Raw genomic sequence first — 132,920 nt, 5'->3', positions numbered from 1 at the left:
GACAAACTTGAAACTAAACATAACAAGAATCAAGAATTTCAGCTTTCATGCCTTGATTGCAAATTAGGACAAGTTGTCTATTTTGACAAACTTGAAACTTGTCTGAAATCTCAGTGTTTGTAGTCGAATTTGAAAGTCTCAAATTATAAACAAATTCACACCATAAGAGCCCATCGTTAGGACATAGTTATGCTTGTAGATTCTCAGGGTTCTAGATATTGATTTTGAAAGTTTTACTGGAGAAACTTCTACGAACTATCAAACATATCTAAGGATTTCGGTTACTGAAATCACCAAAATTTCAAGATCGAGGGATCTCTATACCGTGCAAAATATGGATCTGAACTCATACATCCAAAACCAATCTTAATTCCTGATCGGTCCAGGACCGATCAGGAGTACTGATCGGATCGGTCGAGGAACCGATCAGATAACTGACACGCATAGGCTCTTCCGATCGGTCCATAGACCGATCGGTGGTTCCATGGTTAAGGCGTGACTTAGGGGCTTCTTGTTCGATCTCCGATCGGTCTACGGACCGATCAGAGTTCCTCGATCGGTCCGTGACCGATCGGGGCTTCATGAATGCTATCGATCACCTTACGATCGGTCCACGGACATCGGTCAGAGGTTCCCGATCGATCGGTGACCGATCGGGCGTCGGATATCCGATCGGACAACCGTCCGATCATTTCTTCACTGTACACCCATCTTAACCCGTAAAACCTCCCGATCCCCTCTTTCCCTCATTCACGCGAACCCTAGCCGACTCTTCCCACCAGCCCACCCTTTCTCTTCTCCTTGCACGCCGAAGCTCCAGCCCTCGGAAACCCTAGCCGAGAGTTCCATGGCTCCAAGGTAACTCCTACCTCTATAGAACTTGGCATTGTGTTTTCATTTCTCATCTTCTGTTGTTGTGTTTGTCTCGGTTCTTATTTGTTGGTGGCTCCGGTGCTCACTCATTGCCCCATTTTACCACATTGTGTCCCCTTAGGAAGAAACCCACTGATGGTGAGGGAACCTCTAAGGAATCAACCAAGAAATCCAAATCCAAAACTTCTCCTGCTCCCTCTCGACCCCAACCAGCTAGTTCCAGTAGATTCCCAAACCGCCAGTCTGAGCAAGCTTTTCAACAAAGGACTTTCAAATTACTCCCTTGTAGGTCCGTGGATAGAAAATTCATGGACGAATTTTGCCCACAAGTGTCCGAAATCATAGCATACTACAAACTCGATTCACTAGTCTACTTGGAACGAGATATCAACTATGACCTGGTCTCTGAGTTCTATAATAACCTTCATGAGACTAGTGATCAAGGTTTTAAAACAAGAGTTGCTAAGCGGACTCTTGATTTCAGTATCTCATCTTTCTTTGAGTATCTCGATTGTCGGAGGTGTTCCGGTGATGTTTTTTCGATATTTCCTGACTTACCAGAATAATTACTTCCACCGTTTGATATCTCACCTGACGACATATATGAGTACTTCTTCAGACAGCCTAGACAAGGGCTAGATGAGCTAGATGTTGACTTCCCTACTTTTGCAGCCTTGAGATTATCTCCTCAAGATTACATTCTTTTTAAAATTGTCACGAACTGCCTTCTACCTATCACATCTAAACCCTTATCTGAGATCCGATCATATCATTGTCTTATGCTCTATGGTTTGCGTCGGCGTCTCGATTTTGATATCATGTCAAGCATCTACTCCTCGATCATATCATATTCTCAGCCTAGTGGCTTCACTATTTATATGCCTTATGGGCATATAATTACTGATTGGCTTGAGACTCTTCAGGTTGATGTCTCTAAGGGTAGAATAATCAAAATGGTCAGGCAGGATTGCCGACTTGGGAAACGGGCATTTTCCAAGTCTGGAATCATAGGGCGAAATGGGGATGTTCAGTGGAAGGATTGGAGTTAGGTGAGTTACCACGGGGACCTCCATGACAGGTTGCAGTTGCTCCTCCTCTGCATATGGCGAGGCGGATCCTGATCTGCGCTGGCAGATCGCCGAGCTGGAGAGTCGCTTTGATCGACACGAGGAGATGGTGGCTGCTGAGTTCGATGGACTACGTATTCGGATAGACCAGCGCTACGATGACCTGCGCGGGCATATTGACCAGCGCTTCGATGATATGCGTAGGTGGTGACACAGCAGTTGCTACTCGGATGGATGGCACGCTACCCGCCTCCGCAGTCTTACCCAGGCTATTCATCCTCCAGCGTGCCGCCTCAGGATTTCACCCTTCCCGTCGATGATGATGATGCTCCTCATGTTGAGGACGTTGATTGATATACCTTGTCTGTATGTATTTTGGATGTTATTTGTTAGTCTGATCTGGATGTTTGCACTTCTGATGCTACTCATATATTTATGCTACTCGGTTTTATATTTGCTTGCTCCTTATTATGCTTCATTTTCTATGTTTTTTTTTTAAATATGCTGTTCCTATGCCATGATTTGATTGTATCTTTTGTCTTTCTTACTGTCATATTGAGACCTTAGAGGGAACTCTGGGTCGGTTAAGAGAAGGCAGTATGGATTAAGGGGGAGCCTTTTGAGTTTTTGTCACCTCATTTGCACCTTTTCGGTGTTTGACAAAGGGGGAGAGGATACCTAAGTTTAGAAATGTATGGAAGCTTGATTTTAGGGGAGAGGATAACGGGAAGGATCTTGATTCCCGTCATTGACTTGGTGGTATATCCGTCTTAGGGGGAGGATCCCGATTTCCCTAAAATTATGGGTAAATGAGCATTTCTGATCTAAACTTAAATCGTGTTGTCAAACAACAAAAAGGGGGAGATTGTTGATACAGTCTGACCTAGATGTTGTTTTGCTGTTGACACCGATTTAAGTTTGTATCAGATATTTAACTCGATTAATTACTAATCTAGGTTGACTAGGTTGACTTGATTGAGAAAGTCCTAACTGGGATGTTAGGCGGTTGGAAAGTCCCTGGTGAGTGAAGCCGGCAGTTGGAAACTGGTGAGTGAAGCCGGTGAAAACCCTAGTGAGTGAAGCTAGGTGCAAGTCCCGGTGAGTGAAGCCAGGCAGGGAAAATCCAGATGGATCAAGGGTGATCGGACATCCGGTGTTGAAAAGTCCAAGAAGGAAGCTTGGCATGCGAAGTCGAGAGGGCTCGGTGGCTCGTTCTCTAGGACCAGATGAAGTCGAGAGAGCTAGGGAGCTCGTTTCTCCGAACTAGGTCGAGAGGGCCGTTCAGACTATCAGAAGCTGGATCGGTCGGCACCGATCCGAAACTTGACACTGGATCGGTCGGCACCGATCCGAAGTTTATACTCGATCGGTCCGCCGACCGATCAGAATTGATAGCTCGAACGCCATCGATCGGTCCGCACCGATCAGAAATCGATCGATAGCTCTCTGGATATTACCGATCGTGCAGACCGATCGGGAAGCCGTAAACGCGTTTGGGAAGAACGCTATCTGATCGGTGCGGGGACCGATCAGATATTCTGATCGGTCCGTCGACCAAAGAGCCGGCGTATTTTCAAACAGCGCTATCTGATCCAGGGACCGATCAGATTATTCTGGTCCGCGAGGATCCTGATCGATCCAGCATGGATCGGTCTGCAGACCGATCCACGATTGTTTGTTTTGCATGTACTTTTTCCGATTGCCGTATTTGTCTTCACCATCTGCTTTTAACCATCTGCCGTGAGTCTTTCTAGCTTGCAGGTTGCAAGTCACATTCTCATGTTTGGATTCAATTAAGCTTCATTAATAGAAGGAGACAAGTACCCTTTTCACTGTAATTTGCTGCAACAGATACGTTTGGGGCATCAACGTTCACTGGCGAAATCCGATTACGATTGGGCTGCTCAGTTTGACTTCTACCCATTGGTTGGTATCCAGAGACGCCAGTGATTTCCATTGGCATGTGTTCAGAGAATCAGAAGAGGAGGAGAGGTGATTGGCTACGCCTTACTGGCAGCAGCGATTCTGCAGACGGCGGTGATACGATCAGAGAGACATAAGTAGGAAGAAGAGGAGTTCATAAAGATAATTCTGAATTCTCTGTCTTTCGTGATCAAGCCTTCGAGAGAGCAAGTTGGTGAAGCTGTGAGCTCCTTGCTGTGAAGGTTGATTGTGCGCTCTCTTCTCCGCGTGGCTGTAAGCTCATCTTAATATTTTTCTCAGCCACTGTAAGTCTTGTGCTTAAATCTATAATCAACTGAGACTTTGTTGAGAGGTTGCTCCACCGATAAGGAGACATCTTTAGCCGGATCTTGTCCGGGGTGTGATCTACCGAAAGATCAAGGAGTCGTCCTCCTTACGGACACGCCGAGGAGTAGGGGCAAGTTATCCCCGAACCTCGTATATCCTTGTGTCTGCTGTGTGTTTGTTTTCTTTCGTTTTAGTTTTTCTATTTCCACTGTGCTGTGCTAACAAAGTTCTTGAAGAAATTTCTGTTTAGTGTTTTTCAAAGAGGCTATTCACCCCCCTCTAGCCATCTAAGATCCCAACACATAGCGCAACATGTCTGACGGGCGCTGCCTTGAGCACCCCACCGTCGTCTAGGATTGGTCGTCCTTGTGAGCCGCCAACACCAGTCAGCTACTCTCCTCTCTCTGAGCAATCAGCTACTGCTCGTCACCGCTAGTTGCCGCCAATTAAAACACCACCATTGCCACGCTTAGGACATCACAACCCACCACTGTCGTCGTTGATATTGACATGGTCATGACCACCATAGAAAACCTAGAGTCGCTCTACCGAGCCACCACTAGCCACCCGTGCTACTACCAGTGACCTTTGGCCGTCATTGCCTTGTCAGAGAAGAAACAGAATGAAGAAATGAGAGGTAACAATGGGTTTAATTGGATTATTTGTTAGTTAATTAATCAAAATTGGTTGATTAATTAAATGATATTCAATTAATTAAGATTAACATGGGTTTTGGATTATTGTTAATACCTTAATGATTTGTTACTTATTGATTCATTAGGTGATTAATTAATAGGTTAACCAATTAAAAATGGAATTTGATTGTATATTGATTAAATAGCTTTAATGTTAATCTATCTAATAATAGATTAAAGAGTGATTAATGGAATGAATAATTGGCTCATATCAATTAAGAGTTAACTGAACTAGTTTAATTAACTTGATAGTTAAATCGAATCAACTTAGTCGTGACTAAGTAAATTACAAATTTATTGATAGTAATTAAAAAACCTAGATAATTGTTTAATGGAGAATGTAATAATTAATTATTCAATAATTAATAGTGATAGATTAATTCATATCGAAGTTAATTGAATTATTAATCAAATAGTAAGCGAGTAATTAAGAGGTGGATTAATTATTAAGTTTGATTAGATGGATAAATAAATTAATAAGTTGATTAATTAAACAATAGGGTTTGATTATTTATTTGTAGATCTTGGTTATCCTTTATTTGTAGATTTGGAGCTCGAAATAGATTCATCGACTTGAAGACAACTAGGAAGTTCTACAATTTGAGGTGGGTAGTTCCTGCTTGTTTTCTTTAGATCCTCAATCTTAGTGCATGATTACATCTGTTTATATATTGACTAGGTAGTATTTATTTGCTTATCTTGACTTTATTCATATTATCTCTTGAGTTTAACCTTGTATTACTTGACCTTAGAGATGATCCATTTTATATCTATATAGTCTCATTGTTTTTCATGCTTGATTTTGATATATATGTATGATATTACCATACTATAGTGTAAGATGTTGGATATTACCCTTGGTAGATGATTTAAATTGTACTTATCATTAGGACGATCATACCATAGTATAGGATATCGATATTCTACTATACCCTTATTGTTATTTAGGCTCTTGTAGGGATGTAAATGAACCAAATGGTTCATGAGCTATTCGGAGCTCGATTCGGTAAAAAACTCATTCGAGTTCGTTCGTTTATCTTATCGAGCCGAGCTCGAGCTCGATTTCGAGCTCGACAGTTTTATCGAGCCGAGCTCGAGCTTAAGGATATTTGGCTCGTGAGCTCGCGAACATGTTCATTTATAGGCTTGCGAGCCAAAAAAATGAGTCTTAAACTGAGCCAAAAAAATGAGCTCTAAAACGAGCCTTAAAATGAGCTTTAAAATGAGCCAAAAAATAGCTCTAAAATGAGCCAAAAATGAGCTCTAAACGAGCCCGAGCTCGCTTAACGAGTTAGGCTCGTTAACTTCTATAATCGAGCTAATAACGAGTCAAACTGGAACTGTTCGCGAGCTTAATAATTCTAAAACGAGCCGAGCTCGAGCCTTGTGATAAAAGCTCGATTCGAGCTCGAGCTCGAGCCGAGCTCGAGCCTAATGCTGTTCGGCTCGGTTCGGCTCATTTACATTCCTAGGCTCATGCTTATACGCTAGTGAGGTTTGACCAAGGTGAGGTTATAGAGTGTTTTATCGAATGTGATTATACATTTTTTGTTTGTCGTTACATTGTTATATCCTAAAGATCATTGTCTCTCATTCATGGTTGAGAGAGTCATTGGTGACCGTTGGTATATACCTTGTCCACCCACGGGGCCATCCGTGGTAGAGAGTTCTCCCGTAGATAGTGACTAATTACATACCTTGAGTGCCTACAGGACCATCCGTGGTAGAGTATTCTTCCGCAGTCAGTGATAGGGGAGCTCGATAGCAACTTCATCTTATCTGCTCACGGGACTATCCATGGTAGAGCATTTTCCCACGAACATGATGTTGGTGCAATTTCCAGTAGGTCAAGGTTGACCTAGTTGACCAAGCGTAAACCTTGGTCATGGTTTCGATGTTTGACAATACAGAAAGACATGTAGACATGGACAATGCAGGTGCAGTTGTCCATGCGGAGAGATACTGATCAGGGTCTGATCAGGTTGGATGAAGAAGAGTCAAGTAGGTCAAGGTTGACCGGATACTTGACTAGGAAGTCCTAACTGGGATGTTAGGCAGACGGGAAAGTCCTGGTGAGTGAAGCCAGGCAGTTGTGAAAACCCTAGTGAGTGAAGCTAGGTGAAAGTCCTGGTGAGTGAAGCCAGGCAGTGGGAAAGTCCTGGTGAGTGAAGCCAGGCAGTTGGAGAAAATCCTGGTGAGTGAAGCCAGGCAGTTAGGAAATCCTGGTGAGTGAAGCCAGGTGAAAATCCTAGTGAGTGAAGCTAGGTGAAAGTGAAAGTCCTGGTGAGTGAAGTCAGGCAGTTGGAGCTAGGTCCTGGTGAGTGAAGTCAGGCAGGGGAAAGACCTAGTGAGTGAAGCTAGGCAGTTTGGAAGTCCTGGTGAGTGAAGCCAGGCAAGGGAAATCCAGATGGGTCAAGGTTGACCAGACATCAGGGAAAAGTCCAAGCGAGGAGCTTGGACGGAAAAGTCCAAGTATGGAGACTTGGCACGAGAAGACCAAGTTGGAGACTTGGCACGAAAGTCGGAGAGGTTCGGTAGCTCGTTCTCCTGATCGTGGTCGAGAGGGCTCGGAGCTCGCTCGGACCGGACGAAGTCGGAGAGGGCTCGTAGCTCGCTCTCCGGACTAGGTCAAGAGAGGGCTGTAGCTCGCTCGGGATCATTTAGGGTTTAGGGTCGAGTTTAAACCCGGATCGTCCGTGACCGATCCAGTGATACTGCCGAGTATCGATCGGTCCGTGACCGATCGATAACAAATGTAAGGGTTCAGAAAGTCATCCGATCGGCCCGAGACCGATCAGGGAGTCCGATCGGTCTCACGATCGATCGAGACGCCCACCTCTCTTCTGTGGGATCGGTCCGAGGACCGATCAGATCTCTATGGGCACGTGGACCGATTAGGCTTCAGCCTAATCGGTCCAGAACTATCCGCTGGCTCACAACGGTCTTCTATCTTTGCAGTGCAGGATATAAAAGGAGATCGAGGGCTTCTACTGCCTACTTCTGCTTCTCTGTTTCTTCTTGCTCCTGCAAGTTCTTCCTGGTTTCTTCTCTAGAGTTTGCTGAGCTCTCGTCTAAGCTTCGCGTGAGCTTCCTTTCGGCTGGGTTCCTGCTGTTGTAGGCGTCGCTTGAAAAAAATATGGAACCGCCACATCAGCGGCCCCCCTAGAGCCGGTCCCACGGATATGGAGGGAGGTAAATGCAGGTACACAGGTGGAAAGTGCATGGCGGAGACGTTAACCCCAGGCGTTGTAGGCGTCGCTTGAAGCTGCTGCTTCATCCAGTCGAACAGAAGGCAAGTAAGCGAAGGTGTTTCATACATTTGTATTGTATTTTGCTTCTTGCTGCTTTCTACTCCTGTATTGCTTTTGCAAAACATTGTGACGAGGTTTCTCCACCCATAAGGAGTTTATATTAGTCGGTTCTCCGGGGACTCATCCACCGACGGATTGATAGACTTCGTCCACCTTACGGACACGCCGAGGAGTAGGAGTTTCATCTCCGAACCTCGTTACATCGTCGAGTTTGAGGTTTGATCTTTCCTTTTTGCGTTTCTATTTAGTTATTTCCGCTGCGCTAACCCTAATTGTAGAAAGAAACGTGAAGATTTGGGGTGGCTATTCACACCCCCCCTCTCTAGCCGCGATCATCGATCCTAACAAGTGGTATCAGAGCGAGGTCGCTCTTCACCGGATTAACACCCGAGGGAGCACAAGCTAGAGATGGATCAACTCGGAGAGGACATCACAATTCCACCTTTCTACGATCGCGACGACTTCGCGTTTTGGAAGGCAAGAATGAAGTACTTTCTTATGACTAACCTTGAAAATTGGAGTTGTGTTCAATTAGGTTTTAAGCCTCCGATGGACAAGAAAGGAGAAACCCTAGAGAAGAAGGAGTGGACCAAGGAACAAGTCCGCCAATCCCTAGTCAACGATGAGGTATTGAAAATTTTTGAATTTTCTTTACCTAATGATATTTTGTGTAGGATAGGTGGATATAACAATGCCAAGGAGTTGTGGAACAACTTGGCCAAGTTCCATGAGGGAAGCTCCACTTCAAGTCATGAAGAGGAGTCAAGTGAGCTAAGTAGCTCACTTCATGGAGGTATGGAATTAGAGGTTGAGGGCCACTCAACATCTAAGGAAGAAAATGAGAAGAGTTCTTCTTCAAGAATGGAGCAAGAGGAAGAAGCTTCTACCTCCGGAAGAGATGAAGAAGAAAGTCTTCATCCATCCTCAACCCTAGGTAACTCAAGCATTTCAATTTCAAATAAATTACACATAATGTGCTTTGAGTGTAGGGAATTTGGGCACTACAAGAGTAAGTGTCCAAAGAGGATTAGAAAGTCTCCACCGGTGCCAAAGGTCAAGGAAGCCGGAGTCCCAACACGCAAGGGCAAGGAGCACGTGGTGTGCTTCCAATGCAAGCGAAGGGGACATTATCGGAGCCAATGTCCGAGGAGGAGGCAATCTCATAAGGACAAGAGACCGAGCACATCGATAGGGGGAGCTAAGGCAAACCCTAAGGTAATCTCTAAGGCACATTATTGCAATACTAGTAAGATGCATGCTAGTAGTTTGATTGCAATTGACAATAATGATAAGCATGATAATTATAGAAATCGATACACATGCTTAGGTGCCAAACATATGAGCCTAGATAAGGATAACACTAGGAAAGCCAACCCGAGGATCAACTCATCTAAGGTTAAGGATAACCTAGGTAGAAATCCCAAAACAACTAGACATATGCCTAGGAGTACCTCAAAGAACAATGACAAATTAAAACTTGAGGTATTAGAAAAGGAGAATCAAGTCTTGAGGTCAAGACTTGACACTTTAGAAAAGACCCTTAAAAATTTAGAGAAGTCAACTCTAGGGTCTAAGGGTCAAAAACCCAAGTCCAAGGACAAGAAAGGTTTGGGTCACAAACCTAAGTCCCAAGTGGTCAAGCCCACTTATCATAATGTTCCATTCGATTATGGAACAAGACCTAGAGTTAGGAAGACCATCACCAAGGTCACAAGGGGAGTCACCCCTAGAGTTGATCTTGATGAGTCCCAAATGACCAAGGCTTCAAAGCCTAGGAGGGTCATTAGAAGGGTTGCTAGGGAAGTCATCCCTAGTGAATATTTAGTGAACCCAATGAGCTCCAATAGGTATTGGGTTCCTAGGAGCGTGATTTCATCACGCTAGATGAGTTAGGGTGTGCCAACCTTACTTGACTAGGTAGTTAACCTAATCATGGCAAAAGGTGGCACTTTAGGATTTTTCAAGGTATAATCAAGCCTTGAAAATGAAATTAAGAATTATTCCTAAGGTGATTAGAATGTGCCAATCAAATTTGAGGAGTTGTCTAGAGTCAATCTAATTGGCACATAGTGATCTAAACATCTTTGGTATATGATTTGAGGTCTATCACACTTAGGAATATAGAATTTATGGCAAAATGATCGAAATTATCAAAAATGACAACTAAGGCTAGAATTAGGTATTTTCTATACCTTTATGTGTTATTTGCCATATATTGTTTGCCATATGCCATGTCATGACATCATATTTATTTTATAATCATTTAAAATGTTATGATAATGCTTAGGTTAGTCAAATGTCATGCTCTATTTAAGTTTCATACTTTATGCCATGACATCATGACATTGGCACATGTTTCATTTATGATATCATTATATGTCATGTCATTGTCTCTTCTCTTGCACTTATAATCAATGAAATGAATTTAAGGTTAAAAACACAATTTGATATGGAGATCAAATTGATGTTTAGAAAATGCATGAGACCTTAGTCTAAGCTAACCTAAACCCATATCTCACATCAAAATTGACTTGAATGTGTTTGATACACCTTAGATGTGTGTGAGATATTAGGATGATGAGTTAGGATCAAGGTGCATAGTTCTTGTGCCTAGATGAGCCTAATTCGAAATTGGGGATCATAGGGAAAGCTTATGTACAAGTCATGTACATTTAGCCCAAAGATTGTGGTCCTAAATTAAATGGTTTAAAATCATTTCAAAATTGATTTGAAAAACCTTGATGAAGCTTTTCTAGTGATAGCATTCATCATTGAGCAAAGTGATACAAAGATGAGTTAACTTTGAGCTATTTCAAAGTTTTTCGAACTTTGTATCAAGTTTTGAAAATAGAAGTTATTTTCATAGAAAACTATTTTTCCATGATAGTATGTGGTATGAGGAATGTATCCTCAAAATTTCACGATTTTTCGAATTTTCTGTGATTTTCTAGAGATTTCTGAATTTCGGGAGAAGAAAAATTCAGAAATCAGATATCAGAGGTTGTGGACCGATCAGAAGGGAGTCTGATCGGTCCAGGAAGTTGTGGATCGGTCACTGTGACCGATCCAGGGAAGACCTGATCGGTCTGGTGACCGATCAGGGCGTGCTAGTTTCGACTGTGCTGTCTGAAATTTCTGAAATTTCAGCAATGAAGTTGGTGTTTTGGATTTCTAAAGGGTTGAAACTCTCCAAGACATTGTTGGTGCAATGGTCAAGGGGGAGTTTTACCTATTAGTCAAGGGGAGTTGACTTTTAGGGGGAGTTTTTACTCCTAAAGACTTGAGTGATATGAGATTATCACTAAGTTAATTGTTGACTCTAGTGTCAAGGGGGAAATTAAGGGTTCAATGAAAGGTATGGGACTTTCATTAGGAAGAAACTCTTGACCTTGATTTACTCCTTTTGATGTGTATCAAAAAGGGGGAGAGAATGTCTAGAGAATGTTCAAGGAAGAACATTGGAGTTAGTGGGAGAGTTTGTTGTCCACAACAAATGAAGTTGTGAACAACGATAACTTACTCTTCAAGGGGAGAGTTTGTTGATGTGTGCCAATAGGGGGAGAATGAAGGGTTTAAGTTAGGCCTTCATTATCTAATAAGGAGGGTTGCCTTCTTAGAAGGAGAATGTAAGGTTGTAACTTATGTTTCATTACCTAGTGGCATGAAGAAAGTTGAGGCTATTGGATTAGCCTAACTTAAAGGTATTGTCAAACATCAAAAAGGGGGAGATTGTTGGTGCAATTTCCAGTAGGTCAAGGTTGACCTAGTTGACCAAGCGTAAACCTTGGTCATGGTTTCGATGTTTGACAATACAGAAAGACATGTAGACATGGACAATGCAGGTGCAGTTGTCCATGCGGAGAGATACTGATCAGGGTCTGATCAGGTTGGATGAAGAAAAGTCAAGTAGGTCAAAGTTGACCGGATACTTGACTAGGAAGTCCTAACTGGGATGTTAGGCAGACGGGAAAGTCCTGGTGAGTGAAGCCAAGCAGTTGTGAAAACCCTAGTGAGTGAAGCTAGGTGAAAGTCCTGGTGAGTGAAGCTAGGCAGTGGGAAAGTCCTGGTGAGTGAAGCCAGGCAGTTGGAGAAAGTTCTGGTGAGTGAAGCCAGCCAGTCAGGAAATCCTGGTGAGTGAAGCCAGGTGAAAATCCTAGTGAGTGAAGCTAGGTGAAAGTGAAAGTCCTGGTGAGTGAAGCCAGGCAGTTGGAGCTACGTCCTGGTGAGTGAAGCCAGGCAGGGGAAAGACCTAGTGAGTGAAGCTAGGCAGTTTGGAAGTCCTGGTGAGTGAAGCCAGGCAAGGGAAATCCAGATGGGTCAAGGTTGACCAGACATCTGGTGAAAAGTCCAAGCAGGGAGCTTGGCACGGGAAAAGTCCAAGTATGGAGACTTGGCACGGAGAAGACCAAGTTGGAGACTTGGCACGGAAAGTCGGAGAGGGCTCGGTAGCTCATTCTCCGGACTGTGGTCAGAGAGGGCTCGGTAACTCGTTCTCTGGACCGGACGAAGTTGGAGAGGGCTCGGTAGCTCGTTCTCCGGACTAGGTCAAGAGAGGGCTCGGTAGCTCGTTCTCAGGATCATTTAGGGTTTAGGGCTGGAGCTCTAAACCTGGATCGGTCTGGTGACCGATCCAGTGATACGCCTGAGTATCAGATCGGTCTGGTGACCGATCAGATAACAAACAGAAGGGTTCTGTAAGTCATCTGATCGGTCTGGAGACCGATCAGCAGGGAGTCTGATCGGTCTCCACGATCGATCAGAGACGCAGCCACCTCTCTTACAGAGAGGTGGGATCGGTCCAGGGACCGATCAGACTGGGGCCTGATCGGTCACCAGGACCGATTAGAGGTGCCCTGTACCGATCAGGCTGAAGCCTGATCGGTCCAGAACTATCCGTTGGCTCACAACGGATAGTCTTCTGTCTTCTGTTCTTCGCAGGTGCAGTGCAGGATATAAAAGGAGATCGAGGGCTTCTACTGCCTACTTCTGCTTCTCTGTTTCTTCTTGCTTCTGCAAGTTCTTCCTGGTTTCTTCTCTAGAGTTTGCTGAGCTCTCGTCTAAGCTTCACGTGAGCTTCCTTTCGGCTGGGTTCCTGCTGTTGTAGGCGTCGCTTGAAAAAAATATGGAACCGCCACATCAGCGGCCCCCCTAGAGCCGGTCCCACGGATATGGAGGGAGGTAAATGCAGGTACACAGGTGGAAAGTGCATGGCGGAGACGTTAACCCCAGGCGTTGTAGGCGTCGCTTGAAGCTGCTGCTTCATCCAGTCGAACAGAAGGCAAGTAAGCGAAGGTGTTTCATACATTTGTATTGTATTTTGCTTCTTGCTGCTTTCTACTCCTGTATTGCTTTTGCAAAACATTGTGACGAGGTTTCTCCACCCATAAGGAGTTTATATTAGTCGGTTCTCCGGGGACTCATCCACCGACGGATTGATAGACTTCGTCCACCTTACGGACACGCCGAGGAGTAGGAGTTTCATCTCCGAACCTCGTTACATCGTCGAGTTTGAGGTTTGATCTTTCCTTTTTGCGTTTCTATTTAGTTATTTCCGCTGCGCTAACCCTAATTGTAGAAAGAAACGTGAAGATTTGGGGTGGCTATTCACACCCCCCCTCTCTAGCCGCGATCATCGATCCTAACAAGTGGTATCAGAGCGAGGTCGCTCTTCACCGGATTAACACCCGAGGGAGCACAAGCTAGAGATGGATCAACTCGGAGAGGACATCACAATTCCACCTTTCTACGATCGCGACGACTTCGCGTTTTGGAAGGCAAGAATGAAGTACTTTCTTATGACTAACCTTGAAAATTGGAGTTGTGTTCAATTAGGTTTTAAGCCTCCGATGGACAAGAAAGGAGAAACCCTAGAGAAGAAGGAGTGGACCAAGGAACAAGTCCGCCAATCCCTAGTCAACGATGAGGTATTGAAAATTTTTGAATTTTCTTTACCTAATGATATTTTGTGTAGGATAGGTGGATATAACAATGCCAAGGAGTTGTGGAACAACTTGGCCAAGTTCCATGAGGGAAGCTCCACTTCAAGTCATGAAGAGGAGTCAAGTGAGCTAAGTAGCTCACTTCATGGAGGTATGGAATTAGAGGTTGAGGGCCACTCAACATCTAAGGAAGAAAATGAGAAGAGTTCTTCTTCAAGAATGGAGCAAGAGGAAGAAGCTTCTACCTCCGGAAGAGATGAAGAAGAAAGTCTTCATCCATCCTCAACCCTAGGTAACTCAAGCATTTCAATTTCAAATAAATTACACATAATGTGCTTTGAGTGTAGGGAATTTGGGCACTACAAGAGTAAGTGTCCAAAGAGGATTAGAAAGTCTCCACCGGTGCCAAAGGTCAAGGAAGCCGGAGTCCCAACACGCAAGGGCAAGGAGCACGTGGTGTGCTTCCAATGCAAGCGAAGGGGACATTATCGGAGCCAATGTCCGAGGAGGAGGCAATCTCATAAGGACAAGAGACCGAGCACATCGATAGGGGGAGCTAAGGCAAACCCTAAGGTAATCTCTAAGGCACATTATTGCAATACTAGTAAGATGCATGCTAGTAGTTTGATTGCAATTGACAATAATGATAAGCATGATAATTATAGAAATCGATACACATGCTTAGGTGCCAAACATATGAGCCTAGATAAGGATAACACTAGGAAAGCCAACCCGAGGATCAACTCATCTAAGGTTAAGGATAACCTAGGTAGAAATCCCAAAACAACTAGACATATGCCTAGGAGTACCTCAAAGAACAATGACAAATTAAAACTTGAGGTATTAGAAAAGGAGAATCAAGTCTTGAGGTCAAGACTTGACACTTTAGAAAAGACCCTTAAAAATTTAGAGAAGTCAACTCTAGGGTCTAAGGGTCAAAAACCCAAGTCCAAGGACAAGAAAGGTTTGGGTCACAAACCTAAGTCCCAAGTGGTCAAGCCCACTTATCATAATGTTCCATTCGATTATGGAACAAGACCTAGAGTTAGGAAGACCATCACCAAGGTCACAAGGGGAGTCACCCCTAGAGTTGATCTTGATGAGTCCCAAATGACCAAGGCTTCAAAGCCTAGGAGGGTCATTAGAAGGGTTGCTAGGGAAGTCATCCCTAGTGAATATTTAGTGAACCCAATGAGCTCCAATAGGTATTGGGTTCCTAGGAGCGTGATTTCATCACGCTAGATGAGTTAGGGTGTGCCAACCTTACTTGACTAGGTAGTTAACCTAATCATGGCAAAAGGTGGCACTTTAGGATTTTTCAAGGTATAATCAAGCCTTGAAAATGAAATTAAGAATTATTCCTAAGGTGATTAGAATGTGCCAATCAAATTTGAGGAGTTGTCTAGAGTCAATCTAATTGGCACATAGTGATCTAAACATCTTTGGTATATGATTTGAGGTCTATCACACTTAGGAATATAGAATTTATGGCAAAATGATCGAAATTATCAAAAATGACAACTAAGGCTAGAATTAGGTATTTTCTATACCTTTATGTGTTATTTGCCATATATTGTTTGCCATATGCCATGTCATGACATCATATTTATTTTATAATCATTTAAAATGTTATGATAATGCTTAGGTTAGTCAAATGTCATGCTCTATTTAAGTTTCATACTTTATGCCATGACATCATGACATTGGCACATGTTTCATTTATGATATCATTATATGTCATGTCATTGTCTCTTCTCTTGCACTTATAATCAATGAAATGAATTTAAGGTTAAAAACACAATTTGATATGGAGATCAAATTGATGTTTAGAAAATGCATGAGACCTTAGTCTAAGCTAACCTAAACCCATATCTCACATCAAAATTGACTTGAATGTGTTTGATACACCTTAGATGTGTGTGAGATATTAGGATGATGAGTTAGGATCAAGGTGCATAGTTCTTGTGCCTAGATGAGTCTAATTCGAAATTGGGGATCATAGGGAAAGCTTATGTACAAGTCATGTACCTTTAGCCCAAAGATTGTGGTCCTAAATTAAATGGTTTAAAATCATTTCAAAATTGATTTGAAAAACCTTGATGAAGCTTTTCTAGTGATAGCATTCATCATTGAGCAAAGTGATACAAAGATGAGTTAACTTTGAGCTATTTCAAAGTTTTTCGAACTTTGTATCAAGTTTTGAAAATGGAAGTTATTTTCATAGAAAACTATTTTTCCATGATAGTATGTGGTATGAGGAATGTATCCTCAAAATTTCACGATTTTTCGAATTTTCTGTGATTTTCTAGAGATTTCTGAATTTCGGGAGAAGAAAAATTCAGAAATCAGATATCAGAGGTTGTGGACCGATCAGAAGGGAGTCTGATCGGTCCAGGAAGTTGTGGATCGGTCACTGTGACCGATCCAGGGAAGACCTGATCGGTCCGGTGACCGATCGTGTGCTAAGTTGGTTGTCTGAAATTTCAGCAATGAAGTTGGTGTTTTGGATTTCTAAAGGGTTGAAACTCTCCAAGACATTGTTGGTGCAATGGTCAAGGGGGAGTTTTACCTATTAGTCAAGGGGAGTTGACTTTTAGGGGGAGTTTTTACTCCTAAAGACTTGAGTGATATGAGATTATCACTAAGTTAATTGTTGACTCTAGTGTCAAGGGGGAAATTAAGGGTTCAATGAAAGGTATGGGACTTTCATTAGGAAGAAACTCTTGACCTTGATTTACTCCTTTTGATGTGTATCAAAAAGGGGGAGAGAATGTCTAGAGAATGTTCAAGGAAGAACATTGGAGTTAGTGGGAGAGTTTGTTGTCCACAACAAATGAAGTTGTGAACAACGATAACTTACTCTTCAAGGGGAGAGTTTGTTGATGTGTGCCAATAGGGGGAGAATGAAGGGTTTAAGTTAGGCCTTCATTATCTAATAAGGAGGGTTGCCTTCTTAGAAGGAGAATGTAAGGTTGTAACTTATGTTTCATTACCTAGTGGCATGAAGAAAGTTGAGGCTATTGGATTAGCCTAACTTAAAGGTATTGTCAAATATCAAAAAGGGGGAGATTGTTGGTGCAATTTCCAGTAGGTCAAGGTTGACCTAGTTGACCAAGCGTAAACCTTGGTCATGGTTTCGATGTTTGACAATACAGAAAGACATGTAGACATGGACAATGCAGGTGCGGAGAGATACCGATCGGGGTCCGATCAGGTTGGATGAAGAAAAGTCAAGTAGGTCAAAGTTGACCGGATACTTGACTAGGAAGTCCTAACTGGGATGTTAGGCAGACGGGAAAGTCCTGGTGAGTGAAGCCAAGCAGTTGTGAAAACCCTAGTGAGTGAAGCTAGGTGAAAGTCCTGGTGAGTGAAGCTAGGCAGTGGGAAAGTCCTGGTGAGTGAAGCCAGGCAGTTGGAGAAAGTTCTGGTGAGTGAAGCCAGAAATCCTGGTGAGTGAAGCCAGGTGAAAATCCTAGTGAGTGAAGCTAGGTGAAAGTGAAAGTCCTGGTGAGTGAAGCCAGGCAGTTGGAGCTACGTCCTGGTGAGTGAAGCCAGGCAGGGGAAAGACCTAGTGAGTGAAGCTAGGCAGTTTGGAAGTCCTGGTGAGTGAAGCCAGGCAAGGGAAATCCAGATGGGTCAAGGTTGACCAGACATCTGGTGAAAAGTCCAAGCAGGGAGCTTGGCACGGGAAAAGTCCAAGTATGGAGACTTGGCACGGAGAAGACCAAGTTGGAGACTTGGCACGGAAAGTCGGAGAGGGTTCGGTAGCTCGTTCTCCGGACTGTGGTCAGAGAGGGCTCGGTAGCTCGTTCTTTGGACCGGACGAAGTCGGAGAGGGCTCGGTAGCTCGTTCTCCGGACTAGGTCAAGAGAGGGCTCGGTAGCTCGTTCTCAGGACCATTTAGGGTTTAGGGATGGAGCTCTAAACCTGGATCGGTCTGGTGACCGATCCAGCGATACGCCTGAGTATCAGATCGGTCTGGTGACCGATCAGATAACAAACAGAAGGGTTCTGTAAGTCATCTGATCGATCTGGAGACCGATCAGCAGGGAGTCTGATCGGTCTCCACGATCGATCAGAGACGCAGCCACCTCTCTTACAGAGAGGTGGGATCGGTCCGGGGACCGATCAGAGGTGCCCTGGACCGATCAGGCTGAAGCTTGATCGGTCCAGAACTTTCCGTTGGCTCACAACGGATAGTCTTCTGTCTTCTGTTCTTCGCAGGTGCAGTGCAGGATATAAAAGGAGATCGAGGGCTTCTACTGCCTACTTCTGCTTCTCTGTTTCTTCTTGCTCCTGCAAGTTCTTCCTGGTTTCTTCTCTAGAGTTTGCTGAGCTCTCGTCTAAGCTTCGCGTGAGCTTCCAGTCGAACAGAAGGCAAGTAAGCGAAGGTGTTTCATACATTTGTATTGTATTTTGCTCCTTGCTGCTTTCTACTCCTGTATTGCTTTTGCAAAACATTGTGGCGAGGTTTCTCCACCCATAAGGAGTTTATATTAGCCGGTTCTCCGGGGACTCATCCACCGACGGATTGATAGGCTTCGTCCACCTTACGGACACGCCGAGGAGTAGGAGTTTCATCTCCGAACCTCGTTACATCGTCGAGTTTGAGGTTTGATCTTTCCTTTTTGCGTTTCTATTTAGTTATTTCCGCTGCGCTAACCCTAATTGTAGAAAGAAACGTGAAGATTTGGTGTGGCTATTCACACCCCCCCCCCTCTCTAGCCGCGATCATCGATCCTAACACATGACTAGTTATTTACCCTGACTGCTCATGGGACCATCTGTGGTAGAGCGTTTATCCTGCAGTCAGTACTTGTTATATGCTGAGTTTATGCAGATGACTTTTGGATTTACTGTATTTACTACTGATTTATTGGTTATACTTGATGGAGCAGGTTAGTAATGAGTTACGTTGTTGGTTATAATTTATTAAGTAGATGATTTTTTATCGGTACTTTTACTTTTGTAATAAATATTTATTACCTGAGACTGCATCCTTTGATCTCCTTATATATAATATCATGCACTATCTTCTTATACCTACTGAGTATTTTGTACTTACTACCCCTTGCTTTTTCTTTTGTTTCCAGGTTATCAGGTAGATGATGTGTCATGTCACACAGAGGTCCTAACTGCCAGTCTCACTCGAGTTCGGATTTTTCTTTGAGTTATTTGGGTTATTTTTCACTGCATGTATTTATAGTTTTCTTTCTGTATCTAATGTTTAGCATTGGTTTTAGCTTGTTAGTTAGTATGATCACATGTTCATGTATGCATACACGCATTGTCATTTATGACTTGGTGTTATTATATCATATTGGTGTTTGTGTTAGATTGAATTGATTTTGATATTAGTTATTTCTCCTATTGTCACTAGAAAGTATCGTTCGATTTGGCGTACAAGAATACCCTCGGATTGTGACACTTAACTTTGTTGTCCACATCAAAATTATCACGGGGTACTTACAATCTCTCCCTTTTTGATGTGCATCAACTCAAGTTAAAGTTAGGGTTAAACCATAATACTATAACATAATTAAATAAAGTAAATTGTAATTATAACAAAAAATTGTAATACAATGAATTAACTAAGTAAGAATTTTACAAAATTAGTACAAGGAAATTTTTTTTCTAAAAATACATTCTTACTTCCCCTTAACTTGTACCTATTTCTCTATCACATCAAAAAATGTGGGAAATAGTTAGAAAAGTTTGAAATATTTTTCTAGAGGTACATAATAATAATTATAAGTAGGCTAATTTTTTAGAAATAAATTTTTTTAAAAAAATATTCTATTTTTACTAATTACTATTTAAGCAAAAAAATAAAAAAATATTTTTTGATTTTGAAAAATCCTAAAATTTTTTGTCAAACATAAACAGAATAATCTATATCTATAGAAAAATTTTCACAGTAAAACATTATTTAATCGAATATAACTAATTTATTTTAGTAGAACACCCTAATTTTTAAAAATAAATCTTAAAAATATATATATTTTTAACTCTAAAAATTATACTAATTTCCTTTGATATGTAAAATGGATTTTCTAATGCTAGAAAAATCAAAATTTCTATTTTCTTAAATTTTTAATATTAAAAATTAATTTTTTAGAAAATAATTCAGATAATATTTACAAAAAAATCAAAAAAAATTGTTATGATAGAGGACATCATGTTTTATGGCAAAAAATACTTTTTTTTTTCAAAAATAAGTCTAAAATATTTTTAGTTTTTAAAATAAGATTTTTTAAAGAAATTCATAGAAAATAACTTAATATTCAAAAAAAAATTTAAAATTTTTTATATTTGTAGATAATATTTTCATTTTGTATAGATAAAAATTTGAATAGAAAATTTGACTAAAAGGCTAACAAAAAATAATTGATTTTATCGATAAAAATGAATCAAGTAAATTAAATTTCTAACCTGCATATTTAATTAATTTGACTAATAAGATAAATTTAATTTAAAGACAATTTAGGCATACAAAAAAATTTATTTAATTACCTAAGAAAGATTTAGGAACCAAAATAAATTATTTTTTGTTGGGTTAATAAAATCGGTCATGGTCGGTCCCAAACCCGGATAAAAGAGGAGGGTTGCGTTAGGTTATCAGCCAACGTCAAAACTATGGCAAATATTCAATGAATGAGTCCATTAAACTATTATGCTAATGCTAGGTTGTTCCTTGGAAGGAATGCTTTGCAGGGTCCGACTGTAACGTCTCGACATGGACAACTACATCTTCAGAACTCGGGTGTACTGCTAAATATGCAAGAGTTCACGTTACAGGGTCTGACTGCAACGTCTCAACAAGGACCGCTACATCTCCATGAGAACTCCATGAGAACTTGGGTGTAGTATTAAATAGGCAAAAGTTCTCACACCATAGGTTGGATAAGAACAAATATGATAGGAAAACTAATAATCTAAGAGTTGGAACATGGAACATAGAACATAGGAACTCTCACTGGTAAATCAATGGAGGTAGTAGATATGATGATGATTAGGAGAAGAATTAGTATTTTGTGTGTACAAGAGACAAAACAAAGAGGCGAGAGCTGAGAAGGCAAAGATGATAGAGAACTTGAATTTTAAGTTATGGTACACTGGAAAGAGTAAAACAAGAAATGGAGTGGGTATTATTGTAGATAGTTTGTTAAATGATCAAGTAGTAGGAGTAGTTAGAAAAGGGGATAGATTATAGCCCTTAAGATAATAGTGGTGAAAAAACTATGAACATAATTAGCGTATATGCACCACAGGTAGAATTAGATGAAGCTGCCAAATCAAGATTTTGGGAGAACTTAGATGACATATTACAAAATATTCCACTAAATGAAATGATTTTAATAGGAGGTGATCTAAATGAGCATGTCGGAGTGAAAAATATGGAATATGAAAGAATACATGAAAGTTATGGGTTTGGAACGAGGAATGAGGAAAGGAAAACTATATTAAATTTTGCGATAGCATATGACCTTATATTAGCTAATACATTTTTTTTAAGAAAAGAACACTTAATCACATTCAAAAGTTGGAATAATAAATCGCAAATTAACTTTCTTATGGTTAGGAAGAATGATAGAAAGATTTGTAAAGATTGCAAAGTCATCCTTGGAGAAAGCTTAACTACCCAACATAGGGTAATAGTGTTGGATATACGCCTCAAATATAGTATCAATAGAAAACAAATATATATAATTCCTAGAATTAAGTGGTAGAAGTTAAAAGATGAGAAACAAAATATATTTAAGGAGAATGTAAAAGTACAGGCATTAGGTAAAATATACGATGACTCTAATACAACATGGGATAAGATAGTATCAAAGTTGAAAATAGTAGTTAAGAGTATATTCAGTGAGTCAAAGGGGCATACACCACTAAGTAAAGAATCTTGGTGGTAGAATGAGAAAGTACAAGAGAAAGTGAAGGAAAAATGAATAGCTTATAAGGAATTATATATTTGTAAGAATGAAGAAATTTTTTTAAAAAATATACAATAGCCAAGAAAGAAGCTAAGAAAATAGTGAGTGAAACAAAAAAAATAAAACTTTTGAACGATTATATTAAAAATTGAATACAAAAGAAGGGGAAAGAGACATTTATAGAATAGTTAAAGTGAGAGAAAATAAAACAAGAGATCATAGCCAAATAAAATATATTAAAGATGAATGTAATAGGGTATTAGTAAACGATGGAGAAATAAAAGAGCGGTGGAAGAGATATTTTCATCAACTTTTTAATGAAGGTTCAGATGACCAATTTAACTTAGGTAATTTAAGTAGGTCAAATGAGCATAGAAATTTTAATTTTTATCGTATAATTCAAACTTTAGAAGTAAAACAAACTTTAAATGAGATGCATAATGGAAAAGTCGTTGAACCAGATGATATTCCGATAGAGGTATGGAAGTGCTTAGGGTAACAAGGTATTGAATGACTTACAAAATTATGTAACATGATATTGAAAATGAAAAAAATGTCTAATCAATAGAGGATAAGTACTCTAGTTCCCTTATATAAGAATAAGGTAGACGTACAAAATTGTGCAAACTATAGGGGTATTAAACTAATGAGTCATACTATGAAACTTTAGAAAAAAAGTAATAGAAAAAGGATTAAGGAAGGAGACCACAGTGACAGAAAATCAATTTGGGTTCATACCTGAAATGTCGACAATAGAAGCTATACATCTTCTTAGATAATTAATTGAAAATTATCGGAAGCAAAAACAAGATCTATACATGATATTCATTGATTTAGAAAAAGCTTATGATAGAGTTTCAAGAGAAATTATATGAAGAATTTTAGAAGAAAAAAAAAGGTGTTAACATAACATATATTGAACTAATTAATGATATGTATGAGAATGTAACGACCAGAGTAAAAACTTCAGGCGGAGTAACTGAAGCATTTCCAATAAAGATAAGGTTACATCAAGGATCAGCTCTAAGTCCTTATCTTTTTACACTAATTATGAACGAACTCATTGCGCACATTTAAGAAGCAGTACCGTAGTGCATGTTGTTTGCAAATGATATTATTTTGGTAAATGAAACACGTGAAGGAGTAAATGCTAAACTCGAATTTTGGAGGGAAACACTAGAAGGGAAATGTTTTAAGCTTAGTAGATTAAAGACAGAATATATGGAATTTAAGTTTAGCAATATTAGAAGTAATGAAACAATTGTTAAGATCGGAGAGGACGAGTTGCCCGTAACCGAGAGATTTAAATATTTAGGATCATTTTTGTAAAACGATGGAGGGATTGAGAGAGATGTCTTACATAGAATACAAGCAGGATAGGTGAAATGGAGGGGAGCATCGAGTGTTTTATATGACCGTAAAATACCTCTTAAACTTAAAGGTAAGTTCTATAAAATCGCAGTTAAACTGCTATGTTATATGGAGCTGAATGTTGGGCTATGACTCGAGCACATGAGCAGAAGATGAGAGTTGCAGAGATGAGGATGTTAAGGTGGATGTGTGGACATACGAGGATGGACAAAATAAGAAATGAGAGCATTAGAAAGAAAGTCAGAGTTGCATCTATTGAGGAAAAACTCCGAGAGACACATTTAAGATGGTACGAACACGTCCTTAGACGACCAATAAATGCTCTAGTTAGGCGATGTGAAACTATGATAAACATGCATATCAAACGAGGAAGAGGAAGACCAAAAAAGACTTGGTTAGGAATAATAAAACAAGATAAAATTTATTTAAATATAGATGATAATATAATAGGAGATAGAGCTCAATGGCATAAAAGGATTTATACAGCCGACCGCACCTAGTGGGAAATGCTTGGTTATTGTTGTTGTTGGGTTAATAAAAAATTTTGATGGTACATAATCCATAAAGATTTTCCTGATCTGTCCGTGGGATTTCTAATGTACTAGTTGATTCTACCATAATTTTTAAATTTTAAATTTTGAAAATTATTTAAACATGCAGGGCCATTTTTTAATTTTTCTATTTGTACTTTTAATTTTTAATTTTCTATTTTTAAATTATCAAATATATCTAAGGGGCATGAATTTGCTAAGTTTAATTTAACCTAGCATTATCTTTTCCTAATTGTACTATATTCTTTGAAATTATTTTAATAACTTCGAAAGACTGCTTGGGAGATAGTCGCGTACCTCACTTATCTCGTAGTTTGTTCCTCCCCTTTCATCACTGCTTTCCTTTGAAGATCCTCCCCTTTTATCAATGGTCATCTATGAGGAACTTTCAACGTCCCTCTGGTGGTCTGCCATCAGGGCTAATCTGGCGTTGGTCTCGATCTCAGACTCGGAGGACGACGATTCATCTGACATTGCCTTCAAATTCTTATTCTTCGATCTTGTTGGTCTTTTACCCTTTTCTTTCTCCTTATTTTTCAGTTTGGGGCAGTTGCCCTTGATGTGCTCTTCTTCTTGGCAATTATAGCATCGAACATTCATTTTGCTCTAAAAGTACTTTTTCACTGCAACTTATTAAATTTATTAGATTTAATAAACTTACCAAATTTTCTTACCATTAGGGTCACTTCTTCTTCATTGATTGACGCTTGGGAGTCTTGTTCGTCCTTCTGGGCTTTCAGGGAAAGGTTGGCATTCAACTTCTCAGTTTCTTTGAGATTTGTACATCGAGTTTTATGAAATTCAAAAGTTGAAAACAAGTTTTATAGTGTACTTACCTTGAAGTTTTTAAAGATGTAGTATGCATCTACTAAGGATGACCATTCAGAAATTCTCAGAAAAGCGTTGAGCACATACTTGATAGAATCACGATTCATTATCAATTCTCCAAGATTGTTGAACTGAGTGATGAGTTCTTTGATCCCTGATTGGAGTTGAGATACCTTCTATCCCGTGTTCATCCGGAGGTTCATTAGTTGGGTTTGGAGGATATCCTGTCATGCTAACTTAGCTTCTAAAGTGCCTTCATGCAGTCCCAAGAATTTCTCCAAGAGCTCTATAGTGGAGTCATATCTGTCGATCCGATTGACTTCCTGGAGTGGAAGGATGTTTAGCAAATAGAACTCTACTTTGCCGTTCGCCACGAAATCATCTTATTCTTTTTTTTATCCATGAATACTCTTCTTTTTTCAGCTCCTTGTTGATCTTTGGGGGCTACAAAATCATATTTCATAATTAACAATATTTCAAAGTCTGTTTTAAAAAATACCTCCATCCGACGCCTCCATTGCGCGAAGTCTCCCTCGAACTTCGATAGATGTATGCTTGAACTAGCCATCGTCTTGTTGCTTTAGAGGCGATTAGTCCTTTTGAACCTGTTTAGCTCTGATGTCATTTGTTAGTCTCATACGACCGACAAGAGAGGGTGAATTGCCTACAAAATAAAATAACCCCTTTCTTGATCTTTCAATTTAGTTAGATAGCACAATTAATTTAAACAAACATGAAGTGCATAAAAATGAACAACTAAAAAAAAAAATAAGAAGGCTAGATTTACTTGGTTATAACCTAGGTGGTTGTTAATTCAAGACATTGAAAAGCTCTACTAGAAATACTCTTTCGTTGAAAGCGGAGTAACCTCTTACAAACATTGACAACTCAAGAAAAAGACTAGGAAAGATTACAGTAGTTGTTGTTCAAGTTATGTTCTAATTCCTAGGTCCAGAGGCCTTTTTATATCTCTTGGAAAATATTATTCGAACTTTGAATGCACCTTCAAGGTGGTCAAAGGTGTCTTCAACGAGACAAGTTTTATCGTCGAAGATAAAACTTTATCTTTGACTAATGGTCATCTGAAGGCGCCTTCAAGGTGTTAGAAGGCGCCTTCCATGAGAGCTTGAAGGTGCCTTCCATGAGAGCTCGAAGGTGCCTTCCATGAGCTTGAAGGAGCCTTCCTCCAGCAGTTGCTGGCAGATTCCAACAACTTCATGTGGGTGATTTCGTCGATCTGGAATTGGTCTCACCGAACCCATCTTTCAGCCTTCTCCTCGAGCAAACTTCCGTTTCGACTTCTCATCTCTCAGAAGTGTCGCGCCAATCCTTCTCGTCCATCGGGTACTCTTCCGTAGCTTCTCATCCCTTAGATGCACCGAGCTCGCCAGATCTTTTCTCATGTCATCCTTCTCGTCCTCTGCGTCTTCCGATCGACTTCTTGTGCTCCTAAGTTCTTGCACACTTAGACACAAGACATCAAACACAAACATGACCTAACTTAACTTAGTTGATCATATCAAAACTACTACTAAATACTTACACCATCATCTCCATTTCTACCACCTAATTTGCAAATACCAAAACCAACATTCTGAGCATATGAATTATAAAAGGTACAAACTTCTTCTTTAGATGAAAATATTATTCCAATCTTAGAAAGCTTGACTTCATTTACACTAGATACAGATGAATCTTGATTTGCATGGTCATTGTTATAATTACCTTACTTGAATCAAATTTTCCTTCTTCTATTACACTTTCTTCACTTACATTTATTAAAAATCATCCAAAAACACATGATAATACAACACATAATAATGAAAACTGACAAAAAAAACACACACATGCTTAAATGTCAATCAAACAATCATTCAGAGAATCTTAACTCCCCAATAATACCCAAACACAAAATAAAAGAAGCACGTTTTCAATGCAATACCATTTCAGCTACTGTCATAAATTCAAGATCCATCATATGATTATTTGAGCACGAATTGCTCTCACCTGGCCTAAAAAATCTTCGTTGCTTGGCATAGTTGACAAGGTTCACTACTTCGTTCCCACACAAGCTACAATTCGTAGGTTTGGACGAAGAAATTCTACTTAATAGAGTCGTAGCTGGGTCAAGGTTTTGATTCCTTGGAAGGGAGAGGAAAGGAGTTAGGGCTAGGTTAGCATGAATTGCAAAAAAGATTTCGAAAAAGTTAGGACAAGGAGGGAGAAACGCGAATGAAGCAAAAACATGAATGAAGTAAAAAAAAAAACTCACTACATTTTTCGGATGGATGGGAGGAAAGGAGACATGCTCCACTCCTTTCTTCGAGAACGCAAGGGAAGAAGCGGCTCACTAGGAGGAAGAGAAAGGATAACACAAGGGAAGAAGCGGCTACAGCCGAAGAAGTTAGGGCACGAATGACGTGAAGAGACTGAGGTCGTGAATGAAGAAACAAACGAGAGAGAGAGGAGGGCTGAGGTGGAGTTGGCCACACAAGCTGCCAATGAGATCGCAGAGGACTTGCTGAGTTTTGTCGCTGCTTGTATCATTTCTCATTATACAAATGCAAATGTTCCCAGTAAAGCACACCAAATTAATCAGCATAATAAAGCACACCAAATGCAAAACATAATAGTTGAATTAGAACGGGCACGATTTGAACCACTCCATAAATCCACAAAAAGTAACTGATCTCAAAAAGAGTAGGTTATTGATGCGTTGAGCAGAGATTAAAACTGTCATCGAGCTGCTACAATTACCACAAGAAGCCCCAAAACCAAACATATAAATTAGTAATGCACTATTCAATCGGACTATACCAACTTATTGCTCTCACTCCAACACCAGTATCCAGCATCAAAAGATAAGATTGTTCTTGGTTAAGACCGCGATCCATGGAGACCCAGTGCCACAGTGAGGAATTTGCAGACATCATCCATCTCCGTGGGGACGGTATAGTGGCCGAGCCTGTATAAAGCAAATTTACCGTGATTATTATGTATATAAGCTATTTCGCCAACTGAACATAGTCACTGATACCCATTGTACGCTTTGAAAGTAGCATTCTCAAAGCCAGTTGATTTCAAAACTTGAGCTGATTTCTCTCCATGTTTGAATTGCACTACATCATCTCCTAGAGTTTTGTATCATAGAGAAACATTATTAGTTATGGGTATTATAGCCAAATTTGAAATAATTGGAATGCAGGACAATCATATTTCAGAATTGCTTTGATGATCAAAGAATCAGATTTGACTTTTATTATGTGAAGAACACTGAAACTTTAGTCCTTTTCCTAGGTTAGGTGCATAATAACCCATGGTCTTGTTTCTTAGGCCAACATTCTTATATGGATGTAGGAAACTGAACGAGAACATTCACATGTAGAAGGACAAAGCTAATTTGCACAAGAACGTGATACCTTTTCCATGGCAAAGCAAAATAGGCAAAGACGATGCTCGTCTTGTGGCATCTTGAGAACCTTCCAGCTTGCTGTTCAAGTTCCTAAAGAATCATAATGCCATTGGAAAACGGATCTCTGTGGATTCGACCATGAAAGTAGAGAGAATGACATTACTAAAATTTTATCTTTGTTTTAAAGATACCTGGCACATGGAAGCCAACCACTTAGACCAACAACTGCACTTAGATTTACAGGGTATGACTTGCCATTCCCGTATTTTCCATGGGCACAGCAAGTTGCGGAGTAGAGAGCAGTAGCAGAACCCATACTAAAGCCACCAACACCGAGTTTGACTGCAATTGCGGCCCAAAAAGCACACATTATTGATTTTAATTAATCAAATGTACAAAGAGGGGCTTAGCCAATATTTTCAAAGCTTATTCATATAAAGGATCACAGTTGGAAACTACTAAGGAAAAATGCATAGGAGTCCTAACTTTACTATTTGCAAGAATAAGATGACTGATTTAGCCTTTTTCATCTCCACTTGAAGCATGTAGGAAAACTTGACTTGTAATGCCTATTTTGTTTGATTCTTCAAGTATAATCAATGACAAATTGAAGAAAAATACCAGAGGAAAAGCAAAACATTACTACAAACTTGTATGATCTATTGACACATTTTGGTATGCCTACTTTCCCAGAAACTTACTATCAGCAGGCTCCGTTGATAGCAAATTTGCAACATGAGCAGCTGAAGCATCTAATCCGTCAACATCATCAGGACCATTCTCTGATAGATCATGAACATCAAACCCTAAGAGGAAAAAAAAAAAACGTAGCCACTTCACACTCACAAAAGTTAATTGATATTCAATAAAGAAATTAATAAAATAAAAATAAACTCAAGATTCAATACTGCAAAAAATCTAGTCAACTTACAGGCAGTTGACGGAAATCCACCAAAAATTGCTACAGGCCTGGTAGGGGCAGTTGGGCATATCCACTTAATCTGCGCTTTCAATAAAGTTTGTATTAGATTATGAAAGAAAACCAGGCGAAGAAAACATGAGCAATGAACCACACAAATTTATACTAATTTATAAGATGGTAATAGAGAATGACAACCCTAAATTATCATGATACCAAGCACCAGCAAGGATGGGCTACTCGACTATGGTTATATGGAATATAGTACATAATAATGAGCCCATATTCTATCAAGATACAATAGCTGATTTATCTAATTCTTACATTTGGGAGGGGGAGGGTTTCCAAGAGTTGAGACCAACTGCAGTATAAAAAAGAGATAAGACAATCAGAGATGTACTATCAGAAGTTTCAATAGACAGGCATAAAAGCAACAAGGCGGACACAACAATTAAATATTATTATAATCATCAGCATCAAAATATGTTTATTCTAGGCACATAGGGTTGACTAAATGAATATTGTCATTCCATTGAGTTCTATGTAAGACTAAAGATAATTAAATATACAAACTCAAAGAAGACCAGCAAACTATAAAAGAGTTGGTTACATCATTATTGGACATCTTAGGGAATGAAGACATCAGTTCTCATGGATGAAATTGTGCAACTATAAGAAATATCATGTATAAGTAGCATAGATGTCCCATAAAATATAGAGCTAAATGTTGATGCATAGATCCATCTGTACAGACTTACTAATTTCAAGCTGTTGCTAAATTGTAAGATAAAATCTTAAAAATGTGTTTGAACTCTGATTTGATGCAAGTCAAAACACGAGTAAATGAAATGACAAAGGTACTCCTCAGTATCTAATGATTTTATCATTTTGGGTTCTCACTAAAAGAACTACATATGATACAAATCCAACTATCTAAGCTAAAAACATCCTGCTATTGTAATTTAGAAACGTGAATTCTATTGCAGGATCAAGAAGAACAGGAGCAAATCTCCTTCATTTAAAGCTAATAAGAATACAAACTAATTTTCGAATTACCATCATAAGAAAAACTTTACACTTCTCAATGTGTACTGAGTCAATGTCTCAGCAAGCAGTCAACTCAAGCACAATAAAATGAACGTCCTATGATGAACAAAGATTTCCTACGAGCACAGATGGTGTAGATAACTAACTTCCTGAGAAGCAAGATAACAAACATATCAGCATCAGGTGAACATGCATGGATTCTAATTCGCATAGCACATCTTACTATATCAACGGAAACATTGCATAGTAGTCATTGTTATACCCCGAACACCAAAAGGCAGGGGAATTAGTTTTGACTTCACTTACCGAACAAGCAGGCATTAAAAATCATGGGTAAGATTCGCAAACACCAAAAATCAGTCTTGCTAATACCAAAATTCAGAATATGTAATCACACAGACAGAGAACACACACCAAAGAAAGGACAACAAAGGGAATGCCAAGTACCTTGCTCCATTATCACCTAGGCCATGAAGCCACACGACAGTGGCCAAATGCCTTCCCTTGGGTCGAACCACATGGGTCCTTCCGAAATCAAATGCCCTGGCAGAAGCCTTAGCAGCTTGATTTCAATCCAAAAGCATAAGATCAATCAATCCCCACTGAAAACAAGAGATCGAAAGTGGAAGAAACACAGGGAGGCAAACCTGAAGAAATCGAACTGCTCCCGTAGTTCATCTCCCTGACAGCCCGAAAATCCCCTCTCCCGCCAAGCACTCCCCGGATTCTATTAACAACGTCTGCAGACCCAGCACGCCCTACCTGCGAAAAGTAGCACCAAACACATCTATCCATTAATTAAATTCATCGGTAGGGACTAGGCACACAGAAGCTGAATAAGAATCCACTAGCAGATGTTCCTCGTATCAACCAAAAAGCCAACTTTGAAGGAGACGGAAAGGACGGGGAATAGCGAAAAGGAAATAGCCTTTCCGACCTGAGGCAGAGAACCCGCATGATGCATCGATGGGTTTCTACTCACAAGAATCGATGCGACTGCAAAAAGCAAAATGGTCGGGAATCTCGGGATAGAAAACAGAGACAAGAAAAGGTAGTCAAATCCATTAGGAAGAATAATCGACGGCAACGTGCGAACCAAAACGAATCAACAGTCCGGAAGAACAAAGATCTAAACGCGGTTCGATCTGGAGCAAAACCTAAGATCCGCAGCGGAGAATGGTTGCTGCTCTCGACCTCCCAAATCTCATCTCAGCATCTCCGGTCGCGTCGAGGTTGAGATCGCCTGCGACCGTTTCGAGATCCATGAACTGTGCTGCAGAGATTGGCAGGCCGCGCCGATCGACGAGATGGGCCCGTGCGCCTGCGTGCTGAGGCCCAGTATAAAGCTGCTTCCCAGAAGGCTGGGCACCCACTGTTCAAGCACCTCAATTTATATTAAAACGGTACTAATGATATAATGACGTCAAAATGTCAATGAAAATATCGCATATTTGTATTTATATTTTTTAAAAAAAATCTAAAAAAATGAAAATCGAAAACTAAAAATTTAGAGTGCATTTGATTTACACATTTTTCATTTTTATTTTTTTAAAAACGTACGTTTTTTAAAAATAATGTTTGATTTATATTTTTTATGTATATTTTCTAAAAAAATAAATAATATTTTCTAAAAAAAATAAAAAAGGACTAAAATAAATTTTTTATTTTCTAAAAAAATATATATTTTTAAAAAAATGAAAATGAACTAGAAAAATATATATTTTTCAAAAAATGAAAATGAAATATGTATAAACCAATTCACCTTTAGTATTTGCATTTGCAACTCTTTGTTTACCTTTTTTTTATTTTAGTGAAAAAACAGTAAAGATCTAAGAATGCTGAAACCGTTACTTTGGTGGCTCCAATTTTTTGAAAAGGGATAAATCACATAAAACTAAGTCCAACAACAACAGAACATTATGAGAAACATCAACACTCATCATCTGAGAAACTTGATCGAGCCACAATTTAAGTAATTCTAAGTTTCAGAACTCAGATTTGCTGACCAAATCATCTGAGACAATACCAAATAGCTCATGTTGATCAATGAGAGAGAGGTTACACAACTATGGAAGAGGTAATACAGAAGACATAAAAGTGAATTAAAAACAAATGGAAGTGAGTGCACAAAGAATGATTCATAACTAGCTCATAAGATGGGAGAAAGAAATACTTACAATTAGCGAAGAAAATCTGCTTAGGCAATGACTTCACACCTCTCAGACGAAGGCTTCAGGCATTGGAACAATTGTTGGAGAAACTACATCCATTATTGCTTAGAGCAGCATAATAAAGGCAAATTTATTTTGACGGCACAATAGATGACGTTACAGTTGCGCGACTTGTTTCGTTCGTCATACAAACAACTTAATGCTGATAGGGATCAAAGATTCATCTATACAAAAGAAATATGACTAAAAATGTGCTTATAACTACTTACAAAAGCATGACGTACTAAAACAAAAAAGATGGAATATAGCTGGTCAAGTTTTACCAGAGGTGGTGCCCTTGTTACTCTTGTTATGATCATGAAACTAAAAAGTCCTAGTGGAATACAAGGAAGAATAAGCAATAGGACATCTAAGATTAAAATACCAGATTGTCATCTTTAGGTGAAAAATAAATCCTCATGTAGATCCACCTTTTTTCCTTCTGCTATTTGTCTTCCTAGCTGTAATAGGAGCCCCTGCTGTCACTTCGGTCTTTGGCTGGTACACGCTAGAATGTTCCTTCTCCGAGCTGATCTTTCTTCTCAGTCGTAGTATCTCACCCTTCGCAGAGGACAATTCCTCTTCGAGCTTCTTAGTCCACCTCTCTAAATTCTCTTTCTCATTGCCAAGCTTCAAAATGAGGTTCTGAGCATCTTCAATATCTTCCCTAGCTTCTTGAACAGCCCTTTTCTGCTCTGTGAAGGACAGTAATAGCATATCTTTCTCTGCTTCAAGGCTGGTGCACCTAGAACTAGTGCTCTCTAATTTGGTTGAGAGCAATAATGCACTCTTATTCATCTCGTCGAGTGATTTGGTAGCCTCATCCAGATCAGCCTCGAGAGTTTTTCGTGCTTCTGAGTCTCTTTGTATTTGTTTCCTCAAAACTTCAAGCTCCTTATTCAATTTGGAAGCTATTTTTCTCTCTTCTTTCAACTCATTCACAGCATTTTCCAGTTTCTTGTATGTTTCCACTAATTCCTTCTTTAAGTTTGCATGATCTATAATGATATCATTTAATTCTTTGGATTCGATATCAAGTTCTTCTTTGGTTCTCCTCAGATTCTCTTTAACTGATATTAATTCGTCCGACATTAGCTTTGTACTAAACTTAGCTTCTTCCACACTTTGCGTCAGCAGTTTCTCCATCTCAACGAAACTGTGCTGAATCTCTGATAGCTCAGACATAAGTTTCTTATATGAAACTCTAGCTTCTTCCAGTTCCTTGGACAGATTCGAAGCTTCAACTTTAGAATCTTCCAGTGCTTCTATGTTAGCCTGCAGCTCATCATTCAACTTCTTCATACTAATAGTTTCTCTTTCCAGTAATGCCTTGGCACTATCCTTTTCTTCTCTCAGCTCAGCAATAACAATAGTACTGTTCTTTACTTCTTCTAATGCAAGCTCAAGCTTTTGTTCAAGAAGATGAAGTTGCTCATCTTTCTTGGATAACAATTCAGAAGTAAGGGCTGTTCTTTTCTCTGAAGAAGATTCCAAATCACTATAGTCTTTAATGAGATCTTGAACTCTTTGCAAGGCACTATCTTTCTCTGACTCTAACATCTGAATTTGTTGATTTAAAGAACCAATTGAAGATATCTTTGAACTTAATTCAGTTTTAGATATGAGCAATTCCTGTTTTAACTCTTCAATAGTTGAATTTGCAACAGCAAGCTCATTCTTTAAGTGTTCAACATTTGAGATCAACTGAGCACATTCTGTTTCTTTTTCAGAAAGAGATGATTTAAGATCTTGAATGTTATTCTCCTTGTCACTTGTGTCCAAGCTAAGCATGCATAGTTTATCTTGTAGAACATTGATACTATCTACCTTCTCTTTAACTTTGGCCTCAAGTAATTTTTTGTCTCTGACAGTTTTTGCAACATTGCTCTCAAGATCGCTAATACAACCTTTGAGCTCCTCAACTAGTTTTCGGTTATCATTCAACTCTAGCTGCAAAGATGCTGCAGTCCCATTTGCTGAATCCAGTTGAGTTAGCAGAGAACTTTCCTTCTCTTTAAAGTTCCTGATTTGGTTCTTTTTCTCCTCCTGTTCCCTCTGTAATATTTTCTCAAAACTCTCCTTCAGCGAAGACATTTCTGCTTCTTTTTCAGTCAATTTATCTTTCATCTGTACCAATATTGATAGCATAACAATTACCAAGTAAGTGATTTTTAGCCACAATAATTCTACCATCCAACTGCAAGATTTAAGTGATTGCTTTCAAGTATAATATAATCTTCACACTAGATCAGCTCTGATTTGAATGCAAGTAACTGAATATGTTAATTTAAAGAAAATTGAGATGCTAATTTTCAGTGACCTGTCTGAATGTATTGAATGAAAATCCAAATAAATGCATTTAAGAACTCTGATTAACAAGTTTGGAGATTCATACAGATTCCACATGTGATTCAATGGATGTCATTTCCTTCTGGGAAGTTGCATATAATGCACCAAGAACACCCGAAGCAACTATTCCGAACTCATTTAAGAAAGACACAAAAGAGCTTGCTGGTGCGTTTTGAAGAGCTGCTTGCTGCAAGCAAATAGGATATGAGTAAATGACAACCTAGAACGTGAAAGATGAACGAAGATAAAAATAGGGCAGTTTAGAGCTAGAATAAGTCGCCTCTAATTGATTAGGTCCTTCAGATGAAACTTCAAGCATGGTATCTTTAACACTTTGTATGTCCAACAGTTTATCATCCTGTTTGTCTCCCACAATGGCGTCTTGATTATCTGGCATAATAACCTCTTGTTTATCTAGCATTAGAATATCTTGGTTATCTGGTAGCATCAAATCTTGTTTGTCTGAAAACAGAAGTAGCAATAAATGATTGGATGAAACGGTAGTGGTGCACAAAATTCTGTCATTATATGGTGGAATAATCACCAAAAGCCGAGTACATTATAGTGGCATTATGTACTTTATTTCTCATAATAAACCCTAAAATTATAATAAGACTAAGTCTATTCATCGTCTCAGTAAATTAAATATTGGCAACATGGAAAACAACATAGACATAATGCACAGCCAAAAACACAGTTCGACATATGATATGAACAAAACAAACTTTAACTGATTTACTTATTCTATTCTTCGAACAATCATTAGACTATATATTTCATCCAAATATTTATAATTACACAGGATGCACAGAACTGATAATGACTATAATGGAAGGGGAAAAAAAAGTAATTCTTTGAGTTGTGAAGCATTAGACAGCATTTTTGCACATTGCTGAGTCCAAAATCATGCGTGCTCATCCCATAAAGACATAAAATTCCAAATCAAATGTATGCTCCTCAAACAACAAAAGACGAAGGATTACCAACACTAGCTCTCAAAAGTGTTGTGCCGTCATCAAAGTGTTGTGATTTCATGAACTCAGGTGTCTTCGTAGTAACAGCAAACAAAATATCTTTAAATTTTATATCATGTTTTTTTAATATTTAACTATGGTAAAGTATTCTTCTATCTCATGTGATAACCTGACCCACCTTAGAAACAACTCGATTCAAATATAGAAAGCCAAAAATCCAACTTAATGAACTTATTTTTCATCAAAAATCAAACCACCCAATATTTTTTCTAATCCACCCTTAGAATGTAATCTTGAAAATTATGTTGAGCCAAAGCCTGATTTTGTTTGGCTTGATCCATGCCCGGTTAGAAAGCTAATGTTTGACCATATAGGCTCAAACTTAGAGTTCATATCAAATCATCATAAACCTGATTTTTTTCAGGTTAGGTCTCAGTTTTGACCAAGCATGAAACTAGTTGAGAAATCATAATTCACTATACTCAAGTGAGGACATATCATATCACTGAAGTTGGTCATATGTTAATCATAAAGATAGATCAAAATCCAAGTTAGAATCTTATTTATGAATCAATGAAATCATACCTGTTTATAAGCTAAAACCACTCTAGAGATAATATATTGCGTTTTCAGATTATCATTTTGGGGTAGAGAGAATTGATAACGCTGGATGGAAGACTAGCATGCGTGGGTTTTACACCAACTGCCATACTTGTACCTTTATCTACCTCAGTGACACGCTGCTTTATTGTCTTTGCCCGTCTACGAAAGCTCATTGGTTGAACCATATAACTTTGTTGTCCGATTCCATTACTTTGTGACTCTGCCTCAATATGGAGTGCCACGACACAGCTAAAAGTTAATTGTAAACTATCCACAAAATCATTATTCAGAAATTAATATAAGATATTTGATGTCTACTAAAGACATCAAATATCAGTATCTCATGAAGGACTTTGAAATTGACTCTATATCTTAATCACTCTATGCAAAACCAGAACAAATTACTGTGTGTACCCTAAGAGTATAGGGGAAAAAAAACTTAGAGCCCATAAAGGGAAAACAAATTCAAAATGTTCCAAAAATCTTAGTTGCAAATTCGAATGGTCTCCAAACTAGCCAACTAACATTGAATAAAAGAAGATCGTTGCATTAACTTATATGAGAATATAAACAATGTATAGTTGCAAGAATCAATGATGACTATTGTTGTATATGGACAAAATTAGAGGGAAGGAGGAAAATTTTAGGAAAGGTTATGCAACAGCAACAAAAACAACAAAACAACCATGCAAATCTTAAGTCTTCACAAATGTTTTGTGGTTGTGCAACAAGAACATATAACTAATTGAGAAGAAAAATGGTAGTGCAACAAGAACATATAACTAGAAGAAAAAATGGTAGTGAAGTAATTTCACATTTCTAGTTCTTAATATATTTTACGTCAGTATGATAAATTTCCATTTATAAAGTGAAAATAGGTAGGAAAACAAACTTCTGAAATCGTTTTAAGGTGGATAACACATTGAAAAACCAAGTTAATCAATAACCTGATAATATTACTAGGGATTAAGATACACATAGTAACTTAGGCCTAAATTTCTTACATGATTCATCACTCCACCAGTCTAGACAAAGGGATTTCAAGTTTATAAAACTAGAAAACAATCGAGGTAGCATAAATCTTCTTCATTTCACTAACAATTCAAATTACCAAAGGAATTCCTAACGCTGACATTCTAATGAACCATAACTAACATGATACCCCATCAACTTCAAGGAAAAAAAAAAGATACAGCAAAGTAAATAACATCAAGAACAGATGATGAACTGACCTTCAACTAACAAACCATCCGCAGCGATTGCTCGAAGTTTGAGAAAGGGAAGGACTGAGATGCCTACAAGTAGACGAGGTTGACCTGGTTGACCCGACTCGAGGTGACTTGACTCGAGTTGTATTTTGATGTTTGACTTGGGAAGATTGTCGGTGCAACCTTAGGTCAAGATTGACCTAGTTGAGTTGCATGTTGATGTTTGACACTCGTGAGAGAGTTCTATTCTTGATGTGAGACAAGAATAGATGGTTGGGAGTTTATTGGTCCAACCCTAGGTCAAGGATTGACCTGGTTGACCCAAAAAGTCCAAGTATGGAGACTTGGCACTGGAAAAGTCCAAGCAGGGAGCTTGGCACGGGAAAAGTCCAAGCAGGGAGCTTGGCAAGTGGGAAAGTCCTAACTGGGATGTTAGGCAGTGTGGAAAGTCCTGGTGAGTGAAGCAGTGAAAATCCTAGTGAGTGAAGCTAGGTGAAAGTGAAAGTCCCGTGAGTGAAGCCGGGCAGAGAGTCTGAATGAAGCCAGGCAGGTGAAAGTCCCGATGAGTGAAGCCAGGCAGTGGGAAAGTCCTGAGTGGGGATGTGAAAATCCCGGTGAGTGAAGCGGTAAAACCCTAGTGAGTGAAGCTAGGTGAAAGTCCCGTGAGTGAAGCCAGGGAAAATCCGGATGGATCAAGGGTGATCGGACATCCGGTGTTGAGAAGGTCAGTAGGTCAAGGGTGACCGGATACTGACACGAAGAGAAAAGACCAAGTGGGTCAAAGGGATTGACCGGACACTTGGTAGGAGTCTTAGCAGGTCAAGAGAGTACCGGATGCTAAGCATGAGATACCAATAGGTCAAGGTTGACCGGATATTGGTTGGAAGACTTGGAACTTGGTTTGGGTAAAAACTCTCGATCGATCGATGGATCGATCCGGCATCAGTCGGTATCGATCGGTCCGGTGACCGATCGATAACGATCGATGGCTTATCGAGGTTCTTCGATCGGTCCGCACCGATCGAAGCAACACAAGGCAAAGAGAAAGGAGGGATGCGGACCGATCCATCTCGATCGGTCCACGCCGATCAGAGACGATCGAGAACTTGGGCGAGTTCTTCAAGAGGCCTGATCGGTCCGGGACCGATCAGCAGTCCCTGATCGGTCCCTAAGACCGATCAGAAGATTCTGACCGATCGACCATCTAAGTCTAGCGTAGCAACGGCTAGTTCTCTGCTCTTCTTCTTCGCAGGTATAAAAGAGGGCTACAGGACTTCGGTGATACCTCTCCTTTTAGCTACTTCTTCTTCCTTCTGGAAGTTCTCTCCTGCCTGAAGCTTCTGCTTCTTCTTCCTGCTGAGCTTTGTTGAGCTCGTTGGGTGCTGAAGCTTCGCGTGAGCTCTTCCTGTTGCTGGTTTTCTAGCTAGGCTTGGATCCGAGAAGCTGCTGCTTCACCAGGGTTCCTGCTGACTTCAAGAAGGCAAGCAAGTGTTGTTTACATTTCTGTTCTTGTTTTCTTGTTCCTATTTGTACTCCTATTGCTGTTGCAAAGATTGTGGTGAGGTTTCTCCACCCACAAGGAGTATCTATTAGCCGGGTTTCCGGGGACTCATCCACCGACGGATTGGTAGGCTTCGTCCACCTTACGGACACGCCGAGGAGTAAGAGTTCATCTCCGAACCTCGTTATATGGTTTGTCTTTCTTCTCCTGTTTTCTTTCTACGTTGTATTTCCGCTGCACTAACCTAATCGTAGGAAGAAACGCGAGCGTTTTGGGGTTGGCTATTCACACCCCCCTCTCTAGCCGTACGAAGGATCCTAACAGAAGTAATTTCACATTTCTAGTTCTTAATATATTTTACGTCAGTATGATAAATTTCCATTTATAAAGTGAAAATAGGTAGGAAAACAAACTTCTGAAATCGTTTTAAGGTGGATAACACATTGAAAAACCAAGTTAATCAATAACCTGATAATATTACTAGGGATTAAGATACACATAGTAACTTAGGCCTAAATTTCTTACATGATTCATCACTCCACCAGTCTAGACAAAGGGATTTCAAGTTTATAAAACTAGAAAACAATCGAGGTAGCATAAATCTTCTTCATTTCACTAACAATTCAAATTACCAAAGGAATTCCTAACGCTGACATTCTAATGAACCATAACTAACATGATACCCCATCAACTTCAAGGAAAAAAAAAAGATACAGCAAAGTAAATAACATCAAGAACAGATGATGAACTGACCTTCGACTAACAAACCATCCGCAGCGATTGCTCGAAGTTTGAGAAAGGGAAGGACTGAGATGCCTACAAGTAGAAGAGTCCTTCTTCGGGAAGCCCCCGCGGAACCCACGAGACTCTCCTCATTCGCGCAGCAAGCTGCGGACACCAGATTCCTCGTTGCCGCTCTTCTGCGAGCACCGAGCAGCGCAGAAGAAGGGAAGCCGGAAGAGAGAAACGGAGGGGAGGCCTGCGACCAGTACAGGCTCCCGGCGAGAAGCCCCATCACTCACTCCCTCACTCTTGCTCACACCAATCTCCAGTCTCTCCGCTGCTGTCTTCCCTTTTCTCTTTCCGCCTTTCTCTTTCTCTTTCTCACTGGGGACGAATCGCGTCGAAAACGAACCCCTTTCGCCGGGGTAATCGGGTCACCCACCGTCAACGTCAATCGAGCGGTCGTGGTCGAGTGCGACCGATCAATTGCGCTAATCGTAAAGCAAGGAGGGCGAAGAGGTGAGGGGACCACCAGCGTATCAGATATCTCACTCGATCGATCGTTCTAGGTCAGCCACGTCATCGCATTATTATCCACAGCCGGGAATTTTGATTTATCATTTTTTATAGCCATTAATTAATCATTTTTAAAAAAAAACACAGACAAAAAATAATAATCCCAGTACTATTCCTGGTATCCTACGAAAATTTTCTTTTGATAATTAAAATGTACATGATAATTAATTTAGAAATTCAGTATCTTTTAATCATGGCCTCTATTTGGAGATGTAGGACGATCAACTTAGAGCTCAGTATTATTTAATTATGTCCTTCATTTGAAAAAAAAAAAAAGTCTATAAATATATTATAATTAAGATTCAAATCGTAGATTTTATCATGACCTTAGGAATTTGCAGAAAATAAAAAAAAAACAAACATTCATGAGAGAGCAGCCCAGTTGGTATTCGATAGTAAAATTATACGCCTATCATAGAATTAAATTCTAAATCAATGATCAGTAATATGAATAAAAAGCAAAAAACAATTGGACAATTCACCTAATCTTTGGATTTATTTAAATTACAGCAACTACAACTCAAACTTATTCTATTTAACCATATTCACATTATAATCGTTACAAATCATAATTATTACCATTCCATTTTATCTTATTCAACAATATCCTACACAACTTTAAGAGTTCATTTGGTTCAAATTATCATATATAACTTTGATAATTACATAAGGTTCAAATTATCATATATAACTTTGATAATTACATAACCAAAATTATAAGAATAAAATATAACTAAATTTATTTGGATCAATTTAAGTAATGCAACGAAAACTTATTTTTTTAAAAATTTTAATGAATAACCTAATTTAATATTTTACTATATTATCATTAGTTACAAAACTAATCCTATATATCTATCTTTTAAACTCTATGTTTTCTAAATTTTTTTCACATTTTTCTTTATTTTTTTATTATTTTTATTTCTTTTCATTTTTTAAAATTTTTTCATTTTTTTTAATTTTTTAAAAGTTTTTTTTATTTTTTTTATTGTTTTAAAAGTTTTTTAATTTTTTTACATTTTTAATTATTTTTTCTATTTTTTATGTTTTTTAATTTTTTCTATTTTTCTATTTTTTATATATTTTTTAAATTATTTTATGTTTTTATATTATTTTTACATTTTTTATTTTTAAAATTTTTTTACGTTTTTTCTATTTTTTTTATTTTTTTATTATTATTTTTAAATTTTTTACGTTTTTTTTAAATTAATATTTTTTACTCAAGAATTATCGATTACCTAAATCAAATAAAATTTTTATTCATAATTTTAAATAAATAATTAAAATTATCAAAGATAACCTCCAATCAAACCCTAATATTACCAACTGTTATAATCACAAACTTATCATATTCATATTCATGTGACTAAACGAGAATTTAATTCGTATGAGACAAAATAATAATATCCAACGTGCTATTTTATTTAGGGGCTTGAATTGAATCAATTGATGAGATGGGACAGCGCGCTTTTTTAATAAACAATAAAAAAAAATAGTAAAATATACCTTTAACCCCTCTTTATTTTCTATCCAATAATATTCTACACTTCTATATTTAAAAAAATAACACTTAATTCTTTTTACCAAGTCAAATATAAAAAAATTTATAAAAGATAATTATATTCTTATATTTTTAATAATTTTTTAATAATATTAATAATATTAATAGAAAAAACATATTGAATTGATGTGAAAAATAATTATATATATTTTAACGATCGACTCTTTAATTATTGATTAGTTAGATTGATTATGTATATAAGGAGAAAAATATATATAAAAGGATAAAAAAAAATATATAGAAGTATTTAATGATGATATCTTTGTCACTCGTTCGAATATGTGATTGATGTCGATTTGTCGGTACGTCTGCTCTCGATGTCACGTAAAACATAGCTTATCAGCTGAAGGTTAGCATTGTCGGTTTTACCCTCTTTGACGGTCCAATCAGTGATGAACTGAGATGTGAAGCTCGTATGCATGCATAAGAAACCAAAAGTGTTTGAAAAAGATGAAGAAAAATTTATCTTCACATACGAAAAGAAAATTACATCTTTATCTATTTTCATGTAACCTTATATAATTATGGACATAGACGAATCTAAAATTTCAAATTTAGAAAGAAATGAAGAAAATAATTATTATACATTATATTATTTGAAGGCTGCATAGTACCAAAATATATATTTTAAACTACTTAATTTTCATTCAAATAATTAAGTATTAATCTTTATATACAATATATATTATTGTAGATTACATATAATTTATTAATTTTAGTTAGTAAATCAATAGTCATTCACATGTTAAAAATATCAATTAAGATATTGAATTATCTAAAATTAATTCAGATATCAATAAAGGAAAAGACATACATTATCAATAAATTTAATATAAATTTTTCCTCTGAGATTATTCAAAAATATCACCCTACAAAAATGACGCTCATATGATGATTCCAAAAACTAAAAGCGACTCTTTTGGTTTTTTTTTTCCCCCTCATGAATGGTCACAATTGGGAGTTTGGATCAGAAGATAAGAAATTTCTCGTGATTACACCGTAGGAATCAAGAAGGTACACAAAATCTCAGGCACACATTTAAGACTCCTCGGATGAGAACCTTCACTCGCTCGCTGAAAACCAAAATGAACGAGCAGATAGCGAATAAGAGAAACTAACTTTGATGCTCATATGCAGACAGAGCACTGTTGGTATTATCGGTAAACTAAGTTTCAACCAGACAAGTGAATCGATAGCCAAGAGATGCAGATTCATAACACAGTTTTTAGATGCCCACAGCAAAATCGACCTTTGCCATAAAGTGATGTGCCTTCTGTTGCTCTTCTATATCAAAGCGGTCAGACTTGGGGTCATTTGACAAGGCTGCTCCTTGGAGACTATTGATGCAATAAACAAGTTGATTAGTTGCTGGACCTCTGTCTATCCATTCCTTGTATCGCTCCTCAATGGGGTTACCTTGCTGGAATCAAGACAGATATCATTATAGCAAAAGACCTTTTATAAGGCAATACACCAATAAGATTAAAATAAATGTTTTACCTTCTGAAGTTCCTCGAGCTTATCAACATAAACACCCTTAGTTTCATCTTCACCATCTTCATAGAGCCAATCCTCAACTTCCTGTAGCTTTGCAATCATCTCATCTTTCTCTGATGACGTGGCAAATGCTTCATACTTATTGTAAAGCTGAAGATAGATGTGATGTTAGTCTTAATGAAAAGGATGCAAATATGATGGACAGTAGAAAGAAAAAAAAATATATCAACCTTGTTTCGCATATCATACACATGCCTCCACAGCATTTTCTTGTCCTCAGTTTCTTCCATCACTCTGTCTTGAAGGGCCATTTCTCCTCCACGCCTTCTGTAGTTCTTTGGCTGACATACCACCATAAACCAACTCCACAACAGGAACATTAATTTTCTTGACCTTCTTTTTCCCAGCTTCAACCTGCAGAACGTAATAACTTTACTCAAAAATTGCAATGTATAAAAAAAATAGAAATTGAAAAAGAAAATGAGAGAATTTTCATCATTCTAGTAAAGATATCAATAACCCACAAAAAGGTATAATGATATATGAGTGATAGGATAATGTCTCAGATTAGAACAAGGAAAGCAAAAAAAATAAGAATCCTAGATCTTAATTGTGCAAACGGTAACTTTAGCTTTTGCAGAAGCAAACTAGAATTTGACCCAAAAAAAAGGCTACATTACTGATTACCTGATCAAGCTCAAAACCTGAGCTACATCATCAAACCAATTTGCAGGAAAAAAATCTTGACATTTTAAGGAGGGAAAAAAAGCATCCGTGCAATCACGAACTAAAGCTACAGGTCGAACCTAAGTCCACAAAAAATTTAAAAGCAACTAACAACCTTATTATCAGTTTCCATTTGCACAGGCTTTTCCACCGACTCTGGTACTCTATTATCAAGCCAATCAGAAGTTTTTGCATCCTCCATGTTGGCATCAGTTTCTGTATTTGAGGAATCATTTGCTGCTTCATCTATGTCCATTCTTACAGATTCGTTAGGTTGTTGCCGCAATGCTATGACAGGAACTTCAACTTCCTCCTCCAACATCTGCAGACCCAGGATTGATCATGCCAATGGCTAGCTAAATAAACCAACAATACAATTGCTGACTTTAAGTACTTACCATAGCTGCTTCAACAATAACAATTCCATGAAGATTTCAAGGAACTTTTACTTTCAGCTTAGAGCACTCACCAGTGCTGGATTGGAATGGTTTAATCTGCAAGTTTTTTAGAAATGTCAAAAGCACCAAGCTTCTTGATTTCACATAAGTTTAACAGAGTTTGTAAAGCACCATCACATGTTCATGATAATGAAAATTATCGATTATTTTTTTTCGAAGTAAATGTTTCAAAACTCAAATTCTAATAAATTACCGAACTGAGTCTGAAAAAAAAAATGGAACTAAATGTATGTGATACTTTTCCAAAGTGAATGATATACTGTGTAACTGCTGATCGTTTCTGGAACTTGTAAATCACCTGCATCTGCATATACGACATCAACTCCAAATGTAGCATGTCTGTAAAATGCAAGAACTTTGACACTGGGAATTGAATTCCCTTTTGGTCCATGCTGAGAGTCAACAACAGATCCTTTCCATGATAAGGCAATTGAGAAAGGGAAGCTCTCATGAACCTGCAAGTGAAGAACAATTTACAATGTCAATAAGTATCCACAAATAAGAATAATACCCTGATGTAAACGTAGTTCAAAGTCCATGTCAACCGAGAAGACATTCAATGCTATCCAAAATTTATCCAGAAAAGTTGGATGGCCTAACTGTTGGGAGTAAATCCGTTACAATCTGTGTGATTGTCTTAGAAGCTCTTTTCCACGCTTCTGAGTGCGTACCAGAGTCACAAGAACTTACAATCAAGTAGGTTTGAGCTGATAATCTCAAACTGTCGACTCTAGCGAGCCGAGCCACGCGCCGAGTAGATGAATCGTGGACACCGTGAGTTGTCGAGCGGCGCCACGTTGCTGCTGAGAGTTGCTGACAGGATGTCAAGAGCTGCAACACGAACTCAGAGTGGATGCCGAGTCCAGCAGAGCGTTGTCTCCTTAAAACAGATTCGGCCCCTCTGCGGTACTCAGAGGATTAGGTGGACGTCTGTTTCCCAGGATAAAACGACAAAATCACGAGCACAACCGAGCACTGGTTGTCGTGACGATCTGAACTAGATCCGAAAACTATTACTATGTCTGTTGAGCAAAAGAAGTGCACAACAGAAGGGAAGGAAACATGGGGATTCAAGGAGGACAAAGCTCACATCACTTGAGTTTTTTTTCTCTCCTTTTTCTTTCTTTTTCTCTCTGCCTTTTGCTTCAATCCGCTCAAGGTCTTATATAGACCTCTGTTGCCTTTGTTCTGTTGCTTGCAAACTCGTTGCAAGCACAACGAGCAAGCCACGTTGTGGCTTGCATGCTTGCCAAAAATGCCAACAAGCCACAACGTGGCTTGCATGCAAGCTGTGGCTTGCTTGCAAGCTTGCCACGTGTTGTGGCTTGCTTGCAAGCTTGCCACGTGGCGTGCAGGTAAGCTGACAACCTTCCTTGTCTTGTATGCTGGCCAACAAGTTGTCTGACTGATGTTACAAATAATGGGGTTCACAAAAAGACCCCTCGGGTTGATGTCATCCGGGCCCTGGATTTTCATCCCCTTTGTTCCAAATCAGCCGGAAGGCTTCACTTTCTTTGTGGGACTGAAACCCACACGTCGTATTTCCATTCAAGTTTTTCCATCAATCCCCCACATGAATGGAAACAAGGATGTGTGATAGTCTTCGACAGTTGAGTCGAGTATAGGATAGGTAGGTGTTACCCTTTGAACCTTCTCTTGTAAACTCTGTTTGCTCACTGGCTGATTAGTAGACGTGAGGTCTTTGAACTGTTCGGCCGTTGGTTTAAGCATGGACAGAGGTGTACCCACGACTCTCCCTGATATAGCTCAGGTCTTATGAGTGTATTCGTTCTTGGCCATGAACACGCCTGATTCTGTGAGAAGTTCTAAGAATTGTGTCTTCAATTCTTTTCGAAGCGGCCTCACTTCTTTCGCACATAGGTGATCCCTCAAGAGTTACACTTTACTCTTCTTGATCATTAAAAGCCTATCGGCTTACCCTGGTCTGGTCATTGTTTCATTGGGCTACCCACAATGTGTCTAGTCAGTGCAGATTAGTTGGCCCTTTGAACCTAGTTCTTGGGATCTCCAGTCAGCATAGGTTGGGTGTCCTCTGCACTGATTGCTGACAACGACATCATGCTCATTCCCTGTAATGAGCTTGCAACTAACTCTCGATTTAACCCCTTGGTTAGCGGATCTGCTAAGTTATCCTTTGACTTCACATAGTCAACAGTGATAACACCAGTTGAGAGTAGTTGTCTAATGATATTTATGTATACGACGTATATGTCTAGACTTACCATTATACAGATGACTTTGTGCCCGACCGATTGCTGATCGACTATCGCAATGTATGCAAATCGCCGGCATAGGTTTTAGCCAATGTGAAATATCTTCTAAGAATTATCGTAGCCATTCAGCCTCTTCACCACATTTGTCAAGAGCTACAAACCCAGATTCCATCGTGGATCTGGTTATTACGGGTTGCTTAGAAGATTTCCAGGAAATGGCTGCACCAGCTAGAGTGAAGACATATCCACTCGTAGACTTAGAGTCTTGTATATCAGATATCCAACTTGCATCGCTGTATCCTTCGATCACAGCAGGATATCTTGTATAGTGCAGTCCATATTCACGAGTGTGCCTTAAGTACCTCAGTACTCTTGTTATCCCTTTACAGTGCTCAATACCGGGATTACTCGTGTATCTGCTCAGTCTGCTTACTGCGTAGGCTAAGTCTGGTCGTGTACAACTCATCAAGTACATCAGACTTCCAATCACTCGAGAGTATTCTATCTGCGAGATACTTTCACCTCGATTTTTCGATAGATGTTGACTCGTATCTATCGGCGTTCGTGCCAACGCAGTATCACCCTTGGTGAATTTCTCAAGAATCTTGTCCACGTAATGGGACTGACTAAGAACAAGTCCTTCTCTCGTTCTAAGAATTTTTATTCCTAGAATCACATCAGCTAGGTCCATGTCTTTCATGTCAAATCTTGAGTTCAACATATCTTTAGTGGATTCGATTATCTTATCATTACTTCCAATGATAAGTATGTCATCTACATAGAGGCACAAGATGACATAGTCACTCTCTGTGGTTCTCATGTACACACATTTATCACATTCATTGATCTTGAAGCCACATTCCTTCATGGCATTATCAAATGTCTGATGCCACTGCTTTGGTACTTGTTTCAAACCATATAATGACTTTACCAATCTACAGACCTTGTTTTTCTGTCTTGACACAGAAAACCCCTCAGGTTGGTCCATATAGATTTCTTCTTCTAAATCCCCGTTTAGAAAGACTGTCTTTACATCCATTTGATGTATTTCGAGATTCCATAGAGCAACGATAGCCAACAATACTCTAATGGAAGTTATTCTAGATACCGGAGAGTATGTATCGAAGTAATCAAGGTCTTCTCGTTGTCGGTATCCTTTGATTACCAATCTGGCATTGTATTTATCGATTGTACCATCTGATTTCATTTTCTTCTTGAAGATTCACTTACACCCTAGTGGTTTACTTCCCGGAGGAAGATCCACAAGTTCCCAAGTGTGATTTTGCAAGATAGATTCTATCTCAGATGCAATTGCCTCTTTCCAGTGAGGGCCATCAAAAGAGCTTACAGCTTCTGAGTAACTTCGGAGCTCACTTTCCAACATGAATGTGATAAAATCCGATCCATAGGATTTTTCTACCCGAACTCTTTTATTCCGTCTAGGCTCAACCTCCACGGTTTCCTCGTCATCATCATCTTCTTCTTCGCCTGGTGTTTCGGTTGCCCGTTTTGAGGAGCTAGCATCCTCCCGAGTCTTATATAGAAACATATGCTCGAAGAACGAGGCATTTCTCGATTCGATTATCGAGTTCTTGTATATCTCCGGTATGTGTGACTCATACACACAAAATCTATATGCAGTGTTGTTTTGTGCATAGCCAATGAAGATGCAATCAACAGTCTTTGGTCCTATCTTAATCTTTTTGGGATCAGGCACCAACACTTTGGCAAGACACCCCCACATTCGTAAATATTTGCAGGACGGTTGTCTTCCATTCTACAACTCATAAGGACTCTTATCTATTTTCTTCCGAGGCACCTTTTTTAAAAGGTAATTAGCTGTTAACACAGCTTCCCCCCACATGAACTCTGGCAGTCCAGAGCTTAATAGAAGAGCATTCATTATCTCCTTTAGAGTTCGATTCTTTCGCTCAGCAACTCCATTTTGCTGAGGAGTATAAGGAGCTGTTGTTTCGTGTCTGATCCCATGTTCAGCACACAACTCAGCGAATGGTGATACATATTCACCGTCTCGGTCACTTCGAACCACCTTAATCTTTCTATTACGCTGGTTTTCAACTTCATTTTTATAGAGAGCGAATTTCTCTATAGCTTCATCCTTACTTTTGAGAAGATACACATAACAGTATTTTGTGTTATCATCTACAAAAGTGATGAAATATTTATTACCACCACGTGTTGGCGTACCTTTTAGGTCGCACACATTAGTGTGGATTAGGTCAAGTGGTTCATTGCTTCTTTCAATATGTTGAAAGGATGACCTTGTCATTTTCTCTTCAACACAAATCTCACACTTGTGTTTTGGGTCAAGGTGGAATGTAGGTATGCTTTGCATGTTTATTAATCTACGCAATACATCGTAGTTAACATGTCCTAGTCTACCATGCCACAAACACGAAGACTCAAGCATATAAGTGGAAGAGCTTTCATTTTTATTTATCTTGGGCCTAATGGTCATTACATTGAGCTTAAACAACCCATCAGATACATAGCCCCTTCCTATAAACACTCCGTTCTTGGATAGTACAACTCTGTCTGACTCAAAGACAATGCGAAAGCCATGTTTGCTTAACAGTGATCCGGATACTAGATTCTTTCGAATCTCCGGAACATACAGCACATTGTTCAGAGTGAGATCCTTGCCCGAGGTCATCTTCAGCACCACCTTTCCTTGGCCCATTATGTCCGAGGTTGCTGAGTTCCCCATGAACAGTTTGTCTCCAGTGACTTCTTCGAAGTTGTGGAGTAGCTCCTTGCTGTAGCACACATGTCTGGTGGCTCCAGTATCGATCCACCATTGCCGATGATTGAAACCTATTAGGTTCACCTCAGAGATCACGGTGCAGAGATCCATATCCTGTTCTCCTGCCAGGTTGGTCTCAGGCTTTTTTTTCTTTGGCCTTTTACAGTCTGAAGCCTTGTGATCCATACGATCACAATTGTAGCATTTCCCTAAGAACTTCTTTTTCATGTTTTGTCCTTTGGGTTGCGTCATGAAAGATTTTGGATGCTTCCGTTTTGAGCTTTGTCCGTGCTCAATAACATTGGATTTTACAGTAGCCTGAGAGAACAGTTTTCTCTCCGAATTCTTGTTGTCTTCTTCTATACGAAGGCGAACAACAAGTTCCTCCAGGTTCATTTCCTTCCGCTTGTGCTTCAGATAATTCTTAAAGTCCTTCCAGCCAGTTGGTAGCTTTTCGATGATAGCTGCCACTTGGAAGGTTTCGCTCAGAGTCATACCTTCTGAGTGAATTTTTTGGAAGAGTACTTGAAGCTCCTGGACTTGACTGATTACAGACTTCGAGTCACTCATCTTATAGTCCAGGAAACGACCAACAATAAACTTTTTGGCCCCGACATCCTCCGATTTATATTTCTTGTCCAGAGATTCCCATAGTTCCTTTGCCGTTTTCATCTCACAAAACACAAGATAGAGTGAGTCGGCAAGATTGTTAAGGATGTAGTTTCGACAAAGGAACTCAGAATCATTCCATTTGTCGATCAGAAGGAGAGTGTTCACCTCATCTACACTCTTAACAACCTTGGGAGTTTCCTCGGTCAAGATACATGTCAGACCTAGCGTGGTTATGTAGAAGAACATCTTCTGCTGCCACCGCTTGAAATTCACTCCTGTGAATTTTTCTGGCTTTTCCCCATGATTGATTGGCACATTCCCAATCGGGGCGGAGGAGGTCGGCACATGTTGAGCCTGTTGCATCTCAACATTTTCTGCCGCCATGGTAACAAAACGAATCTGTTTTAAGTTTTGTTGGGAGTAGACCCGTTACAATCTGTGTGATCGTCTCAGAAGCTCTTTTCCACGCTTCTAAGTGCGTACCAGAGTCACAAGAACTTACAATCAAGTAGGTTTGAGCTGATAATCTCAAACTGTCGACTCTAGCAAGCCGAGCCACGCGCCGAGTAGATGAGTCGTGGACATCGTGAGTTGTCGAGCGGCGCCACGTTGCTGCTGAGAGATGCTGACAGGATGTCGAGAGCTGCAACACGAACTCAGAGTGGATGCCGAGTCCAGCAGAGCGCTGTCTCCTTAAAACAGATTCGGCCCCTCCGCGGTGCTTAGAGGATTAGGTGGACGTCTGTTTCCAGGATAAAACGGTAAAATCACGAGCACAACCGAGCACTGGTTGTCGTGACGATCTGAACTAGATCCGAAAACTATCACTATGTCTGTTGAGCAAAAGAAGTGCACAACAGAAGGGAAGGAAACATGGGGATTCAAGGAGGACAAAGCTCACATCACTTGAGTTTTCTTTCTCTCCTTTTTCTTTCTTTTTCTCTCTGCCTTTTGCTTCAATCCGCTCAAGGTCTTATATAGACCTCTGTTGCCTTTGTTCTGCTGCTTGCAAACTCGTTGCAAGCACAACGAGCAAGCCACGTTGTGGCTTGCATGCTTGCCAAAAATGCCAGCAAGCCACAACGTGGCTTGCTTGCAAGCTTGCCACGTGGCGTGCAAGTAAGTTGGCAACCTTCCTTGTCTTGTATGCTGGCCAACAAGTTGTCTGACTGATGTTACAAATAATGGGGTTCACAAAATGACCCCTCGGGTTGATGTCATCCGGGCCCTGGATTTTCATCCCCTTTGTTCCGAATCAGCCGGAAGGCTTCACGTTCTTTGTGGGACTGAAACTCACACGTCGTATTTCCATTCAAGTTTTTCCAACACTAACTTGGTAGAGTTGTCAAGCATTTAAGCATCTAGACAAGCAGAACCTTTGACATCATTACACTAAAAAAAAGTATGAAAAACTAGATTCTCGGACAACAATAAGAAGAGAATTAACTGCAAAAAAAGAAAATCACATTCGTGCATAGCATAATGACACAATACTAGATGTAGATTATAACAAAATAAAGATGGGGGAAAATTGCATAAAGAATTGTCTAAAACCCAAAATGAATATCAACTATTGAACATGCAATTAAGGATGGAAAAATGAACTAGAAAATAATATAATTCTCCTATCACAGCAAAGAATATAAACCATTAGTTTCATGAGCACAATTTAGAAGTCAAAAGAACAAAACAGAATACAAGTCAGATGACTTTCCTCCCATTAATCCTTACGTCTATATATACCATAGGTTTCTCTTAAGTATCCTACAAACAAGTGTTTGTCTTTGTCTGATTTGAGTTATACCTTGTCTCCAGCAGGCATGTGCCCTGAAGTGAAAATGTTACAAGATTTTTTTTTTTAGAATTTTGTAAACCATCTAAGCAGTAAGATATCTGAATTCATACATTACTGGCTTCCAAATACTGATACATTACTGGTTGATGTAGTGCTCCATATAAACATCAGCCAAATGCCGATGATTGGCAGTTAACAGCAGACATTTTGTGAAGAACAATATCCACCCAATTTCCCATCATTTTCATAATAAGTCGAAAGAAATAAGCAGCGCCACATGTAAAGAATAAATAGTTAGGGACTTTGTCGACAAGGCAAACAAAAATTGTCAAACCAATTTAGCCATCAACCCAGGAACTTTACACTAATGAAATAGGAAAAAAAAACATTATAAAGCAAATGGAAGAGGAACAAAAAAACAATACCTGAAATTCCCGCACTTCGAAGGTGGGACTAAGAATAGCACATTGAAGAGCACAACCACGAGCAACACATTCACTTGCATTCATGGTACTACGCCTTGGCTCTTTGCCAAAGAACTCTGTCAAAATCTTGATAATAGCTGGTACAAGGGACCCTGATCCAACAACTTCAACTGGTGAATATCCTCCACACTTAACCCACCTTCAGCAGGTGCCTTCTCCAATGGCCCTTTGACTCGCTCCAAGATGGGAATGTTGATCTGTTCAAACTCCTCTCTCTTGATAAAACCTCTCACATCCTTCTCCATCAGGCATTCAATGTTCAATGGAGCCTTAGGATTTGCACTAAGAACCTTCTTTAGCTTCTCACATGCTGCTAGGAGCCTGATACAAGCCCTAGCATTTTGATACACATCTATCTTGTATTCATCTCTGAACTTAGCAGCAAAGAACTTAAAAAGAACTTCATCAAAATCTCTCCTGCCAAGGGACCAATCAAAAGAATGAGTTAATATCTCCAGTTGTCTCTTCTTGTAACCAGCAATACAAACTTGCATGCTCGCATGCCCAACATCAACAAAAGCCACATTAACCTGATCATTCTCTGGTAAATCTGTCTTATAGATACCATATGTCAGTGCAGTAGCAATGGTCTCATGGAACAAGCGGAGAGGACGCAGACCAGAAATTGTAGCAGCATCCAGCATCACTCTCCTCTGGAGAACATTGAAGTAAACCGGAATACCAATGCCACAATCAACAACTGCTGCATTTAGATTCTCCTCTGCAATACTCTTCAGATTCGACAGAACCATCGCAAGGATCTGGGTCGCAGTAAATGTCCTCAGTTAACCGAGGCAGTAAGCAGACAACAGCAGGGGTCTCACGCTTCGATTCATCGTTCAGAACTACATCGATGCCACGTTGCCGTGCTACCGCAACAATGCAGCTCTCATTCCCGACGTCGAATCCCACAAAGCTCATTTTCAAATGCATTCTCGAAATCGAAACTAAAAGGAGATCGGTGAATTAGCGGATCAAGAAATCAATTTTTTGACAAATGGATTTGAAAAAAAAACTAAAATAAGACTAATTTTGTCCAAAAATATATTTATTATTATAGTAACAGAGCACTAGCGCTCTGGGAATCTAACTACAGCATAGATTAAACAGAGCACTCCATTTGATCTAACTTCAGACCAAGAGCAACAAAAAAAGAACGAACCAAAGCAAAGAAACTGAGCTAAACAGAGGAAAGATCTATTGAATAACCACTAAAAGATTAACTAACTTATCTTAGAAATATACAAATGCCGAATCCAGAGCAGGGAGAGGATTCGGATCGTACCTCGGAAAATCGCCGATCGATATTTACCGATTTGTCGTCGTCGCCTCAGTTGGATCTGTTTCGGTGGCCGTTACGCAGGGAAGGGGGCAACGTCATCAAGCGCCCACCCCACCCTTTGCGCTGTTTCTAGTACTCTCGGCTCCGAGAGATCTGTGAGTCGACGGTTTCCGCCGGTTGGACCGTTGTGATTGAAATCGAACCGGGCAATTGAGGAAATGAACCGGAGAGTTCTAGAAGGCCTGGTTGCTTTTCGTCTTCTCTTTCACTCGTGGAAACGCACCCAATTTTTTTAATTAAAAATTTAAATTTATTTATCGTAATATAAGTGTTTAACGAGTCTCATAATAAATATTATTATGTGGATTTGGTTCTTTAATATTTTGGCTAAACGTTTTTTTGTGGATAATTTCATTAGTTACGAGCTTTCACTCATTAATATAAAAAAAAAAACCAATTGTTACTCAGGAATTTATGAGAAAAAGAGTATCATCAACACTATCAAGTTCAAGAACAAGAACAAATGGAATGGCCACATCAATGAAGAAGAAGATAGGCTACCAAAAGCATAACAAGCACATTTTCAAAAGCAATTAAACAACAAATCATCATTGTAGATAACGGAACAAAAGTAAATGAGCTGTCTAAGGACTTGAAACAAACATTGAACTACTTTTCTATGTTCTACATTGTTTATTTACCTCCTTTTTTTTTTGGCACAGAGGGATTCATAGAATAGTTAACAGATACATGCTTTTATCGGTCACAAGTGATATAGATACATTTTACATTTCCGCAGCAAAGGATTTACCGCAACCGCATGTTTGCGTTGCATTAGGGTTCTTAAATGAGAAACCGCCACCTATGAGTGCATCACTGAAATCTAGCTGCATTCCGTACACGAAGAGGAGGCTCTTGGGATCACATACTGCAGAGTCGAGAATCGTGAGAAACAAATGTTAATCCAACTACATCATACAATCAAATTATTAGCAAAGGCCTAAACTACATACGATAAGATTGGTACTGGGATCATTTGGTTCTGCAAATGGATTTTTCTCAAGTAACCTTGCCAAGCAATACCCTTATGGATAAAGTTTTGAATCGAACAAACATACCTATCACGAAGCCATTGTATTCTATGATTGAGTCATCGGGCCGTGAATTAGCTCGGTTTTCAAACTCCATAGTGTAGGACATGCCAGAGCATCCGCCCTGCTTCACTCCGATTCTCAAGCACAGATCTTCGTTGCGTTCAGATCTCATTTTATTCAGATGGTTTAAAGCTTTATCAGTTAATGAAATTGCAGGGGCAACACTACCAGTTGCTGGAGCTGCTACAACAATAGCAAATTAACTTTCACAGAATTAAATAATATAAATAAAAAAAACATTGTTGTTATTATTATTATTATTATTATTATTATTGCATAGGCATCTTAAATTCATTATTAACGAAGAGTGGCACCAAATACAAAATGAAATTATGGGTTGAACAGAGAATGTGAAGAACAAAGAGTTAATCAATTTGTAGGAAGGTCGAATCAAAACAAAACTATGAGCAATTGGCCGGCAGGCATGTGCCCTAAACAAAACTAGAGTGAAAACTTTCTTCTTGTAGACGGAGACAAGAAAGATTAGGCCGGCAGGCATGTGCCCTAAAGTAGGTTTACATGCTACTTTAGTAACGAAACAAAACTAGAAGACAGATTGCAATTGGCAGAGTTTAGGGTTGTAAATGAGCAAAGCTGAATCAAGCTTTGTGTTGTTCAGGCTTGTTTGATAAGGTGATCGAGGCAAATAAAGATAAACATAAAATTAACCAAGCTACTATTGGCCTGATTTCTCTCTTTCTTTTAAGCTTACGCTTTGTTCAAGCATAGCTTAAGTTTGGTTCATTTAAATGTTATATCAAGAGCTTGTTATAAGAGCATTGTCGATGATGGTTCACAAGCTTTGTTCGTGTATATTTTTCATGAATATTGTCCATGAACAATTCACAATTTTTATTCACAAACATAACGAGTTGAATACATGTATGTTCAAACTTGTTTATTTAGTTTAATGAGTTGTTCAAGCACAAGCTTATTCAAGCTTTTACTAAAGCAAACACCAAACTTAATTCTAACAGAGCTCACTGTTTCTACATAATTTTAGATCAATTTCATAGGTAGCAAGTTAACATACAAGAAAGAAATCTGTAGAATTGTGTTACTTTATGCATTAGAAGAGGATATAAAAAACGCTTAGACAAGTAAAATAGAATGACAAAGCACAAGGAACAGTTCGCCCAAAATTTCAACGTAAACCTAAAATTTGGAAACAAAATTTCATTCCAGATCAACCAAAGTAGACGGTCAAAGAATGGTACGAGCACAGCGTATATGAGCAAAAAGGAGCAAACGTGTATAGCACAACAGATTCAACTAATTCTTGCTATAGAAACAATAAGCTAACAAAGGGAGTCCAGGACCAATACCTGAAATAAGCGACGATCGGACACAGACCAAACTCCTGCGACGGAAATCGCGGGGAAACCTAATCGAAGACGGAGGTGCAGCCGCGGTTCGAGAATCTCCGCCTTGCAACCCGCATAAGATCTGGCTAGGGACTCCGGCGGAGAGAGCCATCGTAGAGCGAAAGCGAGATTGAGAGAGAGGAGACGCCGGTATTCTTCCTCTGCCGCTTCGTCTTTTTCCAGGGATTTCGGGCACACGACGGCCTTAAAAATGGCTTCATTTTCCTAGTCATTTATTCCACCACGCATCCAACTGGGTCCGCCTTGCGGGTCCCGCCAGAGTATATGTGGGCCCACGAATGTCTTGTGGGATCCGGCATCCTCTACATTTATATAATTTAAAATTTAAAATATATAAATAATTAGTTTTTTATATAAAAAATAAATATTGGTAAATATTTTGAAAATAAAATATATTTGGATCGATCGTATGATCTCAGGGACCAGGGTGCATTCGATATATGTACACAGAGAGAGAGGGGGAGAGAGAGAGAGAGAGAGGGGGAGCGGAGGAGCAAAATGCGGTGGCCGTGGGATAAGTTACAGCAGCTACAACGGCGGGAGAACCGGGGGAGGGTTTGGGCGGCGGCCATCCTGCTATGGCTGTTGCTGATGCTGGCCACGCCCAGGATCCCCCGCACCCCTTCCCTTCACCTCTTCGCGGACATGCGGAACTTCCTGGGTCTGTATCGTCTTCTTTCTAACATGCAATCTCTCTTATTGCTTCTTCTTCTCCTCGTCCTTCTCTTCATGCTCCATTGTTTATTGGAGGACAGGTGTTCCGAATACGTTGAATGTTCTTACGAGTTTTCCCCTTTTGCTCGTCGGAGTCCCGGCGCTTGTTCTCTGCCTCTCCGGGTGTTGCTTCGGCATAAGGTTCGATTTTTATTGGTTTTATGTGCTTTCCACGCTTATTTTTTCAATTTTGATACAAGTTTTTTTATTCGAAGCATGCGGGGAGAAATTTGGGGATGGGTGTTGTTCTATGCCGGAACGGCCGCAGCGGCGTTTGGGTCGGCTTATTATCATCTGAAACCTGACGACGATAGCGTGGTCTGGGACAAATTGCCGGTACTTCTTCTCCTTTTTCTGTTTCTTTCTTCACTCTTTTGTTGTGTAGGTAAATGTTATTTTTGACCTAAAGTTGGCGACTTCAGAGGAGGAAACCTAATTTTGAAGAGTCATCTCTCATGAACGGGGGTGAAGAGTAGATGACTTTATGCTAACACACTGTATGTTTCAATCTGCGTTCTTAACCCTCGCTCTTATATAACAATTAAGCAGTGGCGATATACGGGTGGGGAGGTATATATGACACAAAACGTTTGTTGAATTTTCATAGCTGATCTTAATTTTCAAGAAATCGTAGGTAGAGATTTGGAGATGGTCCAACAAGAAGCCATAATGTTAAACTAAATGGCAATCTCCTCATGGGGCTGTTAAACTAGAAAAAAAAAAATATGCCAACTTTCAGACAGCCATTAGTTTAGAATTTAGAAGAAATTTTTTCTTTTCAGTTAAACTCAAGTTGTTGTGGTTAATAAATTTGTTTTCAATTAATAGTTTCCTTATCAGTTCCATTGGTTGGTTTTCTGTTTCCACCATTCTGTTAATTCAATGTCATACACATGGAGAAAGTTGGTCTTGCATTCTGTTCTAACATAAATCCCATTAGTTGTGCAATATCCAATCTTGATACCTTCGGTTAACTAACAAACTGTAATACATTGATATGAAGAACTTTCCGTGAGATGGAACAGAGGAAAGAAATTGTTGTGGAAGATTTCCTTCATTTTCTTCATTTATATGATAGGTGACTAACTGCACATTTCTTCTTGCACTTCCCCTTAATATTAACTTGGGCATTGTGCTTGATTTGACTGTAGTTAGCCAAAAAAAATTGAATTTACTGTTGAATACCTGTGCAATTCCTCTAGTCGTGTCAGCTGGTGTAGTTGGTTTGATAAAGCACGCGCTCGATAATTCTGTAACAATGATAGTTCACTGGTTTGTCAGCCTTTGGTAAGTTTTTGCTGGCTAAAAATTAACAACCAAGTTCCATGTTTTATTTTGGAATTTTTCACTTGGTACCCGGTAGCAACATGAGTGTTAAATTTCCCTAAATGTCATTAATTGTAAACTTTAAAGGATCTGATGAACATTAGACATTGCTTCATTTGACACGTTATTTTGGTGTTTTGTCCCTCCCTTTTTTTAGTTGCTTCATCTAACATCTCTTTTATATATGATTCTTATTCAGACAATGACTTCAGCTGCTTCACTGCTATCGATATTAGTAATAGAGAGAATAGATGAGAGGATTGGAATGGCTTGTTTGTTCTCCCTCATGACATTTGTTCTTGTCAGCATTGGATGTGAGAGGTGATTGCTTGATCTTTATTCTGCATTCAGGATTTTTTGTGCACCTTAAATGCTTAAATATTTATGTAACATTAGATTTTGTTGAATGTGCTATCTTAGCTGGTTTCAGGACATTCAATGATTTGCGACTATGCATGATGTTCCACATTGTTCCGTGCATTGCAATTCCTGCTTTGCTCTTCTTGTTTCCGCCTAAGTACACCCATTCAAGATTTTGGATATGTGCAACTGGTAAAATTTAAGCCTTTCTTTTGTTTTATTTACCAATAACTAAGTAACATACGCTTATAATCAGGGATGATGAATTACAAATTCATGCCTTTTTGTTGAAAACTATCTTTAATGTATTCTTACTCCTGGTGACCCAATATTCATAAGTACATTTTGTTTTCAAATTTTGAGCAGTAGATCAGTTATATGAATGTGGAGTCCCACTGCAAATTATGTCATAGAAAACTTTACTTGTACCTCGTATGAGTAATATCTAGCACTTCAACAAGATATCAACATCACAGCCATCCTTTTAATATTTGGGACAAGCTACTTAGTCCTCACTTGAACGATTAAATTGTTACCAATTGCAACTATCTTACTGTCTGTGATGCCCAAGACTGAGCTGGGTCGAGTCTATTCAATCTGTAATGGCATATATACGTCTGATATATTAAATCTTGTTGCAAAAATTATTTTATGTTGCAATTTATTACTTTTATTGCTTGATCTTCAGTTCCTTGCTGGCTTGAAGTTAACAAAACCAATAATGGTAACATTGAGCTTTTAAACAAAATGTATCTCGATCGTGATTATATCAATGTGATTTTTCAGATAAAAGAACTCATCCCATCAATCAAATACTCTATTTCGGCTTTGAAATGCTCTGAGCTTAAATATTGAGTGTTTCAATCATGTTTTTTTTTGAACTTTGGTTTCGATTCCTTTTTGGAATTAAAACTGAAGAGTCAAAGATGATCAAGATTGTCAACATAAACTTTGCAATACAATTTTGTGTACCCTCTTGAATGTCGTTCTTTATTCATATAATGATGGAATCAAATCTACTCATGGGCTCATTTTTTGATAGATTTGCTATAATACTAAGATATGCAAATTGCATTTACATGAACATAGAAACCATGGCTGGTTAAATTATGTTTTGAAAATTCACCATCTTTTTTAGCTTTATATTCTTTTATGTTCTTCCTTACTAAATGATGATTTTTTTCATGCGTGATAGTCACCTTGCTATAGTTGCAGTAATAACATATCAGGATCCTTTAGGACTTAAGCTGCCATTTAATCCAACCAGGATTTTACCTCCTAGCCAGATTTCTATCGGTAGCCGATAAGAAGGTTTACAGTTCAAGTCATTACATAATAAGCGGGCACGCATTGGAGCATCTATGCTTGGCAGTAGTTCCTATCATACTCACACTGATGCTTTGGCTAAGAAATATAAAGATTGCCAGGTATGTCATGCTAACTGTTTTTTTCACAGAACTTAATCACGCAATTTTAACATGGTTCTGAAGTGCATCATGTTCTAACTTTAACAGTGTGTTTTACTTAATTCTTAAATTAGTGATACATAATATCTATGACGATGGCTTTTAAAATTCAAAATTTAGTTGATAATTTAGAGATTGACAGTCTTCTGTGAGCTACTGTGAACTTACCACAACATAGCATGACTGTTTTTATCCATATCAATTAAATTAAAGGTTTTCCTTATTGATTAGTTTGTTTTTTTCCCCTTCCATTTCATATTAGTGATACATAATATGAAATGGAAGGGGAAAATAATTTAGTGATACTTAATTCTTAAATTAGTGATACATAATATCTATGACGATGGCTTTTAAAATTCAAAATTTAGTTGATAATTTAGAGATTGACAGTCTTCTGTGAGCTACTGTGAACTTACCACAACATAGCATGACTGTTTTTATCCATATCAATTAAATTAAAGGTTTTCCTTATTGATTAGTTTGTTTTTTTCCCCTTCCATTTCATATTGATCCACATCTTGTTCCATCTCGCAGGGATTCGTAGTCGACTAGAAAGAAGACTAGAATCATCAAACCGACTATGATCAAATTTGGAGAAGAAAGAAGTTAGCCAATTGCTCCAACAAACTGAGATGCTAACTGGAAGTAAATACAAGCCATAGTTGAAAGTAGCTACTGAATTCATCTTTTTTTTAGTTTCTTAGAATTCGAAAATAGCGAATATGACTGATGTTTGAGAATTTGAATTAATACCAAGTTCTTCAGCTAATTCAGAACTTTACATTCATTAATCATTCGTATCAAGCTAAACTATCGACCAAACTATCGCTTTTCACAAGTCTGACTAACTTAAGGCTTGTTCCTTCCTCGTTAAGGCCCCCAAATGCTGGAGAAGGCTTCAACTGGACCATCATCATCGTTATTCAATAAACGATCATGCGATATGAAACTGGTTTTTGCTGATTTTAAAGCTCAATATTGCACTGCAAAAGGTTTTGTAGATAATTCGCCGTCTACAGATGCAGAAGTTGTTGGTTTTTTCCTGCCAATTGAACAAACACGTCCCAATCATAGTCAAGAGTCGAGAGTCGATGGGATGAGCATTCTATCCTTGCTACAGAGAATCTCACCGAAGATTCGCGCGAAGTTCCTCTGTAATAAGTTCTGTTGAAGCTCCAGTCAGGAATCCTAACTTGTACATGATTTCTTCCAATCTCTTCGTGTTTGTTAGGTAAAGATATCCAACCTGTTAAATCATCTCCGTCAACCATCAACCGAAAACCAATTTGCTGGAATAGATTAGCGATAACGTGCAAAAACATTCAGCGGGATAGATTAAAATACCAGTGTTTCGAATGAAGAAGCTCTGTTGTAGGCAGCTATACCGACTCGCTTTCTGGTTCGTGTTTTGCTGGAAACAATATTTTTCCCCCAACGGAGTATTTCCCTGCACAACAAAATTCTTTTTGGCGATTGACAAAATAATATGTTAAAGTAACAAGACACCAGAGGGGAATAATAATTTATCGGAAAATCAGGTAAGCTTAAGCAAGCTAAACTACATTCAAATTCCTATCGAGCGGGCATCTTTACGGACAAGAAATTGCAAATTCAGCTCTTTCGTAAACAAAATCTTCCACTGATCAAGAAAAATTGGCATATCGACAAGCATTCAACATCATTGAGATCATAAAATTATATTAAAATTGATAGTAGTAGAAATCTCAAACAGATATTCGTGAGGGTACAATTAATAGAGTAGAAAATGAATGGTTGAAACGAAGAAGCTTCTTGAGTTTTATTTGATTGTCATGTATTCTTTGAGTTAATTTAGAAGTTAATTTATAGATGAATTACTTGGTAATTGGGAAATAGTGCATAAATGAAGTAAATACAATGCGCAAGGTTGAAAGAAAAGATAAAATCAAGTGCACAACTATCCTGGAAGCAATCAGGCCTATATCTATTATTCTAGTAGATGGATAAGATGAGAGAATATAGGTTAAAAAAACCTAATCTAAGACGACTAACATAATTGATAATTAACTGAGAGAGAGTTAGGACTCATGAATATTAACACTGATATAATTGTGCTCAGAATTCAATGGAGAATATGCTCAATGTACGCGATCCCAAACATTAGGGGCTAACATTGTAAATATCGTACTTACGAAAGGATAAAGAATCAAGAATCTCATTCTAACCTTTCTTCCTCAGTCAAGTAGTCTTCATCAAGAAGCTTCTTGAGCAATAAGTCCTGGAAACAAGTATGCAAAACTCACATGAAGGCAGTAATAGACTGATTATTGAGTGCAGCTTAATTACATCAGAATTAATCAGTCAAAATGAATGCAATTTCAAATTATAATGAAGATGTGCCTCGATTTGGAACATCAGTATTTCTAATTGTTAGAATAACACTTGGTCATTTATTTTATTTTTATTGAAAAAGATAGCTACAAGAGCTCTCAAGCACTCACATCTCGAGTGAAGGTGGATTTAGAACTCAACACCTACATAACAATTTCAAAGACCTTACAGTGCTCTGACATTATTTATCAGCAATAACCTATGATAAACAGTTGTTATAACAAGTGATATTATTTGGTTTATAAAATTAGCAAAAAGGCTAAAAAGTCACAGATTAGCATATGAATATACAATCTGATATTGATAGTAAAATAGCAATGAGAGGAAAATTTGATGAATGTATGCTGCAAACATAGTTAACATAAGCACATTAAGAAGAAGCTTGCACACCTGTGCCTCACAGCGCACAACTTTAGTAACCCGATCATTGTATTCGTTGATACTCAAAGGTGGATATAAAAAGTGCCTTCGAGCATATAACTGTATATCCAATGAAAGGGAGTCAAAAGAGAACCATTAGAACCATGGGAGATGCAAATGTTTATTTTTTTGCATAGTAGATAAGTTTCAAACTCACATATGACGATAGTTATCATCACACCAGAACCTCAACTCAGATAAAGACTCTTGATAAAATAGACTATAGAGTGGTAAATAAGAAATCTTCTAGTTGAAAAAAAATGTAGCTTGTTGGTTAGAAGAGCTTAAAGATACTTTAACTGTTGTAGACAGTAGTAGAGAACAACAATATTAGAAAACAACATTATAAATTAGTGAAAGTTGTGTTGATCAAGAAACGACAATGAGAAAGTTTTGATTCCGTATGAAAGATGTTTTTTTTTTTTTAAGTTCAACCTCATATATGCAGTCTCCCAAGTATGCCAGAGATGCCGCATTGTAAATTGAACGCGGCTTGTTCACTTTAGGTGCAACCGGCAACCATGTCTCCAATCCCAGGTACTGCTCGTCCGATTTCCCTACCACCGCACAAATAGTGAATCAGGAACGAAGTCACTCGAAGATAATAAAGAATGATAGGGCTTTTTCTCAACAAATTGAAAGCTTGAAATTTTGTTTAAGTTCCCGCATCCTCTTATCTGCTAGCGATCGCGCTCCAGAATAGCTCGCCTACTAATTTATACATTTTTAGAGATCAAAATGGCACCTTTCTTGGCGGTGGAGCGGCGGGCAGCGTTGAGGAGCATAGAAAAGTCCTTCTCGAGGAAGGCGACCCTAGACGGAACGCTGGATGTGGATTGGGCGGTGGTCGCCGGAGGAGGAGGAGGAGGAGCGGGCGGCGGGACTCGAGCGGGCTTGATCGGCTTGAAGGCCGGAGGTTTGGGGATCGGGTTGGTGTCCCACGAGGCCCTCACCGCCACCGGAGAGTACGCCATGGCGATTGCAGCCATCTCGGAGCAGGGGAAGACCGGAGATTCTTCGAGGGCTCTACGAAGGCTTGGCGATAAGGAAGAAGGTACAATTGTGAAATGAGATATATGTCAATTATAAAACTTTCCTCTTTAAACCCCCTCATTTTTAGTAATTTCAAAAACGTTGGAATAAAAGAAAATTCTAAAAATTGGTTGAAATTACAAAAAAAAAAAATCATTTAAAACATGTTTTCTGTCCATTTGATATTCATAAAAAATAAATAACTACGACTTTTTAGATATTTAATTAGTTTGGAGTTCATATAAAATTATATATACAGATATTTTGAAAGGTATAAATCATAATCCTTTATTATATGACTATTTATTATAATAAAGAGCACATCCTTAAGACTTTTAATCTGTGTAGAATTGTATCATTTTCTCTTTTAAAAAATACTTTACAATTTTTCGTCCAAAAAGTAAACTCGCCAATAATTATGAGGGCATTTTTCCAATTTTTAAAGTAGTAAGGGTAAAGTTATACATTTATCAATTTAAAATTAATATAAAATTCATTATGTTTGTTTAAAAGTATACAAAAAGAAAATAGAATAAGGCAATTGCATGGGCCGGCCCATTGTAGGCCTAACTTGCTTCTGTATTTTCTGCTCCGCTTCTCGATTACGCTACGAGAGGGAGAGGGAGAGGGAGAGCCGGAGAGGGGAAGAGAAAGCGAGAGAGACAGAGAGAGTGAAGAGAAGAGAGGAAGGAGGGTGCAGAAGTCCCCCTCGACGTTGACGACCATGGCGGACAAGCCGCAGGCGGTGCGTGTCCTCTACTGCGGCGTCTGCAGCCTCCCCGCGGAGTACTGCGAGTTCGGCCCTGACTTCGAGAAGTGCAAGCCCTGGCTCCGAACCCACGCTCCCGATCTGTACCCCGATCTCCTCAAAGGTATCTTCCTATTTGTCTTCACCACCTCCTTCTCGTCTCTATCCCTTTCCAATCCTTCACCGAATGATAAATCTGGGTTAATTTTGGAAGAGACGGACGCGGACAAGGCCGCCCAGCAGATGAAGTCGGTGGCGATCTCGGGTTCCGCTGACGCAGGGGGAGATGCGGGCGGGGCTCCGTCAGGTTACTCAAGATGCCTACTTTTTTTTGTTGTTATTCATTTCTTTATCCGTCTTCGTCGGAAGTGAGCTCCCGGTATTCTCTGATCTACCTTTTCATTGAAATTTAATCAATGATGAGGGCTCTCTTTGAAATGTTGATTTATAAATAGACTTTAGAAACGAAATCGATAGTCTGATATTGGAGTGGTTTAATTTTGTGACCTAGGTCGGAAAGAATTCCTTTGGCCGATGCTTACTATCAGCCATTGTAAATTGGATACTATTTTGAATTATTTTTTGTGTATTTCTTTTAGCACTATCAATTCTTCTGATTCCAACCGTTGTATATCTAGGGTTTAGTTATCAGTGTCACTTTAGATGACCTTGTTTCTCTCTTTCTTTGTTTAAAATTCCGAATTCCTTGAACAGGTAGTGCTTCAGCATCTAAGCAAGAGGAAGTAAAGCGCCTTCCTGGTGGTAAGATAAAGAAGAAGGTGAGTTATGTAAACTTTGGTTTGTTTTATCTCAGCTTAGGAGATGCGAGTCTTTTTGAGTTTTTTCAAATAAATAATTTTCATCTTTGACTGATGGATATTATTATGCACAAAGTTTATACTGTTAGAAATAGCGTGTGTATACTTCCAAACAGATTTGTGTTTCAAAATCTTCAATTGACCATACAAAGAGCAATTGAGACTGAATTATTTATTGTGACTTCGTGAATTATTCTTCTATGATCAAAGTCAAAGAATTTGAGATTGCCTGCAAAATGGATCCACAATTCTTGTCTGATGATTAGCTAATCTGTATAATGAAAAATATATATTCATGCATTTGAGGTTGTTGGTAAGCCTTCTGACCAGTTTATCACTGCCAGCTTATCTCATAATCTCAGTATTGGATATTTTTTGTTATTTGTTTAACCTTATATGTTGTCAAGTATAGTTCAATATAAATTATCTAAAGGTCACATTCGTTGTTATTCATCTTGGCCCATCTAGCTAAAATGAACTAACTTGTCAATTTACATTTCTTCATATATTGGTAACACACTGAGTTCATCCTATTATCCATTTAGTTATTGGTTTCTTTTCATGGTATCGACTTCATTCAATCCTCCATAGTTTTATCCAAAATGGTTTATCAAGTAGAGTTAGGACAGGCTTCAATTTGTGCAACATTTTCAGTGGTTGTACCTATGTTATAATGATTAAAATTGATAGGTTCGCTGAAATCATGATTTTGTAAATGATCTAAATTGTGGTATAATAGACTTTGAAGCTTGAGCGATGTGAAACATTAGATTAGAAGGATAATCAATGTAATTAGGTTGCCTAAATCTAAATTTTCACATGTTTTAGTTAATGTTGTATTCTTAATGGTTTTTGCTATAATATGCTAATTAGGATTAGCTTATTTTGATCCAGGAGAAACAAGAAGTTATCATTGAAAAGATTGTTCGCAATAAGCGCAAATGTGTTACTGTTGTGAAAGGCCTTGAACTTTTTGGTGAGTGACAGCCAAACAATTTTATTTGCTACTAAATTTGAGAAATGAGAAATCTGAACATGTTACAAATATAACTGTCTCCAGTATTTATAATTTATGAGATTTTTTTAGGTGTAAAACTGAGTGATGCATCAAAGAAGCTTGGTAAAAAGTTTGCTACAGGAGCTTCTGTTGTCAAGGTAAGCCAGCAGCCTAGCATAGTTTAGTTGATGGAGGAAATGCTTTTGTGTTGTCTAGATACTAACTTCTAGTTTATTAATTTAAGGGACCAACCGAGAAAGAACAGATTGATGTGCAAGGAGACATTGCCTACGATATTGTGGAATTCATTACTGAGACTTGGCCAGATGTAATCTATCACTGTTTTTTTCATGTCTATTAGTATTATATCTGGTAGCTTCATCATGGTCATTTCATTGTAGAAAAAAAAAAACATATTTGAAGGAAATTTTAGTACCATGCATTTATCCTTTCCCTTAAAATAGACAAGAACATTCTCTATGATACACTCTATTCACTTATAGTTTGAGATTAAATAGGCGACAAGGCCAGTCTATTGCATTTCATTTTGTCAAAAGTTCAAAAACATTCAAGTTTACACACACTTCAAAAATTGGAAAGCTTGGTCAGTTTGTCCTATCTTTCTTTTACCTGATATTTGACCAACTTGATCACTCTTCACCTCAGTAGATTGAGATCTGTTCTAGATTGAATCAGCTGGGTTTAGCCAAGTTTGAGACACTGTTAACTGTATGGCATTCAATTAGTTTAACTACTCATTCCATGCCATTGCATCTCCCTATGCTGGTCCTTGGCCGCCAAATTTAACACCTTCATCATATTTACTTCATTTAAAGTGTAATAATTTATCTATATTTTGCTATCCACCAGGTGCCAGAAACTGCAATTTTCTTCATAGAAGATGGAAGGAAGGTCGCTGCTGCTTAATGGTTACGTCTTGAGGAAATAAAATTTTTGGGGAAATTGCTTGTAGCAATACAATGTCTGAGCTCACTTCACCTCACTAAACTTTATCTGTATGCATGGATTTCCATTCGATCCCTGCCCTCTTTGTAGCAGGGTGTTCTTGTATCAAGGGGCAAATCGTATAGGCAAAAAAACAGTAAGGGTCCGGTCCTTTTAAAATTATATATATCTTGTTCTGTTTGTGCTCACAATCACAAGTAATTCAAATGCACTAGTGCTTTACATGACTTGAAATTGAATGGGAAACTGCTTTAGGGTGTGTATTGACTGTGTTAAACTTGAACACATTGAACTCAATGCGTTTTGCTCTGTAAATATGCTTAAACATGGATAAAATCCGCCCGACTAGTTTACAGTCTTGAAAGTATTGAAAGACTGCAGTACGAGACTTGCTCAAGAAGTGCTTTTACAATGAACATGTATTTACAAGGAAAAAGGTAGCCATGAACCGACATCCATAGAGCAAAACTGAAACAAGATATGAAAATGCATACCCTAAGCTAATTCACATCCATGTGCACCTCATTGTTCTCAAACTATTTCCTTGAAACTTTGCGTCGATGCAGGTATAAATATCATACACAATGTAGCCGAGATGTCATCCCTTCGATGAACACAAGCAAATGGATCAAGAGCCAAAACATTACAAAGCGAGTCAAAACATTACAAAGCAACGGAGGCCAAGCCATGGTCTTGGCCTCATGGTTGAGTCTGGATGCTCAATGAGACTTTCTTCTGCAACTTCCACCTTAGTTGCCTGATCTTGGCTTCTACTCTTGCCGTAAAACCAATCTTAGTCTTCTGTCTGGCCTTCGACCTCTCCCTCTTCCACATGCGCCGGTCCTCAACATCCATATTGTAGTGTTTGATCTCTTGGATGATATGGTGATCGAGTGGGTTCACAGATCTTTGGTAGGAGATGTGGACCAAGTAAGGGAGATTACAGGCAAGAGCGATGAGAAGAGTGGCAGCCCAATAGACAGGGGCGGGGCCGAGTGCTTCTGAGAGTATTTGGTAGTCGTTTCCGGAGATCAACGGGGAGCACATTCCATAAACAAGCAAAAAGAGGTACCATGTAGCAATGCTGCCCCATACAAAGAGGTGTTGCATCCAAGTGAAGTGGCTCATTAGCTGAACTATTTGTAAGTTCACGGCGCAAACAATGCAAGTGAACATGCTTGTTCCGACAATAGCCATGTCAGTCGTCTGTCCCTCGACACGGAATGCCTGGCTAGAGAATATTTGGATGCCGAGGAAAAATATCAGTACTGATGAGTATACCCCATTTCCTATCCAACCAAAAATCCTGCACCAATCGAAAAAAAGGTTCCTTGGTCCTTGTTGGTACAAGGCTGGGAACTGCAGAAAGACCAAAACAATATGAATTGACCTAAAGTGAAAGGAGATGTAAATATTTGCATAAAATAATAAAAAGTTTATTTCGTTTACCTGTAAGCATACATCAGATGATACATCTTGTTCGAAGACACCTAACGATATCACTGGTAATGAGGTTAGAATGACATTGAACAATAACATGTACCAATCATCGTATACTGATTGTCCAGAGAAGCCAGTATAAGCCTCAAAGTAGAAGATTGTGAGGCCAAAGGCGATGTTCTTGTAGAAGAAATAGCAAATCTGAGCAATAAATGAATATCATTCTTTAGAGAATTACCAGCAAAAGCATAAATCTATGGTTAACCAAAAACTCACCATCAGCGCTATCCTCTTGTAGCACCAATGGCCGTGGATGACAAGAAGCCGTTCAAGGAAACTAAATTGTGAAATGGAGAAATCACTAGCCATTACAGCCTGCAGCATGAAAAACATGAGCATGCTAGCAAACTAGTTTTATGATTTCAAAGTCCCGTAAACACAATTGGAATTCGATAAAACAAACAACCACTGCAAACCTGCATTCCTTCGACACCACTAATTCCGACGCCGATATCAGCCTCTTGAATCATGCCTACATCATTCGCACCATCACCTATTGCCAAAGTAGTTTTTCCTGTACCTTCTTTCACCAACCGGGTCACCTAAACAAAGTAGATGTGCATTACTAAAACTCCATTGATGATTTTGTTCGAAATAATTGGTTGGTGCAAAAAACAATAGAGTATTCAATATTTCTATCATTACCAAAGCCTTCTGCTTCGGTGACACTCGACAACATATGACGGAAGCACATTCAACTGCTAGACTCAAAAATTGTTTTTTTAAGTCATCTTCCAGGGCATAGGTTAAGGTCTTGCCATCTATGATCAAAGCAAATGCTGCGTTAGGATCCTTCTCTAGATTGACCATTTGAGAGGCATCGGTTAACTGCATCATGATATTCTCTTTTGCAGCCTGAGTCATTTCTCAAGTAAAAATACACAAATGGTAGATATCAATGTTCTGTGGAGAGCAACGCACAACGATTGATTAACAAAAATCTGACAAAATGATGTACCTTTTTAGGGTCTAATGACAATATATTACTGCTATCCACCGATAAACGTATCTGTTTCATGCCTTGCCTAAGTAAACTACAAGCAAATCTGCAATAGGCATTGGAGTTTATCGTGAAGGCTCGAAAGGAATGACTATTTCTGGATATAATCTTTTTTATCAGTGAGATTCATACCCTATATTGATTGCAGTCTCAATCTTATCGCCTGTCAGAACCCAAATCTTCAGACCAGCTTGCGCTAATCTGTCTATGCATTGAGGAACCTATGACGAAAACTACATGGTCAGCATGCTCACAGGAGTAAAATTTAACAATAAAGAAACATACTCCGTTTTGTAATTTGTCTTCTACAGCAGTTGCACCGATGAGAACCAGCTCCCTCTCGATCATGTCTGCGACTCGCTCAAGTTCAGATTCTCTATTGGGCCCGATCACAGTTTTTGCTTTAAGAAACTCAACATTCCAAGCAGCATACTCAGATTCTTCAAGTGCCCGATAAGCCAATGCTAAAGTGCGCAATCCTGCTTCCCCATATTCATTGAGGTGTTTGATGGTCTCAATCTCATATATTCTTCCTGCTTTTGACAGTCGCTCCAAAATGATGCTGTTTGGTTCACCCAAAAACATTCTTTAGAAAATTAAAGGGCGATGTTTGTTTAATGGATCTTATAGTTACAACACAATGATATTGGTTGAACGAATCTTTGAATATAATTCATTATTTAAGTGTATAATAATATGAGTAATTCTATTGTACCTATCAGCACCTTTACATAGAAGAATGATATGTCCATTCTCATCACGTACGATTACTGACATTCGCTTTCTTTTGCTGTTGAATTCCAATATATTTAGAATCTTGAATTCCCTATAGTAGAACTGACTAATTTAGATTCCATGACCTACCAAGGAGACAAGTAATTGACTGATAAAAATATTCAGATGTAGCTTTGACCTTTCTACAGGATCCTCTGAAGGAGAGTATTTTTCCCTCACAAAGACACTTGATTGAGTCCTCTTCGAAAATTCAAAGCCAAATTCTCTGGCTGCAACTAGGAAAGCTCCTTCATCTGGTGATTCTGCTTCATAAGTAAAACCATTCCCTTTGTTGTTTGGCTCAGCGATTGCTGTATGGCATAAAGAAAGTATCCTCAGAAATACAAGAATTGTACCAGAATTTGGTTCCTTTGACCAATTGCCATGCACGAGACGTTCATCTTCAAAGTTAAAACCCTTTATTATAAGGTTATGCGAATTCTCAACCATGCTAATAGTGCTACCTTCCGATTCTCTTTCTGGTGAGCCTAAACCTTCTCCACTGCCTTCCCAAAGATCCTCAATATCTTTATCCTCACCAGTTTCACAAGAAGCTTCTGATAGCATATGCTTTGCAGCAGCAATATCGACATCACTGGAACCAAGACCATATGAAACTCCTGCAATGGAGCACCTCAAAAAATCCATTTGGTTGCATGTTAAGGTGCCAGTTTTATCTGACAATATCGTATCAACTTGACCAAGCTCTTCATTCAAATTGGATGTTCGTGCTTCTGCTGTTTTCCCCGTTTCCTCATCACACATGTAAATATCTCGGTTAATGAATGTTGCTTGCAACACTTTGACAACCTCAAGTGAAACATAAAGTGAAATTGGCAGCAAATATCCATAAAGAATAAGAGCAGTGACAAGATGGTAGACGCCAGATAATATGGGCTTCGATGCATCGTAGATGTATGAGGTGTCTAATGGTTTCAAGTACCACCAGTGTGGCATCCCAAATTTTACAAAAACAGCATAACCTACTGCACTTATCAATGAAATTAATACAAGAATGGTGAAGAGAAGGTATATAATTTTATCCATTTGTTTCTCTATTGTGCTCCTCTTTGATGGTGATGGGGTAGCATTCTGCATAACCTTACTGTCATGACCAGTGAAAATAACCACTCCATATACCAATGTAGTATTTCTAAGCTTTGAATCCCTAAGAAGAACCTGACTAGGGTCAAGTGCATAAATCTTCTTTTCATATTCAAAGTTACCAACAAAAGTGTAGAGACTAGGATTAGGGTCCTCACAACGGATTGTGCCAGTAAAGTCTGCAAAGGCCACATCATCATCCAATGGTAAAGTCACTTCCAAAGATCTTTTAACCTTCAAATTTGTTTCTCCATCCAAATTCATGGTCTCAACATAGCAAATTCCATCTTCATAACTTGAGGACAAAAGAAGCAAGTCAGCTGGGAAGAACTTGTCCTTCTCAACCTTCACTACATCTCCAACACGAACCTCTTGCCAATTCTTGTAGCCGAATCGTCCTTCTCCTTGATGGACGCTAACCTTACGGCTATTGACCTTCATGTCCTGCATGAACCTGTTCCAATCTTCCAGCGCCTCTTTGATCATGCTGAGCCCAACCACGAAAGCCAAGGGCGCAATCATGCTGACAGCAGAGAAGGGAGTCAAGGGGGTGAGGGAGAGGAGTGCGGTGAGAAGGAAGTAGAGATTGGCCACCCGACGGAATTGCTCAAAGGTTGCCTTTGGGAGGAAAGTGATGATGTTGTACTTGGTGGTGCTGATGGAATTGGAAGGGTACTTGAGGGGCTTCTTGGAGTGTAATCCGGGTTGGTTGCAATGTACCACCCGCGAGAATCCGGGACCTTGGAGGGCCGGGGATTCATCGTTGTTCGTCACCGCGGTGGGACGGATACAGGAAAAAGTATAGAGATTCGTCCAGCGGAGACGTTCATGTAACCTTCTCCGGCCCATTTCTTCCCTTCTCCTGCTATATCCATTATCAAAGTTTTAACTTTAGGGCAGAAAATCTCCGACAACACAATCACCAGCGAACAAAAAAAAAAAAAATTCAAAATTTTCATCTACCACAGACTTCGATTTACTCAGAATGCCACAATCCGACGACAAAGCCGAAGAAAAACGACGATTCTAGAGGAAGGAAACGATCATCGACTTTGCATTAACTCCTATTGCAAGACAAAAGCTGAAAAATTCGACTAACATTAACAAAAGGGATTCGACCGCGCACCTGGATCCGACTTTAGAGTTTAGAGGCAGGACGGAAGGTTCGCCGGAGCTCTGATGAGATCGAGGAATGGATAGCGACCACCGATCGGCGCGTGAGGGCGCGGGCGCTCCCTCACGCGCTGGGAGGCGGAGGAGGGAAGTCTCGAAATCGTTGGGGCAACTTTTTAGGCACGTCCTCTCTCGCTCGCCCTTCAATTGTTCGCGAAGGTTAAAAAAAACAGAGAAGGCTAATAATTAAGCTTAATTAGGATAATTAATTAGCATTAATGACTGGGGCAAGAGGTAATCTCGGCGTGGGGCCTATGGTGAGGTCATGGCGTCGACACGTTGCATGGTTAAAATAATAATAATAAATAAATAATATATTATATTATTATTTCAATTGTTTATTTTATTTATTTCAAATAGGAAAATTTTGTCATCGATTTATTTATTTTATTCTAAATTTCTGAAATATTGTTTTTTTTCAAAAATAGAGAAAATATGACGTGGATTGAAGTAGGTGGGCTCTTGGTCCACGTGGAACGACGTGGCTTGCGCTTTCAAGAATCCGACCGTTGTAGAGTCGTATAAATTCAAATGCCGCTCGCCTTTTTTTCCTTCTCGTTGCGTCCGCTTCTTCCACCGACAACGATTCAACGCTTCCCTCCTCCCTCTCGCACTCGACTCGACGGCGATCGACGCGGAATCGCAGCAGGAATCGGAGCTAATGGGCTTGGTTTTCTAGATCCATGCTCGTATTGTCGCGTTAGTCGCTTGATGATTAGGGTTTGATTAACCATTTGTTCCCCCGCAGATTCTTTCGTTTTCGCACTCGTTTGTTGGGCAAAATTTAGGGTTTTTCATTTTAATCTTATTTTTAGGAATGACAAGAGTTAAGTCTGTTACTTCTTTTGGTTTGAAATTTTACTAGAAGCATTTGTGGAAATCTAGCAATAGATTGTTTGATAGGGGATTCGAAGGTTTTAAATTCTTGAGTCTCATGATTTCTTCGCCGGATACAGTCTTCTTGAAGGATCCAGTATTGGAGAAGAGATGGACGCTTAATGATTTCGATATCAGGAAGCCCCTTGGAAGAGGCAACTTTGGCCATGTCTATGAGTTGGGGAGTTTTCTGAAACTAATAATATTGCCAAATTCAAGCTTGAAATTTTCAGTGGGATGGCCTCTTTAATTTTGTTCCCATTAAATGACTGCTCAAATGCGTAGTAAGCCAGAGTTTATTTTGCTAGTACGTTCATTCCTGTTATAATTGATTTTTTAAGTGTCATTTTGGTGAAGCTGAGTTACCATATTGTGGCACTGAAAGTGCTATTCAAGTGCCAGCTCAAGCAATCTCTAGTTGAGCATCAACTGCGACGTGAAGTTGAGATACTGAGTCATCTTCGGATATTACGCCTATATGGTTACTTCGATGATCAGGTTTGGTTATCTCTTGATTTATAAAGATTATGGTCATATTGCACCTGTATTTTGTCTTTGCCACCTCAATTACCTAGATTCTCCTTGTATCACAGACTCGAAATTACTTGATATTGGAATATGTAGCGACAGGTAAACTCTACAAGGAACTGCAAAAGTCTAAATGCTTCAGTGAGAAGCGAACTGCTACTGCGAGTTCTTTGCTAACACGCAGAGTAACAGTCATTAGTGTATAAGCTTTTATGTGTTTCTGATGGAAAACTAACTCTAATCTTTTACCTATAGAATTTACAGCTCCTTTCTCACCTGTGTACAAGTGTCGTGCATTTGTAAATTAGAATAAGTTTCATTCCTATGTACACCTACATTACAAGGAACTGCAGAAGTCCAAAGGCTTCAGTGAGGAGAATTGCTATTTTGAGTTCTGTGCTAACTCTAATACTTAACCATAGAATTACAGCTCCTTTCTCGCTGTATATGACGTTAATTAGATGAGGCTATAAGCTCCATTTTGTAAGAACACATTTGTTGTGCATTTATCATTTTCTGATTCTTGAACTCAATTTCTTTTGTCCCTGTGCTAGTATATCAGCTTTTCCTCCTCCCTTTTGCTCATATGTTTTTTCATGTTCATAATTCTTCAGTACACTGCATCTTTAGCACGAGCTCTGATATATCGCCACGGGAAGCATGTGATGCATAGAGATATTAAGACATAGAACTTACTGATTGGACTCCAGGTAATTCTTATTGCTTTCATTTTTCCCTAAATATAATAGCTAAAATGCTTACACAATGAATTCTTGATGCAGGGTAGGTTGAAAATTGCAGATTTTGGATGGTCAGTCCACACATTTAACCGTAGACAAACCAGACCATGTGTGGAAACACTAGATTAACTTCCCCTTGAAATGGGCATGCTAATCTTTACCATCAGTGAATCCTATAAAGATAGGACAAGCATGACTCGAGTGTGGATATTTAGGGCTCGGGTGTATTGTGCTACGAGTTCCTTTATGGGGTGCCTCCATTTGAATTCGAAGGAACATTCTGATACATACAGAAGGTCTGCAAAACCACTCTGTTACGGTATAAATTTCCATCTTAGTTTGGTTAATGTAGTTAAGAGGCTTTTAAATGTTCTAGCAGATATACGATTAGGCATAAAACTAGTTCTGTTTCTCTTAGCTTCCTTTTCAACTTCAAGTAAATTTTCAGTTTGTTTACTTTGAATGCAGGATTGTGAAAGTTGATCTTATCAACCAGGTGACCGATCAGATAGATAGATCCTTTTGAGTTTGTGCCAGTGCCCTTGATAAGAACAATTGTCTCAGTTAGAACCCCAAACGGTTTGAAGTACGGCTGTTTTGATGTCTTGTCAAACTAGTCTAAGTTAAGTCTTACTTGTGGCACTAACTCGTGTGTGTAAGAGAAATGGCTCGCTATCCAATGGAATATGGTGAGGAATAAGAAAGGAGAAGGAGCATCGGAGATGACAAACTTTGATAGAAGATGCAGCAAATGAGAATGATGATATGGGAAATGAGTCGACGAGTTCAATGTATCCAAGGGACGAGGAGCTACAAACAGGGATGGATCTAGAAATCAAAGATGGATTGGGCTGATGTCAAATTGAATGAGTCCGTCAAAGACACCATAGAAGAGGTCTGAGTTCATTGTGTGCGATCAAGTTATCATATCATCTTTTCCTATATTCCACTGATTTAAATTTTTGTTAAATGATTTTTTTTATTATTTATGAAAATATTATGTTAATTTACCGATAGTAATATCTAATTTGTAGATATTGAAAATTTAGGGGTTATTGTAGAAGGTCTGATCGCTGATGTCGGTATTAGAGAATTTGCTGTTGACGATGAGATAGAGGCAGTCTATCCATGAGCACAGTGTAAGACCATACTCGAGCGTCTGACGCGAGACCTTAATCTACAACTACTTACCTCCGATGTCGACGTAACGGTATGCCTGTTAGACTTTCGAGTCACAAAAATCGCTTTTTGCGTTGCGGAAACCTCGAAGCTAGCCACGGATCCGTGCGAAGATAAATAAAAATATTCATGTACATGTTTGTTTACACTAGATCTACTTTAGATCTACATGAAAAAGAAGTATTACCCTTGTAGCGATGCCCTTCCCTTATCCCGCTCGTCCAAATGATTATCGGATCTCATAGTGTCAAGTGTACACTCCTCTACACGTATCCACACAGACAAAAGGTGGAGAAAACCACTTAGAGTGTGTTAGTACTCTTGAGAGGTCTCGGCAATGGAGGAGAAGGAGAGAAGAAGAAGAGAGGAAGAAGAAGAAGCCTTGAATTGCCTTGATTCAATGTGGTCGCCCACTTATTAGAGCTCTTATATCTCCATGTAATAGCAAGAGTCATGGCTCTTGGTCTTCCTCATGAGGTGGCACACAATGATGTAGCCTTGATGATGTGGAACATCATCATTGGTCGGCCCATGCCAAGTCACAATGAGGTGCCATTTGGTCAAGTCAAACTTGACCCTTCATCTTCCCTCTCAAGTCAAGTCAAACTTGACCTCGTATCTCCCATGGTTGATCAAATCTAACCTTTGATTCAAATCAATTTAATTGAATGAATCTCTATTCATTGTTTTAAATTGAGTCAATGAATCATAATCTAAATTAGACTCATTCGACACATGAATCAAATTGAGTCCAACTCAATTAGTCTAATCTGGATTACTCTTAATCCAATTTGGTTCATCACATGAACTTAATCTTCTTGGTCCATCATATGAACATAATCTCTATCTTACTGCCCTTTGTGTGTGACCCTATAGGTTCTTGTAACGTTGGCAATGCTTCTAAACCCATTTAGAAACATAAGTAATGAGCAGTATCTAGCAACACATCATTATCACCCAAGTTACAAGAATGTTGAGATCCAACATCACCATTGTGACTACTAATTATGACTCTCACAATATGTGACAATGTCCTTCTATCCTTGACATCTAAATTGATCAATTGAGGTATAGACCGTGTCATCCTCTAATCAATTTATGTCTTGAACTCCAAATAGACTCACTCTAATCAAATGAGCTCAATATCTCATATTGACCTATTTGGGCATGGTCATGCACTTAGTGGTCTCACTCTATCAAGAATCATGATGTCACTCCCGTCATATAGGAGGGATAGATCCCATCTACATCACTCACATCCCTCTGCATAATTTGTTACATACCCAGTAGTCGCCTTTATAGTCCACCCATTTACGGGTGGCATTTGACGAAGCCAAAGTATGCAACTCCTTATGTAGGGAACCATGGTGACTTCAGGTCCAAGGACTGATAGTCATACTAATAGTCACATGAGAAAGTATATGACACTCATATAACGATCCATGATACTTTCTCATGGTGGGGCATTCAGTATACATTCTCCAATGCATACCCATGTGTCAACTTGATATCTAATATCCAGGACTTATGAGATCAAGTCATTGAGTTGACCTACATGCTAGTCTCATCGCATTAACATTGTCCCTGAATGTTAATACTTGACTAGGAATGATTAAGAGTAGTATTCTTTATATCATCTCATTATCAATTCAACCAATCGATTGATATAGATAAGAACCTTCTACTTAAGGACGCTATTATACTCAGTTATTTGGCACCAATACAAGTAAGTATAATAACCATAAAGAAATACATTTATAAATATATATAGAAATATGATACATCGAGTCCATACAACAATCATCACATGATCGGCTCTAGGGCTCTCACTAACAATACCGACGTGGAGGAAACGTCAATCCAATCATGGAAGCTGCAGCCGAGAGTGATCATGTTGACAACTACGCCTCCGGCGATGGCAGCCTGGCCACAAATGGTGACAGCGAAAGAGCATGGGGACAAGTAAATGAGAGGGAGGAGGGAGACGATATCGTCGAGGGAGGACGAGTAGAGGACGATGATGGGACGAGCGAGGCGAATAAGGCAAAGAATTGGACTGTGATTTCAAAGTCAAGGATGAGGATGATAGAAATAAGGGCTACCTTCCATGATCGTAGTTGGCTAGTAGTTAAAGAAATAGCAACCATGTATATTACAAATTTAATCTGAATGGACAGGAGAAAGAAGAAATTCGTATTTATAATTATAATAATAAAATTTAATTAAACAAATATATAGTTGAATTAAAAATAAAATTATAAGAGGTAAAAAGAAGATTTGTCAACAATAAATGTGTGAAACATGTTTCCAACCTAAGTGTAAATTAAAATTTTTGGAATTAATAAAAAAATTTGAAAACAAAGCTTCCTATTTGGTATTTTCTTAGTGGTTATTTTTTTCTACTTGGTATTATTTTTTCCCCCTTAACATGATATATGCATGGAGCCATTCAGGCCTGGGCTACAACCCAGGAGAGCCCCTGAGTGGCTTCATCTTTGGCTGTAGACAAGAAGCCAGGAGTAAACATGCGCAAAGTTCAGAGAATTTCAAGTGACCGAAAAAGTGTTTCGATGACCAGAAGATACGGAGATTCAAATGACCAAAAGCAAAGGGTTGGATGAGGACTGTTGAATGGAGGAATCCATTTGTCATGTCAGCTTGCCATGTGAGCAAATGACAGTAGAGTAGATGAGCCTTTATCTGTTACATTAGCTCGCCACTTTAGCAAACAGTCGAAGCAAGGACCGTTGAGTAGATGGTGTTGATAAATTCAGGCTTATCTTAAAATTTGTGGGGGGAAATAATATTATCCGCTACGGTGCTTAACGGATTGTTGCAATTCGTTCCCAAGATACAACGACGACGAACGTCTCGGAATCGTAGCACGACGACTTCCGAGACCAGCGAACCTTCTAGTAGACTTCTTGGACTCTTGAATGCACAAGATGAGATGAATGCTTGAGGAAGAGAAGAGAGGATTGAGTAAATATTCTCACCTGCGACGATGCGTACGAAGTGCAAAGTGCGCCTACAAAGCGCCCATTGCGCACGTGGCGAGCTCACAGGTGCGAGCACCTGCTCGCCTTGGGCTAAGGGAGCACCTGTCCTTTTATTTTTGTGTTGACTCCATTAACACATCTTCATTAATAAGTAGAGAATACACATCGAGAATTTCCGATGTGGGACTATTCTCCCATGCACTTTATTAATGAATAATAAATGTTATTTTGGGCCGACTTTAAACATAAATTTCTCATTCACCCTTAATCAGTTTTGAGCAAATTAATAGTCTAAATCTATCTACGCGAATCGTAGATTTCAATTTTGAAGTCAATTACGACTTTCAACAATTGATGGCTTCCTTCCTCAAAATCGTTTTGGTTCATTTAATGCCCCAATATCCAACAGATGAGACTTTACCTGCCATGTGAGCTTTTTGGTTGACGAAAAAGCTCGATCGGTCAACCGAACATACCACATCAGTAGCCTGAGCAATGGCTATAAAAGAAGGCGAGGAGCGTAGTGGAAGAATAAGACACTCAAATCACATTTTATTTTTCTATTCATTTAATTGTTCTTCTCACACTCCATTGTTATATAAGGTCTCTCTGCCTCCTATTTGCTTCCTAAGAGGAGATCATATTGGACGTTCATAGTCTTAAACTAGCACCCCATGGATTGTTAAATTAAGTAAATAACCGAGTCTCATATTTCTTTAATGTTAGTCTTATCTTTATAACTTGTGTGTCTCCTTACTAAGCCGTTAGAAAGAGAAAGATCATTTTAATTTACAGTCAATATTTACCACCAACAATCACGCCTCAACATGACCTTCTTACATTTCATAGATGTTCATCTCAGATCACAGAGCCGGCATTCAAAATATTCATCCAAAAATTCGAATCTTGATTCTTTTATTGTTCCTTTTAGTATTTTACCCCTCCAGCACATTAGGATAATTAACAAGCAAAGTAATTTGATGATTTTGAAACTCTAGAAGGTATTTAGAAAGAAAATAGTTTGAGGAGGAAAATGAAAACTATTATACGATATTTTATCATCAAAGTCCGAATCACATCACTATCTCTGTCCGACTAACTGTTTCGCGCCATCAATTGCCCCACGCACAACGGACAGCTCAGATTGCATATCTACCAAACCAGGTGTCCTTATCTAACGATCTCTACCGTCCATCTCGCCGACGTATTATTCTGTATCTTTTTAAATAGACAGGGGCTTTATTGCATACGTAGCGTCACGGCGTTATCCTCTGCGAAGTGGACGACTTTCTCGCTCCGATGGGATCTCCACCACCACCAGTCACGACCGCCGAGATCGGCGATTTTGGGGGGCCTCGGTGGTGAATCGGTTGCAGATCGGGCTTCAAGGCTTCGATCTCTCTTTCCGCCTCGTCGCGCGCCCGACGCAATCGCTTGCCTGCGTCGTTATCCGATTCGATCTTCTAGGGTAAGGGTTTTCTGGAATTGCAAAGCGGATCCCCGATTGGAGGTGCTGTGGAGTGGGAATTTGGTATCGGAGGACGATATGAAGATAACGGAGTTGGAGGACGGAGCGTCCGAGGAATATTGCGATTCCGGCTCGCAGGAGATTGTGCCGCTCAAGGCAAAAAGGGCGCTCGTCGGAGCTGGTGCCCGGGTTCTCTTCTACCCAACGCTTATGTACAATGTTCTCCGAAACATGATGCAAGCGGAGTTTCGCTGGTGGGACGAAATAGAACAGGTGATTGTTTTTGTGCAAGCAGAGTTTCGTTTTCCCTTCTACCCAACTCTTGTCCTTGCTTCCAATTACCTCCTCTCATCCAAGTTCTTTTTCCCCCTTCTGTTTGATTGTGTAGTTTCTTTTACTTGGGGCTGTGCCATTTCCTAAAGACGTACCGCGCTTGCGGCAGCTTGGTGTTCATGCTGTTGTTACGTTGAATGAACCATATGAGACCTTGGTTCCTCCATCATTATACAAGGCAAGTTTTTCATGATAGCCTGTTTGATAGGAAGCCTATACTTTTTCGTTTGAAATCATGTATAGACGTTAGCAAAAGATGAGACTACTTGGCTTAGTTTTTAAATGCTTCCATCTTCATTGTGGTGGTTGCCCGAAGTACTAAACCATTTGTTCCATACCACACTGCTTAACTTCCATATGCCTCTTAGCCTCACTTTTAACGATAAATGAATCAAGCGTTCGTGAACAAGTTTAATGTTCGACTTAGTACAAATTTATTTATGTTCGTTCAATATACACAAAATTAATTAAATAAACAAGCTTGAACAATTCGTTAAACTAAACAAACAAATGTGAACACATATGTGTTCAGCTCGTTAACGTTCGTGAACAACGTTCATGAACAATGTTCATGAACCATATTCATTAATAATTCTTTTTTCAATATGTTAAATAAATAATAAAATAAAATAAATAAATAAATTTAAATTATCAAACTCAATAACCAATCAAACAACTAAATTTTCAAATAATCAAATAAACTTGAATTGAGAACTCGATAACATCTAAACAAATCAAACTTTAACTAAGTTAAAGTCAAGCTCGAACCAAGATTGAATTAAAAGCTCGATAATATCTAAATAAGCCAAGTTTTAAACAAGCTCAAGCTTATAAAAAGTAAATCAAGTCAAGCTTGAACAATCATTTTAAAAGCTTGGTTCATTTTAAGCTTGGCTCAGCTCAATTACCTTATCAAACAAGTTTGAACACCCTTATCAAACAAGCTTAAACTCCCTAAAGTTCAACTCGGATCGGCTCGTTTACAGCCCTACTTTTACTAGTATGTATTTAATGTTTTTTTGTTGTATTTTCAACTGCATTATCTTAAATTTTCCACTGGAAGCAAAGCAAGCTCTTCATCACTGGATATGATATATATTCAATGTTAACATTTTGTTTATGTTGATTTATAGACCCATGGAATTGATCACTTGGTGATCCCTACAAGAGACTACCTTTTTGCACCTTCACCTGTGGATATACGCAGAGCAGTTGATTTCATCCACAGTAAGACTATATGATATTAGGCCTTGTGCAATTACGTTTACAAAAACCCAAGATCTGGTAACTGATTCTTGATTTGTATACTCGTTGGGAAGTAACCTGTTTTGATGTGTCTGTTAAAGGACATTTATGTCGAAAGCATTTTTGCTTATGTTTCTTAGTTCTTCCAGCATGTCAGTGAGACTTCGACACCTCTTGTTTCAGGCAATGCATCTTGTGGGAGGACGACTTATGTTCACTGTAAAGCTGGAAGGGGCCGTAGCACAACTATTGTTTTATGCTATCTGGTACAATGGAATACTAATATCGTTCAACTTCTCCTGTGTTAAGCTTGGTGTGACCAAACCAGTCTTTATGTGTTCCATTGGTGTTTTTTCCAACTTCTTATGCAGGTTAAGTACAGGAATATGACGGCTACAGCTGCTTTAGAGTATGTTAGATCGAAAAGACCAAGGGTGCTATTAGCTCCTTCCCAGTGGCAGGTATGCAACAAAATTTTGGATCAGCAACTAGAAATATTTGAATTAAATTATTTTAAACTCCATGTAAGGCTATATATATCCCTAGAAATATTCGAATCAATTAAATGGATTTTCATCTGTCCGTTGTATCTTCCACTGCAATAGAATCAAACTCTACTGGTTATCATCATGTCCATGCCATCTCAAACTTTGTATTTCTATGTTATCATCTATTGGAACGGTATGCTGCTGACTATAGTTTTGATATTCCTGCCAATCCCTACCTTTGGTTATTTTCAGGCTGTCCAAGACTTCAAGAGACAAGAACTGGAAAGTCTGGAAGTCAAAAGCACCCTGTTTTTCTCTCATCCAGGAGACACGGTACTGATAACAGAGGCAGATTTAGAAGGATATGGCTCCACTGAGGTGGAAGCAAAGGAACTGAAGCGCATTCGGAAAATTGCTCTTGCTAGGCCAATGATGGCGAGGGTCTCATGTTTCTTTGCAGCTTTAATGGCTTCCGGTGACCTTCCAAGACTTCCTCCTCGTCTGCCTGAAATAAGAGCTTGCTAGGTAACATCTGCACACAAGGGTTTGCGCTTATCTTTTGTGATTTTATATCCTTATGCTGGCCAATAAGCTATTCTATTCTACCTTCTGTAAATATGATATCCTTCAGGGAAGTTTACGTTGGCACATTAAGGCAGCAAGCACCATGGCATTCTGAATCCCCAACTACTTCTGCCACTGTTTTTCTATTTATTTTGTTTTATTTTTTTAAGGAAAAAAAAAACACTTGGGGAAATGTAGACAACATCCAGCCAAACATAACCAGAAACTTTCATCTCTGATGGACGATCCTAATCGCTTGTGGTCACAGATAACATTCACATGAACAAGAATCTTGTGTCTCTGATTGACAGTTCTAATAGCTTACAATGAGATCGAACTAGTAGATCCTTCCACTTCTGCTAAACAATCCTGACTGCTGACAAGAGTAACACAAACTTCACCGCGACCTGAAGACAAATGAACCCAACCTACTACCAAAGCTTACAATGAGATCGAACTAGTAGATCCTTCCACTTCTGCTAAACAATCCTGACTGCTGACAAGAGTAACACAAACTTCACTGCGACCTGAAGACAAATGAACCCAACCTACTACCAATCGAAGTGAATAAGCCCATCCATAGCTGAAGACGATGGATCCAACTGACCGATCGAAGCAGACAAGCAATGATTTAATTGTTCAAACTCCAGTCGTAACTTCTTGCAGTTGAATTAGTCGAAACCCCAATTCAAACATGTTAGTTATGCCCTGCCTTAAACCCAGCCCGCAAGAAGATAGGATAGAAAAGTTCATAGCTAACCCGCAATGCCTCACTACATTTCGATCCCTACTCTCACAAAAAGAAAGGTTGTCAATCTGTCGAGTAAATCGAGTGTTGACTTAAGAGTTTACCGGCAATCAGATACAATTCAATCTGTCAGACAAAGAAATCATCAAACCAGCCAGTCGGGTTTCATAACATTTGTGATTTTGTTGGCAAAACACCACAACGAAAGCCTACAATGAGGCTATTAAACAGAACAGTATTTGAACATTGAACTCATCCTAACTTTGACAAATTATTAAAGCTGATTGACAACAAGGAATTTATCTAATGGTTTCGATAAAATTGTATGAGAATCTCGCTTGAACTTTTTATAAGAGCAAACTAACCTGAAACCCTCAGAATATGAACGACAAACAGTGCAAATTCATCGGGGCACGGAAAGGCCCAACTCTGTAGGAAATATAAAACAAACAACATCAGCACTACTTACCTTGTAAATGATAGTAAACTGAAATAGAGTAAAACATGAGATGCAAAAATAAACATGATGGTAAACGCAATTGGCTATATATCTTTTTCCTTTCTCTAGCATTGACTGTTTCATGAACATACAAATTTCAAATGTTAATCAAATATTCACATTATACCAGACATTGCTGCTTATATTCATTCCTTTGACATCACTAAAAAACTGAAAAACCGTATCTTGATTTTTATCCTGACTAAAAAAAATCATCATATTTCACTCTCACAAGTTCTTCAAAAGCTTTTTTCCTTATACTGCATATGGAAAAGGAGTTGAGAATCATTGAAAAGAATAAATTTGTTTTACATTTTTAAAAATTTTCTAAAAGTTAATAGCCCATTCGCATCAATTCAGCTAGCTCCACCATGAAGGATCAACAGTATGTCAATTCCCGCATCATTGCATCTAGCAGAATCATGCCAAGACTAACTAAGAAAAATAACACCTATCAATTGGCATTCGTACATCGATCAGTGCAAGTCCAACATTTCTTCTGTAGGTGGTAACTCGTTTACACCTCTTTCGGCATCATTTCAGTCATGCTACTTGCCACAACACCACCCTTTTGCCGCGACATTAACTATGCTTCCCAACAATGATCACCAAGTCCTCACCCTCTTCTCACTTGAATTTTGATCTACCTTTTCATCATTAGGTGCAATATATGTAGGAATGTGGTTTTTTCCTAAACCATGCTCACCTCTACCTTCTCCTGTCTCCTCCAAACACTGATATGAAAATAACATAATACTGTCAACTCTAGCGCTATTTCTGCCTAGCAATCAGCTACCTCGAAGACAATAAAAGACATTGCACACTGAACTAATATTCCGGGAATTTGCAGGGGTTAATAAGTGTCCTAGCTGTATCAAGTTCGCCTACAGAAGAGTAGTAGAAGTTGGCCTATGAACAGTCACAAGTCCTTAGTTGTCCATATAGCAGTCTCTCAGTCAATGTTGTAACACATGAGTCGATCGTTCTCAACAATTCCATGTAAAAAAGGTATAAACCCTAGACTTCTCAACACTTATGGATCTCTGATTACGCCATGTAAGAAAAACCTAGCAACAATAAGGGCAACAGGAGGGGGAAAACACTACTTGCTATCAAAGCCTAAATACTTTCTAGGTTCTAGAATGGTGACTAATTCAGGCAAATTTAAGTGGTTCATTTGTTTGATCTTGCTCAAGTATGTCAGATAGAACCTTCCAAATCTCCAATAATCCAAGCATTTTAAATACAATCAAGCATAACATAATTAAAATATATGGTATAATGGGCAAGCACCGAAATGAGAAGAAATCGAGAAACCAGTGACTGCTTACTCAACCAAGCAAGGAAAGAAACACATCTTGGGAGATCAGATCAGACACCGGGGTCGGAACCGCGGAGCATACCCTGGGACAATGACCTTGAGGACGAGCTCCCGGAGGCGTCGATCCCCAGCCTCGAGATCAGACGCGCCGAGGAGACCGCGCTGTAGAGCGGCAGGAGGGTGCAGAGAGCCCCCAGTTCACGCGAGACACTTGGGGAAATGTAGACAGCATCCAGCCAAACATAACCAGAAACTTTCATCTCTGATGGACGATCCTAATCGCTTATGGTCACAGATAACATTCACATGAACAAGAATCTTGTGTCTCTGATTGACAATTCTAATCGCTTACAATGAGATCGAACTAGTAGATCCTTCCACTTCTGCTAAACAATCCTGACCGCTAACATGAGAGTAACACAAACTTCACCACGACCTGAAGACAAATGAATCCAACCTACCTACCAATCGAAGTGACTAAGCCAATCCATATCTGAAGACGATGGATCCAACTGACCGATTGATGCAGACAAGCAATGATTTAATTGCTCAAACTCGGGTCGCAACTTCTTGCAGTTGAATTAGTCGAAACCCCAATTCGAACATATGTTAGTTATGCCCTGCCTTAAACCCAGCCCGCAAGAAGATAGGATAAAAAAGTTCATAGCTAACCCGCAATGCCTCACTACATTTCCATCCCTACTCTCACAAAAAAGAAAGGTTGTCAATCTGTCGAGTAAATCGAGTGCTGACTTAAGAGTTTACCGGCAATCAGATACAATTCAATCTGTCAGACAAAGAAATCATCAAACCAGCCAATTGGGTTTCATAACATTTGTGATTTTGTTGGCAAAACATCACAACGAAAGCCTACAATGAGGCTATTAAACAGAAGAGTATTTGAACATTGAACTCATCCTAACTTTGACAAATTATTCAAGCTGATTGACAACAAGGAATTTATCTAATGGTTTCGATAAAATTGTATGAGAATCTCGCTTGAACTTTTTATAAGAGCAAACTAACCTGAAACCCTCAGAATATGAACGACAATCAGTGCAAATTCATCGGGGCACGGAAAGACCCAACTCTGTAGGAAATATAAAACAAACATCAGCACTACTTGTAAATGATAGTAAACTGAAATAGAGTAAAACATGATGGTAAACGCATTTTGCCATATATCTTTTTCCTTTCTATACCATTGACTGTTTCATGAACATACAAATTTCAAATGTTAATCAAATATTCACATTATACCAGACATCGCTGCTTATATTCATTCTACATCACTAAAAAACTGAAAAACGGTATCTTCATTTTTATCCTGACTAAAAAAAATCATCATATTTCACTCTCACAAGTTCTTCAAAAGCTTTTTTCCTTATACTGCATATGGAAAAGGAGTTAAGAATCATTGAAAAGAATAAATTTGTTTTACATTTTTAAAAATTTTCTAAAAGTTAATAGCCCATTCACATCAATTCAGCTAGCTCCACCATGAAGGATCAACAGTATGTCAATTCCCCGCATCATTGCATCTAGCAGAATCATGCCAAGACTAACTAAGAAAAAATAACACCTATCAATTGGCATTCGTACATCGATCAGTGCAAGTTCAACATTTCTTCTGTAGGTGGTAACTCGTTTACACCTCTTTCGGCATCATTTCAGTCATGCTACTTGCCACAACACCACCCTTTTGCCGCGGCATTAACTATGCTTCCCAACAATGATCACCAAGTCCTCACCCTCTTCTCACTTGAATTTCGATCTACCTTTTCATCATTAGGTGCAATATATGTAGGAATGTGGTTTTTTCCTAAACCATGCTCACCTCTACCTCCTCCTGTCTCCTCCAAACACTGATATGAAAATAACATAATACTGTCAACTCTAGCACTATTCCTTCCTAGCAATCAGCTACCTCGAAGACAATAAAAGACATTGCACACTCAACTAATATTCTGGGAATTTGCAGGGTTCAATAAGTGTCCTAGCTGTATCAAGTTCACCTACAGAAGAGTAGTAGAAGTTGGCCTATGAACAGTCACATGTCCTTAGTTGTCCATATAGCAGTCTCTCAGTCAATGTTGTAACACATGAGTCGATCGTTCTTAACAATTCCATGTAAAAAAGGTATAAACCCTAGACTTCTCAACACTTATGGATCTCTGATTAAGCCATGCAAGAAAAACCTAGCAACAATAAGGGCAACAGAAGGAGGGGGAAAACACTACTTGCTATCAAAGCCTAAATACTTTCTAGGTTCTAGAATGGTGACTAATTCAGCCAAATTTAAGTGGTTCAATTGTTTGATCTTGCTCAAGTATGTCAGATAGAATCTTCCCAATCTCCAATAATCGAAGCATTTTAAATACCATCAAGCATAACATAATTAAAATGTATGGTATAATGGGCAAGCACAGAAATGGGAAGAAATCGAGAAACCAATGACTGCTTACTCAACCAAGCAATGAAAGAAACACATCTTGGGAGATCAGATCAGACACCGGGGTCGGAACCGCGGAGCATACCCTGGGACAAGGACCTTGAGGACGAGCTCCCGGAGGCGTCGATCCCCAGCCTCGAGATCAGACGCGCCGAGGACACCGCGCTGTAGAGCGGCAGGAGGGTGCAGAGAGCCCCCAGTTCACGCGAGACACTGAAACAAACGCCAACCGCTTCAAACCCTCAACATTGACCGAAAGATCAACAACGAGCCGAGCTGAACTGGGTTACCTTGGAGAGCGAGGCCGACGAAGAATGGAAGGATTTGGTGAGAGAAGAGGGCTGGCGTTTCTCGTCCTAGCGTGGTTGAGGAAGGAGAGAGCCGGCCGCGAGATCGATCTGTACCGAGACGCCATGACTGGCTCAGCCACTGATCTGGGACGACACTCGAGGGCTTAACGCGCAAAACCCTAACGATTGATTGCTATGTGGGGCGACGGATGCTTCCTCGGCCCAATAAATCATCTTCATCTTGCACTTTCGAATTAGTAATTAGATTAATTTAAAGGATCATTTAGTAAATCAGGTATAAATCACTAAATGTTTTATGAAAATCTAATAAAAATGGCCTGACATTAACTTTTAATTTTATAAAATTGATGCATATCGATTAATATATTACCATAAGAATTTTTTGTTAATCAAAGAGTATTGTAATATAATCAAATGATAATATATTAAATCGATTATATTATTCAATAGCATTTACATACTCAAGTAATTATTATATTATTTGATTATATTTCCAAAAGATGTAAATTAATCTTTTAATTTAAAGTATCAAAAACTAACGTATGAATTGTCTTTTAACTTATTCAACAAATGTCGTTCGAACTTATGTATCATAAATTTATTTTCTTCTTTCTTTTGGCTAAAGTGTTGAAAATAAATGATAAGAAATTGTGGAATTTGGTAAAGTAAAGCATGAACATAGTGAATCGGTTTATGGGTAAGCTTTTTTAAGAACAAACAAGAAATTATTAAAAAATGCTGATGGCTTCCAATTGCAGCTGCTTCAGCAAAATAAATTGTGAGATAAGAAGCGTCCATGCCATTTGGGATAGAAATGAAATACTAATTTAGTACAAATAGTGGCATCGAAATTCAAGCACTGTTTATCAACTCTGGATGACAAATAGTGGAATCAACTCGAGTCCTCCAGATTTCTTTGCTGTCTGAGAAAGCAAGTTTAGCCAAATCCTCACTAAAGGAGAGACTAAGAAAACAATTATAGTGTGCAAGGAATTTTGCTGACGCTCTACTGGAATTGCGTGGCAGTTGACAAAATTGTGTCCGACTCCAAGCGCTGCAACAGAGTTTTCACTGTTTTACATGGACCTTGTTGTAGTTGTCAGCAGCCAAAGAGAGTGACTGTATTGTGATTGGAAATCCAGGTCCCATCTGTAACAAAGATGCAATTATTCGTTTAAAGACTAGCGTGTAAAAGAAAATGATGGAAAACAAGATGAAGCAGCAGAAAAAAAAGGTATTGGTTATTGTCTTTACCGTAAGGAATTTATTATGCTCATCTTCCAATAATAGATGAGTGAAGTATTTACAAACTTGGTTGGTTTAAGTATTTTGAGTCATTGGCTGGGCTCGACAAGTTAAATAGTCAGTTCTGAGTCACAATCGGCAACAATGTTACATAATTCTAGACAGTGAGCATTGGAAAGGCTTGTTTGGGTGTAGTCACAGACGATTGTAGAATATGAGCTAGACTATAAGTCTTGAAGAGGATATTAAACCTTAAGTGAGTCGTGGTGAATTATACGCTAATAAAGAAGCTTTACAAGTTAGATGAGTGAATTGCTATTAACTTGGACTTGAATGTTTTGGGCCAGTAGTAGAACATGATAAATTAATAATGGGTTGATACTCATTAAACGGACTGTGGCTGGGACAGTAACCTTACTATTGTTTCACTACAATGTAATCGAAGTTAAAACAATTACAACTTAAAAACAGAAAGAACACAGACATTAATATATTGACAGAATATTAGGAAGGTTCCAAAAGGCCTATGTAGATGGTATGTAGTATGAGTATGCAGATGAATATATGTAAATCTAAGCAATATATGATATGAAGTAAATAATGTATGATAATGCTTGTTAACCAACAACACTATCACATGATCCTTGTGTGACCATAAGCATATCTTATGCTATCATTTATTGCATAAACTGGCCACATAAGCGGGTTAGGTTTAAGCTTTTTTAAAACAACGAAGATAGAGTCTAGGAAAATTATGATTTTGGCTGACAAGATGGTATGATATTATCTTTTCACATAGCAATCATCTGAATTAAGACTAAATAAGATATTGAACTATAGCATTCATTCAGACATTTTAGCTGTTTTTTTTGTCAAAGGACTACGAAAACTGTAAATTTTGCAGTGTTTGGAATTTTACAAACTTGACTTTTATTCAACGGATTTGGTTTAGAGTTACTCACTGTGCTACTTAAAGTGAAGTTCTTGACATATCCAGCATATTTGGAGGCTGCAATAACAAGAAACATGAGAATATATCATTTAAAGTATGGAAACAAATTTCTTTAAACAGTAGATACTTAGTCGAATATTTAAAGGCACATATGAGTGCTTATATCAGATCATCAGAGCAACAGCTGGCATTCCTTAAGTAAATTCATTCGGCCAATTTAATAGTATAAAATCACTTCTTAATGCAAATGACAATAAAAAATATATATAATTAAATTGGAAACTGATCGCGAATATACTCTTTTTAAGTCCAACAGGTTTTGCAACTAATAGTGAGTGTACAAAAGCTCCGATGTTTTCACGAAGAGACTCCTCAGAAAAATTGACCTGGAAATGTGAAAGGAAAGAGTTAGAAAAATTGGCCTGGAAAATGTGACAAGACCGAGAGAGTTTCATCAATAGCAACTGTTGCCTTGAGTTGGTTTGAAAGAAGATAATCCAACTCTCAAAAAGTATCTAGAAACGTATAGTAAAAATAACACATACATATTGAATCACACTATTTGTCATGTTTAGAATACATCAAAAATTAGTGTGAACATAATACTATCAATCTACTAATTAACCACAATTCTTTTGCAGGCATGATCAATTGTATGTGATGTGACATATACCAAAGTCCACAACATCAAGCAGCAAACATATGCAAGTCATGGTCTCCAACCAGTTCCAGCAGAACCTATTTTAGATATTTGTGAGCCAGGATAAAATTCAGTCTCTTGAACATCACTCCAAACACTAAAATGAATTAGAGCCTAGTGTGGAACAATAATATGCACATATAGCAGGATATGCTAACACATTTTACTATGATAAAAAATCAATACATGAGTAATCAGACCTTTCCAAGGCCAACATGAACAATAGCAGTCTTGTCGATCTTAAAGTCGATACGGCCAGATTTTGCTGCTTTTACAGCTCCTGAAACATCACTTGTTACAGACCCTAACTATATAAAAAAAGAAGATTTAGAATCAGCAATGCATGTTTCATAATCTTTAGTGAAAAGTAGAAGAAACTTACTTTTGGATTCGGCATCAAACCTCGAGGGCCAAGGATCCTAGCAATCTGAAAATAGAACAGCACAAGCAAAGTAATGAAGCATGCATAGAGAAGCAAAAAACAAAAAAAAAATGCATAACTCATGTTCCATGGTACAAAACCTTTGACAGACGAGGCATGAACATAGGAGTTGCTATGCACTTGTCAAAGTTAAGTTTGCCACCTCCTACATACAGATTTTGTCATGGTTAAACAAATCAGAAAGCAATTAATAGTTACAAGAAGTGCAAACAAACAGTCATTAACACCCATTAAAACCTGAAAAGTGAATGTATACCAAGACATATTGGGGAACCAAACAATTGGATATGCATTAAATAAATTTACGCATTATCCAAAATACTCCCACAAAGGTGCAAACATAATAAAGATGAGCAGAGAAGAAATAGGAAGAAATATCTAATAACGTGTGTCTAACGTGCATTTTAGGATGCCCTAGGACAATCGCATATATATAAAAGATTTAAGTAGTAAAGACTATTAAACTGAATGCATTCTACCTTGCTGTAAACTAATTAGAAATTCAACTTTGGACAATGATTAAATAGAATAGGAATATAAAGTCTGTTATCTAGTATAATGGCAATTAAAGGCTGTTCGAAAATAATATAACTGTTTTGTAATAATGAACAAAGTTGTGCCTACTTCAACCTTTGAGACGAGAAAAATGTAGCAATATCAAAATTACTTGAAACTTGAGAATTTTCTATCATAGGTGAAGTTGTAATACCGTTTTTTATTTCTTCAATAAGCTCATTGCCACCGACAATATCAGCTCCTGCAGCTCTGGCTTCTTCTACTGAAGGCCCTTCAGCAAATACAGCCACCCTTACAGTCTGGACCAACAGAGACTATAAGTATCCTTAACAAAATGAATGGAAAAATATAAGCCAATGTAATCCAAGATACCTTCCCAGTGCCATGAGGCAGTGTTAAGGCACCACGTACCATCTGCAACAGTGAGATGCTGTCTAAGAGACATATCCAGACTTCCAGGGGAAACAAATTTAGAAAATATGCAACATTAGCTCACAAAAGAGTGATCCACTGATTGTTGAAATGTGGAACAGAGATAATTTGATAAAATATCTAATGCCCAATCATGATGACCCATCCAAACGAGAAAATCATCCATCAACTTCGTTTCGCACAATTATTGGTCCAAAATGCTGATTACAGGTTAATCATAGTTCACCTATGAAAGCCTATAAATCTTCATTAGCCTACAATCTATCTCACTTAAAGCTTAATGTCCTCATCAAGGCCACAAGTCCACCTCATTAGCCCACAACCTCACATGTGGGAATACACATGGAGTTTAAACCAATATCACAAATGGCAGATAGATGCAAATGATATGGGTATCTGCAGTAAGATAGTGACTGGGAAGTATATATATGCAAATGATATGGGTGTCTGCGACAAGATAGTTTTACATCTTAATGCTTCCGTAAATCAGTCCATGCTGGGAAGTATGCAACAACATAGTGACTGGGCATCAGCAATCTGTTCTACTTTCCACACACACACATATATATAGGAAATGAAAAAGGATAATAGGTTTCTGGCATTAATATTATGGATAAAGTCTGAGAGAAGTAGATTCTTCAAGAGGCTCAACAATTCAGTCTTGTTGATAGGTCTGTAAGCTATCTATGTGCATAATATGTATACTTACAATGGATTCAACTATTCCATCTTGTGGGTCATATGAACACTTTATGCAAACCAACACAACAAAATAGAGAGCGCATAGAGCATTGATGCAAAATAGTACCTCAAAAGTAAAAGAAATCATAACTGTTCTACTGTTGAAAAACAATAATAAAGAATGAGCAAGCCAGACATGGAAGGAATTACTTGATTTAAGGATCGTCTTCTAAAAAGTATTAAAAAAAAACCTGATCGCCTCTACGTGGATCAACACCCAAGTTAACATGAGCTTCAACTGTTTCAACAAATCGACGCCTTGCATTAACCTGAACAATGGCTAGAAATTATGAAAATCAGTAAGAAGTGGATTATGAGCAGCAGCGGCAGCAGCAACAACAACAACAACAACAACAACAATAATAATAATAAATGAAGACGGTATCAGCAAGATCTTTTAATGGATTGAAATTCATATAATTACCAGCAAGTGATGAAGCCTCGGAAGGTGGAAAAAAAATAGTTTCCCTGACAAGAGTATCTTATAAAACTGTGAATTTTATAACACTCCCACCTCCTACAGTAAGTCAATCTAGCATACATAGAAACCTCTCACTCTCTAAATATCTCATATGGCATATTATTACCAAAAATCAACTGCTTGTCAGGATCGCACTAGCTAGCTTCTCATACAATCTCATAGGATTGTACAAAATAATAATAAAGAGTGCAAAAAGAAGTTCAAAAAGATAGGAGATGGGATTCTTGAAATGGATTGAATCAATGACAAATGGACATAAAACCAATGAACATCCCTTCAGAATCAAAGTGGGAACAGTGCACACTATCCGACTCTGAATCTAGTAATCACAGGTCTTCAATCATCAAAACCATTCTTGATTGTTGGATAGTCAAAATGACATAACACAAGTTTAATTTTTAGATTTTGATTGATTGCTCGATGTTTCTTTGATTTTCAACATGACATATCTTATTAACTGTTATCACAAAACTTTTGCGGTTCCTAAATCAAGTACATGCAAATACTGAAGATTGTAGTTTAATATAAAGTAGTAATGTTGATACACTTTTGGTGCAGTAACAAGTAGAGATCTTAAATAGTAAAGTTTGAACTGCAACCTCTCCGATCTCAAATTGTAAAGCTTGCACTGCAACCTCTACTCATAATAAATCATCATAAGTTCTTTAAGTTGGAAGCACTTTCCCTATGAAATTTATTTAAGATTAAAATTAGAATCGGGTGGAAAATAGTAACAGACCGTTTTCATTCTTTTTCAACCTAAATTATTACATTGGATCCCCTCTAATCAGTGACGCAGAAATGATTGTAGGATCAAACATATGGCAAGCATTCCCACAAAATAAAACATTGTGAGTAGAAACAACATAAAACATAGAAATTTCTTACGCATCCAGCAGTTTTAAGGTAATGAAACAGACGAAGACACTAGACAGTGACGTAATATGCTGACCTTGACTTGACGGATGGCCTCCATCAAATCCATCGGAACCTTCTGCGGTTTCTTCTCCTGAGGGATGAGAGTAGGGAACGGAATTTTCTCTTCCTCCTGAGTAGCAAATATGCTCCGCGTCGGACCCCGTGGTTGGATCCTCCTGGCCTCCTGCTGCAGTAGCCCTTCCTCATCCCTGTTCTCCTGCGGATCTGGAGCTTTGTACTCCGGCAACGGAGCCACGCGAGACGCGTAAGACACCGGGGATATAGTAGGGATGTCCTTGACGAACCGGGCGTCCTCTCTCGTCCAAGGGCCGGAACCGCCATCCGGAAACGACGAGCGAGGACGACTCGGCGGAGGAGTGGGATGGCTAGGTGGAGAGGCAGCCTCCTTGGCCGACGGATCAGGATCACCTTCGTCGTTGGGATCCTTGGGCTTAACTGTGTATGAAACGGGACTGATCGGGCCTGAGGAGGAGAGGGATCGCCAGAAGAAGGAGACGGATTGCGAAGGCCGTAGGCGGCGGCAGTGGCCAGCGTGAGAGAGGAGAAGGTGAGCGAGGCGGGCCATTTGGGGAGGAAGTCGAAGGCTGCGTTTGCTCGGGGTTTAACGAGGGCGATTGAAAATGGAGTGTCGTTTTAGGTTACAGTTCGGATCTGGACACTCATGGCACCCGATCCGATTAAATTGATTAACCAGTAATTTATCAAAAATAAGACAATCCACGTTCTAGAGGATCCAACCCTGTTTGCGCAAGTTCTTAGAGCAAAAGGTGATGATGTGATATGCTTTATTTGGAAGGGGAGTAAATCATGATGCGATGTCTCTATTCCCCGAGAGAATATTCGAGCTTTGTATGGGGTGGGCCAGTCCTAGCCCACCCCATGTGTATAATTTTTTTAAGTTTTTTTTTAAATGTAAATTATAAAATTAAAAATTAAATAAAATGGTTAGTTTTTTAACGGCTAGTTCAAAATTTTATCTATAAATATTCATCCATATGTGCACATATTTTCATTTCAACTTACTACTCTTTCGATTCTACTCTCTAAATTCTTTCCCCATCTATTTTTTCAAGTTCCTATCATCTTATTTTCTATCCGAAATGGATAAAAATAATAGGGCATTTTTTTTATAAATTTCTTGAATTCTACAAACAACTCGCAAGAATATTCATCTTCCCAAAATTCATAAATTCCACCAAATTATCAATACTCACATCCATTTCCCAATATGTCGTTTCCTCCACAAAATCTTCAAAATTTCCAAAGTTTTGGAAATTCTATGAATCATCTTAATTATGTCCCTCGAGGTCCATATCAACCGCTTCCAGCCGAATATTGGCAAAACATGAGTCATCCGTATTTCACGCCGTCGGTTATTCATGGATATGGTACCCCACATACAACTGGTATGTCTTTCACTCCTTCGATGTCGAATGAACCTGCAACTCCGACTTTTATCCCGGAGACTCAGCTTTCCGACCGTGAATCCCCAATTGAGGTGGTCAATTTAGAAAAGGCGGTTTCAAATGCTGAGGGTACAAGAAAGCGTTCAAGTTGGACAAAGGTTGAAGACGAGGTCTTAGCGAGAAGTTTTGTCACTATCAGTGATGATTCAATAATCGGTAATGATCAAAAGGCGGATGCTTTTTGGAGACGGGTTGCAAGATACTACAATGAGAATCTTCCCCTAGGTTCAAACACCAGATGTGCAAATGTTATACGGTCACATTGGCACAATACAATCCAAAAGAAGGTATATCGATTCAACGTAAATTACAATAGTGTTTATAGTTCATATCGAAGTGGTCACAGTGATGAAGATATATTGAGGTTTGCGTACGAAAAATATTGATCCGAAAACAATGGCATTGCATTCAATCTCGAACATGTGTAGAGAATTGTCAAAGATCGTCTAATGTTTACTCCACAATTCGCTGATCACTTTGTGGCCACAAAGAAGACGAGGACCTCAGAGTCGGGAGTAAGCAACACCTCCTCTAACCAAGATGTGAGTATAGACCTGGATTATGAAGATACTCATCCAATAGGATAAAAGGCAGCAAAAAGAAAGGGAAAAGACAAATTAAAATCGACCATGGAGAATCTGACAGTAAACTACAAAAATATTATCACAAAGTTCACTGAGTACACAAGCATGAAGAAGTCCGAAGTCGATTTGAAACAAAAACAACTCAAAGTAGAGGAGATTAAGGCAAAAGTTGCATTGTCTAAATCTGATGCTAAGAATCGTCGCTTGAAGTTAAAGGAGTACGAAGTATTGAACAAAAATACCTCGTAGATGACAAAGGAGCAGCTTATCATACATGAATGCCTATGCCAGGATATTAGGTCGAGATGGAATATCTAAATTGTTTACTCAACGTTCATTTTCTAGTATTATTATATTTTCCAGTGATTGTAATTTTTAATTATTATATTTCTCATTTCGGTTAATGTGATTTTTAATTATTATAATTTTACAAAATAGTCGTTATAAACAAGCCTTGAAAACTAGCTATTACAACTAGCCGTTGGAAAATAGACGTTACAAACTTATGTTGGTGCAGGAAGCATCCGACGATCGAACCTAAGTTTTAATAATGGCAAAAGATTCAAAGTTAATGTGTGTTGTTATCTAACATGTTGAATGAGTGTTTCAGGAAAGTCCTAACTACGGTTAGGCAGGTGAAAACCCTAGGGGTGAAAACCCTAAGGGGTGGTAACCCTAGGTCCTAGGGGGTGGTAACCCCAAGTAGAGAAAAGTCCTAACTGCGGTTAGGCAAAGGGAAAACCCTAGGGGGTGGTAACCCTAGGTCATAGGGGGTGGTAACCCTATGCGGAAAGTCTTGGCAGGTCGATGGCTTCAGGCAAAAGTCCTAGGGGGTGGTAACTCTAGGTGGAAAGTCCTGGTGTCGCGAACCAGGTGAAAGACTAGACTAGCCAGGAAGCGGATGTCCAGCAGAAAGTCCGGAAGCGTCGAGTGCTGAGCAAAAGTCCAGTCGATCTGGAGGATCGCACTGGCAGCAGGTAAATCTCCTGAGTGGAGTAGGTGAGGATGCGTTTCCCGTAGAGGGAACAGTAGGTGTCGGGTCGACCTAGGATTTCCGGACGGAAATCCGAAGTCAAACCCGGATAGTCTGATGACTATCGATAATATTTTGTTACCTTATTTATGACTTTATGTGCTAACTTTGTGTTGCAGGATATTATTTGGGACTAACATATCTTGCAGGTACAAAATAATAAAGTCTTCCCTTGGATGAACAGTGTCTGAGGCGCCTCCATGGAGCTTGGAGGCGCCTCGGGTGCAAAGCTGGAGCTGGTTGCGAAACACCTTGGGAGGCGCCTTGAAGAAGTCATAAGGCGCCTTGAATGGGGCATAAGGCGCCTTGAGCAGATGAACTTCGACCAGTTCAAGCTTGATCCATGCGGGTGACTCGACAGTATGGAGGCGCCTTCAGAGGCTTCCAAGGCGCCTTGAACACCCTTTATAAGGGGGTTTCGAGCAACACCTCAATTCATCTGATTACAAGTGATTCTCTTGCCACGTGCTGCTCCAAAAGACATTTCGAAGTGCTGCTACTCGTGCCCGACGATCCAGAGCTCCGAGATCTCATTTTCCGTCGTCGGTATAGATTTATCTAACGCACTCATTGTAATACTTAGTTTGTAATAATCGTGCTTATAGTTGTTGCCCATCGAAAGTGATCAAGGATCGCGGGCCTTCGAGTAGGAGCCGTCACAATATCATACAGATATCTAAATTCTTTTCGATCCAACAATTGGTATCAGAGCGGGGTCGTTTTGAATTGGTGCAACCACCATTCAAAACATTTTTTCGTGGTATATTTTGGTTTTTCAGAGTCAATTAGAAATTAGCTTAGTAGCTAAAATTCTAATTCTTTTCAAAATCGGTGTTGCTCAAAGTTGGTCAATACCACTTGAGCTCATTTTTTTTTATTCTTCCCGCACTACTAATCCAAGACTCTGTCTTGGAATAGATCTTCTTGTTTTTAATTTTTGCAAGATTTAAATGGCCCATCAAGAAGGCTACAACACTGCTCGCCCACCGCTCTTCTCTGGCGAAGACTTCGGCAACTGGAAAGGCCGAATGGAGTCGTACCTACAAACCGAGTTCGATATCTGGATGATCACCAAGACCGGGCTTGAAATACCAACTGACGGCGGCGGCATACCACTACCGTACGAGAACTGGGACGCGAACCTTATCAAAAAGGTAGAAGCAAACGCAAAAGCAACGTATACACTTCAGTGCGGCTTAACGAATAAGGAGATGAATCGCGCCGGCCCATTCTCAAGCGCCAGGGAGCTGTGGGAGAATCTGATTCAGTTACACGAAGGTATGTCAGACACAAGTAAGCATGATAAATTATTTGAATTACATGAGTAGACTGATACTACTCCGGCCGAGGAAGGTATTGAGTGGGTTGCAGGTACAAGCATAACACAATAAGCTAGAAAGATGAAGGCAACATGGTCTGAGTCATCAGACGAATCCGAATCCGACGCAGAAGAGCAGACGAGTTTCCTCGCTCTACCAGTACTAGCATCCGTGGCCGAAACCGAGTCCGAGTTTGAATCCGAAACCGAGAACGAGTCAGACACGAAGTCAGAGCGAAGCCACAGATCCGTATCCGTTTTCGAAGGACCCAAACTCACTGTAAGCTCTTTAATGTCTAGTATTGACTTAGAAATTTCGGAAAACTTAATTCCTTACCTGCTTAAGAAATTGGCTAAATCCAACATCCGGGTCAAGTCGCTCCAAAAGGAGGTAACAACCCTTAAGGAAGCGACTGACTTGAGTGCTTTAATTGAGTCAGTTCAAATTGGAAGTTCGACTCAAGTCCAACAACTTGAGGAAGAAAATTCCAATTTGAAAACTCAAATTAAAGAACTCAAGGACACGTTGGAACGGTTCACCTTGGATTCGAAGATTTTGGATCTAATTCTTGGAAAACAGCGAGCCAGTTACAACAAATCTAGACTTGGATTTAAGACCAAAACAAAATATAAATCATATCTGTCTTTAGTAAATAGAAATAATAGAAAGGTAGTCCAAGCATGGGTACCTAAGTCCAACTTGGTCAATCAAGTTGGACTTGGTCAATATTGGGTCCCCAAGGATCAAGTCTACTACCTCGATAGACCATATCGAGGCTATGATCCAGGGGAGCAAAAAGTTAAACGAAATTAAAATTCAAAATTAAATTAAAAAATTTGAAATAAAATTATAAATTCAAAATTAAATTAAATTCTAAATTCTAAATTCGAAATTAAATTAAAATTCAAAATTAAATTAAAAAATTCGAAATAAAATTATAAATTCGAAATTAAATTAGAATTCTAAATTCTAAATTCTAAATTAAATTAAAATTCGAAATTAAATTATAAATTCGAAATTAAACTAAAATTCAAAATTCAAAATTAAATTAAATTAAAATTCAAAATTCAAAATTCAATTAAAAAAATTCGAAATTAAATCAATTTAAAATTCAAATTTCAAAATCTTTAAAACTTAATTTCAAAATTACTTTAAAAATCTTTTCAAAATTATTTTAAAAATCTTTAAAACTTAATTTCAAAATTCTTTAAAAATCTTTTCAAAATTATTTTAAAAATCTAAATTCTTTAAAAATCTTTTCAAAATCTTTAAAACTTAATTTCAAAATTCTTTTAAAAATCTTTTCAAAAATCTTTTCAAAATCTTTAAAACTTAATTTCAAAATTCTTTAAAAATCTTTTAAAAATCTTTAAAACTTAATTTCAAAATTCCTTTAAAAATCTTTTCAAAATTATTTTAAAAATATTTAAAAATTAATTTCAAAATTCTTTAAAAATCTTTTCAAAATCTTTTCAAAATCTTTAAAACTTAATTTCAAAATTCCTTTAAAAATATTTTCAAAATTATTTCAAAATCTTTAAAACTTAATTTCAAAATTCTTTAAAAACTTTAAAACTTAATTTCAAAATTCCTTTAAAAATCTTTTCAAAATTATTTCAAAATCTTTAATACTTAATTTCAAAATTACTTTAAAAATATTTTCAAAATTATTTTAAAAATCTTTAAAACTTAATTTCAAAATTACTTTTAAAAATCCTTTTAAAAATCATTTCAAAATTATTTTAAAAATCTTTAAAACTTAATTTCAAAATTACTTTTAAAAATCTTTTAAAAATCCTTTCAAAAATTCTTTTAAAAAAAACTTTTAAAATTCCTTTTTAAAATTCTTTTAAAAATATTTTAAAAATCCTTTTTAAATTCTTTCAAAAATTCTTTCAAAAATTCTTTTAAAAACCTTTCAAAAATTCTTTTAAAAATTATTTTGAAAGATTAATTTCAAAACCCTTTTCAGAAGTTATTAAATTCTTTGAAATTCTAAACTTAATTAATTTTTAAATCTTCAAAATAATTAAATGGTCACTTATTTTAAATTCTAACTTATATTCTCAATATTTTAAAACAAAGTTAACTTTATCTAGCACTCACTCATAAGCTAAACATGCCTGAAAACCTAGAATGGGTGAGATGGTAATTTAGGAAAATATAAAATAACTATTTTTTTTAATTTACATGCTTGGACTCTAGAATCCTCAGGACTTAATGTGGCATTAATTAAGGGGGAGTGAGTGGAGTCAAGCTAAGTTTCTTTTAAAATAAATTTTATGGTTTTAATTATCTTTAAAAGTTAAACTCTTTGAAAAGTTAAAGCAAATCCAATTTTTTTTAGACTTTAAACTTTTCATCAACTTATACGTCTAAGATTGAGCATTCTTGTACTTTAGGGCTCTGATACCTGATCAAAACAATTTAGATAACTTAACATCTAGTTAACTTGACTCATGCTTGGACTTAAGGACCAACCAATTTGATTAAATAAACTAAATTAAACATTTAGTTTCTCCCTCTTCGTCCTAAAAATTAACAAGTTCGTACTCCTAATTTTTCAACAATAAGTATTGTTAAGCTAAGTGTCTTTTTAACTTAAGCTATATTTTCAATGTTTACAAAAGACTAAGCTAAGTAGTTCATATAAAAACCTTCAAACTTTTGCAAACTTAGCCAACCTTTCAAATCTAACTCTTTATAAATTCTTACTAAGCTAATTTTTTTTTACCTTAAAGTATTAAAAATCATAGTTTTGCAAAATTCTTACTCATTGCCTTCAAAATATTTTTGCTAAGTAAAAAGATACTTCAATATTCTTTAAGATTTTCAAAATTTAGCTAAGTATATTTCAAAAATCAACTAAGTTTCAAAAGTGGCTAAAATCGTTCTTAATAGTCTACTAAGTATTAGCCTTTTAAACTTAGTTAAAAATTTTTCCAAAGTAATTTACCATTCATAAGCCTAATCTGTTTTTTTCCTAAGAAAAATTAAAAATTGCTTGAAACTAGCTTATTTTTTGATAAATGGCAAAGGGGGAGAGTAGGGAAATTCAAAGTAAAACAAAATCAATCAAAATCTAATTCAAAAGTAAAAGGAAGCCCTGTATTAAGGGGGAGCTTCACAAAAGTTTAAGTGTTAGCTTAAGTTAAAGTAAAACAAAATCAATCAAAATCTAATTCAAAAGTAAAAGGAAACCCTGTATTGAGGGGGAGCTTCACAAAAGTTTAAGTGTTAGCTTAAGTTATGCTTTTATTTGAATTTATATACTTAAACTTATTCACTTAAAATCTTTTAAGATATTCATGCATCTGTTTTACTTAACTTTGAATTTGGATTGCCATAATCAAAAAGGGGGAGATTTTTGGTGCAGGAAGCATCCGACGATCGAACTTAAGTTTTGATAATGGCAAAGGATTCAAAGTTAAGGTGTGTTGTTATCTAACATGTTGAATGAGTGTTTCAGGAAAGTCCTAACTACGGTTAGGCAGGTGAAAACCCTAGGGGGTGGTAACCCTAGGTCCTAGGGGGTGGTAACCCTAGGTGGAGAAAAGTCCTAGCTGCGGTTAGGCAAAGGGAAAACCCTAGGGGGTGGTAACCTTAGGTCATAGGGGGTGGTAACCTTATGCGGAAAGTCTTGGCAGGTCGATGGCTTCAGGCAAAAGTCCTAGGGGGTGGTAACCCTAGGTGGAAAGTCCTGGTGTCGCGAACCAGGTGAAATACTGGACTAGCCGGGAAGCGGATGTCCAGCAGAAAGTCCGGAAGCGTCGAGTGCTGAGCAAAAGTCCAGTCGATCCGGAGGATCGCACTGGCAGCAGGTAAATCTCCTGAGTGGAATAGGTGAGGACGCGTTCCCCGTAGAGGGAACAGTAGGCGTTGGGTCGACCTAGGATTTCCGGACGAAAATTTGAAGTTAGACCCGAATAGTCTGATGACTATCGATAATATTTTGTTACCTTATTTATGACTTTATGTGTTAACTTTGTGTTGCAGGATATTGTTTGGGACTAACATATCTTGCAGGTACAAAATAATAAAGTCTTCCCTCGGATGAACAGTGTCCGAGGCACCTCCATGGAGCTTGGAGGCGCCTCGGGTGCAAAGCTGGAGCTGGCTGCGAAGCACCTTGGGAGGCGCCTTGAAGAAGTCATAAGGCGCCTTGGAAGGCGCCTTAATGGGGCATAAGGCGCCTTGAGCAGATGAACTTCGACCAGTTCAAGCTTGATCCACGCGGGTGACTCGGCAGTATAGAGGCGCCTTCGGAGGCTTCCAAGGCGCCTTGAACACCCTTTATAAGGGGGTTTCGAGCAGCACCTCAATTCATCTGATTACAAGTGATTCTCTTGCCACGTGCTGCTCCAAAAGACATTTCGAAGTGCTGCTACTCGTGCCCGACGACCCAGAGCTTCGAGATCTCATTTTCCGTCGTCGGTATAGATTTATTTAACGCACTCATTGTAATACTTAGTTTGTAATAATCGTGCTTATAGTTGTTGCCCATCGAAAGCGATCAAGGATCGCGGGCCTTCTAGTAGGAGTTGTCACAGGCTCCGAACGAAGTAAAATCCTTTGTGTCTGTATTTCATTATTTCATTTCCGCTGCTTTAATTTCTGAACGAATCTTTTTTACGATTCCGATAATCGAACACAATAGCTACGAGCGCTATTCACCCCCCCTCTAGCTCGTTCTCGATCCAACAACTTACCGTTGCAAACTAACCATTGCAAATTAGCCGTTGCAAACTAGTTGTTGTAAACTTACCGTTGCAAACTACCCGTTGCAAACTAACCGTTGCAAACTAGTCGTTGCAAACTAGCCGTTGCATGAGAAAAACAATATATATAGACACATTGTGCTACAAGATTTTCATTCGACTATCATACCATTTCTTAAACACATATACTAAAACGTGTTTCCTCCAAAAATCTCTCATTCTACAGGCAGCTCTAGCTTAAGTTCCAGCTCGACAAGCGAAGACGAAGTCCATGTTGAAATCGATGAGCAAGCTTATGATCCGGGTGAAGACTTGATGTTATTGGTTCTTGAACAACACCAACAACTTATGGAAGCATATCAGAGGAGGGGCATGCGCAGAAGAAGGTTCGTCCAAAGAAATCGTGAAGTCGGGCATGAGAGGCTCGTCAATGATTATTTCTCTATAACCCCGGTGTATCATGATGAAATATTTCGAAGACGATTTCGAATGCGAAGAGAGTTATTCCTCCGCATAGTGAATGCATTAGAGAATTATTCAGCATTTTGTAGGTGCAGCGGAGGCCGGCAAGAGGGGGTGAATTACTTCTGAAAAATTAAAACGATACCCTCCTCGGATCTTTCAACTCAAAAATAAAGCAACTATAATAAAATTAAGAGCAGAAATAAAAGGAGACAGAAATTTAACCTGGTTACAACCAAGAGGGTTGTTAATCCAGGGCAGTAAGAAAAGCACAATAGAAGATCTCCTTTGCTGAAGGCGGAGAAGCCTTTTACACACTTAAAACGCTCACTAGTTGATAGGAAAGACTACAGAATTGATTGCTTGAGTTGTTGTTTATTTCCTAACTCCAGGGGCCTTTATGTTGGGGTTGCAAGGTTGCAAACATAGTCTCATATTGAAAACACATGGAAAAGATCATGGGTTTATAAGAAAAAGATATCTCCATTGGCATGAGGCCTTTTGGGTAGAGCCCAAGAGCAAAACCATGAGGGCTTAGGCCCAAAGTGGACAATATCATGTCATTGTGGAGATATCTAAATTCTTTTCGATCCTACAATTGGTATCAGAGCTCGGACTGCCAGAAGGTTTAACCACCGACTGTGCACAAGAGCTATGGTCTGATTGAACCATGTGAGTACAATATTGACCTCGAACAAAGAAAGTGGGGGCTCCTATGTTCGGATCAAGAGGACCAGACACCAGGCAGGAAGTCCTAGTAGGTCGGGTGGACCGAGGGGCAGGAAGTCCTAGTAGGTCGGGTAGACCGAGGGGCAGGAAGTCCTAGTAGGTCGAGTAGACCGAGGGGCAGGAAGACCTGGTGGGTCGAGGATCGGACGTGGGAAGCCCATGGTCCTTTGTTTGAGGGGGGGATTGTTGGGGTTGCAAGGTTGCAAACATAGTCCCATATTGAAAACACATGGAAAAGATCATGGGTTTATAAGAAAAAGATATCTCCATTGGCCTGAGGCCTTTTGGGTAGAGCCCAAGAGCAAAACCATGAGGACTTAGGCCCAAAGTGGAGAATATCATGTCATTGTGGAGATATCTAAATTATTTTCGATCATACACTTTATATAGCTCCTGGAAAGTCTATCCCGAGGTCCAAGGCGCCTCCAACAGGGTCCAAGGTGCCTCCAACGAGAGAGGGGATAAAATTTTATTCAAACAGCTCAACGTTTACTTCTGCCGGGTCCGAGGCGCCTCCAACAGGCATTGAAGGCGCCTTCAAGCTGGAGGCGCCTTCAAGCTGGAGGCGCCTTCAAGCTGGAGGCGCCTCCAAGCTGGCAGGCAGCTTTTTCCAGCTTGCTTGCTTCTTTGTTTCGTCTTCCGAAGTTCCGTTCTTTTGGGTGATTTCGGCCAACCGAAATAGGGCTCACCGGAACCCAATTTCCGGCCTTCTCCTCGAGCAAGCTTCCGTCCGGCTTCTCGTCTCTCGAACGCCGCACACGTTCTTCTCGTCCACTGGAGTACTCTTCCGCAGCTCACTACAAGAAAAAAGCTAATAGACAACGCTTTTAAAGTGTTGTCTTTGTGCCTGAAAAAGCGTTGTTAAAGGCACTGTTGTGAAAAGTCTGCTCAACGACAACGCTTTTAAAGCGTTGTCGTTTGTAGTGAAGACAACGCTTTTAAAGCGTTGTCATTTTTAGCGAAGACAACGCTATTACAACGCTTTAAAAACGTTGTTGTTTTTTTTACAAAGACAATACTTTTTGCAACACTTTAAAAGCGTTGTCGTTTTAAAGAAAAAATTTTTAAAAATATATTTTAAAATCATTATTTTTATATTTATGAAACTATTATTTTTCTTTTACCATGTCTAGATTCGAATTTTACATATAATCAACTCGGCTAATGATTTCAAACTCATACCAAAATAATAGAATTCTGACATTGAAGTAATATTAGTATTTAATTACATAAGAAGCTAGGAAATATCAAAATTAACACTAATTCTATTTCAAAGTAGATAATGATATTCCTCTAACTCTTCCTAAATCCAGCTTCAGTTCCACACTGATGGAAACCATCTGCTTCTCTGTGAACTTGGAGACCGACTCTGTATCAAATTCAGCAAATGCCACCCTGCCACACAACATTTCTTTCAAGATTCTAAATTGTTCGAAACAAGTAGTTTCCTCTGAATAAAAACTGTTTCTAGCATTAGTTGATAAGTTCTGACCTGAATTCATTCCTCTTCTTCAGTATAGTAGTCCAGTCCATCCCCACTTGAGCTCCTGTTAGAACAAGCAACTCAAACAACATCCTGCAACCGGATTTCTCCACTACACCAGGAGTGTTGAAGGTATTCGGCTTTGCTCCGAGTGCAACGACCAAGTAATCATAATCTACTGCAAATTCCCCTTTCCCTTCCGAGTTTGTGCAAATATTGGAGCGGCAGAGAATTTTCTTGTTAACTGGATCGATCTTATGACACTCAGCTTCCCAAAATTGAATCTGCTCACCTTTCTATTAAATACAGCAGCAAATTAGAGAGAAAGAACTTCCAATGAACGAGAGTAATTACAGCAACTCCCGATTTTCTAAGGCTTCATAATAAGGAAAATCACTATGTTATTGCATACGGACGTACCTTTCGCATGATATTGCGAATAGGCTCTGCGATACTACGTGGTTCAACAGTTCCACAAGTGACGCTTGGCAGTAGAGGAGTGAACAGAAAGTAGTTACGCGGCGACACCACTTTCACGTCATACTGGGAGGTGTCTACATTTCTCAAGAAACTAGTGCCAACCCAACCTGTTCCAAGAACAACCAACTTCTTCTTGTTGGTTGCTCCAGGTGCATCAGAATTATGATCTGACTTTGCATCAGCATAGGCTATTATGCCGCCGCCACTGCAAACACAAACAGAAAGAAAAGAAAAACTTGTTAACTTTATTAATCAAAAGAAAGAGTTTAATTAACCAAATATAAAACTTGTAATCCATATATTTTTTACAAGTCCAATTTATACAAGAGAATAGTTCCTATATGGTTTAGATAACTGTGATTAACCTTCACGAGATGAATGAGAACTAAACATTAGCCTGTCCTTCCTTAACTCAAATCACAGTGATGGCAGTCATGCAACAATTTTATGAACAAACTTAAATCACAGTGATGGCAGTCACTTGAGCTCCTGTTGCGCAGCAGTCCCGAAGAGAAGTCCGCCAACCGGATTTCTCCACTCACCTTCTCTAGCTTCTTGTTCTTATCCATTTTAGAGTGTCATGTGTTGATTAAAACTGGAGTATCTACATCCAAACGACTAGCCATTAGGATTTATAAGAAGCCACTAATAAGCAGCAGTGAAAATTAATAAGCGGGAGAAACTATTGCTTACAAATCAAATATATTTTACTAGGAAGACAAAAGGATACGACTAACTAGAACATTTTATAAAAAAAGTAATATTGAAGACTCTCACTACAAGATAAAAAAACAACTACAAGATATATATCCACTCTAATATAAATTATAACTTTTACATTAGTTTACATTTAAAATGTTTTAAATTTTGTTAGGTGAATCAAATGCCATCACACAAGTCCTATAACATGACATCTTACAACTAATCTCTATCAAACCCCTTAACAAACAACCACTCTAGGTAAAGCTTAACAAATAACATATTTTTATATTTCTATGACCCATGGTCAAGGTCACAAAATATTACATTAGCTCACATTTTAAAATCTATAACATTTTACAACTAATTAGACAAAGAACAACCACTTTATTTAGGTAAAGCTTAACTGATTAAACACTATATTGTTTTTCTCACAAAGAATGAACCTTTTCTTTCTTGTATAAGAATCTTTGCCTTCCTAAACCTTTTGCATACAAAGACCACCTATTTGTATCTACTAAGGGCAGTTCTAATGAGCATATTTGAGTGTCTACCTTATTGGGATTGATCGATTCAGTGTTCTTTGAGTAGCATCAAAATAAACAAGTGATGATAAAGCAGACTTGACTCGATCCCTACAGTAAGAACTCATACATACAGGCTAATAAAAAACCAAACTTAACACCGATTAGTTAACTCAGACAAAGATTCTCTACATCTTATAGAAATTGAACAGTCAAAACTGTAGAAAAAAATGCAGAATGCAAAATTTCAAGTAGATTAAACAGTAAAAACTCAACAGGAAACCAATGGTGAGTAAAAGGGCAAAAATTGAGCAGTAAAATTCCATATTAAGCATCCAAATCGTAATACAACAAACTAAGCAGTACCTATGGGATGGGGAAGACCTCGAGGAGCTACAAACGGACGGAGACATCCCAGAAAACCCATAACTTCCTTCAGACATGGATGAACTCGAAGCAGCCCCCGGTTGCTTGTTCTCCACACAACTCTGCTCAATCTTCATGACTTCGATAGCCATGGCGCCACCATCTCCCATGCAAGCAGCAACCAGATTCTAAACCCTACAACACCAGATCAAATCACCACATCAAACCCAACTCCAACGGGCAAACGTAAACGCCACTATGGTTGTAACCGGAGCCAAAAGCTACTGCACGAGGCTCAAACAGCAAGAGGAAAAAAAAACAGAAGCAAACCAGAACGGAAGGCAAATCTCCAGAAAAGGATCGATCCGAACAGGTTCAAAAGGGATCCAGAAGCGAGATCTAAATTCTAAAACAAATCGAGGACAAAAAAAACTTAGAGATCTCTGTAGCAGAACCACGAAGCGATCCAGAGGGCTTCAGATATCGAGTACCTTGTGTGAACAAAGGCCGGAAGCCGGAGATCGGACTGGATACCCACGAATCGAAGCAACGCTCTCGCGGGACGCTCGCGTTCCGCCGGAGAGTTCAAAAGGAAACCTTTTCGCCTTCGCCCGTTGAAGCAAAAGGAAGAACTGCTCGATATCGGACGGGTAAGAGATTAATCCCACGAATCAAAGAGATTGGGCAGTGTGAAGGAAGCGACGGAGGCAAAGAGATTAATCCCGCGGTCATGACGGAGAGGAGTTTGGAGGAGTGGTTCGCGGAGAGGGGTTCGCCAGAGAGGGGTTTGCCGGAAAGGAGTTGGATGGAGAAGGTCGCGTGAGATGAGGAGTTGGGAGAAGGGTTCGGGATCAAAAACAATTGGAAGATAGAAGTTGGGAGAAGGGTTCGGGTTTTCTACTCCTTACCTAGATCCAACGGTTTGTATTAATCAAGATTTAGATCCAACGATTTGTATTAATTAAGATTTAGATGAGAACTTAACAATAGACAATACTTTTTAAAAAGCGTTGTCGTAGACACTAAAAAAAGACTAATAGACAACGCTTTTTATGAAGCGTTGTCTTTGACTCGTAAAAATCACTAATAGACAACGGTTTTTAGAAAAGCGTTGTCTATTAATAAAAAAATAATGAAACAGACAACGCTTTTCACTAAAAGCGTTGTTAAAAAAAAATAGACAACGTTTTTTATAAAAAGCGTTGTCGTTTAAGTGTTGTAGAATCCCAATTTTCTTGTAGTCTCTAGTCCTTCGGACGCACCGAGCCCGTCGGCTCCCTTCCCGTGCCATCCTTCTCACTAGCTGCGTCTTCCGCTCAACTTCCTGCGCTCCTAAGCTCCTGCACACTCAGACACAGGGATCAAACAAAGCAGGACCTAACCAACTTGGTTGATTACATAAAAACACCTACGGGGACCAACAAAATGTACCGCCGCGATTCGTCAACTAGCTTACGGAGTCTCTACCGATCATCTTGACGAGTACTTACGTATGGATGAATCAACTGTCATCAGGTGCCTTTTCAAGTTTTATGAATACGTGGTTGAAATATTTGGTGATAGGTACTTGAGAAGGTCAAATGCTGATGATGTTCAACGTCTTCTTCAAATGCATGATGAGAGACATGACTTCTCTGGCATGTTAGATAGTCTTGATTGTATGCACTGGAAATGGAAAAATTGTCTAGTTGTTTGGAAAAGTCAATTTACAAAGGGACATGGGTCACCAATAATCGTACTTGAAGCGGTCGCGTCTCATGACTTGTGGATATGGCATGCATTTTTTGGGGTCACCGGTTCATGTAACGACATTAACGTGTTATATGAATCTCCCATATTCAACAACGTTGCAAGGAAATATGCCGAAAATTAATTTCAAGGTGAACGACACTACATATACGAAGGGCTATTATCTAACAGATGGAATATATCCCGAGTGGACTACTTTTGTTAAGGCTTTTCCTTGCCCGAAGGATCCCAAGAGAAAGTTGTTTAAGGAAAGACAGGAGTCCGCAAGAAAAGATGTTGAACGGACATTTGGAGTGCTCCAATTGTCAGAGGTCCATCTCGTTTTGGTATAGGAAAAAGTTAAAACAAATCATGCTAGCATACATTATTTTACATAATATGATTGTTGAGGATGAGGGAGATCACGTGACAAATTGGTATAATGATGAATGTGACGAACCCGCATAACCTATCCATGGATCAAACCGAGAATTTCAAGATTATCTTCGAACAAATTCTAAGCTACGTGACACTCAAATTCATCACCAACTTCGCGCCAACTTAGTTGAGCATATTTGTAGGCAATACAACAACAATCCGTGAATTAGTATTTCATATATTATTTTTAATTTTATAATTGTATGATTTATTTAAGTGATGGTTACATTTCAATTTCATAATTATATGGTAATTTAAAATAAATTTTGTTTTCCCAGCTTTGTAAATTTAATCGCTCAATTGTAATTTTATTTTCCCAACTTTATAATTTTATTTTTCTAACATTGTAATTTCACTTCCTCACAACCATCTATTTTATTTAATAAATATATTTAAAAAATTAATATTATTTTTGAAAAATAATATTTTTTAAAAAAGTAATATTATTATTAAAAATAATAATGATCATTTAAATATTTTAAAACATATTTAAAATATATTTATTTAATATAATATAATTTTAAGATGGTTGGATGGATGGTGGGACCATAAATAATGATTGTTAATGTTAAAAGGGATGTGGATGAAAGAAGAATGTTGTTATAATGAGTATGTGACAGTGGACCCATGTTTTTTGATGAGATGGTAGGTATTATAACATTATAATATTGTGGATGCCCTAATACTTTGATCCTGCTCTCTGGTGACAATCTACCACCCGAGTACCTATGTTACGATGACTTCTCAGGGTTCAGATGGATTACCTTCATGCCATCTGCAATGTTCAACTTTTTCCCATTGATCATCATATAAATTAGGCAAGATTCTTAGGGCATACACCAGTGACCAGACAATTCAGAAATATTAAACTAACGTTCAGAAATGAAACTAAGGAACATGGCAGGTTTTCAGTTGCAGATGCTGTCATTTGGCAGTACAAAATTCCCTGTGAATCATGACGCGACATGGATTACAAGAAGAGGACTAAATGCATCTACTGGAAGGATGACTCAAGTGGATTTTCTGTGAGGTTATTGGTGATGTTCTCTGGTGGGTTTTCGTCTTCAATGGCATCTATGTTTTCCCCTTTCTCTACAGAATTTTCTGTGTTTTCGTGCTCAGCAGCATCTTTGTTTTCCACTTCCTCAAAAATATCTTCCCCTTCCTCTGCAGCATCTTCTATGTTTTCTTCCTCGACGGCGTCTTTGTTTCCGACTTGGTCAACATCTTCTTTGTTCTCGGCTTTCTCTACAGCACCTTCTATGTTTTCCTCCTCAACATCATCTTCTATATTTTCCTCCTCAGGATCATCTTCTGTGTTTTCCTCCTCGACATCATCTTCCATAGTTTCCTCCTCAACATCTTCTGTGTTTTCCTCCTCGACATCATCTTCCATAGTTTCCTCCTCAGCATCATCTTCTGTGTTTTCCTCCTCGACATCATCTTCCATATTTTCCTCCTCAGCATCATCTTCTGTGTTTTCCTCCTCGACTGCGTTTTCATTTTCCTGTTTCTCAACATGTTCTTGGTTTTCCTCTTCGATACCGGCTTCTTTCTGCACAAGATACTGAAATTAGGGAACAAATGCTCTATCGGAGTAAAATATGGTTTTGCAGGAAGTTATCAGCAACTCAATGAGGCTTTGAGAAGTCACATACACAGCAATGATGTGTTATGCATTGAGAGTGCTCATACACAATCATGGAGGGTTGAGAATTAATGCTTGTATCTGTGATTTATCATTTGAATGGTAAAAACTTAAGTCAGACCTTGAAAAAAAAATTGATTGCTCTAATGTTATTGAACAAATCTCTTGTACCCTTAGGATTCATAAGGATTCCCTATAACCAGGAAGTTATCAAGATGGAAGTTCAGAAACTTTCCATGAGCAGGGAGATTGGACATCATAACAACAAGAGGAGAAAGGTTTACATAAGGTAGCATGGATGCTAGTTGGATATATGTGACACCCAAATTTTATTTCGACATTAAAAGTTGTCAAATAATGAAAATTTAACCGAGTGAATTAGAATTAATTTAATCTTAAGCATTTAGGATTCATGATGTAATTCTCTCATTTAAGTGTATCAGAACATAGATTATCCGAGGCATGATAATGCGTTTGAAACGAACTTCATGACGGTGATAGCGAAGCTATTAATGGAACAAAATGTCTGCAATTGGTTGGACTTAGCAACTTAATGAGGGGAAGTTATGCCTTAAGTGGAGAAGAGTTATGAAGACCTACCCTGGATTCTCTATGCTGTTTGTGCAGACACTTGAAATGAATCAACATGGATCATATCGTGACAACCTAATTAAAGGTCTAATAGAATGGAAATAGAGTTACATCACAGCAAATTAACTGCAATCAACTCCTAACTAGATCTCTACTGACTGGAAATAGGATTGCATGGTGTAAAGACTCTATCTTTGTTTGATTAGTCAAACCATACAATCAAATTGAACCAGGTAGTCATTTCATGTGGGTATCCTATTACTTGCTTGATCAGGTATACTCTAGCTCATCAAGCTCACTCTCCTCTACGCGATCAATTTGTAACCTTCACTAACCTCCTTCATTGCCAATCCCCTAAGCAACAAATGTGTATAAAAACCATATTGTCAAATCTGTTCTACACAAATGCTAAATCTTACAAGATTGTTTGTTTTACGATTAGATTTAACTGATCGTCCCAATTCACCAACAATATAAACTTGCAAGAAAATGAACTGAACATGTCGAGGATGAGCATGAAGAATTACCTGAGCTTTGACATCCTTTGCCAAGGACTCACCGAGACGCTCTCCGGCGTCGAGAACCAAGCTAGGAAGCATATTGAAGTTGTAGCCAAGAACCTTGCACAGGGCTCGGGCGAATGCCCGGTGCCCTTTCTTCCTCTTGGCCGTCACTGTACAATGTGCGTGCTGCAGGATCGCGACAGGATTGTTGTACTTCTTCAAGCCCTTCATCCCGATTCCTGCGCAGGCCAGGCAATTGAATTCCCCGGTCTGGCTGTTCTCGTAGTGCTGCCTCAGGATCGGATCCTTTGTGAAAATGTCGATGAAGAAAGTGTAGATTTTCAATTTCTCCAGATCATCCTCGAATTCGATGGATTCGTTGTCGTCTTCTTCGGATCCCTCTTCGTCCTCTTTGTACAGATCCTCGAAGAAGAGCTGCGACGCCTTGAGCGCCTTCTGCCGGGCGATCGCCGCGTCGACCTTGGCCTGCTCCTCGGAGGTTGGGGGAGGGGCGGGCTCCGGCGCAGATCTCAGTTTCTTCTCCGGCGGCCACTCGGTGGAAGGCGGCGGTAACTCTTCGACAGGCCACGGCAACCCACCGCTCTCGGAGGGCTGGACGTCGCCATTTAGATCTGAGGAGGCTATCTCGCCTCTAATCCTCTTCTTCTGCCTCCGTTTCCGGCCATCGCGTGGAGGGGGGGCGCCGGGATCACGGAGATCGGCACCCAAAGTAGGGTTTCGGGAGCGAGTGCGATTAGGCGGCGGGCCCTGGCGCCAGAGAGAGTGCAAGAACATAACTTCTTCCGCAAGCTTCCGGTCGTTCCCGGAGAGAGGAAGACGGCGGCTGTCCATAGCGACCTCGTCGGGAGAACGAGAACAGTTTGAAATGTCGTCACCGCCGATCGCAGATCGCAGAAATGCTTCGAGGCGGTTTAAAAGGAGCGGAGTTGACGAGTTCGTAAGCTCAGCGCGGTGAAGCGACCGCTAGCGGTGCGGGTCCCGTCAGATCTCATACATTCGTTGGATTACAAATGGACGATCCACATTTCACATACTGTATTAATAAATTGTATTATAAAGAGATTATATCATTTACATACACCAATAACAACCAACCTTTTACTTGAATCCCCTAATAAATCATTTATATCAATATAAAATTAAATTGTCAAAATAAAAAGGAAAAAATGATCTGATGATTCTTCTTCTGTATGAGTATCACAAAGTAAGTTCTGTGGCTACACCCACAACTAAACCTAATAAGGCACCAACTATAACTTGAATCTCTGTATGGCCAACTGATTCATTCAATTCCTGTGATTGTACTGTTCCATGGGAATGGGTTCTTTGGTGTTATCCACTTTTGTGCAATCTGAAATCTTCACCTCACTAGATGTGATTGCAGCAGGTCTTTGGAATAAGTATGAGTCTTCCTTGTCAGAAGAAATGGAGACGACAGGAGAATTCTGTTCACAATTCATGGAGGAACTTCTTAGTCTTTTGCTCTGGCAGTCATCTTCTTCCCAGTTTTGAGATGTTGGCTCTGCTTGGGAATTTTGGATCTTGTTGAGGATTTTGGCATGAATGCCTACCTCTCTCCGGGCACCCTGAATATGAAAGCAACAGTGAGAGATCATCCACTGTCTACTGAAACAAATGACAGACTTGTCCAAACAAGACAGCTACTATTTCAGCTTTTGGAGAAACAAAATGGCATCTGCAAACTTAGATCATAATTATTTGAGAACGATGAATAACTATCATACAGAATGTGGTGTGCCATTGTTACATCTGAATAGTTATGCTTGCACAGTATTGCCAAATTGAGACAAAAAAAAATATTATCATTGGTTTTAGATACCATTAACCTCTAGTAAATTCAAAGGTGTCAATAGAATTATAGTAAAATTTGGTTTTAGATTTCATTTCGATTTCTGAATACTATTTTCCAAAAAAGAAATCTAATTTGGACAACGCTAAGTTGGACAATGGTAGATGGCGTGAAGGAGATGCCGAAGAATCTAATTTAATTGTTCAGTAGAACAGTAACATGATGACAAACCCTAGACCAATATAAGATTGTAGGATTATCAGTTGCTTCACTCAGATGACTTATGACGCTCAGGCAATGGAATTCAACTACATTCCAAAGAATCTACTCTTCTTTTAAAACTATTACCGAACAACTAAGTCTTTGTTATCTAAGACAAGCATGGGTCTGTGTTTTCAGGGAAAGCAAAACTGAAAATACAGATCTCCTCCCTCTCCTTATGCTTTTTAATGATAGATATTGGAATGGCTAAGCACTCTTCCAAAAAAACAAGCTGAAAATTTTCATTTTAGTAGAAATTCAACTCATAGGAACAAAATGAATGATCATCATAACATGAACAATGACAATAAAACATACATAAATATGGCAGAAACCAAACAGGGAAGTAGTTTACCTGAGCATCATACATAAATAGAGCAGCAAATACCACAGACATGCCGAAAACCGAATCTGAGAATCCCTTGCACAGTTACAATTTCTAGATCTTGAAGCTGATATCAGTAACTAGGCACTGGGGAATTACGTCGAACAGTTTGCATTCTCACCTATCTAGGCCAAGCAAAGTAGCCGCAGCAGTAACAGCCTAAAAAAACATTCATGCACAATTGATTAAGCCCTAGAATTCAACCTAAAAAATTGCGAATAAGAGGAGAAATAGAGGATCGAAAGCCTAAAAAAGGAAACGTGTCTGACAGCGGAATGAGCAGACGGCATGCCTCCCGACCGGACTGCCGTCCGGAGGTCGATGCCCTTCCCAGAAATCGCCGAGGCCAGCGGCTTGGAGAGCTGCTCGATGGTACCAGCGATCGCGGCCGCCACTACTACCTTCAAGAAGCGGAAACAGCGCACAAAATGCTCACTTCGTGCTATTGATCTGCTGTAGTACCTTGTTGCGGGCGAGGTCGACGAGGTCGGCGACTCCCAGCGGCAGGGAAGAAGCGACGGCGAAGGAGACAGCCTCCTGCATGACTCGTCTATGCGTGAGAACCGGCGGCGGATTCCGGGGAGGGAAGCGGGAGGAGAGAGAAGATGGGAGAAGAGAGGAGGAGCTCCAGTGGAAGCGCATGGTGCAATTAGCTCGGGGAGAGAGCGAGCGAGCTTCGAGGAGGCATCCATGGATTTATTGCTTTCATGAAATTTCAATTTACCCCCCAAAATTATTAAAATAACAGCTTTATTTGAAAATTATTTGACTTACTATTTTACATCAACCCACCCTTTCATTTGAAAAATCCGTTTTCATCCACCATAATTTGAGAGCGGATCCTCTAAATCGCACTTTGCCGTCAAAGGAGAGGATGAACCATAATATTCATTGATATATTTAAATGAATACCACCTACTAAACAGATAATCCATCCTCTAGTCTGTACTAGAGAATCCCACCTATCATAATTTTGATTATTTAGAACCTCCTAACATAATTTTTTTAAATAACCATTAAACCATATTTTATATTTAGTATTTTAAATACAATTTTGCATCCTATTAAACAGAACACAAACACATAAAAGCCTTCAACATTAATAAGAACTTAATTTAAATGTTGAACTGCAATTATAAGTTGGCATATTCTTAATAACAGAGAACTGCTATAGATTATACTCATAGTGGCAAGAGTCATTACTCATTAGCAGAGTACAACAAGCACCAACAAAGCTGATAACTCATAACTTGGCATATCAAGTCTAAAGAGAACTAAACTAGACCTCCATGTTTCCGGGGATACCGAAGAAACTCATGTCAGCCTTTGCTTCTTTTTCTTGGCGAGGTTTTCAAACACACCTTTGATATCCTCCGATGTCACAGCCTTTGATGAATCGAAAGATTCCTGCCAGGCAAAACTATAGGTTTGAGATGGAGAAGAGAAGCACTAACTAATGCTTCATTTAAATGGTACAAACCTTCTTGAGACACAATGGGAGACAGATCATTCTTTTATAGTTGTTTGACACGAACAGAATAGAGGAAGTATAACATAGGATAAGGAATTACCACAAAAACAGGATGGTTAAGGGATCGATGTTGAAAGACAAAAAAGAAAGAGAGAGAGAGAAGTATTTAATGCTTACCAAAAAGGAATGCAGTTCATTCTTCATGTCAGCTATCCCACTGAAGATTTCTATTTTCTGGACATGATTCAGAGTGTTGAGAAAGTTCAATTCAGCTCCTTCCTGTTGCTTCAATTTTTCGTCCCTCTTCGACTTGCCCATCTTTTCATATTCCTCAATTGTGTCCTCCTTGTCAATTAGAAATTCTACTCCTTTAAGGGTATAGAATTCACTACAGCTTCTACATTTGCAAAGAAGTTCTCTCCATTTTTTAAGGAGAAACATGGGCCCTGCTTTCTCAGAGGGAAGGGTTGCCTCGATAATGTCCACTCCAACAGGGCATGTGGCGGTTGAGCCTCGATCCTCAGGCCGTGCTTTATTATCCTCCAACATTGCATTTACTTCAGTGCCATTTTCGCAAGTAGAATCCTTCTTGGTAGAAGAACTTTCCGGTTGGGAGAGTGAACTTGAACAATCTGCCTGAATCTCAGATTGGGAAATATGACTGTCAATCGCCTTGGCACTCAGAGAAGTTAAGCAGTCATTCTCCATCACATTCTCAGTGCTACTCTGGACCGAAGGCGCATTCTTTTGCTTTGGCAAGGCCCATAAAGAAGAAGGATAAAATTTCAGGAATGAAAAGGTGGTGGCACACTTTTCACAGATGAAGTCATCATAGACAGGTTCGCCATCCTCATCTCTTGGAATCTGCATGAAATCAAATGCTTAAACAGATAATCTCAGACAAAGCTATTACAAAAGATCAAAAATAGTGTGGGCAACAAGCAATCTAAACTGCAAGTTGGAAGGAAAAGATAGCAGTCAGAGGTTAAGGACACAAAAAATTAATAGAATGAAACAAGCTTTCTAACTATTGAGAAAGTAGTGAAAATCAGAATAACCTCGTCCGGAGAGTTAAGTCCAAGGTGATTATCATGAAACCAGTCTTCACATATACAGCATTGTATCATTTCAATTTGCTCTTTGGCATCTGGATCAGGATATGGGCGACCACAGGTGCAGTAAGAACCTCTAAAATTATGGTTGTATGAGTTCTCACTGTTTTCAGGCTCCTTATCAGGATGAAGCTTGCAAGAAAATTCCCCAAACTTTGAGTTGCCACAATCACAGCAAAATTTTCTTTTGGTCCACAACTCCACGACCTTTCCAAAACATAATACCATGAGTATACAAGTCTACAATGATAAACTATTTTTACATATTGTGCAGGTAAGGCCACAATCACAACCTTTGACTGAAAGAAAGTAAGTATTATAAACATGAATGACAATATTACTACATGAATGCCTTTTGTTAGCTTCTGGGCACTACATTTATTAAGAGAAAAGAAAGGCCAAACTACACTGTATTATTAGAAAGACAAATAGTAGGACGAGTATAATTACTACAACAAGCATGTGTCAATTAAAGGTACACAGGCACCGGTGCATGATAAACAGCACAGCAAAGTAACATGAAAACTGTCACAAAGAGAGTAGACAATATATTAACAAAGATTTAGGTCGGTATCTTTCATTCTTATCAACATGAATAAGAACTATATAAAAACAAAAAAAAAAGTGTGATGATAAAAAATAAATAGCTGCTGCCAGATGCATGGATATCTTCTGCTGACTCAAATTGATGAGAAAACTAACTAATTAGCTATATTCCAAGCATGGAAACAAAAACAACAAAATAATTAAAGCTAATAACTAGACAGATGTGATCATGTTGAATGCATACCCCAAAAAGCTTAAGCCCAAGTATAGTGGAATTACCTAACGACAATATATATATATAGTTTTCCTAAATGAAACTAGATTGAGGTACTAACAACAGGTATTATGAAATGCCTAATCTGAATGTGCTGATACTTTCACATATAACCAAATGGAGAAAAATCCACTGATACCAGTTATAAGACTTTGCTTCAGTGAAAAAAAAAAAACATGTGAGCAAGCTATGAGCAAATAATTAGCTGCAAAATTATGCCATAGCAAACCAAGTTTTAATCTCAGAAATTGTACTTAGTTCGAAGTTATAGCATTTATGTATCGACAAACAATATTAAATATCTAAAACACATTGTTGTTTGTTTAACTAGAACAAATAAATTTTGACTTTGCAAAGAAATCCACAGAAAGGTAGTGCATGCTTTTGATATTGCAACTTGTCAGTGGAAGAATTCATCTTAATTTTATGCTAGTGCCATTAAAAGATCTCTGGTTTAAAACAGAGATTATAACAGTATAAGACATTGATCAAAACACACATCTTGTCTCAGCTTAGAAGCAAATCTTATAACAAAGAACAAATTGTAACTATACCTAGGAAATGAGGGAAAAGAAACCCAAATAAGGAGAATTCAATTAGCATGTATGCACAATTTTCCCAAAGTTAATATTATGTATAATTGAAATAAAAGAAAATAAATCAAGGCTATTATTTTCCTTCCGCCCACTTCTACTCATCTTATTTAGTTGGACCAGGAAGAAAGGAAGAAAGTAACTATATCTTCTAATTGTCAGTGACTTGAACCTCTTTTATTTACTTCTGTATGATTTACATTGAAATAGAATGAATGAATTGAATGGAAATAAGTTTCTTCCTCCTCTCCACTTCGCCACCGTTCATTTCTTTCCTTTCTAATATGGTATTGGTGCATTTAAAAAAAAAAAAACAAAGTCTTCCCCAGCTTATAGTATGGGAAACTCGATATCCAACAAAGAGGAGACTTTAATTGACCGAAAGAGAGTGAACAAAAATATATAAAAATAAAATAAAATTAATCTAAACTTCCCTACTTGTGTCGCTAAATTTGCAACTAAGAAACAAGATATAGGCATAGAGCCATCTGGATTTCTTAAATAAGATGTGATTTTCTTAAAATAACATAATAAAAATAAATGCAAAACTAAGACTAATTTCATTTGCTCCATAGAATTGCAATCATGGTATTATCAAGAGTGTCAAATACTTGTATTTTACTTGCCACGCTACCTTGAAACTGTGGGAAGATTTGGGATTATAGAGAGCAATTTCATGAATAAACAAAGCAGATGTAATGGTTATTCTCCAATGCAAGAGAGATTTTCCTTAACCAAGAGCAAAATACGTTAGTGGCCTAGTGACCACAGTAAGTTAAAGTTGGTAAGGAAAAAAAATACACTAATGACTTGAAGTAATTAATAGTTAGATCATTATATACTAGACGTAGGGAAAAACTCCTCAATTTATTCATCTATGAATAATGAAGGCTCTCTTGAGTAATTAACAAACAAATATAGCGAACTACGAAGGATACCAGTAAAAAAAATGTACACTTTAAACTGATTTGGAAAGAAAATCTAACTAATCCATGCTAACACTGCTACAAATTTTAAATAATCACAAGCAATGGCAGCATAGAACACGGAACTCAAGTACCTCGTGGCCATCGTGGCAAGAGAGGCTGCAGGCTGTGCAAACCCCGGCGTTGCCACTAGGAACGCACGTCAAACACGAGAAGATGGCCTGCCTCTTCATGTACCCACTCGGATACGTGCACTCCTTGCCCTCGTCGCCCCCCAGAACTAGATCAGCCTCCTAAAGTCACCAATCGCCATCCAAACATCACCAATCTCTTCGAACAAGTCCCGAAGGAAGCAAATTCATAGACAAAAAACATGCAAAAAGGGAACTTTCCGCGAGATGCATACGAGTTCTTCCGCCTCGAGCTCTTCGATGTACTCCTCGATCGTCACGGTCTGCTCGGTCTCGTCCTTCAAGGCGTCAGCCATTTCGACGATTGAAAGCCCCAAACTGCAACCCTAACCGGCGGAATCTGGAACAACGGAAGGGGGCGAGCTAGGGTTAGGGTTCCTCGCGGGCTCGGGGAATGGAAAGTATCGAATCGAAGTGGGATTCGAGGGATCGGGAGGCGGAGTGGGAGAGAGGGCGGATTGGATTCGGAGACAGTGCGAGGAGAGACGAATAAATAGATTTTATCAAGTGGATTTTCAGGCGGATTGTTGTCTTCCCGCCACGCCATCTGGATTGCAATTTTGGCACGTGCTCCGATTGACGGTACAATCTCATGAGAAGAAAAGCACGTAAGAAATTTGAATATTAGGATTAATCGCTAAACATATTAATTTTAATAAAATTATTTAGTTTTAACATTCTCTCTTCAGATTAAAAAACAACAACATTAAAAAAAAAATCAGCTACTTAGAAGATTTTCCCTCCAATTAAAAAGCGAAAGTAAAATATGGGCTCCACGAGCCCTTCTGATTTATCCTGATAAATTTTTATAAAATCGGTCATTTTTAAAATTAATCCTTTAAAAATTTTTTTAAAAAAACAATGACAAAAATGAAGAAAAAGCAAATAGGGCCAATTTATATAAAATTACATGGCAAAATTGAATTTTTGATTTGTCGATTTCAAATTTAAACATTGAATCAATCGGATGAACTTGATCTATTCAACAATAGTAATATCATAACGATTATGATTTCATAATTACTAGAACACGGATATAATTTTAGAACATCCATAGTGAAAACTCTTTCAGAACTTTCACTGTGATGTGGCAGCAATTAAAAACCTCCCTCCCATAATGGGAGGGAGGTTTTTCCCATTAGCATGAAGAAGCGGCTCTGTGGTTACGGAGACGCTTCTTCATATTTTTTTTATATTAATTTTTTTTAATAATTATAAAATAAATGAAAAGAGAACAACTGCTAAATTAGTCGTTGTATGTCGTTGTATGTCGTTGAACAACGGTTAATTTTCAACCGTTGTATTTTTTTAATTATTAATGTTATTTCATATTAGCAATTTATAAATTTAAATTTTATAAAAATTTAATGATGTATAATGTAAAAATATGAAGAATAAATGAGAATTATATATAACGAAAAGTGTGGGACCCATGAGGGAGTGTTGAGAGGTTTTTTTATAGTGGAAAGAGATATGAGGTTTTTAATTTTTGATGTGGTGCAGACGTGATAACGAAAAAGCTCACAATAGATTTTAACCACTATGTATGCTCTTAATATTCACATTGTAACATGTATAAAATTATGGGTAATTTTGCATGCAGTCCCTATTAACAAACAAATCTTTATATGCAGTTCCCATCCATGAAAATCTTTGTTTTCACTCTTCAGCCAAACATATTTACCTAATTGTTCATGATATTTTTAGGTACAAAAAGTCTAAAAATCAGTATAAATCCTTTTAAATTGAGTATATTAACTTAGAATCTAGTATATTTTCTATCAAATTGAGTACGATTCTTTTTTCACTTCAAAATATACTCGATTTTAGTTTAATGTGCTGAATTTAATAGGATTATACTCATTTTTAGACTATCTGTACCGAAAAATATGAGGGTTAATTTCGCTAGAAAATATACTCGATCATAGTATAGAGTGATGGATTCTAGTGTAAAGTGCTGAATTTAACAGGAATTATACTTGTTTTTAGACTTTTTATACCTAAAAAAATAAGAGGGACAATTTTGATAGAAAATATACTCGATTTTAATATAAAGTGTTGACTTTAAAAATAATTATATTCGTTTTTGGACTTTTTGTATTCAATTTTGGATTTTTTGTATCTAAAAAAATTGAGGAACAATTTAGGTAACAATATTTGCATGAGGGAGTTGAAACAAGTAATACTTTGCATGCTGGGAGTGGAAATAAAATTTTTTAAAAATGGGGATTGCATGCAAAGTTAACATTGCGATTGGAGATTTTTCTCTAATTTACCGTAAAATTATAACTTCTAGTCTTCTAAACACAAACTTTTTCTATTCAACAATATTAATATTATAACCGCCATGAAATTATAACTACTAAACAATATAATAGTTACAAATTATAAAATTTTCACACAATTAATTAACCAAAGGATTCAAGATTTAAATTTAAAACCAACCAATAAAAAGTTAAAATCGGCCGAATAATGCAATTGAAAGTATCTATGTAATTTTACGAGTGGGATGGAGCGTCTTTTGATTACAAAAAAATGAAAGAGGCTGAATATTCCAACAAAAAGGGTGCCCTTCTAATTTATGCCCAAAAAACAGCACCAAAGCATCTATCCATTTATAATCACACAACAAACTCATCTGCCAAACTAGCATCCACTAAACCAATCATAAGTAAGAAACAAAGTTCTTTTATCATCTAACATGATTCTACAGATAAAAATGTTTCAGATCTTAACACTTCTAAAATCAGCAACATTTTAATGCTTGCACTTATGGCAACCAATAGATGACACAGTCAACAGATCAAAGTTACTTTTCTCCTCTAGATTGTAGAGATTCCTCACTAAAATAAACCATTTTCAACATAGCGCAAGAATCTAACAGAAAAAAAAACATGGCCTTATTGTGGACTTCATTATGCTTCAGTATGAAGTATCGATGTCGGTGCTGTGCTCACTGATCCAACTTCGGATGAAGGTCGGTTCCCGTTGTCAAACCTTCTGATTTCTTCAATCATCCTGACCACTTCTGCCATTTTGGGTCTCCTCTCAGGAACTCTTGCAACGCAGTTCATTGCAATTTGAAGTGTCTCCACCATCTCCTCTTCGATATTAGGATACCTCATAAGCTCCACGTCGAACACCTCTGCAGTCCATTCCTCGCGAAGAACAGACTGAACCCAGCGGACTAGATGAACCACCTCGTCACCACCACCCACTACATGAACGGGAGATTTCCCCGTGAGCAACTCGAGCATGAGAACACCAAAGCTGTAGACATCAGATGCTTGCATTGCTTTCCTTGTATCAACCACCTCTGGTGCGCAGTAGCCAGCTGAGCGAGGCACAGGTTGGACCATGGAGTTAATGAGGGACGACAGTCCCAAGTCAGAGACACAACCATACCGCTGGCCGTTCAGGAAAACATTGGATGATTTGATGTTTCCATGAACAAGTTTCCCATTATTTTCAAGGTGAATGTGAGCAATTCCTCTTGCTGCACCTAGTGCAATGTTAAGCCTGGTTTCCCAATGTAGAGGGATTCTGTTCTGTCCTCTATTCGCTGTAAAAAAAATGTACTTAGCGGTAAGGCATACTTTAAACTGGATAATGTTCTGAATGGTACAAAGGTTCAACAAAAAATAATGAGAATAAGAGTTCACTAATCTAACTACTAGAATTACTTCACATTCCAAGAGAAGGAAGAATCTGCAATTCTGCATTGTATAGTTGCATCTTTGAAGTATGCTTAACATTACCGACATTGGCAATAAAGTCACAGGATATATAATTCAAAAGTAAACAATTCTATTAGATTGAGTGAGTGACTGTAGACTACAAATTTTCCATTTTGAGAACACGAGAATAAAATTGATAGTTGAGTTTTTTTCAACCTAAAACTACGATTTATGGCCTTGATACAATCAAGTAAGCACAAAAGTTTGCAATTCACTGTTAGATCTTAAAAGGGATACTTTGTATCAACTTCATAGAGTAAAAGCAATGAAGAGTATACTATACCATGTAACAAGGCAGAAACACTGCCTTCAGTGAAGTAGTCATACACCATGAGCTTCTCATCTTTGGAGTAGTAATACGCTCGTAGATCCACTATATTCTCGTGTCGTATCCTCCCTACCATCTCCATCTGTTGTTCAAACTCTTTCTTTCCAACTCCAACTTCCTTCAAACGTTTCACCACCACCATTGTCGCGTCTTCTAGCATTGCTTTGTATGCAGTCCCATGTGTTCCTTTCCCCAAAACCTCAGCAGAAGCCCTCAGTAGATCCTCCAAATCGAAGGCAAATGCACAACCCTCGAAGAACACCAGACGGTTATTCACTTCCTGATTTCGGCACACTGCCTTCTCCGGTGATCGATCCTCCATGGACCGTTTCCCTGACAACACTGAGTTCTTGTCTGTCCGCCTTGAGCAGAACAGATAGAGTAGCAGCGCAAGTACAATAGACAGTAAAGTACATCCCCCAACTGCAATTCCAAGAATTAAAGATTCATTCGACTTCCTCATTGATATTGAGCTTGGAGAAGGAGAAGGAGAAGGAGAAGGAGAAGGAACAGGAGGCAGTGGTAGTGGTGATGATGGAGCTAAAGTGTATGTAGGAGACAAGTCGTTGTCAAAAAAAGAAGAATTTGGAAATCTTCGGAGGGATTTGGGAATTGTACCATTAAGATGATTATTGGAGAGATTGAGAAAGAGGAGGTTTGGGAGCCCCAGATCTGGAATTTGACCAGAGAAGGAGTTGTTAGAGAGGTTGAGAACAGCAAGATGAGTGAGATTGGAGATGGTAGCAGGGATGCTCCCGTTGAAGCCATTGAAGGAGAGATCCAGCGTGGTCAGATTCTCCCACGGCGATAAATCTGACGGCAGAGGGCCGAAGAAGTTGTTGAATTGGAGGTGGAGCTCGGTGAGGGCGGTCAGGTTGGCGAAGTCCACCGGAAAGCTGCCGGAGATGTTGTTGAATTGGAGGCTCAGGATCCGGAGGTCGGAGAGGCGGCTGAGAGTGTTGGGCGGGACCGGGCCGCTGAAGCCGATCCCCAGAAGGCGAACGGCGACGATGCGGGATTCGTCAGGGTTGCAGGTGACGCCTTTCCAGCCTCCGCAGACGGAGATGGCCAGGCTCCAATTGAGGCCGCCGCTGTTGGGGATGGAAGCGACGAAATCGAGTAACGCCTGTCTGTCCTCCACCAGACTTCCGGCATTGGATCCGGCGGCGAAGGTCGATAGCCAGACAGCAAACACCGCCAAGAACATTCTCTTCCCAGCCATTTCGTGCCGAAGATATAGATAGATCCTCGATCGCGCTATGAAAACCTCAAATTCTCTGCAATTTGCTTTTGCAAAACCACAAATTAACCACACACACAAAAAAAAAACAAACAATGCAAAAGAAGACAGATTTAACTGCGCATCACAGCGATCCTTCCCCCATTTCCTCCAGCACAGTGTTCCATTGAACCAAGGCACAAAACCCTCATATCTTTCCCCTTGTCGTTGAGCAAACTGAACTAGAGACTCGTGCGAAGGACATGAGGATGCGACAGGAACGTAGAAGCCGACATCGTAGCCATAAAGAAAGAGTGTAGGTAGTTGCGAAGCCGAAGCGAAGGCGTGGCGGGCGCAGCGCCCTACCAGGGTTTCGGCTCGAAACTCAAACCAGCGGTGGCCACATTCAATGCAAAACCATTTACTCACCGAACCGCGAGCTCCAACGACGCCACTGATGAGAGAGAGAGAGGGGGGAAAAGAAGCTATGAATGCGGAGCATGGCGATAAACAAAAAACAAAAGACAAAGGGCGTCAGAGAAAAATCCAAGTCAGACAGACGCCATATGAGATCAGAGCAAATCCCGCAAAGACGCAGAGATAGAATATTCAGGTAGGATGTCACCGAGAGAACCAAAGTACGAACCTGGGGAAGTTTTATCTAGAGATCCACCATTAACGAGCTCCGGAAAGACGGCGACTGAAGAGAGAGAGAGAGAGAGAGAGAGAGAGAGAGAGATCAGGGAGAGATGTGATCAGGTGCAATTAAAAAACGCGATGGGTGGAAAATGGAAATTAAAAAGTATTTTATTACAAATTACGTGCATATATTTGGTAAGTAAAAAAGAATAATAATCCTTAATTATCTATAACACTACTACGAGATGGAAAATGAAAATAAAAAAGTATTTCAAAATATCTAATTACATGTAAAATTTAACCGAACGTCCTGTCTCCGTGTAGAGAGTTAGAGGGGATGATTAGATGTATGAGCTTGCTTGTCTTGAATCCTTCGCAAAAATATTTTTTATCGTGTCAATGTAGGGTTCTCGAACCATTAATTTTACTCTCAATTGATCATCACGTTAGATCCGACCGTTCAAATATGTAAAATGATTCTTTTTCACTTGCATAATTAGTAAGCTGAATACATCAATTATCAACTTCTTGATTGATTACCCAATCAATTCAAAAGATTTTTATTCTCACAAGAAATACTACCTAATCAATCTATCAATCGATTGAGTCTGTCCCAATCAATTAGCCAATCAATCTGGCACCCTTATGCTCTCTTGTGACAAACCCAGTTAATCGATTTTCAATCGATCAACTCTTAGGCTTAATCAATTAAGCATCTTCCCAATCAATTCAACCCTTTTGCTAGAAAATTATTGTGTGATCCAGTGGTTAGGTGGGGTCCGCTCGACAGGAGGTCAAAGTGATTAACATCCTAGGCAGATATCCAATCAGGCGAACTACCTCCTCTATCAGCAGGAAGAGTAGCCGGTTCGACTTTCCAATAGCTCAGTCAAGCACCGAGCTTCCGACGCTCATAAAGCTCAAAGCAGGGAGAGACGAAGGTCGAGCGACCATCCCGCTCGGCTAGGCAGTGGACGCAGCCTCGACCCGACAGGCAGGACTCCCTCGCCTGATGGGGTGAAGTCGGCGGCAGCTCATCGGCCAAGCGGAGCGACTCTCCCGCTCGGCCCAATAACAAAAAAAAGGAGCAGTTGACAATATCTTCCTAGGGATTAGTGTCATCGACAGGCGGCATGATCGGCGACGTGGTCAGACAGAGAATTATATGGTAGAAGCTTCCACTGTCACATCAGGGATATGCTCGGGCTGTTAAGGTATGACGTCAGACACGTTTTTCTAACACATCTTTTCCAAGTATGTTTTGGGAAGCATGCACACCTCGGGAAGTGTGCGTGCACCTCCTAGAAGCTCTATATAAGAAGCCCCAAAGCTTCATCGGAGGTATGTTTTTTACTCTGTAGCTATAGTCACGCTGCTGCTCCTTTCTTCTCTACTTCGTTTACTCGTCGCCGGTAGCTGACTTGAGCGTCGGAGGGCTATCGCCGGGGAACTCCTCCCTGGCTCTGCGCTAACGACTCTGTGGTTTTAGGCTTAGATCGTTGGAGGTCCACGTCTTCTTCAGTCGACGCCCAGTCCACGTGGGCATCACCTCCCCAACGTCCGTCGACTCACTCTCGGACAAGATCAAATTTGGCGCCGTCTGTGGGAGTGCACCTGGATCCGAGCTGAGAAGATGAAGAAATCTGGACGCCTCCACACTGTGGTGCTCACTCCAGAGGAGCTCGATGCGCTCGTCCAGGTACGAGCGACAAAGATAGTCGAGCAGCAGCAACAAAAGGCACTAGCCGATCGGCTGACGCAACAAGCGACGTTGGCCTCGGGGGTCCGAGCGACGCACGAGGACTGGCCGAAGCAACTCTCCATATGGGGATAGAACAAGATGTCGACCGACACTCCAGGAGAGGTTCCGCTAGCGCCCATTCCGTTTCATCGGGCGTTATTTCGGACGCCCTCAGAAATTGCTCAGGCCAACCAGGATAGGGGTTCTTCAGATGAGGCTCCCGTTCGGGACACAAGAAAGGGCAAAACACCCCGAGCTGATTCATCGCCCGAGCGGATCAACCGACAGTTCTCCGAGGCTATTCTATAGGATTCGCTACCGAAGTACTACGCTCCCTTGGCGATTGGAGAATATAACGGGTCAACCAACCCGGATGACCATCTCGGTAAGTTCGATAATGCCACTACCCTTCATCAGTACACAGACGGAGTCAAGTGCCGAGTGTTCCTCACCACTCTCTCCGGCTCGGCGTAACAGTGGTTTCAGAGGTTGTCGGACGGGTCAATCAGAAGCTTTAAAGACTTCTGAACAACATTCCTTCATCACTTCACTCTTATTACTTTCATTAGCCTCTTAAAATTTTGAAAGTATCGTAACACTTCTCTTCAAGAACTGATGCAAAACTATTATGAGCTTGCATGTCTTGAATCCTTCGCAAAAACACTTTTTATCGTGTCAATGTTGTTGGAACCCCAAGGTGTTTTGATGTGATCAAACAAGTTAAATTACGTCCTGTTTTGTCTAACCCTTGTGTCTAAGTGTGCAGGAGCTTAGGAACACAGGAAGTCGAGCGGAAGACGCGGCTAGCGAGAAGGACGGCACGGGGAGAGAGTCGACGGGCTCAGTGCGTCCGAGGGACGAGGTGACTGCGGAAGAGTACACCGGTGGACGAGAAGAACGTACACGACGTTCGAGGGATGAGAAACCGGGAAGGAAGACTGCTCGAAGAGAAGGCCGGAACTTGGGTTCGGGTGAGCCCTATTCCGGATGGCCAAGATCACCCAAGCTAGCGGAGCCGGAGTTGAAGACCCGGACCGAGACGAGCTGAACCGAAGAAGAGCTACCAGACGGAAAAAGTCAACTAGAGTTGACTTTTGGGTCCGAGGCGCCCGGAGCTGACCGGGGTGCTCGAACCCCTCCAGGGCGCTCGGAACGTATCGAGGCGCCCGGACCGAAGATTTTGAGCAGATCAAGCTTTGACTCGATCTGAGCATTGAGAGATAAAATTTTATCCCCCCAGGGCGCCCGGACCCTTCAGGGCGCCCCGATCAGTGCTATAAATATAACACTGATCTGCACAGTCTTTTCAATCAACTTGTAATCCAGTGCTTTCAATTCGGTTATCTCTTTTTGTGCTGTCAACGCTATAAGAGGCTACTCCGTCCAGAAGAGATCATCAGATAGTGCGTCATCCTTTCCTTGGATTAGCAATCCTCTGATTGCAAACTAAGTAAGCCCTCTGTGTCTGAAGTTTTTTTTAATTAATCTCTTTTATTTAAGTTACAAGTTTTATTATTAAGTTGAAAATCCGAGAAAGGTGTAATTTATTTTTCAGGGTAATTCACCCCTCCCCTCTTGCCTGCCTCCGAAGGGACCTACAAGTGGTATCAGAGCAAGGCGCTTCAGGAGGACTAACCGTCGATCGAAGCAACAAGATGATCGGACCAAGCATTGTTCCAACAAAAGTCAAGGGGGACTTCATACATTGGAAGCGTTGTATGGAGATATTCCTAAAAACTGATTTCGAAATTCAGTTAATTATAAAGTATGGGTTTGTAGCTCCGATGGATCAGAATGGAGAAGAAAAAGAAGAGAGAGCCAATGGATAAAAAAGGAGCAGAATGATTCCGTAGCGAACAACCGTGTGAAATATCACCTGTTGAGCGTGTTGCCGCTTCAAGAAGTCAACTGCATCGGAAGCTATTCATCGGCCAAAGACCTCTGAGAGAAGTTCCTAGAACTCCACGAAGGCACGTCCGAAGCGAAGCTCGCAAGAAGAGACATCCTCCGGAACAAACTGACGAGCATCCGTCTGGAAAAAGGTGAGAAGGTAGCCGATCTTCACACAAAGGTAAAGGAATTGATTATTGGTCTCGAGAACCTCGATTAAACGGTAACAAACCGGGACACCATACGCTACACACTCAATGCATTTCCTAGAACTCCATAATAGACGTCAATCATCAACGCCTATTACATTTCAAAGGACCTGGAGGTAAGTACCTTAGAAGAATTATTTTCTACTCTTGAATTACATGAAACCAGGTGTGCAGGAACAATTAAGGAATCAAGTCAAATAATGGCATTAAACGCAACCAAGAAGGATGAACCCGAGTCAGACTCAGAAGAGGATCAGGAAGCGTATATGGTAAGAAATTTCAAAAAGTTCTTTAGAGCTAATGAGTTTAAAGAAATGCAGAATAAGAAAAATCAAAGAAATAGAAGAAGGGTTCGTTGCTACCAATGTCAAAAAGAAGGACACTTAAAAGAAGATTGCCCAGAATTGAAGAAGGACAAGGTTAAGACACCCAAGAAACACAAGAACCTAAAAGTCACTTGGGACGACACTTCATCATTTGAGTCCGAGATTCAAGAATATGCCGAGATAACATTGATGGCAAGCTAGGAAGGGCAAAGTACATCAGAACCCAGCATCGATGAAGGGGGAGCGACCTCAGATGAATGCAGCGAAGCAGGGGGAGGATCAGGCTTCAAGTCTGATATGGTAAGTGAGATATGTCTCTTACCTCCTGATCAGCTTTATTTTGGTATTAAAGCTATGACAAAATCCATGTATAAATTAGAAAATAAAAATACCAAATTAAAAAATGAAATTTTAGAAACCAAAAGAATTCTGGCAAAATCATGTCTAATAGAGGATTTTGATAAATTGAAACTTAAAAATGAAAAATTGAAAGAATAAATAGAAAATTTGAAAAAATCTACCTGTTCAAATATTTCTGCTTTTAAAAATTATAGAGGACTAAACTGATACTATAGGTTTCACCAAAGTCAAATTAGAAAAATAACAAAAGCCTATGTACCTAGGAAATACTCGATTAACCCTGTAGGTAGGAACCTCTATTGGGTTCCGAAAACATGTTTAACTTGAATTCAAAATTAAACTTAGTAGTTTCAGCGAGAAAATTAAACAGATAGTTTATTTATGAGGCTTTGGCTAGAAAGTGGTTGGTGCTCCAATAACCAAGAAGGCCTAGTGCCTCGCCACTAACTGGAAGTCAAATATTGAAATGAAAAGTTTAATTGACTAACTGAAAAAATATTAATTAAAAAAAAAATAATACTTTAAAGGGTTATTTAATTTGCTTTAGAAAATATTTACAAAAATATTCCTGTTTGCCAAAACTTAGAAAATCATTTTTTTGAAATTTTTTCTAAAATTTTCTAAACTTAGAAAAACTTCTAAATTTTTTTTCTTAGAATTTTTTCAAATACTTTAAAAAAAAATTTGGTTTTGGTCTTCCGATGAAATTAAGCTTTCTGTGTTCAGGGCTCGAATTGCACTGAACCATGTTGACTCGTGTGCGGGCACGACCTGTTATAATGTATACTAAAAGTCTAGCTTTTTGTTTAAACACTTAGTTTAAAATAAGAATCACATTGATCAAATATC

At 38.8% G+C, this 132,920-nt stretch overlaps 15 protein-coding genes, 1 long non-coding RNA gene and 1 pseudogene across 35 annotated transcripts; 5 read left to right on the top strand and 12 right to left on the bottom strand.

Moving 5' to 3' along the window:
- Positions 1–27,452: 27,452 nt before the first annotated feature.
- LOC121973797 (acyl-protein thioesterase 2-like) lies at positions 27,453–31,519 on the bottom strand. Of its 4 annotated transcripts, none has more exons than XM_042525152.1 (11): positions 31,294–31,519; positions 31,069–31,193; positions 30,845–30,959; positions 30,645–30,759; positions 29,475–29,511; positions 29,163–29,232; positions 28,933–29,037; positions 28,423–28,573; positions 28,239–28,321; positions 27,857–27,950; positions 27,453–27,784 (listed from the first exon to the last, which is right to left on the bottom strand). In XM_042525152.1, the coding sequence occupies exons 2-11, from the start codon at positions 31,159–31,161 to the stop codon at positions 27,697–27,699; spliced, it is 951 nt and encodes a 316-aa protein (XP_042381086.1). In that variant the 5' UTR covers positions 31,162–31,193; positions 31,294–31,519; the 3' UTR covers positions 27,453–27,696. The 4 variants fall into 4 exon arrangements, with proteins under 4 accessions (XP_042381086.1, XP_042381099.1, XP_042381093.1 ...); XM_042525165.1 differs by having other exon boundaries at positions 31,135–31,193; positions 31,355–31,518; XM_042525159.1 differs by having other exon boundaries at positions 31,135–31,193; positions 31,294–31,517.
- A 965-nt stretch (positions 31,520–32,484) lies between these two features.
- On the bottom strand, positions 32,485–40,185 carry LOC121973780 (MAR-binding filament-like protein 1-1). Of its 2 annotated transcripts, XM_042525135.1 has the most exons (5): positions 39,796–40,185; positions 36,449–36,553; positions 35,037–35,218; positions 34,803–34,943; positions 32,485–34,534 (listed from the first exon to the last, which is right to left on the bottom strand). In XM_042525135.1, exons 1-5 carry the CDS (start codon positions 40,055–40,057, stop codon positions 32,825–32,827), a joined length of 2,400 nt encoding a protein of 799 aa, XP_042381069.1. In that variant the 5' UTR covers positions 40,058–40,185; the 3' UTR covers positions 32,485–32,824. The 2 variants fall into 2 exon arrangements, with proteins under 2 accessions (XP_042381069.1, XP_042381077.1); XM_042525143.1 differs by lacking the exon at positions 36,449–36,553.
- A 2,662-nt stretch (positions 40,186–42,847) lies between these two features.
- LOC121973771 lies at positions 42,848–53,932 on the bottom strand (annotated as a pseudogene).
- A 459-nt stretch (positions 53,933–54,391) lies between these two features.
- On the bottom strand, positions 54,392–56,474 carry LOC121973751 (iron-sulfur assembly protein IscA, chloroplastic-like). Of its 2 annotated transcripts, none has more exons than XM_042525116.1 (3): positions 56,235–56,474; positions 54,874–55,092; positions 54,392–54,683 (listed from the first exon to the last, which is right to left on the bottom strand). In XM_042525116.1, exons 1-3 carry the CDS (start codon positions 56,383–56,385, stop codon positions 54,541–54,543), a joined length of 513 nt encoding a protein of 170 aa, XP_042381050.1. In that variant the 5' UTR covers positions 56,386–56,474; the 3' UTR covers positions 54,392–54,540. The 2 variants fall into 2 exon arrangements, with proteins under 2 accessions (XP_042381050.1, XP_042381056.1); XM_042525122.1 differs by having other exon boundaries at positions 54,874–55,089.
- Positions 56,475–56,718: 244 nt separating this feature from the next.
- Positions 56,719–60,929, top strand: LOC121973730. Of its 3 annotated transcripts, none has more exons than XR_006109740.1 (7): positions 56,719–56,955; positions 57,050–57,149; positions 57,224–57,344; positions 58,534–58,655; positions 58,765–58,886; positions 59,910–60,121; positions 60,695–60,929. XR_006109740.1 is itself a non-coding variant. In XM_042525108.1 (7 exons), exons 1-7 carry the CDS (start codon positions 56,793–56,795, stop codon positions 60,702–60,704), a joined length of 798 nt encoding a protein of 265 aa, XP_042381042.1. In that variant the 5' UTR covers positions 56,719–56,792; the 3' UTR covers positions 60,705–60,929. The 3 variants fall into 3 exon arrangements, 1 of the variants encoding a protein (XP_042381042.1); XR_006109736.1 differs by having other exon boundaries at positions 59,904–60,121; XM_042525108.1 differs by having other exon boundaries at positions 59,962–60,121.
- LOC121973719 lies at positions 60,884–64,018 on the bottom strand. Its single transcript, XM_042525099.1, has 7 exons — positions 63,696–64,018; positions 63,386–63,507; positions 62,921–63,010; positions 62,365–62,417; positions 61,505–61,607; positions 61,291–61,406; positions 60,884–61,202 (listed from the first exon to the last, which is right to left on the bottom strand). The coding sequence occupies exons 1-7, from the start codon at positions 63,937–63,939 to the stop codon at positions 61,133–61,135; spliced, it is 798 nt and encodes a 265-aa protein (XP_042381033.1). The 5' UTR covers positions 63,940–64,018; the 3' UTR covers positions 60,884–61,132.
- Positions 64,019–64,560: 542 nt separating this feature from the next.
- On the top strand, positions 64,561–67,745 carry LOC121973701 (translation machinery-associated protein 22-like). Its single transcript, XM_042525086.1, has 7 exons — positions 64,561–64,854; positions 64,945–65,037; positions 65,445–65,509; positions 66,443–66,524; positions 66,636–66,703; positions 66,790–66,873; positions 67,416–67,745. The coding sequence occupies exons 1-7, from the start codon at positions 64,707–64,709 to the stop codon at positions 67,470–67,472; spliced, it is 597 nt and encodes a 198-aa protein (XP_042381020.1). The 5' UTR covers positions 64,561–64,706; the 3' UTR covers positions 67,473–67,745.
- Positions 67,746–67,874: 129 nt separating this feature from the next.
- On the bottom strand, positions 67,875–73,199 carry LOC121973684 (probable phospholipid-transporting ATPase 4). Of its 2 annotated transcripts, none has more exons than XM_042525078.1 (11): positions 73,016–73,199; positions 70,925–72,754; positions 70,727–70,837; positions 70,297–70,573; positions 70,144–70,232; positions 69,970–70,057; positions 69,657–69,866; positions 69,428–69,553; positions 69,228–69,326; positions 68,961–69,152; positions 67,875–68,870 (listed from the first exon to the last, which is right to left on the bottom strand). In XM_042525078.1, exons 2-11 carry the CDS (start codon positions 72,736–72,738, stop codon positions 68,211–68,213), a joined length of 3,666 nt encoding a protein of 1,221 aa, XP_042381012.1. In that variant the 5' UTR covers positions 72,739–72,754; positions 73,016–73,199; the 3' UTR covers positions 67,875–68,210. The 2 variants fall into 2 exon arrangements, with proteins under 2 accessions (XP_042381012.1, XP_042381008.1); XM_042525074.1 differs by having other exon boundaries at positions 70,925–72,751.
- Positions 73,200–73,628: 429 nt separating this feature from the next.
- LOC121973711 lies at positions 73,629–76,148 on the top strand. The gene is made up of 4 exons (XR_006109725.1): positions 73,629–74,436; positions 75,081–75,176; positions 75,249–75,525; positions 75,675–76,148. It is a non-coding gene; the product is annotated as an uncharacterized LOC121973711 (long non-coding RNA).
- A 4,487-nt stretch (positions 76,149–80,635) lies between these two features.
- On the top strand, positions 80,636–83,605 carry LOC121973645 (phosphatidylglycerophosphate phosphatase PTPMT2-like). 2 transcript variants are annotated; one of them, XM_042525044.1, is made up of 7 exons: positions 80,636–81,125; positions 81,241–81,363; positions 82,319–82,412; positions 82,614–82,696; positions 82,802–82,891; positions 83,171–83,443; positions 83,550–83,605. In XM_042525044.1, exons 1-6 carry the CDS (start codon positions 80,931–80,933, stop codon positions 83,441–83,443), a joined length of 858 nt encoding a protein of 285 aa, XP_042380978.1. In that variant the 5' UTR covers positions 80,636–80,930; the 3' UTR covers positions 83,550–83,605. The 2 variants fall into 2 exon arrangements, with proteins under 2 accessions (XP_042380978.1, XP_042380971.1); XM_042525037.1 differs by having other exon boundaries at positions 83,171–83,605.
- A 767-nt stretch (positions 83,606–84,372) lies between these two features.
- On the bottom strand, positions 84,373–89,005 carry LOC121973661 (protein NONRESPONDING TO OXYLIPINS 2, mitochondrial-like). 3 transcript variants are annotated; one of them, XR_006109702.1, is made up of 4 exons: positions 88,793–88,994; positions 88,516–88,715; positions 87,077–87,140; positions 84,373–84,659 (listed from the first exon to the last, which is right to left on the bottom strand). XR_006109702.1 is itself a non-coding variant. In XM_042525060.1 (3 exons), exons 1-3 carry the CDS (start codon positions 88,915–88,917, stop codon positions 84,634–84,636), a joined length of 279 nt encoding a protein of 92 aa, XP_042380994.1. In that variant the 5' UTR covers positions 88,918–89,005; the 3' UTR covers positions 84,373–84,633. The 3 variants fall into 3 exon arrangements, 2 of the variants coding, with proteins under 2 accessions (XP_042380994.1, XP_042380987.1); XM_042525060.1 differs by lacking the exons at positions 87,077–87,140; positions 88,516–88,715 and adding an exon at positions 86,133–86,260 and having other exon boundaries at positions 88,793–89,005; XM_042525053.1 differs by lacking the exon at positions 84,373–84,659 and having other exon boundaries at positions 86,317–87,140; positions 88,588–88,715; positions 88,793–89,005.
- A 584-nt stretch (positions 89,006–89,589) lies between these two features.
- LOC121973637 (50S ribosomal protein L1-like) lies at positions 89,590–95,868 on the bottom strand. Its single transcript, XM_042525028.1, has 10 exons — positions 95,275–95,868; positions 94,033–94,110; positions 93,041–93,082; positions 92,862–92,967; positions 92,233–92,297; positions 92,093–92,137; positions 91,911–92,018; positions 91,309–91,396; positions 91,021–91,067; positions 89,590–89,962 (listed from the first exon to the last, which is right to left on the bottom strand). The coding sequence occupies exons 1-10, from the start codon at positions 95,824–95,826 to the stop codon at positions 89,882–89,884; spliced, it is 1,212 nt and encodes a 403-aa protein (XP_042380962.1). The 5' UTR covers positions 95,827–95,868; the 3' UTR covers positions 89,590–89,881.
- A 738-nt stretch (positions 95,869–96,606) lies between these two features.
- LOC122041110 (glutathione S-transferase T3-like) lies at positions 96,607–97,113 on the top strand. Its single transcript, XM_042600695.1, has one exon. The coding sequence runs from the start codon at positions 96,607–96,609 to the stop codon at positions 97,111–97,113; it is 507 nt and encodes a 168-aa protein (XP_042456629.1).
- Positions 97,114–112,133: 15,020 nt separating this feature from the next.
- LOC121973589 (ring-infected erythrocyte surface antigen-like) lies at positions 112,134–114,962 on the bottom strand. Its single transcript, XM_042524987.1, has 2 exons — positions 114,057–114,962; positions 112,134–112,845 (listed from the first exon to the last, which is right to left on the bottom strand). Exons 1-2 carry the CDS (start codon positions 114,882–114,884, stop codon positions 112,285–112,287), a joined length of 1,389 nt encoding a protein of 462 aa, XP_042380921.1. The 5' UTR covers positions 114,885–114,962; the 3' UTR covers positions 112,134–112,284.
- Positions 114,963–115,091: 129 nt separating this feature from the next.
- Positions 115,092–117,473, bottom strand: LOC121973627. The gene is made up of 4 exons (XM_042525019.1): positions 116,779–117,473; positions 116,631–116,668; positions 116,480–116,546; positions 115,092–115,639 (listed from the first exon to the last, which is right to left on the bottom strand). The coding sequence occupies exons 1-4, from the start codon at positions 117,199–117,201 to the stop codon at positions 115,340–115,342; spliced, it is 828 nt and encodes a 275-aa protein (XP_042380953.1). The 5' UTR covers positions 117,202–117,473; the 3' UTR covers positions 115,092–115,339.
- Positions 117,474–117,587: 114 nt separating this feature from the next.
- Positions 117,588–122,121, bottom strand: LOC121973600 (putative E3 ubiquitin-protein ligase UBR7). 3 transcript variants are annotated; one of them, XM_042525012.1, is made up of 6 exons: positions 121,838–122,121; positions 121,566–121,724; positions 119,039–119,299; positions 118,158–118,844; positions 117,990–118,020; positions 117,588–117,916 (listed from the first exon to the last, which is right to left on the bottom strand). In XM_042525012.1, exons 1-6 carry the CDS (start codon positions 121,916–121,918, stop codon positions 117,861–117,863), a joined length of 1,275 nt encoding a protein of 424 aa, XP_042380946.1. In that variant the 5' UTR covers positions 121,919–122,121; the 3' UTR covers positions 117,588–117,860. The 3 variants fall into 3 exon arrangements, with proteins under 3 accessions (XP_042380946.1, XP_042380932.1, XP_042380939.1); XM_042524998.1 differs by having other exon boundaries at positions 117,990–117,992; XM_042525005.1 differs by lacking the exon at positions 117,990–118,020 and having other exon boundaries at positions 121,838–122,118.
- A 2,169-nt stretch (positions 122,122–124,290) lies between these two features.
- On the bottom strand, positions 124,291–127,685 carry LOC121973535 (probable inactive receptor kinase At4g23740). Of its 7 annotated transcripts, none has more exons than XM_042524947.1 (4): positions 127,553–127,685; positions 127,046–127,360; positions 125,643–126,974; positions 124,291–125,184 (listed from the first exon to the last, which is right to left on the bottom strand). In XM_042524947.1, exons 2-4 carry the CDS (start codon positions 127,116–127,118, stop codon positions 124,538–124,540), a joined length of 2,052 nt encoding a protein of 683 aa, XP_042380881.1. In that variant the 5' UTR covers positions 127,119–127,360; positions 127,553–127,685; the 3' UTR covers positions 124,291–124,537. The 7 variants fall into 7 exon arrangements, with proteins under 7 accessions (XP_042380881.1, XP_042380898.1, XP_042380894.1 ...); XM_042524964.1 differs by having other exon boundaries at positions 125,643–126,964; XM_042524960.1 differs by having other exon boundaries at positions 125,643–127,360.
- Between the last annotated feature and the right edge of the window lie 5,235 nt (positions 127,686–132,920).

Source organism: Zingiber officinale, chromosome 1B (assembly GCF_018446385.1).
Source record: "Zingiber officinale cultivar Zhangliang chromosome 1B, Zo_v1.1, whole genome shotgun sequence".
In the NCBI taxonomy this organism is placed as follows: Eukaryota; Viridiplantae; Streptophyta; class Magnoliopsida; order Zingiberales; family Zingiberaceae; genus Zingiber; species Zingiber officinale.
Note: the sequence above shows the minus strand (reverse complement) of the source record. Positions and strands in the feature narration are given on the sequence as shown.

What these genes read in the sequence shown, in the direction of transcription:
- LOC121973797 (XM_042525152.1), bottom strand. Translation starts at nt 31,161, where the DNA reads ATGCATCATGCGGGTTCTCTGCCTCAGGTCGGAAAGGCTATTTCCTTT. An exon ending in CCTTCAAAGTTGGCTTTTTG is followed by an intron (nt 30,960 to 31,068) that starts GTTGATACGAGG and finishes TACTTTTCGCAG; the next exon opens with GTAGGGCGTGCTGGGTCTGC. An exon ending in GAGCAGTTCGATTTCTTCAG is followed by an intron (nt 30,760 to 30,844) that starts GTTTGCCTCCCT and finishes ATTGAAATCAAG; the next exon opens with CTGCTAAGGCTTCTGCCAGG.
- LOC121973780 (XM_042525135.1), bottom strand. Translation starts at nt 40,057, where the DNA reads ATGGGGCTTCTCGCCGGGAGCCTGTACTGGTCGCAGGCCTCCCCTCCG. An exon ending in TGTCACTGAGGTAGATAAAG is followed by an intron (nt 35,219 to 36,448) that starts GTACAAGTATGG and finishes TTCTGTTTTCAG; the next exon opens with ACAAACAAGATTTGATGCTA. An exon ending in TTGAATCACATGTGGAATCT is followed by an intron (nt 34,535 to 34,802) that starts GTATGAATCTCC and finishes ATATTGGTACAG; the next exon opens with ATGAAAGATAAATTGACTGA.
- LOC121973751 (XM_042525116.1), bottom strand. Translation starts at nt 56,385, where the DNA reads ATGGCTCTCTCCGCCGGAGTCCCTAGCCAGATCTTATGCGGGTTGCAA. An exon ending in CCGATCGTCGCTTATTTCAG is followed by an intron (nt 55,093 to 56,234) that starts GTATTGGTCCTG and finishes CTATTGTTGTAG; the next exon opens with CAGCTCCAGCAACTGGTAGT. An exon ending in ATACAATGGCTTCGTGATAG is followed by an intron (nt 54,684 to 54,873) that starts GTATGTTTGTTC and finishes TCGACTCTGCAG; the next exon opens with TATGTGATCCCAAGAGCCTC.
- LOC121973730 (XM_042525108.1), top strand. Translation starts at nt 56,793, where the DNA reads ATGCGGTGGCCGTGGGATAAGTTACAGCAGCTACAACGGCGGGAGAAC. An exon ending in GGGTGTTGCTTCGGCATAAG is followed by an intron (nt 57,150 to 57,223) that starts GTTCGATTTTTA and finishes TTTTATTCGAAG; the next exon opens with CATGCGGGGAGAAATTTGGG. An exon ending in TGGTCTGGGACAAATTGCCG is followed by an intron (nt 57,345 to 58,533) that starts GTACTTCTTCTC and finishes ATTCTTATTCAG; the next exon opens with ACAATGACTTCAGCTGCTTC.
- LOC121973719 (XM_042525099.1), bottom strand. Translation starts at nt 63,939, where the DNA reads ATGGCTGCAATCGCCATGGCGTACTCTCCGGTGGCGGTGAGGGCCTCG. An exon ending in TTGTGCGCTGTGAGGCACAG is followed by an intron (nt 62,418 to 62,920) that starts GTGTGCAAGCTT and finishes ACTTGTTTCCAG; the next exon opens with GACTTATTGCTCAAGAAGCT. An exon ending in CTTCTTCATTCGAAACACTG is followed by an intron (nt 61,407 to 61,504) that starts GTATTTTAATCT and finishes ATGATTTAACAG; the next exon opens with GTTGGATATCTTTACCTAAC.
- LOC121973701 (XM_042525086.1), top strand. Translation starts at nt 64,707, where the DNA reads ATGGCGGACAAGCCGCAGGCGGTGCGTGTCCTCTACTGCGGCGTCTGC. An exon ending in GTACCCCGATCTCCTCAAAG is followed by an intron (nt 64,855 to 64,944) that starts GTATCTTCCTAT and finishes TAATTTTGGAAG; the next exon opens with AGACGGACGCGGACAAGGCC. An exon ending in GTGGTAAGATAAAGAAGAAG is followed by an intron (nt 65,510 to 66,442) that starts GTGAGTTATGTA and finishes ATTTTGATCCAG; the next exon opens with GAGAAACAAGAAGTTATCAT.
- LOC121973684 (XM_042525078.1), bottom strand. Translation starts at nt 72,738, where the DNA reads ATGGGCCGGAGAAGGTTACATGAACGTCTCCGCTGGACGAATCTCTAT. An exon ending in AAGACAAATTACAAAACGGA is followed by an intron (nt 70,233 to 70,296) that starts GTATGTTTCTTT and finishes TTTTCGTCATAG; the next exon opens with GTTCCTCAATGCATAGACAG. An exon ending in ACAAGAGGATAGCGCTGATG is followed by an intron (nt 69,153 to 69,227) that starts GTGAGTTTTTGG and finishes TTTATTGCTCAG; the next exon opens with ATTTGCTATTTCTTCTACAA.
- LOC121973645 (XM_042525044.1), top strand. Translation starts at nt 80,931, where the DNA reads ATGAAGATAACGGAGTTGGAGGACGGAGCGTCCGAGGAATATTGCGAT. An exon ending in TTCCTCCATCATTATACAAG is followed by an intron (nt 81,364 to 82,318) that starts GCAAGTTTTTCA and finishes GTTGATTTATAG; the next exon opens with ACCCATGGAATTGATCACTT. An exon ending in CTATTGTTTTATGCTATCTG is followed by an intron (nt 82,697 to 82,801) that starts GTACAATGGAAT and finishes CTTCTTATGCAG; the next exon opens with GTTAAGTACAGGAATATGAC.
- LOC121973661 (XM_042525060.1), bottom strand. Translation starts at nt 88,917, where the DNA reads ATGGCGTCTCGGTACAGATCGATCTCGCGGCCGGCTCTCTCCTTCCTC. An exon ending in CGTCGGCCTCGCTCTCCAAG is followed by an intron (nt 86,261 to 88,792) that starts GTAACCCAGTTC and finishes CATTTCCCCAAG; the next exon opens with TGTCTCGCGTGAACTGGGGG. An exon ending in CTCAAGGTCATTGTCCCAGG is followed by an intron (nt 84,660 to 86,132) that starts GTATGCTCCGCG and finishes TATTTCCTACAG; the next exon opens with AGTTGGGCCTTTCCGTGCCC.
- LOC121973637 (XM_042525028.1), bottom strand. Translation starts at nt 95,826, where the DNA reads ATGGCCCGCCTCGCTCACCTTCTCCTCTCTCACGCTGGCCACTGCCGC. An exon ending in TCATGCCTCGTCTGTCAAAG is followed by an intron (nt 92,138 to 92,232) that starts GTTTTGTACCAT and finishes TTCTATTTTCAG; the next exon opens with ATTGCTAGGATCCTTGGCCC. An exon ending in ACCTGTTGGACTTAAAAAGA is followed by an intron (nt 91,068 to 91,308) that starts GTATATTCGCGA and finishes TTGTTATTGCAG; the next exon opens with CCTCCAAATATGCTGGATAT.
- LOC122041110 (XM_042600695.1), top strand. Translation starts at nt 96,607, where the DNA reads ATGAGTCATCCGTATTTCACGCCGTCGGTTATTCATGGATATGGTACC.
- LOC121973589 (XM_042524987.1), bottom strand. Translation starts at nt 114,884, where the DNA reads ATGGACAGCCGCCGTCTTCCTCTCTCCGGGAACGACCGGAAGCTTGCG. An exon ending in CAAAGGATGTCAAAGCTCAG is followed by an intron (nt 112,846 to 114,056) that starts GTAATTCTTCAT and finishes TATCTTGTGCAG; the next exon opens with AAAGAAGCCGGTATCGAAGA.
- LOC121973627 (XM_042525019.1), bottom strand. Translation starts at nt 117,201, where the DNA reads ATGGATGCCTCCTCGAAGCTCGCTCGCTCTCTCCCCGAGCTAATTGCA. An exon ending in TGCCGTCTGCTCATTCCGCT is followed by an intron (nt 116,669 to 116,778) that starts GTCAGACACGTT and finishes ATGTTTTTTTAG; the next exon opens with GCTGTTACTGCTGCGGCTAC. An exon ending in ACTTTGCTTGGCCTAGATAG is followed by an intron (nt 116,547 to 116,630) that starts GTGAGAATGCAA and finishes GTAACTGTGCAA; the next exon opens with GGGATTCTCAGATTCGGTTT.
- LOC121973600 (XM_042524998.1), bottom strand. Translation starts at nt 121,918, where the DNA reads ATGGCTGACGCCTTGAAGGACGAGACCGAGCAGACCGTGACGATCGAG. An exon ending in AGCTCGAGGCGGAAGAACTC is followed by an intron (nt 121,725 to 121,837) that starts GTATGCATCTCG and finishes TGGTGACTTTAG; the next exon opens with GAGGCTGATCTAGTTCTGGG. An exon ending in CTTGCCACGATGGCCACGAG is followed by an intron (nt 119,300 to 121,565) that starts GTACTTGAGTTC and finishes TGTTTTGGAAAG; the next exon opens with GTCGTGGAGTTGTGGACCAA.
- LOC121973535 (XM_042524947.1), bottom strand. Translation starts at nt 127,118, where the DNA reads ATGAGGGTTTTGTGCCTTGGTTCAATGGAACACTGTGCTGGAGGAAAT. An exon ending in AAGGATCGCTGTGATGCGCA is followed by an intron (nt 126,975 to 127,045) that starts GTTAAATCTGTC and finishes GTTTTGCAAAAG; the next exon opens with CAAATTGCAGAGAATTTGAG. An exon ending in TGTTTCTGCCTTGTTACATG is followed by an intron (nt 125,185 to 125,642) that starts GTATAGTATACT and finishes TTTTTTTTACAG; the next exon opens with CGAATAGAGGACAGAACAGA.